The 127044-nt window shown below is 33.5% G+C and overlaps 1 protein-coding gene across 4 annotated transcripts; it reads left to right on the top strand.

Moving 5' to 3' along the window:
- Positions 1 to 5577: 5577 nt before the first annotated feature.
- On the top strand, positions 5578 to 113148 carry LOC129216096 (uridine-cytidine kinase-like 1). 4 transcript variants are annotated; one of them, XM_054850245.1, is made up of 14 exons: positions 5578 to 5779; positions 77658 to 77917; positions 87610 to 87716; positions 94221 to 94391; positions 94599 to 94670; positions 95682 to 95871; positions 95950 to 96011; positions 96652 to 96668; positions 99583 to 99775; positions 104136 to 104198; positions 106739 to 106861; positions 110114 to 110279; positions 111459 to 111557; positions 111696 to 113148. In XM_054850245.1, the coding sequence occupies exons 1-14, from the start codon at positions 5706 to 5708 to the stop codon at positions 111734 to 111736; spliced, it is 1638 nt and encodes a 545-aa protein (XP_054706220.1). In that variant the 5' UTR covers positions 5578 to 5705; the 3' UTR covers positions 111737 to 113148. The 4 variants fall into 4 exon arrangements, with proteins under 4 accessions (XP_054706220.1, XP_054706221.1, XP_054706223.1 ...); XM_054850246.1 differs by lacking the exon at positions 5578 to 5779 and adding an exon at positions 75227 to 75409; XM_054850248.1 differs by lacking the exon at positions 5578 to 5779 and adding an exon at positions 75579 to 75640.
- The last annotated feature ends 13896 nt before the right edge of the window (positions 113149 to 127044 follow it).

The raw sequence follows: 127044 nt of genomic DNA, 5'->3' as shown, positions 1-127044 counted from the left end.
GAAATAATGATAGAGATAAATAACTATTTTTCAGAATATTTCAATGTTTTTAAGACCTCAAATTCTTATCAGTAATTGAATAAATGCTATAAAAGCAAAATACATAAATATATGACCAAAAATAAAACGAGTCTTCGCTGTATACCACTTGTGTGACCACTTGAACTGTACACATTTTTTAGATTTAAAAACCTTTTTAAAACGCTTTTATTAGCTTCACCTGTATGTATGTATGTATGTATCTTGTAACGGAATCTTGCAGCTCAAATTTCGCCCACTTCCTGCGATCGGATTCTTTTGAAATTTGGCACGCGACCTCAGACCCGATGACAATGCAATATTCTATAATCAAATTAATTAATTAACTCTTTTAATCGTTAGTTTCCTCCAATTTTAATCAATATTTTGGCATAAATCCAACAATGTGAAAAAGGAAAAATTAAAAAAAAAATACATTAAAAAATGCTCACAAAAATTATTTAAAAATATCTACAAAAAACTTTAATTTTTCTGCATCAGACAAAATTTGTTCCAATGTTCCAAGGTAATTAGAACATGAAATATAATTGTTTTTAACTAATTTCATGCCAAAATTTAGGTGAGCCTTCAATTGGAAATTCATTGCTGATCAGACCATTGTTGAGCAAAACTTTTATTCAAATGCATCTCAAATTTTCAAAGTAATGTAGATATGATTTCCGCACACATACATCGATGACTGAGATGGATTAGCTGGATTAGACAATTACTCCGCAGGCAATTTATCAGCGAAGTTGAATGTTTTTAGAGCTCGGCTATTACACTTTAAGGGGTACAATTGTCCTTTTTGGAATTCGAGAGACCACGTTTCGAATGCCACCCGAGACCTTTAGTTGCTTTTTTTGGGCAAATTTCATGAATATAAAAGATTTTGAACAATGTTGAAATGAATATTTTTTTTGTAAAACAAGTTAAACTAAAAAGAAAAAAATAAAATAATTGTTTAAAAAACTAAAAAAACACGCTTTCGTAGCAAAATGAACTAAAAAGTGAAAAATAATCTTTGGATGATAGTAGTTGACCAATTACTTAATTTTAATGTAATACAAAAAAGCGTGGGAGGCTTCTTATCAGTTGTCTTGAATTTCTTCCATTTGTTGTCCATGCAAAAATGTAAATAGACAACACCCCACGGTTTTTTGTATTAAATTAAAATTAAGTGATTGGTCAACTATTATCATCCAAAGATTATTTTTCACTTTTTAGTTCATTTTGCTACGAAAGCGTGTTTTTTTTAGTTTCTTAAACTAATATTTTATTTTGCATATCACGTCTGTTTTTAATCATTGTAGCTATGTGACATTCTGACCAGAATCATATTCTGGTTACAAAGATTCGCATTTTTAAGTTGTTTTTCTCAACATGTATATGTTTTCTGTTTTGTATTTATTGAAATAAACGGATGTAAGAGCTTTTAAGAGTGTTTCCTATAAAATTTGGGATGAATTGAAAAATTATAATAAGAAGCTTTTAAACAACCCTTTTACTTTTAACTAGCTGACTCGTGCGAAGCTTTCGCACTTCGTAACGGTAATTTAAAAATTCAATTTTTAATTTTTCGAAAAATATTTTTCGAAAAATAATCACATTGACAGTTTTCAGCAAAAAACAGTCATGAATTGTTAATTAATCTTTCACCGATAGCGGCGAAAAAAATAAAATGATTCCTTACTTTTGTATTTCTATAAAGCGGTAAGGACGCCCCGCCCCCCAAAAAGAAACGCACTTAAAATTTGTTATTCTGATATTACAATTTACCATGCTAAAATACACGTTTTTTAAATTTGATTTTAATGCAACAGTAGATGTGTGGTTTAGAATCCTGCAATAATTTTAGAGAATATTGTTACGAGTCCAGTCACTTCAAGAAATTCTTTAATGACGACACATTTCTTCAGAAAACACAGGAAAATTTTTTACAACTATGTACAAGAAATATCCTTAGCAACTGCTAAATTAACCATAGCAATTAGGCAAGTATCAATTAACAAAATAAACACAACGGTTCCACGTGTATTCACATCAAAATACGCAAAAACACAGCGCAAAGGCTAATACACACTTCCAGCGGAACGCTGAAAACGAGACTCTACAGTTAGAAAACATACAAACTGACTCCCCCATTCACAAGACGCCCGGCGTTTTATAATGAGCGAAGAAATATCTAGAAAATCCCACAAAGTTCTACAAATTTCTCATAATTTTTTTTTATTCCATTCACAAATCTTATCGTTCAGAAATGGGGGGATCGTATACTTCATTTGAATGTTGGGGGTTGTATGTACATTACAAGAAGCTATTTACAGGTTATGTTACTAAGATAATTTTGGATGAAAAATAATGAAATAAACGCCAAATTTAGCCAGATTACAACAAATTGATCATAAAAATAATTACTATTTACAGAATTTGCAACCTTATATTCTTGGAAATTCATCTTAAAACTATACTCAGGAAGAAATGTAATTCAAAGGTAACAAAAACCATATGGAGATCGAATTCACATCCTTCAGGTTTCCAATTAAAACCGAATTTTTTAAATTACTTCCACATGGTGAGTTTTTTATTTTTTTATTTTTTGCCGAAAGCGGTGTAAAAATCTTTAAAATGATGTCTTACTTTAAAAAGTTGATGACTTATTCCTAAAGTTATGGCGTTGTCCCCCTCTCCTCCAAAAAAAAAAAAAAAAAAAAAAAAAACACATTTCATAAACAATATATTACGATTAAACTACTATTCTACTTTGTCAAAATATTTTAAAAAGTCAAACTATGATTTACCGTGTTGAAAACAATGTTTTGTTTCCTTCCTGAGTTTAATAACATCAGAACTGCAGCTCAAACCCCTGCAATGGAGTCATTCCACAGAAAACGATAATTTTGTCCCGCACACTTTATACATTTATACATTTCACAAAAAATAATAATTTAAAAGGATGATGAACAAAATTTTGTTGCTTTAGAAATCACAAACGCATGTGTGAATTCTTAAGCAAAAAACTTTCTTCAAGAATTATTTCTTTTTTATGAAATATAGGAACTGTCACTTGCGGTACAAAATGATCATTTTCATTGGAATGGGCATATACATATCTTTTTTCAACGGTTTAAATATTTGTTTCTAAAGTAATGAGCTATGTTTCCTTTACGTTGGAACCATAGCTTTCAAAATCTACTATTTGTTTCGTCATTGCTGTATTAATAGAGCAAAAATATTAGCTTATTCATAAGCAAGTTACCAGAGGTTGACTTTGGATGTCCCGCACGTGACGCATATAAATTTTTTTTATTTTAAATAACAAAATTGTTTAATAAAAATATAATTGTGTCAGGAGTATCTTTGTATCAAATGTAAAGATTAAAAAAATTGCTTACCTCTGTTTCATTAAAATATTGACAGATATGACGAAATGCTTACGAAATTTAAGCGTATTTTTGTCCCGCACGTGACGGTGGAATGGCCCAATGCGTTTTTAATGAAAACTTGGGACTCTAGCCCTTCTCATTGTTTTGACGGCATGACGCTCTCTATCCAACCGATCCATTGTGTCTTTACTAGCTGACGCTATTCGCTGAAGTATGTGTAATAAGGAAGTTATGATCGTAGAGTCAGTGCTGTTAATTTAGCTCCACGCCGCCGATAGACCGATTTTAAATCTGCCGCCCTCCCCAACAAAGAACAGGCAAAATTTCTTTTACTCAAAGAACGAAAAAAATAGTGTTCTCGGAACTTAAACTGTCTAGCTTATGAAAAAATCATGACGGTTTACACATCCTGGGGCGCACCGATGGCAGGTCACTGTGACCTCCCAAAAAATTCCTTATTCGGCAAATTTTACTGACGATTCCGCAAATTTGGAGATGATATAACAGCATTGAAATTCTTTCTTATTTTAAAATTTCTAAAATTGTTTTTTGATAACGCCAAATGTTCCTTCTCATTAGATGTTATGTATGATAAGCGTGCATGCTCTTACTTTATTACAATTTTAAAATAATAATGTAAAAAAGAAAATAAACGATAATCACCCAAGAAACCTTATTTGAATAACCTTTAGTGCGACATTAAAAATATTACTCAAACTCCAATTTTGTTGCGACTTCTGACTAAATGCGATGACACTTTTGCTTTTCTTCAATCGACGCTCGCTTTTCGTCTTCACACTTATTGCTTTACACTAATCTATTTCCATGGTTGAAAAATATTTCATTTGTATGAGATGTGTGAAAGTAAACATCATTAAATTACAAGAAAAGGATGCCATTATGGAAAATAACAGAATGCTAATTATTTCACTTTCAATAATAATAATAATAATAAGTGTGGTAAAAGCAAAATGTGCCGCCCCTGGAAATTTGCTGCTCTAGGCAGCTGCCTATTCTGCCTAATGGGAAATTTGACCCTGAGCATAGTAAAGAAACAAAATCAGTTAAACTTATGCTTCTACAATTTTTAAAAAAGTGAAACTGCGATTTTACCGTGCTAAAACTAATGTGTTGTTTCTTGACTTTAACAACAATAGAACTGTAGCTAAGAATCCTGCAATGAGTTTGCGTTGCATATTAATGAAAACTCGGATTAGTATTCTTCTGAAGGAAAGGAAAACATCAAAATGGCACTTTTCGAAAGTCGAGTACACTTTTGCATCCCTTTCGGACCCCATGGCCGTGAGGGCTCCTTGCGACATGGTAAATTTATCCCTTGATGAAAGAGATTCTACTATATCTGAATTAGGTAAGATCAAATACTACTGGAAATGCAAGGAAATTTTTTTCACAGTGCAATTTTTGGAATATATTTGTGATTATAAGACAATTTTCTGTTTCTTAAGTACTTTGCTGGCAGGAACACCCTAAACTCAAATTTTTGGAAGGATTCTAAACTCAATTCTTCATTTGCTGAATGGAACTCCAAATTTCGCCAAATGATGATAATTTTTCCAAATAGAACACCAAATTTTGCAGAATTATGATGATCGTCAGACAAAATTTGCCAAATAAAGATATTTTTGGGAAGTCATAGTGACCTCCCGTGATCTTTCATTGAGGTTCCCCGTACTGTTCTGCAAACAGTACAACGAGTTTCGTACTGTTTGCAGAACAGTACGAAACTCGTTGTAGTTAGAAGGTTGTAGAAGATTTTATTGCGTGAACTGTAACTACCCTTCTACAACTAATACGAAATCGAACGAGGAGTCGTTTGTCTGTGACGTTCTAGCAATTTTCGAATCCATTTCAAGCGAAATCATTCGAATTGCATGAACTCTCATCCTTGTTTAAAAGTGTCCTCAATCAATGGAAGAGAGAAGAGAGAGAGGGAGAAAAAGAAAAGAGAAGTATCGCTCGCGCCATAAATGAGTTTCGTAATAAGCTGTTTTCACTTTCACCAAATGTCTGAAAGGGAAAAAAAGGAGAAAGAAAATGAGAGAAATGAAGTAAAAAAAAAAAAAAAAAAAAAAACAACGTTTGGCGCGAGTGGAGTTGTTTCAGAGCAGTGGTTGTTTTCTTTAGTTTGCTCATTTGAGGGTCAGTGCGCGCATTTGCCAGGTGGTTGCAGTTTTCGGTTTCATTATTTTCCAATCCGGGCGAAACAAGGCGATGACGCAAGCATAGTGGTAATAATAACATTTTAGATCGGCTGCGAAAAATAGTTTCGGTCACGATTGCATGCGTTTTAAAATGCTGATATGTACTGTTAGTCGTCACAAAGACAGTGGTAAAGAGGAGGCGCATGAAAACAAGTAAGTTTTTCAACTTTTTATCATTTACTTCAACATGAATATTAATTCTTCAAAAATGTTCAATTCCGCACTCGAAATTATTGATTATTTTAAAAATTATTAATCGATTCTAATCTGTCAAATTTAATGTGAGAAACTCAATTTTACGGTATGTAAAATTAATCATAAAAAAATATTCAGACTGCGTTCCAAGACCTCTCGCGTAAGTCGAAATTTCACGTTGTGGAAAAGAGTGTGTTACGAATTTTTTGCGAACATAACTAGTCATTTTAGGCATTTGTAAGCGCCTCTCAAACGTTTTTAAACCATTTCTTAGCTATATATTTCCATTTTTTACATAAAGTAGTGAATTTTTACTACATCAAAAAAAAATCTATATTATTATCATAAAATATTATTACAATGCACAAAATCAATGATCAATGGGAGAATAAAACAGTACAGTGTGCAGTAAAAAAATGTAGCAATGTAATAGTACTGCGCAGTGGGTACAGTAAAACAGAAATTATAGTTATAACTTAAAATATGAAAATTCATGCTGGACGATCAGTTGTTGTCAGTTTTCCCCTGACACCGCTTGCGCGTCAGGAAACTCGCCAGAAGAAGAGTAAGAACAAGAAACAGTGATGAATTAAACTTCCGCTTTCTGCCAAAATTATTGTGTCAAAAATTTTCGCGTTGTGGGCGAGGAATTCGCGTTAGCTCTAAAATTCGTTAGTCGTGAAAAACTTACGCATTTTACTTAAAACTTGAAAATTTCACTACGTTATGTATTGTTGGAACTCGTAATCACTTTTGTGCTGAAATGCAGGCATATCGCTGCGTGATTTTAAACAGTGAAAATAAACTCGCCTCTTATCTCTTGGCTTCATACCTGATTTTATGCCTTGGAAACTAACTTGACGATGCCTTCTGCCGCTTGGCTTGTGTGTGGACAGGAAAATGGAATAAACCTCCGTTTTTCCCACTTGGAACTCCAACGAACAACGTATTTCAGAGATCGTCTGAAGGGATGTTGAAGAGGAAACGGCAGGTAAACGGCAGTATCTGCAGAAATGAGTTTTCGAGATGTTTAAAGAAGGGTCATTCTTCAAAAAGTTTTCCTTTTCTGTCACACGCCTTTTGCAGTAAAAACGTCAAGGAACAATTCATTTAACAATGATTTTTAATTTCATCAAAAATACATCTATTTAAACCTGCCAACAATTAATAATAATTTTTATTTTAGTAAATTTTTGGTCCACAACATGTGAATTCTCACTTCCGTGGCAAGTCACACACCTTGTGTGACCGTTTATGTTGCTTAATAACTTGTTTAATTAAAAGTATATACTTATTTATTTATTATTCCTTTCACCAAGTGTCTCAAATACAAACTGCTTAAGTATATTTAATTTTTTAATATTGTGTTTTAGTTCGTTTTAGTAGAACAAGGAGTCATGTCCCACAATAAATTCTCAACTCCATTACCTAAACACAAAATGCCATTCCTCATTAATTTAATGACATCAAATTTTATTAAGGGAGCTCCCTTGTTTATTTTCAGCCATAGTGGAAGTTGTGGGATTTTTGTCAAAAAGCAAGAAGATGGATTTTGCTTTAAAAACGTAGTGTGTTTATTCTGACTTCTCACCTCCATGAACTTGAATTTCTGGGACGTAAATTAATGTAAAAAAAGAAGTGAACATTTTTTCATATGGTTAATATGTGCAGATTGTAGCAACGAAGAAAAAAAAATATTTCCCTGAAAAATGTATCTATTAGGCCTATATTAATGGGAAATTCCTCACTTCCGTAACCAGGGTTGTCAGATTTAAGAACAGTAAATACGGGACAGGCTTCTAAGAGTTAAAAGGGGGGGGGGGGTAATATTTTCGTGGTTAAGGGCAATTACTGGTTATGGTGTATTTTTAAGGGGTAATAAACAATCATGTTTCAATAGCTTTTGAAAGATTCCCCTCAGTATGTTTATTTGTGAGTACGCTTTTGGAGAAACTCTAACTCAAAGAATAAATCAAGCAATAGAACAAAGTTCAGTATACAGATCGCCGTTGATCGGAACAGGTGCTAATTAGTTTAGTCAAATTTTTCGTTTTACTTAATACTTTTACCTTAAAATACTGTCTCGTATTGTATAGCATTGTTATTAGCTAGAATACGGGACCTAAGCCGTCCCGTATGAAAGTTCCCCGGACGCAGGACAATTTTTCAAAATACGGGACTGTCCCTTGAAATTCGGGACGTCTGGCAACCCTGTCCGTAACAAACCTTATCGATGTCATTATTTCTGAGATGAAAATAAATGATGGAGGGGAAATACATCAACAACAGGCATTCTACTAAAATTATAAATTGCCAGTATATCCTCAAATTTACTAAATACTACTTTTTAACATACATTTCAAACTACTAATTAAGCCGTACTTTAATTAAGAGAGCTTAATATTATATTCCCACTAATCATAAAAATAGCTGATTGTTCGCACCAATTAACAAAATTACTACTTTGATATTAAATTAGCCTCGATTTTTACTTTCTTCTATATGTTATTGGATTGGTGCAAATTTTCGAATTTCGAATTTTGACGGATTCGAACGTTTTGAGGTGTGCTGAGTCCATTTCGACTATTTTTGGAAAATGTCTGTCTGTCTGTGTGTGTGTGTGTGTGTGTATGTGTGTCACGTCTGTGTGTGACCAGTTTTTTGTGGCCGCTCTACAACAAAAACTACCGCATGAAATTGAACGAAATTTAGTACACATATGTGCCCCTATGTGAACTTGTGCCCATTGGTTTTTGGCGCGAATTCCTCCAAGGGGGGTGGAGCAATGGGACGTTTTTTGAGTTACGCGTGCTTGCTATTCCTCAGGAAGTAACTGGCGGAATCAAACAAAATTTGGTCCATATGTTGCCCCTAACAGGCGCAGGTGCTGATTCAATTTTGGTGTCAATAGCTCAAACGGGGGTTGAGTTATAGAACGTTTTTTGTCGTCAATTGTGACTGCTGTATCTCAAGAAATAACGAACGGAATCAAACAAAAATTTTTTGACAAGTAGCCCTTAGTGGGTATAAGAGCTGATTTTATTTTGGTGTCAACAGCTAAAAAGGGGGTAGCGCAATCGCCCGTTCTTTTTTTCCATTGTGAGTGCCCTATCTCAAGAAGTAATGCTACGTTCTGGTTGAAATTTGGAATATATGTGAATCCATACGTAAACAGGCTTTGGTTCAATTTTGACTCCAATCGCTCCAAGAGGTGTTGATTTTTTTTTTTTTTTTTTGCGAATAAAAATAGTTTTATTAATGCAACAATAAGAAAGATAAATCGTAATAGATTGTCGTCTGCGTATTTCTCGTGATTTTAATTGTATGGAAATGATCGGAAATATTATCTCAATGATTTAAAATTTTTAACTGTTGCCATCTTATGTTTGTTAATAAATAAAATATTTGTAATTAATTCAAGTAAGGCTTTAACAGTAACTTTCAATTTTCGCTCTTTGTTTTGTTTTTACAATAATTCAGACATTCGGAACTCCAGCGCTCAAATACGCTACCTTGCGGTGATTTACAAAACTGCCGATGAAACTAAATCATTGCCACGTTGCGTTCCACGTGTGTTGTTGATGTAAACACAGGCAGTTTGTTCTGAGTATTTATTAACGCAATCGATGAGTCTTAGTTTGCTTTAAGCTACAGAAATTAATTCGTCCCTTAGTAGTATTCTCGAGCTTCTCAAAATAATGTTAGTTTTCCTTATTTCCTTCTAAAATATGAGTTGATTGAAAATGGTAAAAGCGAAAACTGGATTAACAAACTTGGATAACGTTATACAAGGTAAAATTTTTTATTGTTTTGTATGAATTTGTAAGAATATGAGTTTTTTTAATCTTAAATTAATTTAACTAACCATCTTTTACAGCAGTATTTAGTTGGAATGGACGGTATGCAAAATATTTTCTTGAATATATTATCGTAGAACAAAATGAAAAATGTTTCACCGAGAAAGAATTTACTTTATTCCTTTTATTCTCAGCTGAAAGGTTTCGCCAAATTTGTTTAGAGTTATAGTTTTAGTATTGTGCGAGCTAAGTATCCTTGGCGAGATTTCGCGTTTTTAGTTAAACCATTTTTAATTTTTATCATGAGTGGAATAAAATGATAGTAAGATTACAGAATTCGATAAGTAAAAAGAAATAATGGTCAATCAACTGAAAAGAAAACTACCACCATATATCCGTACGAATTCTGTAGATGATTTGCATAACTTGACATAATTAAATCGTAACTCAGAAATTAGAAAAATCGAAACAGAAAAATTTTAAATTAACCGATTCGGGAATTCGAGAGAAATAACTCAGCAACAAATGCAAAACAATAAGCGCTAGCCAAGCAAGGCAAAGAAGTATCATCTTCTTTCGATAATAATTTGTAATGTCATATTGAATTTTCTAGCATTAATTGTTGTTCTTGTCAGGCCACAATTATTATTTAGTTTTATAAAGAATTGATAAATATCGAATTCAACATCGTGGAAATAGCTGCTTAGAACTACGAACTACGTAGTTTGCATTAATCTTTGACGTTTAGTAATGCTTCTTGAATTCTCATTTCTTTCTACGTGGGCCAGAATATCCACAAGACTTTGAAAATTAATTTAAAAAGAATAAAGCGAAAAATATCATACAAACAAGCAAAAATCACAACACTTTTAGCATTTTCTTCGTTACCACATGCGTTTGTTTTAGTTTTTAAGTCGGCCATTAGACAGTGACTGCAGTGCCCCCTATAGTTCGTTGGAGTTGCGAATTGGGATGGTCGTCAAGTTTTTGCATGTGTAATTTTGTTTTTGTTAGGAATATTGCTTCCTCGTCAAGCATGGGGAGGATCAGAAAAAGGAAAAATATAGAAGAAAGTTTCGTGATGGCCACAACATACTAGTTAAATATGAAAAGCTTTTTCTTTTATTTTATTTCCGTGAGAAAGGCATTTATTTATTTTTTTTTATTTATGAGTAAAATAATTGGAACTTAGCTGGGCCATTGTTTATGGTTTCTTCTTGTAAGTTACACTTTCATGTAAGAATAGAAAAAAAAAGAAAACAAAAGGTTTCGAAACTGAAAAATATTTGCGTTCAAAAGTTACGTTTTCTGGAGAATGACCCAGAAATGTGGGGTGGATTATTTAATACTAACAACAGGAAAATGTTGGAATTAGACGTTTTATTCGAGTCATTTTTTCAGCGGAAACCAAATAAGCGAGCTTGTACAATAAAGGTAACGTACAATAGATGACCAAAAAAAAAAAAAAAAATTGCCCTTTACCTGCACATGGCAGTGTACAAATATGGTTCTAGGCAGGCTTTCATTGAAAAGATATTCCAAATCATGCTCTATAGCAGCACCTAAGAATGCTACTAGTACTATCTCTTGCCCCAAAACAGAAAACAGGTTCACTTACCATTTGTACTGGTTATCTGCAAATTTTTAATTTTGGCACTTGCATCCCTTTGCTTCTCACAGATGTCTTTATAGCTCTAAAAGCCAAAACATAATCTGTACATTTTGTAGTTTTAATAATGCATCGTTAACATGCTTTATAAATCATTTTGTAATTTTTTCCTCAATTATTAAAGCTAAATGCAGTTCGAATTTTTTGCATATTTCTAACGTGCCCTAACAACCGCAGATTTGTTCATAAGGGAAGGGGATCATTCTACAGCACCCCCCCCCCTAAAATGGTAGTCTGTACCCGTCCCTGTTTAAAATAAATATCAAATTAACCTGCGAATGCGTTCTACGTAAAACTTGCCCGAGACGCGTGTGTGCTCCATTTTCGTTGAAAATAAATTTTAACGTTGATTTTTAAAATTCATTTCTTTTCAATTAATTTATACATTTCATTCGTATCTGCAAGTGATTTTCCACTTTTTGAGTCTCTGGTTCTTTACGCTTATATTCCTCTTACACGTTCGATTTAGTTTTTTGCTACGAACACTGATCTTAGAAGTTAGCAAAAAACATCGCCCTTGTTTACACCGGCATTCTTCAAGTTTACCATACTTTTATAGGTGAAGAAATGTCTAAAAAGGCTCTTCATTTAAGAAGTTTTGCTTTTAATGCGAGTACCACGCACCCATTAATTTCAGTTACAATAAAACATCAGTTATTTAATAGACGTAAAATGTGGAGTTCACAAAAGATGTTATATCACGCTTAACACGATAATGGGGTCGTTTCCAAAGTTTTATAAGTATTTTTTTCTGAAAGAGCATGCTTAAAAACATAGGATCTGACCATTTTTTAAATAATTTATTTAAGTTTAATATTTTTTAAAAATTACCTAAATCGGTGAGCTTTCATTGTTTATGCTTCTGTCGTGTGACACCACAAATGATAAAATGCCATTCAGTGTTGCCATTCACAGAGCAAAATATTTAATTCGCATCTTTACTCACATGTATTGGCAACGATGTGGTGGATAGCAAGCGTAGAGCGCAATATTTAATTCGCTTCTTGATTATCATATATCGTGGAAACGCTGTAGAAAGATGCGCCACAAATAACATCATTTGTGACGTCATAAAGACCACGCCTTGTTTTTGAAATCGAACAGTTAAAAAAATTAATTAAAAAATAACTGTTGAGAAAATGAAAGTATTTTCTGGGTCCATGTTATTTTTTTTACCCATTCTATCAATTTCAGTGAATAGAAGTAGTACTTTTGACTGAAGGAGACAACACCATTATCTCCCAATGTTTCCATCAGTTTCTGGGCAAATTTATAAAAAATGTATAAAAATAGGAGTATATTTAAAAAGTTAAAATCTCTTAGTCTTTTAATTATGTGGTTTTACTTCTACTTTTTCGCACTTTAGAATTTCATGATAGCTTGGAATTTGCAAACAATAGCTCGTGCTGCACATCTCTTTGTTTGAATGTTCGTTGCTAAGCTACGCAAATATAAATCATTCCCCAAAAGTATGAAACGACGAATTTTTTGAAAATTGTTTTCATTCGAAACGACTACTTTTTTTAAAAACTTCGTTATGTTCAAAATGAAAAAAAAAGGTTGTTCCGACAATGTTTAGGTTTTAATATTTTTAAGAATGCACATTACTCAAACGGAGATTTCTCTTCCGAAAATGTGTTTCAAGTCAAACTAAATATGCATTGATTATTCATATATTTAATCAGTATTAGATTTTTGATGAGGTCATATTTTTTCAATCAGTTAGAAGTACATCTTGACATCATGGGCACCCATATAGGGGGGTAAGTGGGGACTCAATCCCCCCCGTCCTTGCCTTAGAAATTAGAACTTTCTTGCTTTTAGTACTTTTTCTTTGCAAAAATGTAAAAACATTTCATCTCCAGCCATTAATGAATAAGTTATTAAAAATGTCAAATTATAATAACTCTAATCTGTACTGAAATCAGTTTCCTTGGGGAAAATATCCTGCTAAACCATGGGGAAAATCCCTGATGGGCAAACTCATGAAGCCCTCCCCCCCTCTTAAAATTTTGTATATGGCCGCCCATGCTTGACCTGTGTGATCAAAGTTTGATCGAGCCATAGTGGCCTAGCGTTCATGCGATTCCTTCCCTCCGCATCACCAACAAAATATTTTGAGTAGTTCTGTTGTAGTATGCATTATATCAACTACGCTAATGCTACTCATCTTTGTTTTTTTCAGTATGTAGTTTAGTTGTATTCCTACTTCTGTTACCAAACAGAAATATCTATAGTAGCTTTCTCTTCAAATGTTAAAATTGAAAATTGAGGTATTGGTATGAATGCAAGTATAATAGTGCTAAATTATTTTTTAAACATTCTTACATAAATGCAATTCTTGCTCCATTTGAACTAACTACAAAGTAATATTTATGTAATACGATAAAATAATTCATTTTGAAAATATACTGAGCGTTACCTATTAAAACCCAAAGTAATAGAGAAATTAAAGAACAAAGAAAAAAATTTAACAGTTGTTTTAGTTTTGGTACTTTTATGTTTAAAGCTTAATAAGTGAAAATTCCATTACATATAATGTAACTTTGATAACAAATATGAACTCTGGCCCTGGGCCTAGTTATTGACTTATGCATTAGTCAGGACCTGTGCAGCGGGATCATGAAATTAAATTTTTGGGAGGGGGATGGGTAATTTGTCGAATGAGTCAGAACTTTGTTGAAAGATGAAATATAAGCATACACAATACACATACCGATATCTGCATCTGATGACAAGAGACATGCAGCATCAGTATTAAAAAATGTAGAAATATGAAGGGAAAAATACGGCAAATTTGGAGACAACATGACAAATTGTGATTTTGCAATGCCATCTCCGAATTTGCCTAACCGTCTGAAAAAATATGTGGTCACAGTGACCTCTCAGGACCTCCCATCGGGCGCCCTTCCTTGTACCTGTTTGTGATGTAACGGAAAGCGCACCGCTCAATGAAATTATATTGTAGCAAATATTTGGAAAATGAAATTGGCGTTCGGGAAGTGTCAATTTTATCAGCAAACCGTTCAAGAGAAGAACCAGACAGAGGTTAAAAAGTTGACTGATTCTCATCCATCAAAGTATTTTTTAATGCTTTATGGTTTAATTAAAAAATACCTGAAACTGTCGACGAACAATTTTTATTGCAAACTATTCATTGTTATAGTAGTCCTGCAAATATTTGGCATTTGGAAATATTTGATAATTTTCTGGGGGTTTTTTTCGACGATAACATGCATAAAAATGACGGTTTTTAAAAATTTAGTCTAGCAGCCTACTGACAGGGCTTGATTACCGCACAGGCCAACTAGGCCTAGGCCTGGGGCCCCATCTTCCTGAGGGACTCCAAATTTCTGAAAGAATCATGCATTGCATTGCAACTACATAAAAAATATCTGTATTTTTAAAATAATAAAAAAAATATGACTTTATTAATCGGAAAAAACTTCCTTAAAGGGGAATTTTTAGTCCTTCTGTCAGTAACGAATTTACTTTGTCACAATTATGAGGGTGTCCCAAAGGGAATTCATAAATGTACATGATAAATGAGTTATATATTATAGCCCAATAAATTTAGGCCAAAAATAGGGTCGATGGGCCACAAATTTATAATTAGCTGATTTTTTCAGGATTAGTTACTGAACACGTGTAGAACAAATCCTGAAAAGTCCCCTAAGTTCCTCTGTGAGCTTCTATCACTATACTTCTATCCAAAATGGCGGATCAAAGATGGCCGCTTAGTACTTTTTGTTTTCCTTATAACTCGGTCAAAAATGAAAAATTTTCAGTTCTAAAAAAAAACTGTAGGCTCTAGAAGTAATATTATTTCGATACATAGCTTAAAATAACCAATAAAAAATGTCTAACATTTGTGTTGACACCAAAAACTGAAATTTCTGTGTTCTATGTAACATGCAGCAGAACACATAAGCTACTAAAATAAATAAGTTTTTACATTTTTGGGGGTATTTTTTTAAAAATATTTTCTTTCATACATTAGTCAAAAGTTGTTATTTTTCACTTTTAAAAAAATGCTATGTATGTTTGAATTGGTGCTTGTGTTTTACCGATATTTCCCCATAAAAAAATATGAACATATATGATCTGCAAATTGTGGTTTTTGTCTGAAATGCAAAATTTTCGGTGTGAAATTTCAATGCTGAGCTGTTTAGCTGTTTGAAACTAACATAAATCGTAAAGTGGCTCTAAATTCTTTTTGTAATAATAAATGAATTTAAAAAAAATATTAAAAAAAAAAAAAACACTCTCTGTAACGATAGAAATTCGACAAAAATCGTTCAAAACTTTTTTTCTTTTTAATAAAAAGATCTTTGTTACCTCAAAATTGTTTTTTTTTGTACATTTTAGGTTGCAAATAGTTATTTAAGAATGATTTTTTTAAAATTATGTTTCCATAACTATGTGACAATGGAAAAAATGTTGCCGCATTGCCTTCAACTTTAGGAAGTTCTTTTCGGGAAGTTAAACTTCAGAAGAAAAAAGGGGTTATTATTAAGAAATGAGCGTTCTGTTCAATATTCCACAGTTTTTGACCAGGATGCGGCTGTTTTCAAATCAAACGATAATTTACTAGATATCTCAAATATGAATTACCTCAACTACCCTCGCTTTTTGGTTGGGTTTATCTGCGAAAGGATAATTGAATTAGTAGAGCCTTTTGTTAAACCACCCACCATGAATCTCTTAATCTATTAAAGATGAAGGATTTCTTATGCACGCATTGGCATTGGACGATTCAGACATATAATAGAAAAACATATTCCTCAAAAACTTCAGGTGTCATCAGAAAAAACTTCTTTTTATATGAAGCAGTGGTTTTTAATGGATACTCTGATACATTACCAACTAACATTGGTAAGAAACAAATAAGAGTGATGTCGAAAGTGTCTGAGACTGCTGCTTTTTCAAGAAAATGTAGTGGGAACGACTTTACAGACTAACTTTTTGCTGAATTCTGAGAACAAATCAAGATTAATTCAAATTACGATGAAATACTTTCGATTAGGAGGGATAACTGCTGTACAAGTGGATAGGAGAGCCAATGTATTAATTTGCTTGATTGCAAATTAAACACGCCAGAACAGCTCCAGAACAGTCGCGGTAATTGGTACTAATACAGATCTGCTCTCGATTCTAAGTGAAAGAGGTATGTCTGGAACATCACTGTATTTTTTACCCCTAAATCAATTTTACTCAAAGAAAAATAATTCAATATATTAAAAGTACAAGAAGCCTTGGGTCCCTTGAAGGATCCTCTTCTTTTGCTCCACGCAGCCACAGGATGTGACTCCGACTCCACGTCAGCTATATTCAGAAAGGGTGCTTTCTGAGCTTTCAAGTTGCTAAAGGAAAATCTCAAACTGCTTTCTCTGATCTCACAGCTCAGTAGTTTTCAGCTTGATCCTTCCAGAAAAGGTCACCCAGATTGTAGAAGTGTTGCTGAAACATCTTTTTGGTGGGAGTAACAGTTAATTCTCTAGACATCTTACGATACAATCTCTATAATAATTAAGTAACCAAAACTCCTTCTTCAAAATTTAAAGCTTGACAACTCTTCCACCCGCAAGTGCAGTTGCTTCACACAGCATTAATTTTATGATTATTATCCAAAATTACAACAGTAGCTTAAGAAAAATACGAATCCAACTAAATGGGGATGTGTTATGAAAGAAGGTGGACTGTTCACAGTGCTTTTATCATTTCCCGAAGCTTCCGAAGGAATTCCGCATTTAATGTTTTGTGACTACAAATTAACAGTAATTATGTGAGACCAAGATGCCAAGGAAAACGCAGACCTTTAATGTTCCAAGTTTTGCATGCATTGTTTAGTGAAACATGTAAAAATTCAACTTCTGTGTGCAGTTTCGAAGATGAGGAGGATGATATTGATGTTGATGCCTTTTTTTTTTCTCTGGATATTTTACTGACATTACCATCTTCTTTTTATATAATTTACATGCCTTTCAAAAAGATATTATATGTCAGTTTTTAAAGTAATAAATAAATGATATTCTGCATTTTTTTTTTTGAAAATTCATTATAAGGTCACTATTTTTCTTCACTTATTCTCATTCTAAAGCTAAAAAAGCAAGATTTCTTTCAGAAACGGAATAAAAGGTACTTGATTATTCAATTAATGGAATATATCAATCATTTTGTAGTTCATATTTTAAAAAGAATGCCATAAAAAAATTCCTTATTTTAGTAGCTTTTTCGTTCTGCTGCAAATTACGTAGAAAATAGAAAGTTTAGCTTTTGATGTCAAAACAATTGTCTGAACATTTTTATTGGTTATTTTACAGTATGTATCGAAACAGTAATACTTTTAGAGCATACAGATTTTTTTAGAATTGAAAAATCTTTATTTTTGACCGAGTTATAAGAAAAACAAAAAGTACTAGGCGGGCATCTTTGATCCGCCATTTCGGATGGTAGCTCACATGGGATCTTAGGGGACTTTTTAGGATTTACTCTACATGCTATTAGGAACTAATTCTGAAAATATTTCTTAATTATAAGTTTGTGGCCAAAAAAGTCCTAAATTTACTGTGCTAATACAGTAAACTCCCGATTATCCGCGAAATTGGGTGGCACAAGTGCCGCGGTTAATAAAAATCGCGGATAACCGCAAAAAGACTAAAATGGGGGACAAATCAGGTAAAAATTGTCCTATCTCCAAATTTTAACTGTATTGATGCATAACACTTTCTGCAAACAGTGAAAATATATATCAAGTACAGTACAAATGTTTTGTATTTTTGCACAACTGAACTTAACTTCAATAACAAACAAGTGTATGTACGATGAAGAACGCACAATAATAATAATAATAATAATAATAATAAAATTAAATTAAATCAATCAATCAAGCAAAAACAACCGAGTGTAAATTTAATTTTTCCAAAAAAAAAAAAAAAAACAGCCACTGGTATTCGCTTTAATTCTGCGAAAATACATGTTCGTGATTGTTGATTGATTCGCGGATAATCCGCCCCGCGGATAAACCGCTCGCGGATAATCGGGAGTCTACTGTAGTTCTGAGATTAAACAAATAAGCTCCCAAAAGTGCATTCTGAGGTGCCCTAAACCTGTAAATCAACCATTGCATAGTCTTCTGGGGGCCTCCAAATTAATGTGGACCTAGAGCCTCACTTTTAATTAGTCGGGAACTGCCTACTGATGGTTACCAATTCTTTTATAAAGTTTGAAAGAAAAGTTTCATTTTCTACGCTGGAGTGGAAATAAAGTGAATGACAAAGCAACAGCGACTACCTCTCAATTGGTGGATTGTAAGGTGGTGGGTCATTGGTGGATTGACCCACCAATGACCCACTTGGGTCATTGGTGGTCTGTAATTGGACAGATTGGTGGATTGTAAGCGTGTTTCGAATCATGACGTGATTGTTTAAATGATTACTTGTGAAGGAACAGGAGTGAGAGAGTGAGAGAGAGATGTTGATTTCACAAAGTAGTATTTCATATCACGTTTGATGACACGTACTTGAATATTTTACGGCTTCGGATTTGACTTGCGTCAAAGTTTGATAATCGTTAATTACTAATGTATGAGTATTATTTGAGCCAAACCAGCGGGGTGCCCATCACCCCATGGCGTAGGAACTTTGTAATAGGGACAGCCTGGGCCCATTGTATAAAGTGTCTTGGCTCTAAGGGCCAAAAGCAGGTTTCGTACTAGATTTTAGAATGAAAAATGAAGGAGTTCTGATGGAGAAAATCAGATTTTAATGGACTACTATTGCTACACCGAAATTGACATTTTCTAATTTTTTTTTTAAACATAATCACTTAATATATTTAATGTATAGGGGAGTGTGGGGCAAAAAGTGAAATTGTTAAGATGACTGAGCTTTTTCAAAATGAACAAATTGGAATATTGTTTTCAAAATTACAGGATATAAAGAAAGAACATTGTCTTTTATAATGAAACTTGCATTGAGACATTATTTTTATTTTTTATTTTTGGCAGTAAAATTGGGCCTTCAAAAAAAAAAAAAAAAAAAGTGGAAAATTTTCATTTTTCCCCCCTATGGGGCAAAGTGAAAAATGAAATATTTTCCGAATGAAAAATCTTCAATTCGATTGTGAAAAATACTTTTGACCAAAATAAAGAACAAATAAAAGGAGAATTTAATAAATGGAAAGGTAATGAAACAATTAATTAATTAATACATTAGGAAAAATGAATGAGTGAATAAAATAGTGAATGAATAAGAAAATAAGTGAAAGAATGAATTAATAGGTGAATTATTAAATGAAGGAATGTAAATAAATTAGTTAATAAATGAATACGTAAGAGATTTAGTAAATGATTGAAAGCGTAAACGAAATGAATTATTTCACTTTGTTCCATCCACTTTGTCCCGCATGCACTTGGTCAATTGTGAAAAATATTTAAAAAAAAAAGACTAAATGGTAACTAAATAAATACTACACCGAATATTAGAAGATCCCAATCAAAATTTAAAATGTTAATATCAAGAACTATATCATTTAATAATATCAAAATAATTTTTGACTTACAACAAAATATTACAATTTGAGTATCAATTTTTGAAAATTGCTTGTATTAGCATATGCATTGCAGAGGTATTTTTTTCTTGACTTGAATAGAGAAATAATGTTACTACATAGTTAAAATATTACTAGGTAAGTGGCACTAAAAGTAGAGTAAATATTTCATCATTTTACTTAGTCCCACATTCCTCAACTTAAATATTTTGAAACACTTTTAATAATAGACAAACTGACTTTCCTGCTGAAAGTGGGGTGAGAGGAAAATGCAACACATAGGTATATTATATTGTACATACAGTCAGGCGCAGATCTGCGGGAGGAGAACAGGGGAACGTTCCTCTCCACCCCCCCCCCCCCAAAAAAAAAAAATCCCAAGTGTACCTAAACATTTTCAGAACAAGATACAGCAAAACATTCTTCCGTTGTTTTAAATTTGAATTTCAAGAAAGGCCCCATGAAAAGCGAGGAGAGAAACGCAAAAGCAAATCCAAAGAGGGGAACTGTGGGAATATCCCCCCCCCCCTCGTTGGAAAAAAAAAGTGTGCCGAAAACTGTTCAGAAGACAGGAGTACAGGAAAGTTTTCCCTTTTTAACCTACTTACCCAGTCAAAGTCAGAGAAAGAAGAAAAAAGCATAAAAGAAGAATTAATGCATCTTGAAACTATCGCAAAAAACAAAAAAAGTCAAAAATAGAAATAATAATTAAATAAATATCGAAAAATCAAAAATTGGAAAGTAAAATATTAAGATGGGGGAAAATGTCTGACTGTGTCCCCCCCCCCCCCAAGAACTTTTGAGTGAATTGTCCGATTCGAACAAATTTATTTTTGTTCGAAAGATCTCGGCGAGGACACCTCATTCCTATATTTCACTTTTTGATTTGATCTATTTGTCATTCAATTTTCAACAGTTCAAAAAACCTTAACACTAGCGCCCAAGGGGCAAATTCAAGGCACTTACAGGTGAATTTGCTTCATATAAAACTTGTAGGAAAAAGCTTTTGATGAAAAACATGTATATAAAATATTTTTTTGATTTGAACAATTTTGCGTTCAATTTTGATCAGTTCAAAATCCCTTAACATTAGCGTTTACGGGGAAACTGAAAGTCAATGTAGATTCCGCACTTGAAGGCGGATTTACTTCAAACAAATTTTGTTGGAAATAGCTCTCGACGATTAACTCCGGACTCCGACTCCGAGAATTTTGGGGCACCTGACTCCGACTTCGACTCTTTTGCCCAAAAATTAGTAGGACTCCGACTTCCCGACTTCGACTCTGACTTCGTAGTTTTGGAAAAAATTTATACACGAAAATGACTGACTCTGATTTTTGGATATTCGACTCTGACTCCGAATCCTTTACCTAAAATAAGTCTGACTCCGACTCCGCAAACATTGGCAGAGTTGCGTACTCTAAGGGAAATGACCGATTCCAACTCCGAGTCTTTTAGTTAATTACCTTCGGCTCCCGAATCTGGCTCTTTTATCCCAAAATGAGATTGACTCCGACTCCGCAACCATGGTTTTAACTATGAAATAATTATTGTTAATATGACATGTGTTTTCATTTTCACTCTAAAGTTTTAATTTATGTATTCAGTTTTCAGCGGATAAACTCGAAGTCCTTTATGTTTCTACATTAAGATATGCGCAGACTTTTTTTTTTTTTGACATTGAAAATGATTTTTTCAAGTTGACATTTTATTGTTTTTATCTGTTTTAGAAATGACATTAATTCATTTAAAAAATTATTTTTTGGCAACTGGGGAAAAACAAACGTTTTTTTTTAAATTTGATGTATTAGTTTAATGAGCTTATTACTTTAACTTTTTTTTCTTTTGAAAGCAGTTAAAGAATTTCTTTCTTTCTTTCTTTATTTATTTTTTTGATGGAAAAAAGTGTATTAGCTGCTTTGTTTAAAAGGTGCTGCTATTTTATTTGTTCGTTTATTTATTTTTTATAATTTACGCATCTAATTCTTTAAATGAGTAAAACATATTTTATTCCTAAAAATCGGTTAAAGATATTAAAAATTGTGTTTGAAACAATTTGCGGTTTTAGCTGCTTTTGAGAATATTGATCAGATACTAGAAAGTATGGGTATACGGGAAAGTAGGCTCGTTTAGTTTTAGACTGAACTTCTTGTTTAAAACGTGAACTAAGGCATCTAGAAAAACAATTAGACAATAGCAGAAGCAGATCCACGGAGAGGAAATGAAGGAATGCCCCCCCCCCCCAATCCTATATACAGTGGCTCCCAAAAGTCTTCGTACACCTACGACTTTGAACGAAATAGGCCCCATTCCATTGGTCAGAATTAATATTTCGGAATAGGTATTTTATTATAAGATCTATGATCCATTTTTATTAAAACTACATGAAAAGTTTTTAAAAAATATTAAAACTTAATTTTTTAAAAATCAAAAACCAAAAAGTGCCGGAAATTTTATGTCACAAAAGTCTTCGTACACTTTATAAAATTTCTATATATTATTGAATAATCTAACTTTTGATTAAGTTATTAATTAGTGGAATATCATACAGTATTCATAACACCTTTTAAACGTCTGGGAATAGATTTCATTCTTTTTCTTTCTTTTTTTTTTTTGCGTAATTTATGAGTAAGTGTTCAACCACACTTCGAGTCTTACTGTTTCTAGCTCTATTTTCGTTTTAACGCCCAATTTTAGTAATCTAGCTTCCAGATATCTCTAAATACGTTACATTAAGTTAAAATCTGGAGATTGAGGGGGTATTTTCTAAATTTTAGGATAATTTTCGAGGCACCAGACGCAAACGTTGAAAACCGTGTGCTTCTTATCGTTATCTTGATAAAAAACAAAGTTGTTTCCAATAACCAAATTTTTGGCTTAGAGTTTAAAATTGGTTTTTAAAATATTTAAAGGAACAGCATGATTCATTATTTCATCAAAAAATTACAAACTACCAAGCCCTGATGCTAATATGCACCCTCACACTAGAACACCTCCACCGTCGTGATTAACTGATCCAAAGAAGTTCTTAAGATTAAGTCCCTAATTTTCTCTTCTACATACAATTGTACCAAAAAATACCCAAAAATGTTGAATTCATTTTTATCTGTAAGTAAGGCGTGATTCTAAAACGTTTTTAGCTTATTTAGCATTGATTTGCGACGAAAATCGTAAGCTTTCTGTTTTTCGCATGACCAAGAAAATTCCTGCGGGAAGAGTTCCCATTTAATCCAGCTACTCAGAGAACTTGGCGAACAATTTTAGGTGAAAATTAAATGTAAAACGTTTCATTTAACTCTGCAGAAACTTTTACAGCACTCAAATGTGTATTTTTCATAATTTTTGTAACTTTAAATCTCCGATCACGTTTTGTCAACTTTGCCGGTTGACCTTTTCTTACCTTGTTTTCGGTCCAATTCCTTTCTTTAAAGCATTTTATCAAGCACTTTACTATACAAACAAATAAATTAACTGGTTTAGAGACATTTCAAACCAATTTACCACTACTGTGGGGAAAAAATTCAAATTTTGAACGGTGTTTGCGGTTTTTTACGAATACCAGCCATTTTACAGTAATAAGCACAATATTAAGGAATAAATAAACAAAACAATAAAGCCAAATGACTTATAAGGGTCAACACAATGCAAAAATATTAATAAAACGGCATATGATAATTTTAATCAGGAATTTATTCGGAAATATTTGAGTGTACGATGACTTTTGTGGCGTGTTATTTCTCTGTCTCTTCTTTTTCTGACCCATTTCAAAAAGAAGTTCCGTCAATATTTTGAAAAAACCAATGGGTTGTATTTAGAATGACATAGGAATGATGTGAAAAAATATTGGACTTCATATTCGAATTCAGTTTCGAGTTATTTTGGTTTTACTAAAAAATTTCAAAGTGTACGAACACTTTTGGGAGACACTGTATACCTAAAACTTTTCACAAGAGTGCAGGAAAATTCTTCTATTTTATAGAACTTAAACTTGAAGAAAATCTCCAGGAAAAGTGATTAGAAAATAGCAGATGCGGATCTTTCGAGGGGGAACTGGAATAATGTTCCCTTCCCCCCAAAATATCATGTGTACCTAAAAAAATTTAGAACAGAGAGCAGGAAAATTCTGTTTTATAGAAGAACTTGAACTTGAAAATAGTTTCCAGGAAAAGCGATCAGACAATAGCAGAGCCGATGGCGTATCCGTGGAGGGGAACTGGGGGAATGTTCCCCTCCTCCCAAAATCTCACGTGTACCTAAAAATTTTCACAACAGAGTACAGCAAAATTCTTCTGTTTTATAGAACTTGAACTTGAAGATGGGCACAAGGAAAAGCGAAGAGAGAATTGCAAAAGCGGATCCAGGGAAGGGAACTGGGGAATGTTCCCCTCCCTCTCCCCAAAAAATCTGATGTGTACCTAAAAATTTTCACAACAGAGAACAGCAAAATTCTTCTTTTTTATAGAACTTGAACTTGAAGATGGGCACAAGGAAAAGCGAAGAGAGAATTGCAAAAGCGGATCCAGGGAAGGGAACTGGGGAATGTTCCCCTCCCTCTCCCCAAAAAATCTGATGTGTACCTAAAAATTTTCACAACAGAGTACAGCAAAATTCTTCTGTTTTATAGAACTTGAACTTGAAGATGGGCACAAGGAAAAGCGAAGAGAGAATTGCAAAAGCGGATCCAGGGAAGGGAACTGGGGAATGTTCCCCTCCCTCTCCCCAAAAAATCTGATGTGTACCTAAAAATTTTCACAACAGAGAACAGCAAAATTCTTCTTTTTTATAGAACTTGAACTTGAAGAAAAGCTTAGGGGAAAGTGATTAAGCAATAGCAGAGGCGGATCCGTGGAGGGAACTGGGGAAATGTTCCTCTTCTCCCAAAATGTCATGTGTACCTAAAAATATTCACCACAGAGTACAGGAAAATTTTCCTGTTTTATAGAACTTAACCTTAAAGAAAGGCGCAAGGAAAAGCGAGGAGAGAATTGCAAAAGCGGATTCAAAGAGGGAAACTGGGGAATGTCCTTCTTCAAAACACAAAATCCCAAGTAAACCAAAAACTGTTCAGAAAACAGGGTAAGGTAAAACCACCAGTAGTTGACACTTTAAAAATCAATTTTTTTCTGTTTGTTAACATAGCTTGGAGGGAGTTCATCTAAGAGAAACTTTTAATAAGTGATAATTGTAGTACCAACTAGTCCCCTATTATAATGCAACAAAATAATTAGATTAATAAAAATGAATACACATTTTTTTTAATAAGAAAAGGCATTGTATTGAAGTTGACTAAAACGAGAACATCGAATTAGTGACACACTTTATTTTCAGTAGTTGATACATGCTTTAATAGAGAAAACAGGAATTGCTTTAATAAATGAATTCGTGCCTACTTATGTGAATACAGGAATCGCACTGCCGGATCTAGGCAGCAGCAAGCCAATAAATAGCCTTTGGCTTACCTTTTGTACATAGTCAGTACCCTTTCCTTTGCCCCCCCCCCAGTTGCCAGGCACGTAGCTAGGATTTTGTTAAGGGGGGGGTCCAAAGTTGCACGAACTTTAAAAATGGAAGCATGCTAAATCAGAAGCATTAACTGTTAATTGTATAAATTAATATTATTCCAATCAAAACTACAATTAATTAGTATGATAATTAGCTTAATTAAGTAATAATGTAATATAAGTATGATAATTAAAGCTTTGCAATATATTTGCTTTCAAAAAAAAAAAAAAACCGCTCATATTTATTTTGACTACATTATCAACTGTCTAACTCAATAAATGCTCCATAATTCCCCACTCCTGACTGTTTCGAATTGGATTTTGGACTGTATTTAATGCCTCTATGGACGAAAATATCGCTGGGGCTCAATAAAGAGAAGCTCGAAATGTTTCTTAATTCATTTAAATTTTTAGAATTCATTCAACGATAAGAAATGGAATGATACTTCTAATCTTCATCTTTTTTTATAGTATTTTCATATAAAAGCTTAGGAAAACATTATTAAAGCTGTTCAAACAACTAAAATACATAGAAAATGTCGTTACTCGTTAATAAGTATTTCATTGTGATGTATTGCTGAAATGGATATCTAAGGATCAGTTATGGTATTTACGATGAACTAAGTTAAACAATAAAATTTCTATGTCAAAATTTTGACGAAAATTTGAATGATAATTTGTTTATAAATACTATTTTTTAGGCCATCAAAGATATAAAACATTTTTCTTGGACATTTTCTATTTAAGGAGTTTCGCATGCAGGGTCATTTAAGGGTGATAAGAAGCAGTATTACTTTTAGAACTTAGGAAAATGAATGAATGCACTTACGAACACATTGTATATACATAGCATTTTTTATGTATAGTCTTTACCCCTCTTCAGGAAAACAAATAAACTAAATCAAATCCGTAGTTCTGTTCATTAAGCTGATTCAAAACAACTTCTGTGCAAAATGTTCCATTCTAAATTTAAAATTTCAATTTAAACAACAACTGTAGGGGAAATGACCGATAACACTAATGAATCATCACAACAAAATTTGATACTCTAAACCTAGTTATTTTACTAACAATATGGAAATATAAAATTTTAAATTTCTACGTTTGTCGGTAGTCATCCAATTTCGATCCTTTAGGAGGTAATCTTTGCCCTATTTGTGATAACACAGCAGCACCAAAATTATATACAGTGGCTCCCAAAAGTGTTCGTACACTTTGAAATTTTTTAGTAAAACCAAAATAACTCAAAACTGAATTCGAATATAAAGTCTAATATTTTTTCACATCATTCCTATGTCATTCTAAATATAACCCATTGGTTTTTTTTTTTTTTTCAAAATATTGACGGATCTTCTTTTTGAAATGGGTCAGAAAACGAAGAGACAGAGAAATAACACGCCACAAAAGTAATCTTACACTCAAATATTTTCGAATAAATTCATGATTAAAATTATCATATGTCGTTTTATTAATATTTTTGCATTGTGTTGACCCTTATAAGTCATATGGCTTTAATTTTTTGTTTATTTATTCCTTAATATATTGCTTATTACTGTAAAATGGCTGGTATTCGTAAAAAACTGCAAAAGCCATTCAAAATTTGAATTTTTTTTCCCACAGTAGTGGTAAATTAGTTTGAAATGTCTCTAAATTAGTTAATTTATTTGTTTGTATAGTAAAGTGCTTGATAAATTGCTTTAAAGAAAGGAATCTGACCGAAATCAAGGTAAGAATAGGTCAACCGGCGAAGTTGACAAAACGTGATCGTAGATTTAAAGTTAAAAAATTTATGAAAAATACACATTTAAGTACTGTAAAAGTTTCTGCAGAGTTAAATGAAACATTTTACATTTAATTTTCACCTAAAATTGTTCGCCAAGTTCTTTGATTAGCTGGATTAAATGGGACCTCTTCCCACAGAAATTTTCTTCGTCGTGCGAAAAACAGAAACCTTACGCTTTTCGTCCCAAAATCAACGATAAATAAGCTAAAAACAGTTTAGAATCACGTCTTACTTACAGATAAAAATTAATTCAACATTTGGTTAAATTGTTGTATAACTGTAAGTAGACGAAAAAATTAGGAACTTAAATCTTAAGAACTTAGTTGGATCAGTTAATCAGGACGGTGAAGGTGTTTTAGTGTGAGGGTGCATATCAGCATCAAGACTTGGTAGTTTGTAATTTTTTGAGGAAATAATGAATCATGCTGTTCCTTTAAATATTTTAAAAATCAATTTTGAACTCTTAGCTAAAAATTTGGTTATTGGAAACAACTTTGTTTTTTTTTTATCAAGATAACGATAAGAAGCACACGGTTTTCAACGTTTGCGTCTAGTGCCTCGAAAATTGCCCTAAAGTTTAGAAAATACCCCCTCAATCTCCAGATTGTAATTTAATGTAACGTATTTAGAGATATCCGGAGGCTAGATTACGAAAATAGGGTTTTAAAACGAAAATAGAGCTAGAAATAGTAATACTAGAAGTGTGATAGAACACTTACTCAGAAATTACGCTAAAAAAAGAAAGAAAAAGAATGAAATCTATTCCCAGACGTTTAAAAGGTGTTATGAATACTGTATGATATTCTACTAATTACCAACTTAATCAAAAGTTAGATTATTCAATAACATATAGACATTTTATAAAGTGTACGAAGACTTATGTGAGATAAAATTTCCGGCACTTTTCGGTCTTTGATTTAAAAAAAATTAAGTTTTAATATTTTTTAAAAACTTTTCATTCAGTTTTGTTAAAAATTGATCATAGATTTTATAATTAAATACCTATTCCGAAATATTAATTCAAACCAATGATTTGGGGCCTATTTCGTTGAAAGTCATAGGTGTACGAAGACTTTTGGGAGCCACTGTATAGTGTAAAAAGCTAATCATATTTCGGTGACAAATATAAAAGGTTTATAGGTAGTTTGAAGATTCAATTAGCAAACATTTTGCTCTAAGTTACCAGATGTTATAATCTAAAGGTTTAAAAGAAGACAAATCTCTTTTAAAAACTCTAAGAAATGTTGTAAATTAAAAATCTAGATACGATTTAAATTGACATTTTGAAATTATATAACAACTAGAAAATCGCCCAACAAGATATGATGGATGAAAATTGATTCCACATTTGAACGAAGAAATCGCCTGTTTGGTGACATTTTGATAGGTGACATTTTAAACCCTAACTCCAGTGGATTAACCCCAAGTTTCAGTAGATAACGTTCATTGTTGACCACATTTTCGTTTCTTTAGTGCCCTGAAATGACACAGTCTCACCAGTAAAACAGTTAAGTTACTGGATCCAGTTCATCCTTGTTACAATAAAGTCTTTCCCTGCATTCATTTTAAACATTATCAAAACATAAAAAGTAGTCGAAAACTTTGTACCGCATAGTGAATAAAATATGACAACGTATATAAAGTACAAATTGAGAATGGAAAAAGGTTAAAAAACCAGCAAACAGCTGTTTCGGCACTCTAAAATACAAGTGCCGTCATCAGTGCATTAAAAACGAAGACAAGTTCACCCGACTAAAACACAGTCGAGGCGAACAATGGAATGAGAGACGAGTTGTAAAAGATATGAGAGCAGTACCGGAAACGATGACGTCGAGGTTACGTCAGAACTCCAGAGGACAGTTGCACTCAGGAGAAAACGTCACGGACAAAAAATAAATCAAATAACAGATTTCCAAACATTAGGAAAAGGGGGAGTGCTAGACAAATCATTGACGATTAAATTAGCATTTTTCCACATGTAATATGACTCCCAAAAATCTAAATCATGAATGAACGAACACTCGTGAATAACTTTGGCGGAAGAAAAAATAAAATTATGACCGCAGGACCAACAATGTTGAGCAATAGAGGAGCGTTTGAGATCCTGTTTTTTGTTTGCAGTGTTTCCTGCCAGTGCAAATTGGCCTACATTGGGCAGACTCGACGATCCCTCAAAGTCCGGATAAAAGAACACGAATATTACGTCAAAAAACGTCGATCAGTACTCGAAGATGAGCGCGTATAAGGGAAAATTTCAAATTTCTTGTTCTAAAAACGAGTTTTTAAGCGATTTTTGGAATGTTAAGAGGAGAAAAGGCTCGAATAAACTTCCCTGAAAATTTTTCGAAATTAATGTCTTAAAAATGGATTATATACCATGTTTGTTGTCGTTAGTGAAAATAGTAATATGACTCGAGGGATTGTCCTCGATTGAATTTTCAAATCTATTTACATTTCCCTCTCAATATTTCGAATTTGAAGATCCAAAATCGCTATTGTAGACAATCTTCAATGATGTCAGGGAAAAAGGCTGTACTAGGGTTCTACTCTGGTAATTTTTCAAAGTTGTTTTAGGGAGCGTTCTTCAATGATGTTATCAGAAAAGGTTCAGAGGTTCCTTCTCCTTATTTTTTTTCGAAATTATAATCTCTAAAATACGTTACTGCGGATGATATTTGTCAGCGTTAGGGGCAGGTCCCGAATAACAAAATGTGAGGCCCTAGGCCTGCAATTATTTCAGGGCTCCCTGAAGACTCTATTAGTCCTGTCGGAATGCATTTTCGGGGCCCAGAACTATGTAAATTATTTATCATGTGCATTCACGAAACCCCTTCGGGGCACTCGAAATTGTGGCATAGTAAATTCGCTAGTAACAAAATTAATAAAAATTCTCCTTTAAGCACTCTCAGAAATGGACTTTCAAATTCGACGAAATTTTCTTCGTTTCTGACGAAATCGCTTTCAGGGATATGCTCCGAGCGAACATTTCGTCAAATTGAGGAAACTGCTTTCCTCTCTGGTTTGAAGATGCGAATTTCGTCAAATGTAACGAAATATTTCTTCATTCTAGTTTCATCAAATCGACAATCATTTTCGTATTTTTGAGAGTATTAGTTTCGTCAAATTAATTTCGTCATATTTGAGCATGTTAATTTCGTAATTTTTTGAGTTTATTTATTTCTTTCATTTTTATTTTTTGAGCTGATTAGTTTTCTTTCTTTTTTTCTTTTTTTGACAATACTAACGAACCTCGTTAATTCGAACACGCTTAAAAAGAATTACTTCTAAAACGGACTTTTTTGTAATCTCTGTCCCATTGTTTATTGTTTTTCGGATAAGACGAATTCTGTTAAGAATAATCGATTTTAATGATCCATTAAAGTTCGTTTTAACGAGGTTCGACTGTATCTTATAAGATTTAGTCAAATCTTTACTTCAGAATCTTACCACTATAATTTCCCACTTTGATGCGCATAGTGACACTCACAGGCCCGTCATTTACGGGGGGGGGGAGGTTCATTCATCGGGGTTGACGTTCCCTCCCCCCTGTATTTTTGAACATTTATTCTTTACGTACGAAAGGCTGTGGTTTTAGTTGGTTCTCTATAAAAATTTTGAAGAGTAGAATCCACCTTTTTCCACAATTGGAGAAAAAATCGAAATGACTGGCCTGCACTCCCCCCCCCCCCAGCCTAAAGCAAAAGGCAAGTATTTGTTGAAAAAAGAGACACATAAAAGATGTTAAAAAATTTTTTATTAATGTAAAAATACAAGCAGACAATTTCTTTAAAATGTAAAAATAATTATTGCAAATTCAAGTTAAAGAACAATGTGAAATGATATCTGGGAATTAGGGCTTTACGATGCACCGATACATCGTAAAATACCGATGTACAGTACACCCTACATCATTACACCGGTTTAGAATAAAAAACTCTAAATCGATAGATCGGTGTGCTCCACAAGTTTGCTTACATCCAAGCTTTTTTTTTATTATCCAAGCAAAAAAAAAGGAAAAAAGAACAGAAACCTGCATGTTAGTCCGGCTCCAAAAACTCCCCATGGTATCTAACTAAGCCCCCATAAAGGGGGGTTTTCCTGCAAAAAATCTATTTTTTGCCGGATCTTTTCCATATTTGGCACAGAGGTTCATTCTTGATGCTCAGGAATACTCATTGAGCAGTTTTCGTCCCGCTATGGGGGGAGGGGGGACAACCCTCATGGGGGATCTCCTTATAAAAGCCAAGTTTTTGTCTGATTTTTCCAAATTTGGCACAGAGGTCCTTTGATGCTCGGGAATGCACACACAATGGTTTTAGTCCCTCCATGGGGGGGGGGGGGGGCGGCAACGCCCATGGGGTTTCTCCTTACAAAAACCAAGTTCTGTCGGATTTCTTCTAAATTTGGCACAGCTCGTTTGATGCTCGGGAATTCAAAAAGTAGTTATCGTCCCTCTATTGTGAGGGGGGAAGGGAACACCTTGGGGTGTGCTTCTTATAAAAACCACGTTTTTTTCGAATCTTTTCCAAATTTTACACAGAGGTCTTTTAATGCTCGGGAATTCAAGCAGGATAATTTTCGTTCTTCTATGGGAGGGGGGGGGGGGCAACTCCTCATTGGGGTTATTCTTATAAAAACCAATTTCTGTCGGATTTCTTCTAAATTTGGCACAGAGGTCGTTTGATGCTCGAGAATTAAAGCCGGGTAGTTTTCCTTCCTCTGGACCCCCATTGGGGTTCTCTTTATAAAAAGCAAGTTTTTGTGGGATCTTGTTCTGAATTTGGCACAGAACTTCTTTGATGCTCAGGAATTCTCATTGGGGAGTTTTCGTCCAGCTATTGGGGTCTTTTTTTTTTTTTTTCAAAAACCAGTTTTTATAAGATCTTTTAACAATTTGGCACAGAATTCCTTTGATGCTCGAGAATTCCCCCGTTTTAGTCCCGCTATGCATGGGGAATCCCCCGCGTGGGTTTTTGTCGGATCTATTCCAAGTTTGGTACATTTGTCCTTAGATGCTTGTGAATTCCCATAGGGTAGTTTTCGTGCCAAATTTGAGAAAATTCTGACAAAAGCTTCGATTTTTGCAAGGAAAACTCCCCTAATCGGGGGTTTGCCGCCTATGGCGGGAAGAATAATTCAAACTGCTTCAACTACTCGCGATGTAAGTTTGGCGATGCATCACGATGTAAAAATTCCTACATCGTCCAGCCCTACTGGGAATATAGAAGTGCTACTTCCTCAGCAGACATTGGGTTCTGGAAGAATAAGACATAGGTTACTTTTATACAGAGTTACATCAATATTTGCTCAAGAGAAAATTGCTGGGGATTTACTTCTTCATTGCATCGCATAAAAAATTTCAAAAAAAAAAAAAAAAAAGATTTTTTAAAAACTAATACCATACATTTAAAAAAAATAGTGCAATAAAATGTACAACTTTAAGTTTGTATATCTTTGTTCGAAAATTAGATATAGAAAATAAAATTAGATAATCTTGAGAAAAAGCTTACCTTTTTCTTTTTTCAATCGATTATTTGTCTGATTATATTTGCTTCTATGTAGGATGCTTGCAGTGGCGGATCACCGCATAGGCGCATGAGGCGCTAGCTGGGGCCTCCAGAAAAGCAGGGGGCCTCGGAGCTGCGAACTGGCCTATCCTCAAAACCAAAATTTTTGTTTTGAGAATTTGTCGTGGAAAGCTATAATTTTGAGTGGAAAATGTTCAAAACTCATGAAAATTGATATTTAATCATGAATTTTAGGCGCGGGCTAATTTCTTCCAATAGGGCCCCCTGAGTCTTAGGGGGCCCCTGGCTTCAGGTACCTATGGTTGGATTTTCCCTAGAGTTTGGATTTTCCTTTTTCTTCCCACAATTTCAGCATAAAATTGTTTTTGTAAAATATTCGACAAAATAATTCTGATAAAATGCACAGTTAGTCTTGCCAGCAGGCCCTGCGTACCCGCAAACCACGCAGTGCAGGGGGGGGGGACACGACCTAAAAGGGCCCAATGTCCCAAGAAATTGAAAAAATAATAATAAACAAAAATAAAAATACTGGCACTAAGTTTTTATTAACGGTACGAATGTACTCACTGCTGGCCTCTGGGGAGTAGCCCTACAGAGTTTTTGCAGCGGGGCCCCAAAATTTATACATCTGGGCCTGATAACCAGTCGTCATTTTTGTGTCAGTATTATATCAGTCCTCAAAATATACCAATCGTCATTTGTGCGATGCGGTTACGCCCGAATCGGTGTTTTTCTAAATAAGGGGAGCAGGCAGCAGGATTTACAACATGGGTTGTAAAACTCGACCTCTTGGAATGGTCACTCTTCTTGACTAACAATTATATTCCCTTTCCTTATCTAGAATGCTTAAGGGAGAAGAGACAGATCTGTGGGGGGTCCAGATCGGAGTAGTTTTCACACGCTGGACACAGCGCACAGCTGTGTTTTCCTGTGCTTTCTTTCTTTACTTTTTGCTAAATTTCCCACTTTCCCATCAGTGACCAACCCGTAACAAGATAGTTTTGTGACGTATTTAACTAAATAAGCAGTTTGGAAAAGGCGGGAATTTTTTCTTTTTTTCTTTCTTTTTTTTGGAGGAAGAACGAAGAAGTTATGTCATTTGCTGTTTTGATTCACTCGTGCTCGTGCTTTTGCTCTGTGTCTTCAATCAACGACAAGACCGTCATTCCTTTTGAGATAAGTTGAATATGTTTTAATAATTATTTTATTTTTAGAATTATGCTGCAATCTTGGTGTTAAATGATAAATTTTGAAATATATAGGCTACAATTAAAGTTGTACAAAGGTATTGCTTTTGAAAAAAAGAATATACTGTTAATTCTTCTTTAAATCATATTTCCATTACAGAGAAAAGAACCATTTGTCAATTCATTACAAATACGCTTTATAAACTTACTATAAAAATTTTAAATGCCTTGAATGTTCTCCTTCTTTCACTGGTGCCATTTGTTGTAATATAGTTTACAATTTCAACTTCATTAAGATTGATTTACTTATTAAAGACAAACGTTTTATATAAAAACTGTAGTTGTGGCAAACCTAACCTGACAGCGTCGTAATGCTATAATTAAGGTCTGCGTAGCTTTCTTAATGCTGCCAGGTTAGTTTCTCCCCAACTATTGAAGTGTTTCAGTTTTATTTTCAAGAGTGTACATCAACATTTGCCATGTACTAAAAAGCATGTTTTACGGCTTCAAAAAAAAAAAAAAAAAAAAAAGATGGTAATGATTATATATATAAAAAAAAAACATAGGCTTTAAGATTTGCTTGAAAACTTCTGAAGAATTAGAATTTTCAAACATTAAAGGAAATTAAATTACGAATTTTGAATTTCAGAAGTATATAAATAATTTCAGGAAAAGTAAAATATGAGAGTAAGAATTTCACTTGGATTTGTTCATAGTTGCGCACGCGCGCGAACTCATTATACTTTTCTCCTTATCACCCCACTTCTTAGCGTACGCCTTAGGATTACCACCAGGACTCCGAAAGCTGATGAACTCTTTGAATTTCAGAAAATATTCGAGCAAAGGTCCCCGAACAGACTTTCTTTAATATCATGAAAAAAATAAGTTTTTTAAACTACACTTAGAAAAAATTAAAATGGTATGGCCCCTGAATATAAAATGTTGCTGAAGTTTTTAGGACCATAATTTTGAAAAAAAAATTTCATGGAAGAGCCCCAGCACCTCTTTTCCGTAAAAATTGTTTATCATGTAAATTTTGTCTGCAATAGTGTTTTTGAAAGTTCAATTTTGAAATTGGAAATGGGGGGGGGGCAGAGAATTTATTTCGATCTACTTAAAGAAAAATATTGGGGGCACTCCCTGGGCTCCATCCCTTACCCTAACGTTAATAAAATGGCCTATAATCGCGTTTTTAAGGTTTCAATTTCTACCACTTTCAGCTGAGACAACTTCACCTTTCTGTTCGTAAACATCAGCAAAGAAAGTCTAAAATGGCGTTTTTAAACTTTCCAAGTTTCAAAAATTTTCCTGGGGAGAACCCCCGAACCCCCCTTTCCTTATCAGATTACAAGTTTTCTCTCTCTTCTTTTTGCTAAGTGCATCGCCCTCCTTAGACTTTTTTCTGATTGCACAACTGAATTATACTTGCATTGTTAAGCTGAGGAAAACTGGGATTTTGCTAAATGCCCAGGGTTAGGAATTGTCCTAAAATTCCTAAAATTTCTACAATGTTCACACTATATTCCCTACTTGTGTAGAAAAATAAAACTTTTCATTCTGATATGCCTGTATTTTAAGACAAAATAAACTTCGTAGACCTTAATTTTTTTTTTTTTAAGAAAGAGAAAAACTTATGCTGCTGCTACTTTTTTTCTAGAGAAGGGGGGGGGGGGGGGGGTAACAAAAACAAATGCTCAATATAAAACTGTTTTATCTATACTTTCTAAATCTTGCAGTCATTCCTCTTCTACAAAAAAGCTATACAACAAAATAAGAACCCAAATGTAAGCACTTGGTTCAAAAAGCTTATTTAGAACAAAAGTTAAATGGTTCGTCCCCAGGTGGGAAGTAATATTTATTTTTATAATGCTTATCTTGCGTTATAGTTTGAGCATTAGCTTGTTCTTCCAATACAAAGACTCAGTTTGCTTTTATTTGTGTTTCTGTTCAGTGAAGTTGGATTATTTCTTGCACATATAATTTTTAAATTTAGTCACTAACTTTTTGTTTTAAAAATGTGAATAACAGTTTGTTTTATTTAAATGACATGGGAAACGAAATTCTCTTCCCTGTGGTTGAAAAAGCAGAGAGAAATAGATGCAAAATTAGCACATGGTGCCATGCAGACAGGGATGAATTTAAAGCATTTTTTTTTTCACAGATATTGTCTCATGCTGATGCGGCGAGACATAAGAGGTTGACAAGTAGCTTGAAAAATCAAGCCGTATTTTAAATTCCATGTTCTTTTTGTCTTTTACTGAAAACATATTGGTTATAATGAAGCAATCCAAATTTTTTGTTTTAATTTCACTACAAGATAAAATTTCGTAAGCGGAGGTTTTCTTATAGTTTTAGTTGTGCCATAAAAAACAATTATTCATTTGCGTCTTTAAATGATTTATCTGGAATTTACAGGGGTATTTTTGATGATTTTGAGGTATCAAAAAGTATCAGATTATCTGATAAAAAGAAAAATGCAATGAATTTTGGACTTGCACCTTGCACTCTGCTTTTAAACCCTCCTTATTAAGGACATTTTTTCAACAACAACAAAGCAAGTAAAGAAGCAATTGGACATATGTACATTTATTTTTATTTCATACTGATCACTGTGTTAAAAAAAATAAAAGATTGAATGCATTGTATTGTAATTTTCAAGATTGAATTTGAAACGTTTTATCATCCACTGCGAAAATCAAGCTTATACATTACGTTTAAGTTAAAAAAAAAAAAAAAACTTGATATCTGTTGTCTTAAAATTTTATCAAAATTGTATCCTAAAATTTTTTAAATCACCACTCCGACCCCTGTAAATGCCAGAAAGCGGGGCTCGGAGGATCTCTCCCCCTGTACAGACTAAATTACGTACAAATATAGTTGGCAAAATTTTTCACTGTATTTTGGGGGGGGGGGTCAGAAATGTTGTTTCTTCCCTTTTAAATAAGAATGTAACTGTCCCCCCCCCCAAAAAAAAAGTTTGTTCGTTTATTCAAAAAATGAAAAAAGTTATGATTTCCAGCATTGTTAATATTAGTAAGACTGTATCGTTTTTGTTGTGAGGGCCTCAGGATCAGGCTGCGCCTGGGGCCTCACAATCACATGATCCGCCACTGGATGCTTGTTTGGCAAAATTTATGTTTAATACAGGAAGTGTATTATTGCATGCAGTACATACTTTATACTTTGAAGTACTTTGGTACATACTTCATACTTACCTGTCTGGAACTTCAAGGGAAATTAATTACGTACCTTTATATAACATAATTGATTAGAACTTTACTGATTTACTAAGATAGCTCCATAAGCATTAATGCAACCATGGCCAACGCTAAGACAAAATTGCAAGTAAGAGATTCAAAGGTATGTAATGAAAATAGTGACTAGCGTATCAAGAAAAGTTTACTAGTTTTTATCATATACTTTTTATTTTCCTTTCAATTTTTCAATTGAAATTTTACATAGACATTTTACTTTGTCTGCAGCAAAAACCATTACTCTAACTTAAATTTGGACTTACTAGTAGTTCATCTATGAAATGCTTCTGAAGGGAATTCCCTTTATTTTGCTGATAATTCCTTGAGGCAGCAAATATGGCAATAAAATTAATGCTGCATTTATTTCAGCTGTAGAAACTATGTATAATGGAAAAATTCATAATTATCACAAATCAGGTAACGCAAATTAACATAGAATTTAGCGTACTAAATGTGAAAATAAACAACAAATAACGCTTTATAATTGTTATTGTTTTCAAACATGCTGCTAACTTACCTTTTTTTAAATAAATCAAAGTTACCTTCAATAACTTATTTTAAATTTGGGAGAAATTGAAAAAATATTGAAAATATTTAGCTGCAAAGCACAAAGATATAGTTCTTTATGGAAATTAATATTTTCTTTGTAACTTAAAATGTTTTGTTTTAAATTAATACTTACTTTACTTCATGTTTTATTTTGCAAGTAAAACCATTCAAAAGAAAAAAGAAAGAAACAGACTCAACAAATAGTGAAGTATTGATACAACATAAATAAGAAACAGCTGCAGAAGGGGATGACATTACATAAACGGTATCCGGACATAATCCCGACAGCCGAAATACCGACAAGCCAGAATCCCGACAGCCGAAATACCGACAAGCCAGAATCCCGACGGGATCGTAATACCGACGGGGTCGTAATCCCGACGCGGTCGAAATCCCGACAAACCAAAATCCCGACAGGGTCGAAATCCCGACAAACCAAAATCCCGACTGGGTCAAAATCCCGACAAACCAAAATCCCGCGAAGTCAAAATCCCGACAGGGTCGAAATCCCGACAAACCAAAATCGCGACTGTCCAATATCCAGGGCTGCAGAAGTAGGAATCGGAGTCGGACTGTTTTTGGGGTTGAGGAGTCGGAGTCGGGAGTCAAAGGTTTGAAATTTCAAGAGTCAGAGTCGGTCATTTTCCCTGAGAGTCCATAACTATGCCAGTGCTGGCGGAGTCGGACTGGTTTTGGGGCAAAAGAGTCGGAGCCGAAGGCTCTAAAATTCCGGGAGATGGATTCGTCGTCGTTCATTTTTCCTCCGACTCCGCAGCTCTGCAAATATCTCAACAGGGGCGAAATCCCAGTAAGGCCTAGCGACCCCTCAACATACTTCCTGAGAGTTGCTTACGGAACGCTAAGGGCCGACTGGCCCGCGAGCCGATGCGTATTCCCGCCTGTGCACCCTCGAACTCCTCTGCGTGCTTTTTTTTTTTTTTTTCGCCCCCAAATCTGTGCGATCTCTTTTTTCCCCTTTCTTTTATTTATTTATATTTATTTATTTAGTTATTTTTTTAGGCCCTTGATTCTGAGCGTCTTCTTTTCTTTAGCCATCCAACCTGTGTGCCTTCGATTTTTTTTTTTTTTTTTTTTTTTTGCGCCCTCAAGCCTGTTCGACTTAATTTTTTTTCTTGCGCTCTCAAATTCTTGCCCCTTCAGTTTTTTGTGCCCTCGTGCACCTTTTGTGTGAGTGTGTGTTTTTTTTTCCCTCCTCGAAAAATTTTGATTTTACTTCATTTTTTGTGCTCTCAAACGGGTGCAACTTTTTTTTTTTGTCTTTTTGCGTTCTCAACCTGTGCGCTTTTGCTTCTTTTTGCACCCTTAAACCTGTGCGCCTATGTGTCTTTTTCATTTTAATTCAATTTTTTTTACTTCATTTGTGTTCTCGAACGTGTGCGCCTCTGTTTTTTTTTATTCATTTTGTGTTCATTTACCTTTTGGTTTTTTATTACATTTTTTCGCTTTCGATTTTATTTATTTATTTATTTTTGCGCTCTTTGGGAGTCAAGGCTAGCACCCTAGTGGGGGACCGAGTCCACCCCTGCGGAGTGCTATGGTTATGATAAATCGTAGGCTGTCAGAGGAAGAACATGGACTCCCCTCACCCCTCTCCTCAAATCCCCGTGTTTTACCCTTCGAAGAAGGGGGGGGGGGGGAGGGTGCATATTCCTTCGTGCCATTCAGAAAGTAAAGATTGGCACTTTAATAGAGGACCCAGTTCGCCCCTGCTCCTTTCTCTCATATTTTACTTTCTCTGGTAATCATTAAAATAAGTTTTATAAAATGACGTATAAGTTTACAAAAAAGTAGATAATTATTTTTAAAAAAATTAGAAGAAAATATTTAATAATTTTTTAAAAAACTTCTTTTTAGCTATTAAAGATTTAAAATTCAAATTCTTGCAATGATTAAAATCATCCGATTAAAATCATTTTCTGTAATCCAGCCGATCAATGAGCGAAGCCAACTCCGACCGATTAGTGGTCCGATCTTTTGAACGAAAACTTTTAAAACTTCACATATTGCCTAATTTGTTCTTTCCACCAAAGATAAAGATCTTCCACTGCACTGATCTTTTGTGTACAGAAGTCCCCTGTTGTAATTTATCTGGACGAAAATAAAAATTTTTTCGTCTTTCAATTCCATCATCTTTTCCTGTAATAATGTACTGAATAGTTTGATAATCCTTAAAGTATTCTTGACATCGGTGCCAAAACTCAGATGGATTTGAGCTGAGAAACAAATGTTGCTTGGTACGGTACTTTCTGATCATTTAGTTAGGAAAACCTAAAGCACCGATCCGGTCACATGGTTCAACTACGACGACAGAACACACGTTTTGTGTGAACCTTCCAGTACTTTACTTTAAAATATATCTCGGGACCTGAAATCGTTGCTTTCAAGAAATGAAGGCTTCACTCTCTCTCTACGTTTTATCTATTCTCAATTGACATAACAAAATAGGAAATTTCATTACAAAAAGCGGAGCTGGCTTTCTTATTGTCCTTTGGCAACGGGTTAAGTATTTATTTCTGTTCTCGCTCAACAATAGGTTAAAATAAATATTAATCATTTGGGAGAAAAAAAACCATCCAACGTTTTAATTAATTAATTAATTAACAAAAACGTTTCCGATTCGATCCATCGCGCTTCGAAACCATGCTTGCCACAACTTAATTACACACAAAAAATTTGATCAAAATTGGTCCAGCCGTTTAAAAGCCTTATGGTGACGAAGGTACGCACAGAAGATTTTTATATATTAAGATGTATAAGTGTATGTGTACATGTATGTGTATATGTGTATATAATGTAATATGTGCAATACAAGTTTACATTTCAAGTCATATGTAAACTTATATTAAAAACTGAGCGTATCTATCTGTGTCAAGGACGAGGCGACAGCCGAATGCGGCTTGTATTTAGATTTTTTTTCGGATATTGGCCCTGTCGGGATTCTGGCTTGTCGAGATTTTGACCATGTCGGGATTCTGGCTTGTCGGGATTTTGACCTTGTCGGGATTTTGACCATGTCGGGATTCTGGCTTGTCGGGATTTTGGCCATGTCGGGATTCTGGACATTCGGGCTTTCGGCCCTGTCGGGATATCAGGCAGTCGGGATACCGTCTGTCGTGATTCTGGGCTGTCGGGGTTTGGGCTGTCGGGATTTCGACTCAGACCCTACATAAACAACATGGGGTGCGACTTTAATAAATCCAGTCAACGGGCCTAACAAAAAAAAGGGGGGGGGGGTATCATTTCCGAACCATAAGCTGATAGCCAGTTTGCATTAATTTTTCTTTTTTTCCTCGATTTTTGTGGGGCTTGTTTAAAAGGTTGCTAAGCAATTATTAAAAAATATTTTTATGAACACTTTTGTGGGATAAAGTTCTTAATACTTTTTGATTTCTAATTTCTTCAAAATCATATTTCATTTTGCTATTAAAATATTTCATGTAGTTTTGTTAAGAATTAACTATAGAAGATCTATTGTTTACCCATTTTAAAATTTGCTCTACCCATTTGCTCTTAAAAATTATTGCTCTACCCATCTTACCTAATGGGTAGAGCAATATTTCATTGAAAATGATAAGTGCTACGTACACTTTTGGGAAAGAGCTACTGTCTAAATTATTATTGTATTGAATAAAATATTACATGTAGAGTAGAAGAAGAAAAAAATACCAATACTTAGAGAGGGAGTGGGGGCAGAATATTTGTTTAAGAAAATAAAAATGCAGAGTAAAAAAAATTTCAATTATTAAACAAAAACACTTCGTTCACCAGAATTATATTAGTAAAATTCATGAAGAAGAATGAAAACACATAACATGTAACATATTCAACGTTGAAATTAAAAGCTTCAAAGTTCTATGCTATTTATCAAGGCGCTGTATTTATTATCTGCATTGCTGTAGCTACGGTGGAATTTTTTATGTAAGTTTAAATTCGTAAAAATGTTTCGGTCATGTTTGTCAGTTGTCTAACGAAATAAAGGAAGTACGTTTTCGGGAACAAATGTCAACAAACACACATTTTCATTTGCAAATTAAAAATAACGCTAGTTAAGCCTAACGTGGAGGTGACTCAAAGTTAGTTTATACAGAATTCCAAACCAAATCGAACAGGTCGTTTTCAATTTTAATGTGTTTTAAATACAACAATAAACACAACACTAAACAAAAATGTAACAATACATAAAAGAAGGCACATTGCACATACAAATTTTAATAAATACTAACCTTCTTTATGAATCCTTTAGAATAACTGCCGTAAAATAATTTAACGAGCAAGTACAAGACTGAAACGAAAACTCCCAGAATGCACTGCAATGTGACGAAATCAGGACGAAATTATTTCGTGAAAAATTTGAGATTTCTAGTTTCGTCAAATATCACGTGATTCGGTGACGAAAGGATCATAGAAAATAACGAAATAGTGCTCGAGGATTGCCGAATCGTCAAAATTGAGCGTTTCATTTTTGACAGTGAGGAAGTTCTTTTCTAAATAAAATGTCTTTTTTTTTAATTATTACTTTTAAAAATACATGAAATTTTTTCGTATAGTTGTAATGTTATGCATAATTATTTCAGTAATTTGGGGCCCCTTAGGCCAGGCCAATTAGGCCGAGGTCTAATTGGCCTGTGACGTAATCATGCCCTGGTTAGGCGCCGGGCAATTTTTTGAAATTGAATTCCAAAAAAGGGAATATTATTTAATTTCCCATGTTGTTAGAGAACAAGGTATTCAGGGACTCTCTTTCGGAAATTTTCAGGGAACCGAGTCCTGAAAACAAAATTTTAGGCGATCGTCTGTAATAATTCTGAAGGAAAGGGAGGACTTCGGCAGCGTAGCATTTAGAAGACTTATTTTCTGAGAACTAGAAAAAGGGGAAAGGATGAAACAGGACAGTGGAGAAACAGAACGTTGGAAATGTGTTAAAATGAAGTGTGCGTTGTATATTTTATTGTTCAGATAAATTTTTGTAAAAGTCTTTGAGAGAAACTATAAAATATTGTAGGAGTTTTTTTAATAAATGAAAAATAATAAATGAAAAGTTACAATTTTGGCATGAAAATATATCTGTATGTGACAAAAAAATCGTAAATTAGGAAAGCAAAAAATTTGAATAAATCTAACTTCGTAAAGTATTATTATGTTCAAAATTTTTCATTTCAATGAACTCGCATTTTTTAAAACTGATTTTTACGTAGTAACTGTTGTTATAACCATTGAAAGATTTTAGGAATATTATAATAGTGAAGATGTCACCGATTTTGGTTTATGTGAATTTTTGTTCCTGTAATGTTCCTGTACCTTTAGTATTCTTTGAATGATATTTATCTTTTCAGTTTTATAACTTCATGAAAAAAATCTATCCCTGACGGTTTAAAATGAAACAAAATAACGGGCACATTTTTTTTTTAAATTTTTTACAGTGAGATAGTTCTAAAAATTGCGTTTTTTTATCACAGCAATGACGTGCGCCTACAAAAGTAATTTCTGAGTACCCCACCGATTTATGTTGTTTCTTTTGATAATATTTCCCATTAAAAATAAATAAAAAATTTGTCTGAATAATATCTATTTCGGGCGCTACAGGGTCTCTATCTGGCAACAGATTACTTTCGGTTTCGATAGATCATCGAACAATGGCATTTTTGCGATCTGATGGTACCTTTTGATCGAAACATAGAATTTAAACCCGAAATATATGTACGTTCATGATCCCTCCAGAATTAGTTTAGGACTGTTTCTTGTTTTGTAACTACATAGACTTTTAGGAAGTCTTTAAAGATTTTTCTTTGTTCGGGGCTTAACTTTTTATGAAGGAGTAAAAAATGATAAAAGAGAGAAATAAACGACGGAGTAAAATAAATAAATTAATTAATTTGTTTGTAAATGGGGATCCCCCCTCCCTGAGTTTTTTTTATGTAGGTAATTGCAATGAATAAAGAACACGACCACTTGGTCCTTTAGTTTAACTTTCACGTTATATTTTGCAAGTTTATTTTAATCAACCAGTTTCAAAGGACTCCGCTGGAAATTCTTTACATTGTGCCTTAAGAAGTCAGATATCTTAAAATAAGATAAGTTTCTGGAAAGCATTTGATTTGAACAAGTTGCTTACCTTAGTAACCTTTTTTTATAGTTATGTCTGTAGCACCTTCCATATTATTCATATTTAAACGCCAAACTGACTCACTATCCTTTTTGTGATAATGTGACAAAAAAAAAACGGCATGCGAGGCAAAACTAATAAAAATGTGAACTAAACTGCGATGCCGCTCCCAAAACACGAGCTCAAGGTGGGGAGCAAACCCCTATCGGTACTGGTACTGATTTTTACAGGCCGCGGGGCAAAGCCCACTTTTCCGCAGCCGGTAGGATAGCTTGTCTAAAATTCTTTTATTCTTCTTCCGGGAATCAAGAGGTGTGTAAACAGTGAGAAAAAGGGTGAAGGTGGACTCAAGTGCACTGACCACTCCCTCTGTCCCCTGCTTTTGTTGCTTATTAGGTGGAAATTTCTAGAAAAGGCAGATCACATTTTTGAAATAAGGTTTGAGGTAAACAATGTACGACAGATAGAAAGCTGAAGTGCGAGAATTTTTCCGGGGGAGCTGAGCCGGTCTGAAATCTTCGAGGGGGAGCTCAAGCTCCGCCAGCTCCCCCGGCTCCGACGCCTATGGCACTTTTCCTATAACGAATTGCACAAGCGAGAGAACCTAAAATCACACTTAAGAAGTACCATGTACTATGAACGTTTAATGGGATCTTGAACTGCTGAATTCAAGCAATATCACCATCACACACTGAGGAAGTTATAAAGAAAATCACGGAAGAACTAATGAACTAGATTTTATTCTACCATATTTTGTAAGCCAATAGAGGCAGGCTGGTGACTACAGGTATAAATGAATACACTCTAATAATCATGCTTTTAGTTTTGTAATTACAGATTAAAATGAGATTTTCCTTGGTCTTCAGATTATGTGATTCTTCAAACTGAATTTGCTGTGCTGTTTTCATTTTGGAATTATGAGAAAAGTAAATGCATAAATTCTAGTGCTTCCGGGTAATTTAATGAAGCATCTGTTATTAATATTTTGTTTCATTAATTAGTGCTAATTATTTATTCAATATTTTTTTCTTCTATTTTTTGTTCTGGAGAATCGATAAAATCAACTGTTTGACGGCATATTGGGGTATGATATTGAGAATGGGGCTTTTGACCTTGGACAATTCCTGTCAAATTCCTGTGTGCGTCACTGGGCTGTTATATAGATGAGGATAAGAAAAACAACTATTATACTTGCATTCGGAGTCGACTGTGCTTTTTAAGAAGTATGAATGTACAGATACTTATTAAATAATTCTTGAATACAAAGAAGTCAGTAAATAGCTATCAAGAAATTTGCTAAATGAAGCATATGCACGAATATTATATAGTATTTTATTCGAAAAATGGAACTAGAAGATAGAAGAAAATATATATTTTCAGTTAAACTAATTAATAACTTTTCCTTTTGACCTCGTGAACACAATTCAGTTAGTATTTTAAAATAATGATTTAAAATAATTTCATTGCGAAATATATATGTATAAATAAACTATACATCTTTACACACATGTGTTAATCATTACAAAATTAAAATTAAGAAAACTAAACACATCCAATTTTTTTTTAAATTCAATTTCTTTGTTTTTTTAAACTTTGATATCACTGAAATCAATTTTGTTACATTAGTATTAACCTTTATTTATTCATCTTTTTTTTACTACCTCCAGATACATATTTTTTTTCCTTTTTTATAAATCACATCTAAAAACGCAAGAGATAAAATATGCGCAAAAATTCTAGTTCTTTTCGGTACATTTTTGCTCGGAAAGAGTGAAAGAAAAAAAAATCTCTGTTACCTTTTAATGAAAATGAACTAATATTCAGAACGAATTTCCAGACATTATTTTCATGGTAGTAAGAAAGACAATCTACAACTATGTTGTAGAAAGGCATTTACAACTTTTCTTAGAGTTTTTACAAGAGTCTTCTTTTCTCTCTTCTTTCTCTCTTTTGTCTTCTTTTAAACCTTTAGATTATAACATCTGATGACTTAGAGCAAAATGTTCTATACCAAAACAACACTAACAAACTACCTATAAAGCTTTGTCACCGAAAGATGATTAGCTTTTTACAGTATACCTAATTTTGATGCTGCCGATCACAAATGGGGCAAAGATTACCTCCTAAAAGATTGAAATCGGATGACTACCGCCAAATGTAGAAATTTAAAATTTTTATATTTCCATATTGTTAGTAAAATAACTAGGTTTAGAGTGTTAGATGAATGCTAAAAGTTGCGAGCTTCCGGGACACAATGATATAAGCAGGCCCGTGCTGGGCCTCCAAAGAGGGCGGTGGAAAGACTAGTTGGGGGGCGCCAATATTTTCAGGTGCATGTTCACACATTTTTTTTTAGGGGGAGGGGAGTTTATTCAATTCCAAAAAATATATTTCTGTTTCCTCTTCAAGTACATCTTGCTCCACTAGAGTTGCACTAGTATAAGTACAACTCTAATGCGGAAAAAATTACCTCTTTAGAATGTACTTTTCCTCTGAGTTGCTGCAAACTGCTTGGGCTGAGTATCTGAAAATAGGCATTTTTCCCCGAAAAAAAAAAAAGAAATGAAAAGCTTCCGAAATCGACATTCACTTCCACCCACAGCGCTGCGTTAATTTTTTGTTTCTTTACCTCACCGTTTTGCAGATAAAATGCATGCATAGATAACTTTTATTGAGAACTTGAACAAAACGCAGTTACACTAAGCAATTACAAAATAAAGCTTTATTACTTTTAAAACAATTATCTGGAATCTCAATTTAGGCTATGCTTTAAAGAACACAGGTATACCATTAAGACTTACAAACTAAGGAGGAATGGCATTATGAGAGGGACAAAGGGCTCCCTTGTAAGTGGGGTATAGAATATCCTGAAATTTTGGGGGTCCGGAAGTGTCTCCCCCGCAGGAAATTTTGAAAAATAGAGATAAAATTCTGCACTTTGAAGCGTTATGAGGGGTAATTGGAATTACAAAAATATGGGATAGAAACCGGCAAACAAAACTTTTTTTAATGTTATGTACTCTTTTGCAAATCAAGATAAAGCTTGACCGCGAAGAGAAGACGACACATCATTTGAAGCAAACACATCATTTGTATCATTTGTAATAGGTTGATTGTTATAATTTTGTAATAGATAGGATCAGTGAGAACGACTCTCACTTTTAGATGCTTTCTGGTTCATTTTTCCTATTACAAATTATACAAAATGAGGTTTCGCTACAAGGTCATCCGCCTTCTCTTCACGGTCAAGCTATAACACAAATTGAAAATTGTTTTGGTTCGACAAATCAATGTCAGCAGTCGAAAGAGAGAAAGAGCGAGCGAGGAGAAAAGATAATGCATTGTTACTTGCTTGCATCGGCTTTCGGTACAACTAGTTTTTGATTACCCCTTCAACCAACCAACAATTACAACAATGAATTTAATATAAAATGATCAATAGTAAAAAATGCTTTAAAGTCAATGGTGCACAGATTTATAAAATAAGTAACCATGTAGTAACATACTGCCCATTTGTACAATTAATGATTTAGCCACTCCATCTTTACTAAAAATAAAGCTAAAATTCTCTCTGTCTGCATGTCTGGAGGATGTCCGGATCTCTGTGACGCGCATAGCACCTAGACCGATTTTCGTGAAATTTTTCACAAAGTTAGTTTGTAGCATGGGGGTGTGCACCTTGAAACGATTTTTTGAAAATTCGATTTTGTTCTTTTTCTATTCCAATTTTAAGAACAAAATCCCGAGCAAAATGATCATAAGATGGACGAGTAAATTACTAAGTTATCAAAACGTGGAATCGAGCCAATTGGCAAGAAATTCATACATACAATACAATATGAACATGCAATCCGAAATCTGTGTGTACCAAAAGGACAGGAATTAAATCACACACTGCAATGTTTAAAAGCGCCATTATATTATAGCTAATCTCAAGGGCACACTTATAGGGGGAAGAGGGGGTTCCAGCCCCCCCCCCCCCTTTGAAAAAAAACTTCCTTGCTTTTAATGCTTTTTTCTTTGCAAAAATGCAGAAAAATTTCTTTTCTAGCCATTAATGAAGAAGTTATTAAAAATGTAAAATTTTAATATGTCTAATCTGTACTGAAATCGGTTTCTACGGGGAAAATATTCTGCTAAACCTTGGGGAAAATTTTTGAGTCCCCCCCCCCCTTTTAAAATTTTGCATATGGGCGCCCTTGGTTAATCCACCGCTACTTATTAAACGTTTTTATCTGAGTGACCATTGCTTTTTCCCCTCCTTGGTGCTTCATATAAACTCTTAAGAACATTTAAACAGAAACCATCTGAACCATCTGGTTACCACCTTGGTTACTCAAGGGGAAAATCTTACTTCAGTGTAAAGAAAGGAGAGAATTTCATCAGGCGTAAACAGAGATGAATGGCAGAGAGTACTTTACTGTCCAGAAGTCGCCGAACATCCCTCCCCCCTTTTTTTGCTTGAATTTACTTGAATGGTTTAATATTGTCGCTATGGCTGAGCTTTTGTCCAACAAACTTGTGCTTTTTTAGCCTACTTTCCCAGTAAAAGTCAGAGAAAGAAGAAAAAAAGCTTGAAAGAAGGCTTAATGCATCCTAAAAATATCCCGAAAAACAAAAAAAAAAAAAAAAATTCAATAATAAATTAAATATTTAAATAAATATTGAAAAATTAAAAATTGGAAAGTAGGGTATTGAGATGGGGAAAAATGTCTGTCGGTCTGTCTGTCCCCCCCTAATAACTTTTGAATGAATAGTCCGATTCGAACAATTTTTTTTTGTTAGAAAGATCTCGGCGAGGACATCTCATTCCCATAATTTATTTTTTTGATTTGAACAGTTTTTGTTCAATTTTGAACAGTTCAAAAAAACTTAACATTAGCGCCTACGGGGAAATTCATGGCAATTCCGAACTGTGAGGCGAATTTGCTTCATTGAAACTTTGTAGGAAAAAGCTTTTGGTGAAAAACTTGTATATAAAATATCTTTTTGATTTAAACAGTTTTCCGTTCAATTTTGAACAGTTCAAATCCCTTAACATTAGCGCCTATGGGGAAACTGAAAGTCAATGTAGATTCAGTACTTGAAGGCGAATTTACTTTAAACAAATGTTTTTGGAAGTATCTCTTGACGACAATTTCCAGACTCCGACTCCGAGAACTTAGGGGCACCTGACTCCGACTCCGACTCCCCGACTTCGACTCTGACTTCGTAGCTCTGGTAAAAATTTATACACGGAGGAAAAATGACCGACTCCGACTCTTTTATCCCAAAATGAGATTAACTCTGACTCAGACTCCGTAGCCGTGGTTTTAACTGAAATAATTATTGTTAATATGACTTTTTTTATTTTCGGTGGGGAAACTTGAAGTCATTTATGTTTCTACATAAAGATATACGCAGAGGATTTTTTTTTTTTTTGACAATGAAAATTATTTCTTTAAGTTGACATTTTATTGTTTTTATTTATTTTGGCAAGTGCATTAATTCACTTAAAAAATGATTTTTGGCAACAGGGGAAAATACGATTTTTTTTTTTTTGAAATGATGTATTTATTTTATTGAGCTTAGTAATTTTAATTATTATTTTTTCGTTTTGAAAGCGGTTAAAGAATTTTTCTTTAATGTAAAAAAGTGCATTAGCTGCTTTGTTTAAAAGGTGCTGCTATTTTATTTGTTCGTTTATTTATTTTTTTATTTATTTTTTTGATAGAAATCAGCTTAAAATATTAAAAAATTACTATTGAAATAATTTGCGGTTTCAGCTATTTTTGAGAACATTGATCAGGTGCTAGAAAGTAGTATGGGTATACGGGAAAGTAGGCTCGTTTAGTTCTAGACGGAACTTCTTGTTTAAAAAACTATTTCCTTTCGTGCTAGTTTCGATAGAATTTTGCATTCATTGGGGAAAGGGGCGGCGTAAAAAGGGGCGCACCGGGATGAATCCCGGTGTCCCGGTGGGCCAGCACGGGCCTGGATATAAGTAATTCATCATTACTGCGAATGAAAATTATAAGTGAAATAAATCGAATTGATTGGTTTAAAAATGAAATGATATTCGATGCTATTTTTGTCTGAACAAAATTTTAAATGAATGAGAAAACAATGCATAAAATTGCTCCTACTGTTAAAAAAAAGAGAAAAAAAAACACATTAAAAAACGGCAATACAACTTACCCAGTGGGGGTTGGCTAATTTTTACTTATGTGTTTGTGGTTTTGCTCCTAATTTTTCCCTTTAAAATTGGAGGAAAACATTCGTGCAACAGACCCATACCAATGGCAGCGATAGAGAAAGTGAATGTGTGACCTCTGCGACCTCTGCACTATCCACGACTCTAGGAGCCTTAAGCACCTTCTAAAAAGACGGCTCTATATTACAAGGACGGCTGACCCCACAAGTGTCGCTTTCCTCTTTGTATGACCTTCCTGCAAAAACATTCGTACAAATTTCCTGTCTCCGACATTTTCATCATTGATGACTCTCATCAATCTTTCCTTGACAATAAATGTTTGTTTATGAGCTGCCGGCGAGTTCTTTGCGAATGTCTCCTTTTTTCGGATAGCTGCGTGTTGAAGACTTCTGTCCCCCTGCTCCCCTCCCCCCAACACTCCCAGAGGTTCTGTTGTTCTGAACTAAACTGAACGTGAGAAAGTTGTCGATTAATGAAAATATTTAGGACAAAAGAATTTATTTATTTATTTATTTATTGGAAAATTCTGTTTATGCAAGTGCGGGGGAAGTGACCTATCGGTAAGGGGGGGGGGGTCCGAACCCCATGGACCCCCCTCCCCTTGGCTAAGTCGCTGCAGTTGCCCGAGTAGCAACTTTTAGGAGGATGCAAGTTTACACCATTTTTGTTGTTTTTTCGCTGAACCTAGGTACAAAATTTCAAAGAAGGTGGGTAGGTTTTGCTCCGGTTCTGACAAATCGAAGATCCTGCCACACGGGAATGTAAAGATAGTTATAGAAAAATATAAAAATTAAATGCTTCCGTCATAGGTTATAAGTTATGCTACGTTATAAGACTATGAGAAGTTTCATAAAAATTCGAGTTCGGGGGACTGAGTAAATATCTTTCATCGCACTAATAAAAGTTTCATCGATATGGCACAATACACAGATTCCCAGTAGTAGTTCAATTTATCCACATTAGGGCCATTTCCAGTCTCCCAAATTTTTGTACTTGCTTTTTGCATATGTTTTCCAGTAATCTTTCAAAATAAGTCTTTTTCAACACAAACTTGTTTCAACTGTCTTTCGTATTGATTTGGTGAAGAGTTGATTATAAAATTTAAAGCTTCTACAATTCAGTGGCACAACCATAGGGGGTGGGGGGCAGGGGTGCCCACAGGGGAGGATTAAGGCTTAAGTTGCGCCATCAAAATGGGGCGGGGGGCCTTTTAAATTTTAAAATTTATTTATTCAAGTTTATTTGTTGATTCATCTTTAGTTTAAACTATTTGTTTCATCTTATTTTTATTTTATTTTAATTAAATTTTATTTAATTTTATTATTTTGTGTTTAAGTATGTGTGTGTGTGTGTTATTGGTGTAGCGTGGAACTTTTCTAACAAAATAATAATAATAATGAACATAATCTAAAATAAATAAATAAAAAAATGATTAAAAAATATTTTTTAAAAATGAATAAAATAAAAAGGACTAAAAATAAAAAATAAAAAAGGGCAAAAGGCATGAGAAAATTCGGGGGGGGGGGGTTGAATTGCGCCGTCGACTTTGGAGGAGATGGGCACCCTGGTGGGAGAGGGGGCACACAGCCCCTGCCCTGTGTCCCCCACCCCAGAATGTTAATTACAATGTTTCTTAAAAACATTTCTTATAGTTTAAGAGAATTACAGAACGGACCTTGGAAAACAAAGTTATTTTAATAAAAAAAAAAAAAAAAGAATGTCGCGAAAAAATCTAAATTTTTTTTTGAAAAGAACCTTGAAATAAAAACTTTCAATGGTGGCAGTTTATTGATCAGTTTATTACATCCTTCACCATTTTTTTTTTTTTTTAACATTAGCTTCACCTGTATGTATGTATGTATGTATGTATCTTGTAATGGAATCTTGCAGTTCAAATTTCGCCCACTTCCTGCGATCGGATTCTTTTGAAATTTGGCACGCGATCTCAGACCCGATGACAATGCAATATTCTATAATCAAATTAATTAATTAACCCCTTTTAATTGTTAGTTTCCTCCAATTTTAATCAATATTTTGGCATAAATCCAACAATGTGAAAAAGGAAAAATTAAAAAAAAATACATCAAAAAATGCTCACAAAAAATTATTTAAAAATATCTACAAAAACCTTTAATTTTTCTGCATCAGACAAAATTTGTTCCAATGTTCCAAGGTAATTAGAACATGAAATATAATTGTTTTTAACTAATTTCATGCCAAAATTTAGGTGAGCCTTCAATTGGAAATTCATTGCTGATCAGACCATTGTTGAACAAAACTTTTATTCAAATACATCTCAAATTTTCAAAGTAATATAAATATGACTAGTCGACCCGTGCGGAACTCCGCACTGTACTTCGAATCGTTTCATAAGGCATTTCGCTCTTTAAAAATTTCAAAGAAAGAATATTATGAAGAAAAACCGAAAAAAGTAAACGGAAAAAAGTAAGCGCACAAGAGAAGGCATGTAATTTGAAGACATCAGTAACAAATCCTCATTAAATACAACATTGTGATAAATTGATCATCGCTCCCCTTTTGGTTATACGTATTTTCAATGCAAATATAAATATCATTAAAAGTGTGGATGAGTGACACGTGAAAAATCAGTAATTTTGCATGTGAAAAAAACAGGTTGTGGCAAATACAGTCCTGCCCATGTGAGCATCTGACGGAAAAAAAAGAAACATTTAAGAGATATTTAGTGGTACGGATTCGAACTGGCGCCATTCTGATTAACAGCACGACGCTCCAACAAACCTAGCAATGCTATTCATTGAAGGAATGCGTAATAAAACACAGTAAAAAAGTTTTTCGCCGAAAAAAATATAATAAGATCATGCATCTATGTTTTGTCATTAGCCAGCATGATACGATTTAAAATTATTCGTAAAATATGGAATTTGATTAAAGAATGAGGAAGATCTCACGTAGCGAGTGAAACAAACATTCTAGAGAAGTAATAAATTCGGTTGAAAAAATAAGTGTTTTCATTTTTGAATATTCAACAATTTCCCATAGCAGGCTTCTTTAACCTGTACGGCTTAAAAGCCCGCACTTGTTTTTCGTTTAATCGAACACTTAAAATTCAAAACCAAAACCAGTTGAACTGAGTCCGTTTTTTAAGTGTAATTTTTCGAACGTAGACAAAATGTTTTTTTTTTTTTTCAGCCGAAAGCAGAAGAGTAGAAAATGATTTCTTACTAATGAAGTTGATAATAATTTTAATGTTTTATATCGTATTCGAATAAATAATTAAAGATTTACTGGTTGAAACTCGTAGTTTTAATTTGGCTTAGTAATTTTTCATTTGTACAAAAGTTCGAACACTGCTATTAGAAAAATCTACATTTCAGCATACAATGAAAATGTTTTTCTGCACAAAAAGGATTCCCTTGAGATAAATCTAATACTTTTTTTACGCTTACATTATGCTTTGTGTTCTGGACGAAGTCAAAGCTTAGTAAAAAAAAAGGGAAGAACACCCTTCGATTAGCAGTCAACTTATCTGAATGATAACTGTAGCCTGCATAAAGGAGTCGAAACACCAAATAGCATTCCCACTGCATTTATTTTATTACATGTGTTACCTGTTGCATGTTATGAGTACATGTAATGCGTGATATTACTGTAAATTTGCTATTATGTCGGACAGCCCGAACTGGCCCGAAGTTCAGACAGTTTATAGCCGAACGCTCTACCAAAAAAAAAAAAAAAAAAAACCGCAGGTAATTTTAAATTTTTTTTCTTGCCGAGAAGAGTTTTTATTTTAAAAAATTTTTTACAATTTTTTATCGCAGGCGACTTGAACCGTTATAACTTAGATGGCAGCACGTGTTCATCATTTAGCAACACGGTTAAAATACAAAATAGTTTGAACTAAGTTCTTTTTTAAGCGTAGCTTTTCAAATGTAGTAAAAATGTGATACGCCATTTGTTTTTTTTTTTGCAAAAAGAAGAAAAATATATATATTACCCTTTAAATTGAGGAGGAATTTTTTTTATTCGTACAAAGAATCAAAAACTCATTAGAAGATAATCTATATTTCAACATACGATTTATTATATTTCACTGAACAAAAAACAATTCCAATGTAGTCTGAAAACTTAAACCTGATACTTATATTTTCGCTTACATTATGCTTTAATTTTCTTCCCGGAGCCAAAGCTTTAAAAAAAAAAAAAGAATTATTACAATTAAGTATCAATTTCGCTCCGTGTTGCATCAAGTTTTCATAAGAGTTAAGAGCGTTTCTTCCTCATGTATTCCCTCATATTTGATATTCATTGTTCATGTAATGCGCGATATTTTTCTGATTTTTTGATGCAGATTGTCTGGACGTAGGCACGAACACGCATTCTCCTGGTTACCAGACGAACGCTCTGCCGATCAAGCTATTCAGCGCTGCCGGTAACAGTGCAAGTTAAAGTTATAAATTTAACCCAGAATTTCATTCTGGTTCTTTAAAACAGGTTCTTTTTGCCCGAAAAAACAATTTTTAGACCGTGGGTCTATTTTTCGTCAGTAGCCTGCACGATAAGCTTTAAAATAAGGTGTAAATCAAAGAAATCGATCAAGAATTGAGGAAAATCTCGCCTAGAAACCAAAAACAGGCTACAGAAATAATATATAAGGATTTCTGCAAACATACATCGATGACTCACAGTAGCTTCCCATCGGGGTGCCCTTGTCTTAACTTTATGATATTACCTCGCACTCGTTTTATAAATAATTTCGTCGCTTGATAATTCTCCAACATAAGACTAAAAAGCAGAAAAATAAAATAATAGTTTAAAAAACTAAAAAAACACGCTTTCGTAGCAAAATGAACTAAAAAGTGAAAAATAATCTTTGGATGATAGTAGTTGACCAATCACTTAATTTTAATGTAATACAAAAAAGCGTGGGGGGCTTCTTATTAGTTGTCTTGAATTTCTTCCATTTGTTGTCCCAGAAAAATGTAAATAGACAGCACCCCACGCTTTTTTGTATTACATTAAAATTAAGTGATTGGTCAACTACTATCATCCAAAGATTATTTTTCACTTTTTAGTTCATTTTGCTACGAAAGCGTGTTTTTTAAGTTTTTTAAACTATTATTTTATTTCATAGCCGGTTTAAAACTAAGAAAGTCTTCATAATGCTATGCTTTGGAAACCCCCTTTCCCCCGCCGAAACCTGTAAAGAGTGCCTCAAAACTCGTTTTCAGGGCTTGAATTTCGAAAAAATTCCAGGGGAGAACTACCTAACACCTCCCATTCTAAAACCATCGAGGATCGTTTAATATTGCTTTTTTGGAGCTTCAAATTTGAAACATTTCCGAAACCCTAACGTTTCTAAATATGGTCCACAATCACGTTTTTAAGGCGTAAATTAAGAAAAATTTCCGGTGAAGGGCCCGAATGCTCTCGTAGGAAATCTAAAAATGAAAAAATTTCAATTTCGAAACATTTGAGGCGGAGAACATTTAAACCCTTTGTCACTAAATATCGCTTAAAAACTTCGTTCCCTAGGACTTAAATTTTGAAACATCACTTAAATTTTATAACATCATCAAAGTTTGAGTGTACCTGCGTTTTAGGAACTTCAATTTCGATAGTTTGGGCGGAGGGTTGATCGATTTAGATCTATTCTACAAAAGAAAATCGATCTAGGAGAGCCCCAAAAAGTCTCGTCTCTTAGCTTACCGTCAACAAATATCACCTATAATCGCGTTTTTAAAACTTTAATTTCCAAAAATTTCCGCAGAAAGCCCCTCAAACTTTTCCTCCCAGTAACATCATCAGAGACTCTAAAACTGCGTTCTTAATAATTTAAAAATATTTCCGGGGAATGTCCCCGGACCCCCCCCCCCCCCTCCCTTATCAGTTGGCCAAAATTTTAGGATTAAAATATAAATACAACAATAAAAATACAACAATGAAAAAAAAAACGGTTTTTTAAATTATTTTCTGGAGCATTATACTTGCAGAATTTGTAAAGCATTTTTTTTTTTTTTTGAATACGAAGCGTTAAGATGCAGAGGATAAGTTTAAAACTCAATTTTTATGATTATTTTTTATGGGTAATTTTATATATGGTAAGGTTCACTGGTTTAATTTATAGTGGACTGTATTTTTAAAAAGGTAAATTGATAAAACGTAGGTAGAACACTTTTATTATGCAACTAAACATAATGTATAAACAAATCTCGGTGCACCTGCACCTGAGTCTTCAGGTAACGACTGCCGAAGCAAAGTGTGCGAGCCTTTTAACAACTGCGATGGCGCCACATGCGCATTACTTCTAGAGTTGAGATGTAACATGCCGCCCGCGTTGAAAGGTTCAACTTTCAAAAACCAATCATACATAACATACATTTCAAAAACAATCAAAATTTATCGCAGGATATGAACATAGTGACATAACAAGCTACTTCAAAATTATATATAAGGTAAACATTTTAAGCAGTTTAAAAAATTGCAAATAGCAAATTTTAATACCCAAAAATAACTTTTACTGAGTTGGTAAAATACAAATTTTAGAAATAGATCGAGTGAAAATACCATTAGAAGTTCTAATTTTTACGACTCTTATTTTGTTATCTGAATCCTTTATAGTTTCCACAATACGACCAAGTGGCCACTGTAACGGGGGTACGTTGGGTTCCTTTAAAAGTACCATAGTACCAACTTCAACATTATCCTTAGCAAATTGCCACTTGTTACGCTGCTGTAAGTGATTCAAATAATCAGTCTGCCATCGTTTCCAAATTACTTGCACATAATTTGTTAATTTTTGCCACTTAGACAATTGACTTTCTGGAATGTCCTTTAAATTTGGCTCTGGAAGTGCAAGTAGTGGGCGGCCAATTAAAAAATGACCAGGGGTCAAAACTTCATACTCGTTCACATCGGTTGATAAAGGAGTAAGTGGACGGGAATTCAGAATTGCTTCTATCTGAACCATTACAGTGGTAAATTCCTCGAAACTTAATTTATTATTACCTACGGTCCGTTTTAAATGATGCTTAAAGGATTTCACACCTGATTCCCATAGCCCTCCAAAGTGAGGAGAACGAGGGGGAATATTTTTCCAAACAATTTCTTCAGACAATAAATAGTTATTTAACGTTGAGGTAGGCGTGTCTGCTTGTGCCAGTAATTTCTTAATTTCAGAATTCGCGCCTTTAAAATTGGTTGCGTTATCACTGATAATGCTTGAAATTTTTCCCCGCCTAGAGATGAACCTCTTCAGGGAAGCAATAAATGCCTCCGAGGTTAAATCGGAAACAATCTCCAAGTGAATGGCTTTTGTAGAAAGACATATGAAAATAGAAACGTATACATTAACAATTTTTGCCTTTCGAAGGTTACTTACGCGAATTTGAAATGGTCCACAAAAATCGACACCACTATTGACAAAGGGGGCAACTGGGTTTACTCGTTCAGAAGGCAATTCTCCCATTAACTGCAATGGCGAACTTGGGTTATTTTTGAAACAAACATTACAGTTATGCACAACCTTTCTTGCAATGCTTTTGCCATTAATAGGCCAAAATTGCAGCCTCACAAAATGAAGCAATCCCTGGGCACCAATGTGAAAGTATTTTTTATGAAAACTTTCAAAAATTAAATAAGTTAATTTGCTATGTTGAGGAAGGATTAACTGATGCTTGGCATCAAACTCTATTTGAGCTTTAGTAAGGCGTCCTCCTACTCGTAAATTATCATTTGAATCCACAAAGGGTATTTAGGGACGAAATTTTACTTGAGCCTGAAATACCTTTTCCATTCTTTAAGGCCGCAAGTTCAAGTCCAAAATGCCTTACTTGCACCTTATTAACAAGAATGGCTCGAGCTCTTTGCAAGTCATCCAAAGAGAGGGTGGATTGACTTCTTTCTTCCTTTCTACACTTCCGAGAAAATACGAGAATAAACCTTAAAATTCTCAATAATTTAAAATAATCATTAGTTACATTTAATAAATAATCAAAAAATTCATCATTTTCTGAAATAAGAAATGTATTAAAATTAAAGTTCTTGAGTTCTAGTTCATAAGCAGGATCACAAGAAAAATCACAATTCTCAGTTGATGGCAGTTCATCTTGTAAAAACTCCGGACCATTCCACCAAAGTTCATTCGAAACGAGGTCCTTGACTGTGGTACCTCTCGAGATCAAATCAGCCGGGTTATTTTCCGAACTCACCCACCGCCAACTGCAATTACCGGTTAAGTTCACAATCTCCGCCACCCGATTGGCGACGTAAGTCTTGAGATTTGTCACGGGAGTGTTGATCCACCATAACACAATAGTGGAATCTGTCCAGCAAAAAGTTTTAGATATTGGCAGCTCTAGAATAAGAGAAATCTTATTCACCAATCGCGCCAGCAGTAGAGCTCCACAAAGTTCAAGTCTGGGAATGGTTAACATCTTTAAAGGGCATATTCTAGATTTGCTGCACAAAAGTCTGGTTGTGAAATTTCCAGACGTATCAGCACAACGCAAATAAATTACTGCTCCATATGCACGTTGAGATGCATCCGAAAATGCATGAAGTTCAAACGCATCGGTGTTATCGGCAATCACTGGTCTTTTTACACTAATTTGATCAACTTGCCGGAGCTGAGCGAGAAACGAAGTCCATTCTTGCATCACATCCTTCGGCAACGACTCATCCCCGTTCAACTTCAGTGTCCATAGACTTTGCATTATAAGCTTCGCCTTGGTGAGAACTGGACCTACTAGTCCAAGGGGATCAAAGAGTTTAGAGATAGTAGATAAAACTTCTCGTTTGGTGAACATGTCCTTAATTTCATACGTGATGTCAAAAGTGAAATTATCGGTATCACGTCTCCATAACATTCCCAAAGTTTTCACAGGTTGAGAAAAGTCAAACGATAATTTAGCATTTTCTTCATCATCCATAATTCTTGTGGAGTTGGACATAATTTTATGTAATTCGAACCCTCCTCTCTTTAAAAGATTACGCAATGATAGTAATGACTGTTTTGCGGCATCTACAGACGCTGCACCTGTTAAGATGTCGTCAACGTATGTGTCATTACGCAAAATATCTGAAGTGATAGGAAAATCCGATTTTTCATCATCCGCTAAAGCCTGCAACACACGGGTCGCGAGAAAAGGGGCCGAGCAAATACCGTAGGATACAGTAGTAAGCCTGTATATTTTTACAGGGGCCTGACAGCTATCTTTCCAGAGAATTCTTTGCAAATCTCTTTGCGACTCATGCACTAGTATCTGACGGTACATTTTACGAATATCCCCACACAAGGCAATTTTATGCTTACGAAATCTTAGCACAATCGAAAACAAATCTTGCTGAATAGTTCCCCCGAATAGAAGAATGGAATTCAAAGAATATCCTGATGAGGTTTTTTCGGAAGCATTAAAGACTACCCGCAGAGGTGTAGATTTATTTTCCGGTTTAAATATTGGGTGATGTGGGATATAATATACCATACCCGGTTTTTCATCAGCTTCGACATCCTCCACTTCTTCCATATGACTCAACGATAAATATTCAGCCAAAAAATCACGGTACAAATTTTCCATAGTATTGTTTTTATTCAATTTGGCCCAAATACTATTCAATCGTTTTTCTGCAGTAAGTTTTGAAAAACCTAATAACGATTCCGCGTTCTCTCTCATTGGATATTTTACGATATATCTACCTGTACTATCTCTAGAGTGAGTTCTAACAAAATGCTCCTCACAAAATTTTTCGTCTTCCGTTTTAGTCGGTTCAATATTATCTCCGGGAAAAGACTCGATTTTAAAGAAATTCTCCAAAGTAGTATCTAACTTAGAATTTTCCGTAAGATAACAGTTAATTAAATCTGTTTCCTGTAATGTGCTGTTAGTACACAGGTACCCGAAAACACTGTCCTGAAATATTAATTTCTTATCCTCAGAATACAGTTTTTCCGGTCGCAAAATTTCAAAAAACAAGCTACTATTTAACAACAATTTTATATCCGTACTCTTATAGAAATTTGGACAAGCCAACACAATGTGACTAGGAATTTGACATTCGTTAATAGTAAAAGACTTAGACGGAATTTTTGCCGCGATTTGCGGAACAAGAAAACACTCAATCTGTTTTTCAAAAGTTCTATCTGCATTGCTAATGCAGCAAATGACCTTGTACTTTATTGGTACAGCATGGTCACCAATTCCACTTAAAGACAAATTCTTGACTAGCAATTTCTTAAGTCCCAAGAAATCTGCTAATTTTTCCGTCATGAGATTTATATCAGAGCATGAATCACTTAACGAAGTAACTTCCACGCGATTGTTGCCCTTTCCCAAAACAAACACATTTAATTTTGTCATTAAATTACCTATTTGTTGTGTGCGAGATACTAAAGTCGCACTTGTTTTGCTGTCAAATTTACTTTGCTGACCTACAGAAACAGTAGAACTTCCTTGCGAGGAGTCCGAAAAGTTACGTAAATTGCTACCTTCTGAGTCAGAAACAAATTTGATGTGAGAAACTTCACCTAAAGAATCATGCAACAAGGTATTATGTTTGCCTTTGCAAACAGAGCACACATATTTTGATTTACAGATCCCCACATGAGCATTAAGGCAATTTTTACAAAGTCCTTTTTGCTCTACAAATTTCAATTTTTCAGATGCACTCATGTCATGAAATCCAACGCACCAAAACAATGTGTGGTTGTTTTTACACAAAACACATACCCTCAGTTTATTATTTTTATTTTGAACTACAAACACCTTGCTTTTTTGGGACGAAGGGCCAAGGTTTTTAAGAGGTTTAGTTTGAGCATTTTTACTCACGGTTTCTAATATTGACACCCTAGTTTCAAAAAAGTCTAGCAATTGATCGAAGCTTTCAACATCTTTACCTTTAAGAGACATTTGATACTGTTTAGAAGATTCTTTATCAACCTTTTGTAAAAATAAATGAGACAAAAGTATTTCTGATAGGTTATTTTGATCAAATTCTAGCACCTTTAAGGCACGTAGATTTTTTTTGAAATTATCTATTAAATTTCTCAATTCTTTTGGAGATTCATTGTTTATTTTTTCTAGGTTGAATAAATTTTGAATATGGGCATTAACAACAAGTCTTTTATTTTCAAAACGAGCAGTTAAGGCATTCATTAAAGAATCGTAAGTGTCTTCCGAGGTTTGCAAAGATTGAGCTTGACCTTTTAACGCAGATTTAAGGTAAAATAGCTTTTGCGTGTCATTTAATTGCTCGTTTTCATGGATTAAGGCTTTGAATTGCGTAGCGAAATTTTGAAATTCCTCATATTTGCCGGTAAAAATGGGTAAGGGAATTTCTGGCAGTTTATACTTAGTTTTAGCAATAGGTACATTCTGCGTAGCCGATACATTAGTACTAATCTGAGAATTAGCGTTTTTATGAATTTGAGAGAGGAGAGCTCGGATTCTTACCTCTGCATTCTCAATCGAAATTTCAATTTCTTCAAATGCCTGAAGGTTTTCCGTTATGTCAACGTTATCCGGTAGCCCAAGTACCTCTGTTTGAAGGGTCTTCAAATCTCTTAGAATTTCTTTTAGGGCTTCTAATTTAACTGTCAGTTGAACTTCCGTTTCTTCTTCCAACTGAACGGTATTTAGGAAATTTTCAATTCTTGTAACTCTTCCTTTGAGAATTCCTCTTTGACGGTTTATCACAGTTGGAACTTTTTCTATGACAGTTGCCATATTTTCGGTATTTCTATGCGGCTAGGCGGACCACTTTGGTAAGGTTCACTGGTTTAATTTATAGTGGACTGTATTTTTAAAAAGGTAAATTGATAAAACGTAGGTAGAACACTTTTATTATGCAACTAAACATAATGTATAAACAAATCTCGGTGCACCTGCACCTGAGTCTTCAGGTAACGACTGCCGAAGCAAAGTGTGCGAGCCTTTTAACAACTGCGATGGCGCCACATGCGCATTACTTCTAGAGTTGAGATGTAACAATATACCCCCTCCCCATAAAACATAACTGCTAGAAAAGTTCCCCTCCCAAATCTGTAGTCTGGATACGCCCTTGCACACAGTGTAGTTTTTATAGAGTAGGTGTCATGGTTGATAAATTTTTGCTGGGCAAAGAAAAAAAAAATTAATTTGAATTTTGACATCTGGAATTCAAATTATGTTTTTCGCAATCACGAGTGTGTGTGTGTGTATGTAGACGTGTGTGTTTGTGTCTGCGTGCAGGTATGAGTGTGTGGGTAGTTGTGTGTATGAGTGTTTGTGTGTGTGGGGAGAATGTGTATTTGTGTGTAGGCATATGTGTTTGTGTCTGTGTGCAGGCATGAGTGTGTGGGTAGTTGTGTGTAGGTGTGTGTGTATGTATAGGTGTCTGTATGTATGCGTGTGTGTATGTGTTTGTGTATGTGTATGTGTGTAGGTGTATGTAAGTGTTATTGTGTTTGTTTGTACGTGCGTGTATGTATGTGTGTAAGTGTAGGATATTGACGCAACCTGGAGATGGCTTTCGCTGGAGGAGCAGCATCGTGAGGAACCGTCGACGGTGATGCTGCAGAGGGTGCTGGTGGGAAAATGAAATGATAGCACATCAAAACAGTCAAATGAAAGCAATAAGCAATCGTGATTGTTCAAAAAAAAAAAAGAGATTACTTATGCCACCTTTTCCTCAAAAAGCAGACATTTATTTTTTAAAGGTGATTTAAAAACCAATTTACAATGAATTTGCATTATATTTGCAATAATGAAGCAAATATTTCGGGAAACGCGTTCCCCCCCCCCCCTTGAACTACAACACTGTCGAATAAAAAGTTTTTTTTTTTTTTTAAAGCATGTAATGTGAAAGTTTATTTTATTACCTGATAAAAACAATGTAAAAGTAAGTTTTCTGCTTAACAAGTATTCATGAATGGATTTCTTGATTATAATAGGTTAACAAGAAGTTCCGTCTAGAACTAATCGAGCCTACTTTCCCGCATACCAACATCGATATTCTGATGTCTATTCTCTTAAATAGCTAAGAGTGCAGATTATGTCAAAAATTCCTAAAATTTTGAGCTGATTTCTAGAAACAAAATATGCCTCGCATATCTTGATTATTTCTTTGTTTTTTTAATCTAAAATAGATGGATAAAAAAATAAATAAACGAACAAATAAAGTAGCAGCACCTTGTAAACAATGCAACAATATATTTCCAAAAAAAAGTTCTGAAATCACTTTAGAAAAGAAAAACAAAAAACTTTATTATTAAAAGATCAAAATAAATTTATTGTACCAAACAAAAAAATAAATAGACAATAATAATAAAATTTGCACGTAAATAATTGATTTTCATCACCCACTAGCCCCCCCCCCCCCCCCCCCCCCCAAAAAAAAAAAAAAAAAAAAATCGTCTGCACAACTCTTTCTGTTTAAACATAAAGAACTCCGAATTTTCTTTCAGTTCCCCGGTGTCAAAAATAAATATTTGAAACCCTAGAATGAAAATACAAACAAATCATTATTTCACAATAAAAGTCAGGGCTGCGGAGTCGTAGAGTCAGAGTCAGACTAATGTTGAGGTAAAGAGTCAAGAGGTTTAAAATTCTAAGAGTCGGAATCGGAATCGTTCATATACCCTCAAAGTTCATAACTCTGCCTGTGCTTGCAGAGGAGTAGAAAAAGCTTTTGTCTCGGGTGTCTTTTAAGCCATAAGCTCATTCCTGTTGCATTGAAAAAGGCGTTCCTTATGACACCGAAACACGTGTCTGTTGCAGTAATCTGCAATTTGTGCTGTTTGACGTTGTTATATTTTATGTTTGACATAGTTTGCCCTTTCATTTAATTAAGGGAATTTTTCCCAGATATTAGAGTCGATGTTGGTATTCGCAACTCCAATAAACTATAGGGTGTGCTGCAATGTCTATTGGCGGATGAAAAAGGTAAAACAAACGCATGCCGTAACTTATAACTTGCTTTGACGCTTAGTGAATGACAGTAATTTTTCATCGTATTTGTGGGAAGCTTTCTTTTCTATTCTTCTGAAATGACATTACATCACAAACTGTCTGAAGCCTGTAATTTATCCCAAAGAAAACACGTTGAATGGAATGTTTTACCTTTTCCTTTAGTATTGTTAATCACCGCAAGGTAGCGTATTCGAGCTCTGGAGTTGCGAATACGAGAAAGTAGGTTCGTTTATTAGACGGAACTTCTTGTTTTTCTCCTCCTGTTTATTTTAAGGTTAGTGTATGAAGTGGCATAATCTTACCTTAAATTAATACAGATCAGGTAAAAAGTGATAACTTTTGCACGCATCAAAAATTATATAAATAAATGAATAATTAAAGTAATATATTTAAAATACCAAGCGAAAAAATATCGACAACAGTTAAATTGTTTACCTTTGTGCGAAAAGTTGAAAACATAAAAAGAACGTTTAAAATACATTGATACGGGGCCGCCGGGTGCCAAGGCGAGCCCCTAGTCAGTTTGGTCACCGGACCGCCCCCCAATCCAAGGGCGGATCCAGTTTTTGATTTAAGAGGGGGTTATTATTGGAAGGGGGATGGAGCTCATAGTGCAATTTTAGAGCACAAATGGGGCGCGTTTTTCGAAATATATGTCGCCAAAATGGAGCTTTAGGTTTTATATGGTCTCTAGGCATAGGCGTCGGAACCGGGGGAGCTGGGAGAGCTTGAGCTCCCTCTGGAATATTTCAAACCGGCTCAGCTCCCCCGGAAAATTCTAGCACTGCAGCTTATTGCCGTACATTGATTTCCTCAAACCTGATTTCAAAAATGTGATCTGCCTTTTCTAGAAATTTCGGAATTTCCACCCAATAAGCAACAAAAGCAGGGGGTAGACGGAGTGGTCAGTGCACTTGAATTCACCTTCACCCTTTTTTTACTGTTAAAACATCTCTTGATTCCAGAAATGCGCAGGGCCGATCCTAGGGTGTCGGCCGCCCGTGTGCAAAGACCTAATGTGCCGCCCCTCAAGAGTAATTTGCATATTTTGACTAATTTTTGACGTCTACATAAATATTTCTTCAAATTTCTATATCAAGTTCTAATTTTAAAAAAATTAATTAATTTGAATTTTGACATTTTGAATTCAAATTATGTTTTTCGCAATCACGAGTGTGTATGTGTGCGTGCGTGTATGTGTTTGTGTGTGTGTGTGTGCGTAGTTGTGTACGTATGCGCGTGTGTGTAGGATATGGATGCAACCTGGAGACGGCTTTCGCTATAGGAGCAGCATCGTGAGGAGCCGGTCGACGGCGATGCTGCAGAGGGTGCTGACGGGAAAATAAAATCATAGCACATCAAAACAGTCAAGTGAGAACAATAAGCAATCGTGACTGCTCAAAAAAAAAAAAAAAAAAGAATAATGAACCTATAAAAAGGAAGAAAAGTTTTATACAGTAGACCCTCGTTTTACACGGGGGTTACGTTCCACGAAAATGCCGCGTAAATCGAAACCGCATAAATTGAGACCTAATACTGGTGTTAAAATAGGTATTTGGTACCGAAGATGACAAAATACTTCATTCTAGTGATGACTAATTGTGTAATAACTTTAATGTGTACTTATATCAACTTCTTTGCACAACGTACATAAAGAAAACATATACTAATTTCGTTTTCTATTCGTAAAGAGGAGCTGGCTATGATAGTCTTTTGGCAGTCATTAAGAGCTTTTCTCTGTAATTCTTTGCAGAGCATTAACGCATCCATGACCACATGCGTCATTTCCATGATAGAATTTTTCCTTCACTAAAAAAATCAGACAGATCATTTCTATTGTCTAGGAATGGCTCAAAATTTAAATGTGAACGTTTTTGGTTGTGTGTCATCGATGTCGGTATCCTCGTTGGTTTTGACCACCTTTGTCACTCCTAAAAGCTCTTCTTCCTATGAGTTCTGAACTGTATGAGTTTAATAACTTTACTTCTGGAAAGAGCTCTGGAACAAATCGCATGAAATGTCTCCAGTGGCCCAAGCTCGATTATTAGCACGCCAAAATGCAGTTTATTACGTGTAATCTGCAATATTTAGGAGTTTGGATTTTGAAAGAGGGGAAAATTATATTTGTTTGCATTGCCGCATCCGCGTAAAACCGAAACTCATCCGCGTAAAATAAAATAAAGGTGTCAAATCTTAAACCGCGTATAATCGAAAACGCGTAAAATAAAACCCCCGTAAAACGAGGGTCTACTGTAGTAAGAAACTCCTTAAGTACCATTTATATCTTTGAAAAGAGTAATAGATACCAAATTTACTAGTCGTAATAACGCATTTTATAGTCTGTCTTCGGTGACATCAGAGAAAGAACGTAGGAGGGGGAATCAGGGGAGGGGGGATTGCTCCCAGAAAATTATCGATAATGGCGTACTAAAAACAGTTTTAGTAATCTTTGGTTGTGTTTGATTGCAAGGAAAAAAGAGTCGGGTACATTCAAGATGCATGGAGAAATTTTCGAAATTGATGTCAAATATCACTATTTTAGGAACTTTTTCGAGACTCCAGAAGAAAAGTAATGTTGGAGTTCTCTTCTAAATTTTTTTCCAAATTGAAATCAATTCGAAGCTTTATTCGTGTCCGTAGCTTGGGAAATATCGGCACTCTTGCCGAAAATTTTCCGAAACTGAAGTTTTAAACAAGCAGTTTTGTGTTATCTTTGTTCACGTTTCTAGAGGGAGGGAGATTCAATCATCTCCCATTGAAAGTTTTCGAAATTGAAGTTTAAAACGCAAATTTAGGCTGTCTTTGGTGACGGTAGAGGACTGGCGGCTTTCCTCCGGGGTAATTTCTCCTCACTATTGTTTCAAAAACCCATTTTTGGCTGTATTTGAAACGATAGGAGAAATGTGAAAATATTCCGAACCAAAATATTTTTCGGAACTAAAATCCATTTTAGGCTATTTTTGGGAAGGAAGGGTTTTGGAACTCCCAAGTGGATACTTCTAAAAGCGCAATTTTATGCTATCTTTGGTGACGTTAACAAAACTGAGAAGCTTCCGCGGATCTTTCGGATACTTTTCGATATTAATGTCTGAAAAACACAACTATAGACTTTTGTCTACCTCACTTCTACGATTGATGGGTATATGCCCTAGCGCCGTAAAAAGTCACATAAGCCAGTCAGTTCTCCTCTAGAGTTTTTTAGAATTTGAAGTCCCAAAATCGTATTTAAGGCATTGTTTGATAACGATAGGACAAAGAGCGAGCGGGGGTTCAATGTGCGATCACGAACTGTTTTTTTGAAACTGAAGTCAATTTTAAACTGAGGGGGTGGGATTAGCGCCTCTCTAAAGACGCCGATTCAGACTATCTTTCGTAGTAATGTTTGGGAATGGATTTCGGTGCCCTCCATCGCAAAAATTTCGAAAAGAAATACGAAAAATGTCCTTAAGCAATTTTTGATGATATTAAGAAGGGCTATTCTCTGAAAACACATTTTGGATTTTAAAGTCAACATTTTCAGGCTATGCTTGATTAAGTTAAGTTGGAAGGGGTGAATCAGAGATTTAATTGAGTCCTCAAGATCGGTGGTTCAAACAGCAAAATTTTCCAAAATTAAAGTTCTAAAAACGCCATTTTAAGCTTTCTTTAATCTCATCAAAGAGGTCATGGCATCCTTCTGGATCTTCGTTTTGGAGCTACGTTTCTATTTACTACCCAGGTCAGTTCATTTGTAATTTTAATTCGAAAAATGCTGTAAAGGGAGAACATTAAAAATTTAAGTTTGTCATTCATATATGTTTGACTCCCAGGGGAGTCGCAATTTTCCACTGTCTCTCCACGCATCCGCGATTGTTGAAAATAGAATTTGTTGTTTGAAATGCTTGCGAGAGTATCTAATCAGTATAGCTTTTTAAAAATATAACATAAAATATGTCTTCATTGTTTAGGTCTATAAAAGCTAGGGGGGTAAACATTAGTGGCCGCCCTGGGTCCTGATTGCTCCTTTTAAAAGGCACCCTTTCTTGCTTCAGGACGGGATCATTTCCTTCATCTCCCCCCTTCCCCTGTATCCATGCCTGATAACCGGTTCTGTCATAAATTTTGCAACCAAATGAAGCATGTGTGTAAAGAGTAGATATTAATGGACAATAAACCAACACAATGTTCCCTAACAATCTATTTTTCTTAAACTATGCTATGCTGTCGAGAAATCAGCACTTACTTTGATAATTGAACATTTAAAATTCAGCACATTTATTTGACTTATTATAAGTTTTCTTCTGAGAAATTCTTGAGGAATTTTGCTTGATTAAAAGAACTATATGATGCGGCCTGCGGCCGCCCCTTGCTTTGGCCGCCCTTGTGCGGTGCACACTCTGCACACCTGCTAGGATCGGCCCTGGAAATGCGGAAAAGTGGGCTCTACCCCGCGGATTGCGAAAATCAGTACCAGTACCAATATGGATTTGCTTCCCACCTTCAGCTCGTGTTTCGGCTTTCGAGAGCGGCATTGCAGTTCAGTTCATATTCTTATTAGTTTTTGCATGCGGTTTTTTTGTCGAATGTGGTGGCGAATCCAGAATTTTGTTCTGGGGGCGGCTGAGGTAGTTAAAATTCTTGCTGAGGTCTCCTTGTCATTACCAAAGTTTATCGATGTAAACGAAAGTGTTCTGTATCATTATCTGCTATCTAGGGGTGTTAATGACTAATGAATATTTCTGAGTTACATTTGAAATTATCTAAAATTTGGTATTCAGTGTTAAAATTCTAAATTTTAAATGTATATTCAAAGTTTTTTCATTCGTTTAGACATATTTGTTATGCAATTTGAAGGCAAAATTTTCAATTCTTGTTAAGGATGCAAAACAATTACGCTGACAAGGTGATGTAAATGAAATAGAAGAAAGAAAAGTTGAAAGATGTTAAACAAATAGTGAAAAACAGCGAGAAAGAAGACAAAATTTTAAGAATTGATATTAAACACGAAAACTAAAGAGAGAGAAAGAAAGAAAAACAAGCAGCTATTATATCTACACTTTTTTCTTCTTTCCTTCTTTCAGTGAGTAAATGTATAAATGTTTGGAACAGGTAGGGAAATAGTTCAGAAATTTGAAGGGAAATTTCGGAAAACTAACACTCCTGTTACTATCGCAAATTTGTATATCAATCTTAAGAAGAGCGAAAACAAATTAATTGATAAAGATAGAATGGATGTAGGAAATTATATATATATTTTTTAACATTAAGATGCATAGACAGAGGGTGAAAGAATTTATTTCTGGTATGGGGGTGACTGCAGCCTCATAACCCCCCCCCCCCTGGATTCGCCATTAGTCCAATGATCACAAAAAGAGATAATAATGAGCCAGTTTGGCATTTAAATATGAATAACATGGAAGGTGCTCCAGACATGACTGAAAAAAGCTTATTAAGGTTGCTTGTACTTGTTCAAATAATGTTGAACTTGTTCAAATAATTTCAACTTTCCAAAAACTTACAGTGGCTCCCAAAAGTATTCGTACACTTATGATTTTCAATGAGATACACCATTATCGATTCGTTAAAATTAATATTTTGGAACGGATATTTAATTATAAGATCTATGATTTATTTTTTAGCAAAATTACATGAAAATTGTTAATCTATATATATAAAAATGGACTTTGGTAAATTTGTTCCCTAAGATCTCAGAAACTACCCGGCAGATTTGGCTGAAACTTTCACCGCTTGTTCTTTTTGGTACTGGGGAGGTTTGTAGACCAGTTCGATAAAAATCCGATTGATAGTTCCTTTTTTATTCTAATTTGTCCAAATTTTCGAATAAATGCCCCAATATGACGATTAAAAAATACGTGCACATATTAAAATTATGTGTCCTTCGAAAGCGCTTATTTTTCTGCTGAAGATGGCATCTGTTAGAAAGTTCTAAGTTGTATGAAAAACGAGTTATGGGCTTTTTTTGTTCCATGTTCGAAGGCTTTCCTCAATACAATTCATTTTTTAGTGTATCATCTCAACTCCCAGTTCAAAGCTAGAATTGTTGAATATTTTTGTGTTTCGTCTGACTATTTGAGGCTTTTCTCAAGTCAAATCTTAAAGTAACGTTTTTTCCCCCAAGATTGGCTAATGATAACTAGATTTGGCTGATTATTTTCCATTTAAACGGAACTTCAATTGTAATTACTGTTTTTTTTTTTTAAATATTTATTTGTGCTGATTGGACACTTAATCATTATCCAATCTAACAGCAGAAACCTCGCCAAAATTTATGTAGAAAGATTTCAGTAGCGGATGCATTTGGCATTTTTTTCAACTGTCGCGGTTTTTGAAGCCAAAGTCTACGTAATAATGTTTGTCAGCTTTCACCATGTAAACAAAATATCGTCAATCAAAGAATCTTTTAAAACTTTTTTTACTGTAAAATAATCCAGCAACTAAATTAGGCAAATCCATAAACAGCACAAAAACTTCCATTAATGTGACTTTGTGCACAAATTCAAACCATCGCCAAATTTTGCTACTTATTTTGGAAACATTTCGGATGAAATTGTTTAGCGCTATTTTATGGTGACCAAAAGTATCTTAGCATATGGCGACAATATCTCTGTAACAAAAATTAGTAACATACCGTTTTACAAAGTAAGGAGGGGGAGCATTATCCAAGGTATCCCAAAACGATTCCCGCAAATTCGGTAACATTTTAAATCGCACCAAGAACCCACAATAATTGAAATTTTCCAAAATAACTAAAGCAAGTTTAAGGGGATCACGGGCGCGCGGCTACATTTTTTCAAACAGTTCGTTCTTCAATAGACATACAGAGAAGGTAAGACTCCATGTAAAAAAAGAAAAAATAATAAGAATTAACTGATAAATCTTTTTAAACATGTGAAGTTTAATTTCATATTTCGGAAATTCTTCAAATTTGTATACGCTTAAATTTCGTGTTTTCGTTTCTAAATGAATACTATTTTGCTCTTTTTACTTACTGCTACTTTAGTTTTCTGAGTAAGGAAGAAGCTAGATTTTAAATCACGTCAAGAAGGTGTGTTTTAAGTTCTTTCACTTAAAACAGAAAACAAATGCAAGTAACGATTGTTTCTCATAATTATTGCTAACCCAGGCAACGCCGGGTATTTTTGCTAGTAACATAATAAAACTTGATTTTTAAGAAATCAATAATCAAAAAGTGCAAGAAACTTGATCTCACAAAAGTCTTCGTACACTTTGAAAAAATGTCAAAAAACTAGTAAATAATATAACTTTTTACTAAGTTATTATTTAGTAGAATATCATGCAGGATCAGCAACAGCTTTTAAACGTTTGGGAATAGATTTCATTGTTTTTTTTTTCTTTCTTTTTTTTTTGTGAACAATTTCTGAGTAAGTGTACAGCCGCACTTCGAGTCTTACTGTTTCTAATTCGTTTTCCATTTCAATAGTGTATTTTCGTAATATATCCACCAGATATCTCCAAATATGTTCTATTAAGTTTAAATATGTTCTATTAAGTTTAAATCTGGCGATTGAGGAGATATTTCTAAGCTTAATGACAATATTTGAGGCACCAAACGCAAACGTGTGCTTCTTATCGTTAACTTGATTTTAAAAAAAACGAAGTTGTTTCCGATTGCCAAATTTTGGACAAATAATTTAAAATTGTTTTTAAAAATATTTCACTGAACAGCATGATTCATCGAAAAATTTCAAACTTCCAAGTCCTGCACCCTCACACAAGAACATCTTCACCGTCCTGATTAACTGATCCCAACTAAGTTCTTTAGATTTAATTTCTCTTTTTTTTTTCTATTTACAATTACGCAACAATTTAACCCAAAATGCTGAATTTATTTTTATTTTTAAGTAAGACGTTGTTCCAAAATGTTTTGAGCTTCTTTATCATTGATTTTACGGCGGAAAACGTAAGCTTTCTGTTTTTCGCACGAACAAGAAAATTTCTGCAGGAAGAGGTCCCATTTAATCCAGGTAATCAGAGAACTTGGCGAATAATTTTAGGGGAAAATTAAACGAAAATGTTTCATCACTCAAAGGTGTATTTTTCATCATTTTTTAAACTGTAAATCTCCGATCACGCTTTGTTAACTTTGCATTTGACATTTTCTTACCTTGTTTTCGATCCGATTCTTGTCTTTAAAGCATTTTATCAAGCACTTCACTGTAGAATGTTATAAATTAACTAATTTAGAGACATTTCAAACCAATTAACGGCTACTGAGAGAGACAAAACATCAAATTTCGAATTGTGTTTTTGGTTTATGCGCATAGCTGCCATTTTAAAATGATAAGCAGAATATTAGGACATAAATAAACAAAAAAATTAAAACCAAATGACTTGACAGTGTGTCATCACAATGCAAAAATAATAAAAAAACAACTTATGATAATTTTAATCATGAATTTATTCGAAAATATTTCACTGTGCGATGACTTTTGTGGCGTATTTTTTTCTCTGACCCTTCGTCTTTTGACAAATTTCAAAAATAAAATCTGGCAATATTTTGAAAAAAACTACTGAGTTTTATTCAGAATGGCATAGGAATGGTGTGAAAAAAAAGGACTTCATATTCGAATTCAGTTTTGCGTTATTTTGATTTTACTACAAAATTTCAAGGTGTACGAACACTTTTGGGAGCTACTGTATCTCATTTTAAGTTATCTGACCCCTCAGATTATACTTTACGAAGTTACAGTTATTCTTGTTTTTTGAGCAATCACGATTGCTTATTGCTTTCATTTGACTGTTTTGATGTGCTATCATTTTATTTTCCCGCCAGCACCCTCTGCAGCACCACCGTCGACCGGCCTCACGATGCTGTTCCTCTATCGAAAACCATCTCCAGGTAGCGTTAATGTCCTACACTTACACGCATACATACACGCACGTACAAACAAACACATACACACACATACATACACCTACACACATACACAAACACACACACACAAGCATACATACGGACATATACACACACACCTACACACAACTGCCCATACACTCATGCCTGCACACAGACACAAACACATATGCCTACACACATACACATTCCCCCCCCCTACCACAAACACTCATACACACAACTACCCACACACTCATGCCTGCACACAGACACAAACACATATTCCTACACACACATACACATCCCCCCCTACCACAAACACTCATACACACAACTACCCACACACTCATACCTGCACACAGACACAAACACACACGCCTACATACACACACACACACACTCGTGATTGCGAAAAACATAATTTGAATTCCAGATGTCAAAATTCAAATTATTATTATTCTTTTTTTTTTTTTGCTTTCTCAAAATTACGATTTTTTCATCACTTACAGATATATTTTTATGCCAAAATTGTTACCTTTCATCTATTATTGCAAAAGAAAAAAAAAAAAAAAAAGCCAACAATATTTTATAGTTTCTATCAAAGACTCAAAGACTTTAAACTAAAAATTTATCTGAACAATATAACATATAGTGAACAATTCATTTTAACACATATCCAACGTTCTGTTTTTCTGCCCTCCTGTTTCATCTATTCCCCTTTTTCTAGTTCTCAGAAAATGAGAAAATCTTCTAAATGCTACGCTGTAGAAGCCTCCCCTTTCCTCCAAAATTATTACAGAGCGTCTCAAATTTTGTTTTCAAGGCTCAATTCCCTGAAAATTTCCGGAAGAGAGTCCTTTGAATGCCTTGCCCTCCAACAACATGAGAGATTATGTAATATTCCATTTTTGGGACTTCAATTCAAAAAAATTGCTGGACCCCTAACGCCAACAAATATGATCCGCAGTCGCGTTTTTCAGCAACTACAATTTTGAAAAAATTAAGAAGAAACCTCTGAACCTTTTCTGATTACATCATTGAAAAACGCTCTCTATTAGGACTTCAATTTTGAAAAATTTCCAGAGTAGAGCCCTAGTACAGCCTTTTCCCCTGCCATCATTGAAGGTTGTCTACAATTACGTTTTTAGGGCTTCCAATTCGAAATATTGGGACGGAGATGTAAATCGTTCGAAAAATCGATCGAGGACAATCCTTCGAGTCATATTTTCACTAAAGGCAACAAATATGGTATATAATCGCGTTTTAAAATATTAATTTCGAAAAATTTTCAGGGAGGGTATTCGAACCTTTTCTCCCCTTAATATTATCAAAGATCACCTATAAGTTCGATTTTAGAACAAGAATTTTGAAAATTTTCCGGGAGAGACCCCAAAACACCTCTATTTCTACGTGCTCATCCTCGAGTACTAACCGACTCCTTTTCAAAACCAGAAGTTTAATCACCTCATTCTCTCCATAAACAATTGTATATATACAATATTCAATAAGAGATGGAAGCTTCGAAACCAACTTTTATGGGGAAAACGTTTAAAAGCCTCCCCCCCACCCCCACCCCCCAAAAAAATTATTTTCTGGTTGAGCCTCTGCTTCTGCCCTTTAGATTCCAGACACTTCTTATACTGTGTCCCAGCTCCCCCTACTTCTACAAAGTTCCTACGCCTCTGTCTCTAGGAGGGGTGGGGGGTATGACAAACCTTGGAGCTACCCGAACTAACATTTTTGGGAAAGGGAATGTTCTCGTTTTGCTGAAAGAAATTCCAATTTTACTGAATGATAAAATGCATGCTCACATATCATTGATACCTACTATCTAATGAGAAGAAATATTATTAGGTAACATTAAAAAACAATGAAAGAGAAAATCTTAATTCTTAATGTTTCAAAATTATACCCAAATTTGCCGAATTATCAAGAAAATTTGCAGAATGAGGAAATTTTTCAAAAGTCACACTGACTTCCTTCGGATCCGCGTTGACTTTGTCTTCCTGTTTTAAATATGAAACCAAAACCAAAACATTGCAGTTTGAAAAAATAAATAAATAAATAAATAAATAAATAAGAAGAAGAAAAAAATCTGTTGAACATTTGTGTTTATTGTCATGCTGGACGAGGGCGTCAGCTGATCCCAATTCGAGTCATTTTCAGAAGGAGAACACACAAATGTGAAAAGTATCAGAAATTTTTATTTTTTCGTATCAGCGGTCTTCCTCCAACTTCGGTTTAAAATATATTACAATAAAACGAAAATATTAAATACAATTCCTTCATCTTTCTCAAAATACGCCAAAAAGATTCAAGTTTATAGACAACTTGGATCAGAAATATAAATTGTTTTTCAAAGTGTACATCTACCTTTCACAAAGGTTAAAAATGGACAAAACGATACGAGCCTCGGTCATGACTCAGCTACAAATCTGTGTATTATTTGAAGTTTAGTAACGTTTTAAGGTATTTTAAGGGGGGAAAATGTTCTAAAGTGTTTTGGATATGCTCATTATTTAAAAAATCATATATCTTCTCATCAAGTAGTAATAAATATTCATTTAATTATTTATTTACGGTATTTATAAAATAAATAAAGGCATCATTCTTTTGAAATGATGGCGAACGTACATTTTGAAGATCCACCTAGTTCCGCTAGTTCCGACAGGTATATCCGATTTTTGGCTGTATCAATAAATTATTAAATCAAAAACAAAACGTCCTTAGAAAACATAAATCATTCTTAATTCATATTCTAAGAACGTTCAACTCCATTTTTTTACGCAACAGAGTTGAGAAATCCCTGGAATGTGATTGGTTAGATTGCCTAGCGGTATGGAAACACGTTGTGTTGTTGCAATCCCGTAAAATCTTATAGTAAAGGAAAAATGAAAGTAATGTAAGTACATTGTGTGAAAGAAATAGCTATTTCAAGGAACGTTCTTAGTGTAAATGGATTAATATATATGTTTCATTCATTACTGTTTCTTTAGCGTTAATGTTCACAAATGCCGCAACATTTTTCCTTTGTTTACATCCATGCATCTTTTCCTGTTCGCATACGTCGAATGAATTTTCACTGGCTGTTCAGAATAAACGAGTGTGACTAATACACGCAACATTTGTCCTTGAGTTACGTAGTATAAATTGTTTATCTGTGTTAGTAATACACGTGGTACGCGTTCATGTTTTCTGAGGACTTTGTAAGTGACCTGATCTGAGTGGTCATTCGTAGAAGTAAAAAATGAAAATTGGACGAAACAAAATGACGCTGCGAAATAATAGGTAGATTTTTCAAAATACTCCAAACGAATTTGCGGTTTTTGAATTTCCGATTATTTTATTAAGAGCAATTGGAGAAATACATTACTTTAGAATACCAATTGCTTTCAATACCCAGGTGGTTAAATTGTATAAATGCTATTTTAAAATCTACGCACATTTTTAGATCAAGTGGCAAAGCATCTTGTGTGTAAAAGTCATAAGAGTCGATGTAAAAATGTTTCTATATCAAAAACTTATAAATGATACGATATGAGTTTCATTCTTATTCTTTTTAATTGTTACTTTTTATATTGCTATTCAGTTTTATTGTAGGATTGAATAGATATTTAAGTTTTTTACTGGGATGAAACTGCTTTCATATTTTTACTTAATTCAGGTTAAGCTTAATAGTAATTTCTCTCATTCTAGTTCTTAAGGAAAGATTCTGGATGTGTTCATAGTTCATAACTCATGTCATTATTTTATTTTTCCTGTAATTTATACTGTTTACACATTTTCATGTCCACAGCTCAATAGCTACCTTAGGAAAAATGATTTCACAGTATTTGTCCAAATGTAGAGTCCACCACATGATACTTCTTTTGCCATACCTATTTTATCTAGGTACTGTTTGATTAGCACATTGTTTTATTTTGAGTTTGTGTGTTGGTAGGACTAACTCAAAATAAAATGATGTGCAAATCAAACAGTAACTTAAATAGTTATGGCAAAGAAAAGTCATATTGCGGATTCTACATTTAGACAAAATACTGTGAAATGGCTCAAAAACTGATTATTTTTAATTACTGAAGGATGCAATTTATAGTTACTTGTTTTTCTATTCTGTGGGAAACGTTTTTTGCTGTGTGTAAAATTCATGAAGATAAAAAAAATAAGTTATATAAAAGTTTTAAAATATTTTTCTTTCCCATCATGCAATGGAGATTGTGAATAATAAATTGCAACTAATTTTATTACACTGCATTAACAACTTAGTACGAAATATGAGTAATGCTTGATATAACTTCATTAGCAATTAATGTACAGCCATAATTAGATAAAAAAATTTAAAGTATCTGCTCACACAACTCAAAACTATCTGCAGTGGGTAGATAAAATTTTTAGTGAGACGATGCCTGATGCCTTTCGGCTTTTAATCTTGTATCCCTGAAGCAAGAAGTGAACATTTTTCATAAATTTATCTACATATTGTGAAGATAATCAACGTTAAAATTTGATGTTAATTGATGCACATATCCATAGCAATGTGTGCATCTTTATTACCTAGCTAGCTATATATATATATATATATATATATATATATATATATATATATATATATATATATATATATATATATATATATATATATATAATTTTGTTTAAAATATTAATTTTTTTGTGAAACTAATTTATGGCTGCTGTTAATCCGGTTTTTTTTTTTTCACATGCATGAAAAATTTGGCCTCTCTTTCCAGTTACCACTAATATTAGATTTATTTAAACATTTTAAAACCTGAAAACAATTTGGTTACAAATCTTTGCTTTTGTTTTTCTTCTTCAAAATTATCCCTTTTTTTCAAGACTATATATTTTTTTTGTGGGATTATTTTGTACGAAATCTTTTATAAAATGCAATTAATTTCTTTTAGTGGCAGTGGTGATGAATTAGCATTTGAAGATGTGCCTGCTGATGATGTATCTGCATCATCTCCCCAATCACCTGGATTTTCACCACATGCTTCACTATGCTCACCACACAGAACAAAAAGGAGGGAACGTACTTGGTCGTCCTCAAAAACTGCCGGTTCTTGTGAGCCTGTGTTGAGGACTCGACAAAGAACAATCTACACTGCAGGAAGGCCTCCTTGGTATGACACTCATGGACAGCTCGTTGAACCATTTCTTATAGGTAAGAAAATGCTTGAATGTTCTTAATTGCAGTCTATATTAAATTGAGGTACTTTTCTGTCAATCACTTGGCATTTTTTCTTTTTTTTCCCGATTTTAATTTATTTTTGCTATTGCGAAAAAAAAATCGTAGTCGACTACATTTAACAACTTTAATTTCTAAATTCTGCAGTTGCTATATACTTGTAGATATCAACAATCGCTTTAAGAAATTTTTATTGTTGCTAAGGTAGAAAGTAAATAAGTCGCCAAACCTTTGACAGAAGAGACCTAAATCAATTCAACCAAGTGACAAATAACAGGCTCTGTTTTCCACGAGGGCAAGTAAGACACGTACCTAACTAAATTTTTTTTTAAATTATGCATTTTTAAATTGATATTCTGATTTGCATGCATTAAATTGGTTCTGAATTGGTTGCCTCTTAAAACACTAATTTTTTCATGATCTGTACAGTATAGGGGCAATTCTCAAAAGGTGGGAGCAAACACAGACCTCAACTTTGAAGCTTCAACACCAAATAACTTTCATTTTAATTAACTCAAAAATTTTTGAGTTTATTTAGAATTCTTTTTCTCTTCTTTCTTTTGGAAACATAATTTAACGATCTCCAAATAGAAATACGAATTTCTTTCTTCAATAATTTTTTTAGACATCATTTTAATTCTTATGACATTAGAAAAAATATTCATTATTAAAACTGATGTCACTTTTTACAATTGTATTATTTTTAATTTGAATCTTTTTTTTAACCTTGCATCAATTTCTTCAAAATCATTCCAAAACTTTATTATATGTAAGGAGCAGCATGTATAGCCATTCAAGTATTTCATTAATATCCTCTTTATTATTAAATTTCAAAATTTAAAAAGTAGTAAATAAAATTTTCATTGGAAAAGTTAAAAATCAGATTAACAATTGTCAAAAATGGTGAAACTTACGTTATGATGATGTCTAAAATCCGTTACCTACAGGACAACAATGTCCAAAATCTGTTACCTACAGACTGCTGATTTAATTTGCTAATTAACAATTTTTACAAATACCTGCTGTCTTTTCATATTCATATATTGTGTTCTAGGTATGCATACTATAGAATAAAAGCAAAATTGATGTCAAATTCGAAAATTTTTGAAATTGCTCAAAGTTAACTTTTTTGTTCCCATCTTTTGAGAACTGCCCTTAGCTTCGATTCAATAATACCAGATTTTATAATTTCCTCAATATAATGATGCATTTCACTGGTCGGGATTCAACTGTATTGAATGTCTATGCTCCTTGATTTCACGATATAACCTTGATTAAACGATAACTTTTTCAGTCCCTTGACAATTGTTAAATCGAACTTATGCTGTAGTTAGATTTTCTACCTTTCTATGTCTTTGTGTACCACTTTTTATTTTTTGAAAGGGGTTAATTATACTTGTTCTTTTTCTTGTCAGAAATTCTAAAGTTACTAAGGTGTGATGGTACCATCCTTTGCTCACTATAGCTAACTAATCACTGGGAAGTTCAATTTGGATTACGAAACAGTCTGACTGAACCAACACCATCATCGTTCACTACATACCTATGTCTCTATTGTCTTGCAGGTTCAGCAGTATGCTCATAACAGAGGCGTCTCAAATGCAACATATTTTTGGGGCAGGGCCGCAGAGAGCCAAGGCGGGTCCCCTTCCCTCCTAAAAAAGAAGAAAAAAAAGAAAAAGAAAAAAGGGGGAAAGAATAAAAAAGAGGGAAAGGAAAAAAGGGAAAAAAGAAAAGAAAACGCTGAAAAAGGATTTAAAAAAAAGTTGGGGGGGGGGGAATCAAAGCTGCTTACTAGAAAACAATTTACTGTACAATCTCGAAAATCCGAATTAATTATTACTCATGTCACCTCGGATTATCCCGAAAATTCTTCCAGATTGGAAATTGACACTATTCGGACAACATAGGAGGGACATGTTTTACTTCCTTGTGCAAAGAAAAAAGTATTTTCTTCACGCAAAATTTATTACTCAAATTTCAACATAAATTCATGCTTTAATTGCGTCTGAATGAATTATGATTTTGGTTTTTCATGATATCAGTGCATATTTATGTGTGCAGTTTTAAGCAACTAAAACATGCATTTTGACTGCACCCGACACCATTTCCACTAGTTTTTTTGTATCTATCAGAGTGCGTATGTACAAGATGTATCTCGCAACACAAAAACGGTTGTGAAAAATTTCCTTTTTGAAACTCATGTGGCATTGAGTTGTGCACATACTTTTTTATTGCAATCAGATACTCCTAAAGGAATGTTAACTCTTACTTTTTCAAAAATTAATGTCAATTTTGCATATCAAGTTATTATCTCCAAGGCATTTTTGAATAGATATCTTGTAGTCGTATTACATATCATTTAGTCGAATATTTCGTGTCTATTTGGGAGTTGTTGAAACAAACTTCTAAATGTCTTTTCCTTATTTCCTGTTGGAAGTTAATTAGTTTTACAGAAGCAAAATTTCTTTTTTCAGAGAAAAAAATACTTTTTAAGCGACTAAAAAATTAAATTTAAAATATGAATAAAGCACCTTGGATTAAGCAGAACCTTGAACTTTCGAGACTCGGATTTTTGAGACTACTGTACACTGTTTTAAGTGCCACAACAGTAAATACCAAAAGAGTAAATTTCACTCAATCTTTACGTTTTCTCTTATTCGGAATTTTCCACCCCTCTTTTTCTTTCCTTCTTTTCTTTTGTATCAGTCGTCAGGCCCGCCATGGCCCGGGCCCCTAGTTTCTGACTAGGCTGACCTGCCCTCTCGTCCAGCTTGTTTGGGGGGGTGGGTGGAGGTACTTGTAATTTGCAGGATGTACTTCAAATTTTGCCGAAGGATACAATACGAGTTTACAAATCTAATAAAAAAGTACATTCGGACATTTAAGAATTACAGTATTGCAATTATGTCTCCATATTTTCCGAACTGCCAGACAAAATTTGCCTAATAAGAAACTTTTTAGGAGGTTGCAGTGATCTTCTATCAGGGCGCCCCTGGCTAATAATAATAATATACAGGGTTGCCATGCACTGGGAAAACCTAGAGTTGTCAGTGAAAATGAAAGTAGTCGAGGAAATGTCAGGGAAAATGAAAAAGGACATACATTTCTAGAAATGTCCGGGGAATTTGTATTATTTTCCGATCGTTCTTAGGTAGTGTGGCGCTATATGATGTCAAGAATAATTTCTTTCAACTTCTTCTTCTTGCCGCCATTCGTCCTTTTGCAGTTTGGACTTTTTCTTTCCCCCTGAAGTTCTTTTCATACTCTCTGGCAAGGTTGGCAAGGTTTTGGACACTACGGTGAAAACCAGGGTAAAAATCCTGGTTTTTACCGTCCTGTCCAAAACCCTTGTGTCCAAAACTGTATGAAAGTGTCCAAAACCATATTTTTAGAAAATTGCATTCTGTGAGAAAGCATCAAAAACAGAATAAAATGTATCGAAGTAATTTTTTATATTAAACATTTATTCAGTGGAGGACATTCAACTTATTTATGCAGCTGATTTTAATCTAGTTACCTAGAAGTTGAATTCTTGATCGAAATTTCAATTTCTTTGCATTAGTTTTTTTTTTTTTGATAATAGCAATCAAATTTCCCTATATTTATGCCTGTGTGCAAATGAAAGCAAGGTTGGAAAGTTTATCATCCTGTTCAAAGCTCTTGTGTCCAAAAGTGTCAAACTATTTCTTGAGAAACTATATTTTGTGAGAAAATATCAAAAACAGAACAAAATGTGTCAAAATTATTTTTTTGACTATTGAATATATTTGTCCAATGTGAACATTCAAGCATAAATACAGGGTGCGGCAAAAAATTGGCAACTTTATTTTTTTTTTATAATTTTATCAAAAAATTTTTTTTAAACAAATGTAACAATTAATAACAATAGCATGGACCTATGGTCATAACATATTCAGCCTGTTTCAAAGTGGCCTCCTCCGGCGGTGATACACAGGTTTAGACGTGACCTGAAATTTTCAGCGATGGGCCGCAGGTCCTCCGGCAACAATCAAGCCCTTTCCCGGCGCAAGGATTGCTTCAGCGCCTCCAAACTTTTGTGGGGCTTAGCAGAGACCTTAGCTTCTAAAATGGACCACACGCTGTAGTCCATTGGATCGAGGTCAGGTGAGTGGGGTGGCCATTCCGCCGATGAGATGAAATCTGGAAAATGGGTCCTGCACCAGTCTTGCATCATTTTTGCCTTGTGAGCAGGCGCCGAGACCTGTTGAAACGTCCAATTTGCATTGCCGAAGTGCTGCTGAGCCCAGGGAAGCACAACAGCCTCAAGAATGTCACGGCGGTAGACTTCTTGGTTAATTTTCACCCCTTGATCCACAAAAACGAGTGGGGTCTTACGGCTGGCGCAGATCCCGCCCCAAACCGTCACCGAAGCGGGATTTTGACGATGCTCGACGACTGCTGAGGTACTTGGAGCTTCTACGGACCATATTCGGTCGTTTTGGTGGTTGTGCGCTTGCTCGTTGGTGAACAGTTTCTTGTCCGTGAAAAGGATACGCTCCCATCGTTGAGCCGCGGCCCTACGCTTGAGTTGGCGGCATCTTTGCAGTCGTACGCATTAGTTGTCGTCGGTGAGAAGCTGAACTTTCTGGAGCTTGTAGGCCTTGAGGTTGAGCTCCTCTTTCGCCATTCGGCGGACTGACCGATCGCTTATGCCGGTCTCACGAGCGATTTTTCTCATGGAGACCCTCGGATTTCGTTGAACTCTCTTCTTGATGATTTTGCGGTTAGCAGACGTGTTAACAGTCCGCTTTCTGCCACTTCCTGGACGGCAGCCATCATGGCCAAGCTCCTTGTATCGTTTAATTGCTTTAGACACTACGTCCATTCCAACACCGAGCAAACGCACAATTTCACATTGACGTTTTCCTTGTCGAAACAGCTCCAAAATTGCAACAGGTTTGTTTGACATTCTGCATAGAAAAGTATGTCAATTAATCGATGGAAACATGATAAATGACTGGCACAGAAAAATAATGAGAATTTAATAGTAAAAGAATCATGTGGCTGCATTTAAACATGTCCACGTAAAGACATACAAAAAGGTTGCCATTTTTTTGCCGCACCCTGTAAATATGTAGTTTATTTATGCAGCTGATTTTATCTAATTATGTAGAAATTAAATTCTTCATTAAAAATTTCTATTTGTATGTAGGAGGGGTTTTTTCTTCCATAAACCAAATTTTTTGACATTTATGCTTGTGTGCAAAATAACGTGTTCAAAATACAGTGCAATAATTGATTTAAATGCAATAAGTTGCAATTTTTTGTCGTTTCAGAATGTATTAAAAAATATAAACTAAAAAAAAGAATAACATAAGTTTTACAATATAAGTGTTTAATCATCAATTTCTTGCTCATTAATCTATGATTTAAAAAATAATTTTCCTTAAAACATCATGTAAAACTTATTTGCAAAAATCATTTAAAAAATTAAGCTTTTTTTTTTCCACCTGAATATTGCACTTTTAATAGCATTCCTTTCAATTGTAAATGGAACTGAAATTAGTTGTCTTGGTAGTGTTGTGTGCACATTTTGTCTAGGAGTGCGCCAGAAGTTCTTAATGAGCTGCAATAATCTTTTCATGTTTTATATTTCTTTAAATTTTATTATTGAAATCGTTTTCTTCTAAGCAGTTTTTTCTGTAAATTTAGCTTACCGTATTTTCCTGCATAATATCCGTGGGCGGCCTATAATCCGCAGGTCCTAAAATCGGCCTGAAGAAAAAAAAGCTTCGTATACTTCGCGGAAGATACGATGTAAAAAGATAAAGGTTGAATTTAACATACCATTTGAGCAACTAAACTAAAAACGTGAAAAAGTAATTAGTACTTTGAAGGCATAATCAAAATTAATCTGAAATATAATCTAAAATATAATGATTTCTTCTTGAAATCTTGATTATAGTACGCTAATTACTTGAAAAATAAAGAGTCAAGACAAAGGAGCAAACAGTCTAATCTTGTGCAAATGGCTACCTATTACACTGTAATCTTGCTTATTTTACATGACCTGCATCGCCAAGAGGAACATTCAAGCAACGTAAAATAACCAACATACAGGCAGGCAGCGAAGAAGAACATGCATGCTTCGTAAAATAAACAACATTCAGTCGGCATACGGTCTGGATCGATGAATCGTACTGTAAAAATATTGAGGTTCAGTGCGTTGGTGTTAAGGGGGAAAAAATCACAGATAATCCGCGGCTGCATATAATCTGCACCTCATAAACTTTGCCTTTTTTAGCAGATAATCCGCGGATTATACGCAGGAAAATACGGTATTTGACAATTTTAAATTTAGAAAGTTTTTTTTTTTTACAGGAGTATCACAAATCTTTTAAAATTTTGGTAGTGATATTAAAAAAAAAATCTGCACATCAGAAAGTTTTGTGATCATTGCTCAAAATTTTACTTTATGACAGGTGTGCTCACAGGGGGGAGGGGGGATTATGGCTCAATCAAAATCTTTAAGGGGATTTTTAAATTTTTTACTTATTTAAATTCCTTTATTGGTTTATTTTTATTAAAATTATTTATTTTATTTTAATTTCTTTATTTTGTGTGTGTATTTCATTGGCAGAGTGAGCGCAGAACTTTTCCTTTAAAATAATAATTAAAAATAAATAAATAGGTAAATGAAAAATATTTAAAAAAAAAGTTTAAAAATGAAAAAGCACAAAGGTGTGCAGAAATATTGTGTATGTGGGGGGGGGATTTGACCATGGAACTTGGGGAGGGGGCAATCCTGCTTATGAGCAACAAATAGGGGAAATATGAATGTCAAGAAAGATGCATATTTTTTTTTTTATAGGCCAAAGTCGAAAAGGGCAGTGATGGACTTGAGGGATGGATGGCAATAATTGAAAAGGTTTAGGTTTCATAAGTTTTTAGTTCAGACTATTAACAATTTTTTTATTTTTTTACTTTCTTCTATATCTAATACATAGAAGAAAGTATTGGATTCGTGCAAATTTTCGAATTTCGAATTTTGACGGATTCGAACGTTTTGAGGTGTGCTGAGTCCATTTCGACTATTTTTGGAAAATGTCTGTCTGTCTGTGTGTGTGTATGTATGTGTGTATGTGTGTGTGTCACGTCTGTGTGTGACCAGTTTTTTGTGGCCGCTCTACAGCAAAAACTACCGCATGAAATCGAACGAAATTTGGTACACTTATGTGCCCCTATGTGAACTTGTGCCCATTAGTTTTTGGCGCGAATTCCTCCAAGGGGGGTGGAGCAATGGGATGTTTTTTGAGTTACGCGTGATTGCTATTCCTCAGGAAGTAACTGGCGGAATCAGACAAAATTTGGTCCATATGTTGCCATTAACAGGAACAGGTGCTGATTCAATTTTGGTGTCAATAACTCAAACGGGGGTTGAGCTATAGAACGTTTTTTGTCGTCGATTGTGACTGCTGTATCTCAAGAAATAATGAACAGAATGAAAGAAAAATTTATCGGCAAGTAGTCCTTAGTGGGTATAAGAGCTGATTTTATTTTGGTGTCAACAGCTAAAAAGGGGGGTAGCGCAATCGCCCGTTCTTTTTTTCCATTGTGAGTGCCCTATCTCAAGAAGTAATGCTACCGTCTGGTTGAAATTTGGAATATATGTGAATCTATATGTAAACAGGCTTTGATTCAATTTTGACGCCAATCGCTCCAAGAGGTGTTGAGTTTTTTTTTTTTTTTTTTTTTTGAATAAAAATAGCTTTATTAATGCAACAATAAGAAAGATAAATCGTAATAGATTGTCGTCTGCATATTTCTCGTGATTTTAATTGAATGGAAATGATCGGAAATATTATCTCAATGATTTAAAATTTTTAACTGTTGCCATCTTATGTTTGTTAACAAATAAAATATTTGTAATTAATTCAAGCAAGGCTTTTAAAATAACTTTCAATTTTCGCTCTTTGCTTTGCTTTTGCAATAATTCAGACATTGGGATGGTAGTCAAGTTTTTGCATGTGTAATTTTGTTTTTGTTGAGAATATTGCTTCCTCATCAAGCATGGGGAGGGATCAGAAAAAAAAAAGAAAAATATAGAAGAAAGTTTCGTGATGGCCACAACATACTAGTAATTGTATGGAAATGATCGGAAATATTATCTCAATGATTTAAAATTTTTAACTGTTGCCATCTTATGTTTGTTAATAAATGAAATATTTGTAATTAATTCAAGCAAGGCTTTTAAAATAACTTTCAATTTTCGCTCTTTGCTTTGCTTTTACAATAATTCAGACATTGGGATGGCCGTTAAGTTTTTGCATATGTAATTTTGTTTTTTTAGGGATATTGCTTCCTCGTCAAGCATGGGGAGGGATCAGAAAAGGGAAAAATATAGAAGAAAGTTTCGTGATGGCCACAACATACTAGTTTTTTTTGTGATACAGATGTCATAATTTTTTATTTGGCCCTTCTTTCCACTTGATGTAAGGACTCCTCACGATTGAAAAAGATATACTACATTTACATTATTCCTTAATTCTTTTTTTTTTTTTTTTTCTCGTTCGATTGGGTTTTGTTAGTACATATTTTTGATTATTTCAGCTTTAGAGTAAATTAAATTTGGTAACCATTGTTTGTAAAGTTCGAAAATAAGATAAGTTTTTATCAAAATTTGAGATGTATATATTAATGTTGTGAAAAGAATTTGGACATCGATAACCTGGAATTTTTCTCAAAACCACCTGTAAATGTCAGGGAATTTCATTCTTGAACTTCTGTAGCAACACTGAATATATATTTTGGGCACAAAATAGTTTCTACCTTTACTGATCTTACCAAAAGTTAACGATAATTGCTCTAATTTTGATGATAGTCCCAAAATCTCATGTATCAAAATATACCCCACCATTGAGTGCCTGTTTTACTTCAAATGATTCTGAAGAAAAAATGTTAAAAGTCAAACCGCATAGCATATTATCTATTTCAGCTTTTGTGGAAAATTTTAAATTTTGATAGTGAAATTCAAAAGCTCTTTTCTGCATCATAAAGAGTCGATGATTTCATTCGCTACTGTGACACCATTATTCTAGTTTGGATAAACCTAGCCTGGCAGCATTGTGAAGGCTACACAGACCCTAATTGCAGCATTATGACGCTGCCAAGTTAGGTTTGCCCCAACTATAAATTTTTCTAAAATAGTTCGATAAAAGTTATATAACTTTTGAGAAAAATTTAAAATGATTTTTAATTGTGACACATCCTTGTTGATTCTCCCCTTCCCACTCCAATGTTCTCTACTTTATAATAATTTTGAATAAATTATGGTAGATTCAACTATAAAACTAAAGCCTACCTTATACTGATAGTTCTTAGCTACTAAATCTAGACTGATGGTTCCTAGTAGAAATGCTCTCAAATTGAAGTGTTTAAGATAATTTTGTAATTCTCTCTATTTCTTAATGCATTTAGCAATACAGTAAAACCTGTGAAGTTGACCACCCTTGTAAGTTGACCACCTGTTTAAGTTGACCACTTTTTTCAGGCACGAAATTAGCCCTTGTCATATAAATCAACCTCTGTAAGTTGACCACCTGTTTAAGTCGACCACTAAAGTAGTGCACCGCAAGTGTTCAACTTACACAGGTTTCACTGTATTTGCAAACAGTAGAAAATAATTTTCACTCTTCATTGCTTAGGTATATGTGGAGGTAGCGCATCTGGAAAAACAACAGTTGCAAGAAAAGTGATAGAAGCTCTAGATGTGCCATGGGTTACGTTATTGAGTATGGACTCTTTTTACAAGGTAATGATTTCTGATTTTTGAGAGTTTGTTAAAAAAGCAATTCTTCAAAAATAGTTTGCAGAGTTTAAATATTGATAGTCGTATCAAAAATAATACAGGTGTTTAATTTCAGACATGCAATGATAATTATGCTCGTTTAGTGTAGTGGTTTTGTCTGATAGATAATTTTCTTTCATAAAACTGTAATGTACTATTATTACTAAATTTTCTCAAAGTTGGTCTCAACAGTTGACACCAACAAGACACAAGCTATAGTACAGCTTGAGGACTTTGTATTTTCCAGGGATGACGTTTTACTTCATTTGAAAAAAATTAAGGAGACTAAGGCTCCGGGGCCAGATAATATTTATCCGAAAATTTTAGTTGAATGTGCAGAGGAATTAGCAGATGTAATCGCAAACATTTTCAATGCTTCTTATAATTCGGGGACAGTGCCAGAGGACTGGAAGCTGGCTAACATTACACCGCTCTTCAAGAAAGGGTCTAAAGGGAGTGCGGGAAATTATAGACCTGTGAGTCTAACTTCGGTGGTTTGCAAAATTTTTGAAACATTGATGAAAATTAAGATAGTAAATTTTCTAGAGACTAATAATCTATTGACTAGTTTTCAGTACGGTTTTAGGAAAGGTAAATCTTGTGCAACTAATTTATTACATTTCTATGACAAAGTTACCATGGCTTTGGACAATAAGAAGCCTGTAGATGTTGTTTACATTGATTTTCAAAAAGCTTTCGATAAGGTACCGCATGTTGCTCTACTTAGCAAATTAGCTGATGTAGGAATAGGAGGGAAAACTTTCATTTGGGTAAAAAATTGGCTGATCGGAAGGAAACAAAGAGTAGTTGTAAGGGGAAATTATTCTAATTGGAGTGAGGTCTTAAGCGGGGTTCCTCAACGATCAGTGTTAGGGCCTGTTTTGTTCATTGTCTTTATGAACGATATTCACAAAAATATTTCTGGGAACATGAATTGTTTTGCTGATGATGTCAAAGTTATGGGGACTGTAGAAAATGAAGAACAAGCAAATCAGCTGCAAGAGGATCTAGATCATATTACGGAGTGGGCTGATAAATGGGGTATGGCTGTTAATGTTGGGAAATGTCAAGTGCTACATTTAGGGCATGGAAATAAGTGTACAAGTTATTATTTGCAAGGTTCAGTCATTAGTCAGGCAGACAAAGTTACTGATCTGGGGGTCCTAATAAGTCAGGATTTAAAATTTAGCCAACAGTGCAGCATTGCTAGCAACAAAGCCAATAAGATGCTTGGGTTTATCAATAGATCTATTTCAAATAAATCTAAAGAAGTTCTTCTGCCCTTATATAGAAGTTTGGTAAGACTCCATTTGGAGTATGCTGTTCAGTTTTGGTCTCCTTATCTTAAGAAAGACAATAATGTATTGGAAAGGGTTCAAAGGCGGGCTACAAGGCTAATAAGTGGACTTTCCCACTTAGATTATGATTCCAGGCTTAGAAGGCTAAAAATGTACAGTCTTGAGCAAAGAAGAGACCGAGGGGACATGATTCAGCTGTTTAAATTTATTAAAACGAAAGATGTTACGGGGCTAAAGTTGAGCACTGAAAACAGGACAAGGGGTCATTGTTTTAAGCTATTTAAATCTCAGGCTAACATGGATATTAGGAAAAATTATTATTTTAGCAGGGTAGTGGAACCTTGGAACAGCTTACCGGAAGAGGTGGTAATGAGCAAAGGAGTAGACAGTTTTAAGAGGGCCATTGATCTTCACTGGGGATTGTAAATTGACTAATTGTGGGACCAGTCTAGCTGGGCCCACAGCCTGTTGCTGGTCGTCACTTTTGTATTTGTATTTTTATTTGTATTTGTAATTAAACTAAATTTTTGCAATGAATAGCTCATTTTTAAAAATCTTAGTTTTTGAGCTTGTGCTTCACTGAAAATTGCGTACAATGTTTCAGATTTCAGTTATTTAAAAAGTTGGAAGCTATTCTAACATAGACTATCTTAAATCTGTTTTTTTTTTTTTTTTTTTTTGTTTTTGTTGTTTTGTTTATTTGTTTTTTAAAGTTTGATTTAAGTTTTTAAATAATCCCCATAAGCAATAGGCACTATTTTTTTTTTTTTTTTTGCTGAATCTGCAACTTCAAAAATTGATTCTTTGAGTCACATTTCACTAAATTTATATTAGATGCCTAACTTTTGTACTCATTATAGAATCAAAAATTGTATTTTTTTAAAAGTGAAAAAGCTTTCTGAAAATATTTCATCATATGATTCCTGAAATCACATTCGCAGAAAAAATATAACTGATTTTGTATTTTTAAATTTTTGATTGAGCTGCATCAATCTGTAATTTTCAAATATTATGCTTGCATCGTCCTTTTGATTACTGATAGCAATTTGGTTCATACAGCCCACTATTAAAGATTGATTTTGTAGCTGTTATAGTGTGGAGGAAAATATTTTGTCTAATGTAGAGACTTTTATATGAACTGGAACTAAATCAACACTTATTATTTTAAGGTAAAGGCCTAGTTAAAAAAAAAAGAAATAGATTTTGAGACTTTGAGATATTTAGAAAGCCCCAGTGTTTTTCTTTCTAAATCCGCAATTGTTTTTTAAATCAATGAATTATTGAGAAAACTAGAAGATTTTTTTTAAAACTCAAATGCACTGCTTTGAACTGAAATTTACTTTTTCTTTCTTGATTTTCTCATAACCATGTTTTCAAAGTTTTATTTACGCCAACCGCTCTAGCAAAAAAAGTATTAGGTAACTCTATACATTTGAAACTTTGTAAAAACGGTCATTTAAAATATTACTGTGAAATAAACCAGGAAATGTTAATGCACGTGCAAGTGTGGTTTTGAAATAATGTTCAATTAAACTTTGGGTGCAAAAAGCGTGTTTTTCGGAGAAATTTTTCAAATATTTACTCATAAAACCTGGTTTTTAGTTAATCATTTCCAAATTTGGAAGGTTGTATCACTGGTATCTAACGAAGAGATAGACACAAAAAGCTTAAATTATGAAAAATTGAATGCACTGTAAGTGTTAAGGAAATGGTAGCTTTTTGTTAAAAATATGGCTTTTTTATTAAAATAAAACCTGTAGAAATTTTGTTTTCAACAAATAAGTAGTCAAAATGTGTTATTTATGTCATATTTAATAATCACATAAAGTTTTAGAAAGTTGCAATGAATGTGGAAGAAAAATATTTAGGGTGTTCACCTACCTAAGATTGTAAAAAAGTTCATGCTTTCACAGGGTTTGAAACAGGGTTGGCCAGATTGGACCCAATTGGGTTGGACCCAATGGGTTTTTTTGAAAAAACCCATTTAAAAAAACCATTAATTAACCTACTTTTGGATTTTTTAAAATTTTCTGAGACTTTTTTAAAACAATAATTAATTTAAATATTTTCACAATTTAAACTTCTTTTTTATTTGTTCTTCACCACAGACAATGGACATAAAAAAGGAATTTTGAACTTTAATAGTCTTTCTTAACTCTTAACGGCATTAAAAAAATACTTCAAAGATTTTAAATAAATATATTTAACTTTTCTTTAACTGGTCAATAAATAACTCAAATTTTCTGGACTAAGTCCTGTCACGTCTGATTTTCTAGATATTTGTAGATTGTACAGAAGAAACTATGCTAGCTATAAGTCTTTCATGTGAATTATTTTCTGCAAACCAACATGTCACAAATCTCGAAAAAACAACGTATATGTTTTAGAAATTAACAGGTTTTTCGAACGGTCGAACAGAAAACAGAATAGGATGTACAATACTTTCATTATCTTACAAAAAGTTTAATATTTCTTACTCTGTACACAGAAATAGAAACAGTCAACATAAAGTTCAAAGAAATGTCTTGATTAAGCTGAATTCAGTAAAAAGGGATTTAAACTACTTTGACGTTCTACAGTAGTTTTGCATAACAAAATGAAATACAATAAAGTAAAATGCAAAAAAAAATGTAGTAATTAAAAACAAACAATAGATTTTATCACTCGAGAAGTAACTTTGCCCTAACTGTTGGTAATCATGGAAACTAAAAAATCTTAAACTTCACCATTCTTGTGTTTCGTTGTCTTTTTTACTTTTCTTCAGAAAATGCTGAATTTTCCAGTATTTTTACCCCAAGACAATTTTTGTGCTTTGTCCATATACGTACACTTACAATATGCAACAAGCACCCCATTTTCCCTAAAAAAAAGACAAAAAACCCACATTTCTTTTAAAAAACCCAGCTTTAGTTGGGTTTTTTTTCGGTTTTATTTTAAAAACCCAAAAAACCCTGGGTCCATGGGCTTTTTAAAAAAACCCCAATTTTTTGCCAACCCTGGTTTGAAATGAGCTCGGGATTGCGCGAAACGTGCACAAAATCAGTAAATCCCGCACAATCCAAGGTCCATGCGGGATTTCCCCCCTTACAAATTCTTAAACTCGATAACGAACCCCGCACCTTAAAAGGGGAAAAGATTTAAAAAAAATTCCAAATCCATTTTCATTTTGGAAAGATAGAAGAAATTTAATAAAGCGTCAATTCAAGTTACATTGACGAATTCCGATTTGCTGGCATCAACGAATTCCGATCCGCCGACATCAACTGATTCCGATCCGCCGACATCAACTGATTCCGATCCGCCGACATCAACCGATTCCGATCCACCGACATCAACTGATTCCGATCCGCCGACTTTACGATGTTCTGCAACGTAAAATCATTTGACCAAAATTGTTCTGCAAGCATTGTACGCGAAAAATCGTGACATTTTCCACAAATTGGGTGGCAAAAATCAAAATCGTTTCATATAGGAGTTGTTTATTTTTTTTTAAACTGGACTGTTGTCATTTATTTCTGTGGAAATATTTTCGGAAACATCACAGCTTTCAACCAAATGACTAATTAAAGAGCACAGAATTTGGAAAATTAGTTGATCATGAAAACTATAAAATCAAAAAAACTCTAACAAGGCGCTAAACCTAAACCGATTGAGATTTTCCAAAAATAGTTTATATGCTTTCCAAAATGCATAGAAAGAGCAAAGATACAAAATTTTATAAAAATTCGAACCTAGGTGTCAAACCATATTTTTTTTGGTTAGTTTTACATGGCATGAAGGAGCAATTAAAATAATGTTACTAAATAAAGAAATTACTGAAATAATAAATAGAATGAGTCGAAGTTGGGTTGCATATAATAAAACACTTCAAATGAATTGAAATATTTTTTGGATGCAAAAGGATTGAAATCTCAAACAAGACACGCAATTTCCGGCGGTGGACGTGTTTCAATGTTGGCATGTTTCCAAAACATACGTGTATGGCGGAAATTGTAATGATGAAGATCAATTGGGAAAGTCCTCAAAGGATTAATCAAATTCAACATAGCGAGTTTTCCGCCAAATTATCGTAATTTGAGATAATTTTAGATTTTCTTTTAATTTTAAGAAGTTCAGTTTCTACAGATTCTCTGCTCCGCAATTTTTGCAGATTTTCGGCACCGTGGTTTCTGCAGATTTTCGACACTTCGGTTTCTGCAGATTTTCAATGAAATTTGCAGAATTTCTGCAGAAAATTTGTCAATTTTCCTCTCACATTTGAACAGAATTGTTCTGCTGCTCATGCGTATGTTCTGCGACGTACGTCGCAAATTTAATAGTATTTTGCTTTGGGGCATCAACCGAGTCCGATCCTCCGACATCAACCGATTCCGATCCGCCAGTCGAAATGCGATCCGAAAGCTGCTGGAAACGACAATCCGTTTTCGAAAGGTATAGGCAATTTTTTACTTTAACTTTTTGATCGTCAGAAAAGTCTTTGTGCAGTAGAAATATTATTCTAAACAATGGGGATCAAACCTCTTTCGGATAATTAGATTCAGAAAATGGTCTATTTAAAAGAATAATTGAGCAAATTTGTATGTTACTTAGTTGTAAAATATTTTATTAAAAATGAAATAACATAAAATTGCAAATATTACTGAATAATTATTTGAAAATGGGGTTGATATTACACTAAAAAAATTATAATGACTATGAAAACTTGAATAAGTAAAAAAATGAAATAAAAATGAATTATGAAAAAATTCTAAGCAAATTTTCAGAACTTATAAAAATTCTCCCCCAAATTCAAAAAATCCTCCCTGGAATCTGAAGTAAAGGGGGACATTCCCCCCAGAAATTGAACCCTATTTCAAACCCTGCTTTCAAGTAGTCCTAACTAGTCCTTGATAAAGCTTTTATCCTTGAGAAGTCCTTGAATATTCCTTGATAAAAAATTTTCAATTTTCTGTACAAACTATCTCCTAGCAAAAATAGTTTCAGTCACATTAAGTATGCTCTTTTAGTGTTAGTGGAATTGTCTGATCGATGTTTTCTTTTTATAAAGTTGTAATGTTCTTTTATTTTACTTTATTATTGATTTGCAAAAAGGAAACAGAAAAATAAAAGTTGTAAATGATTAGGTGTTCTAATATGATGATTTTAAATTCTTTAATGTTTGAAATTTTAGGTCTTAGATGAGAAACATCATATGTTAGCTAAGCAAAATGACTATAATTTTGACCATCCAGATGCCTTTGACTTTGATTTGCTCATAGAAACTTTACGTAAGCTAAAAGAGGGCAAAAGTGTAGATGTTCCTATATATAATTTTGTTACACATGCCAGGGAAAAAAGGATGGTAAGTTAAATACTTATAAGTTGTGTATAATTTTTAAAATTTATTTACTGTTTAATTTTATTTGTTACATTATTTTATTTTTTAACAATATTGGTAATTCAAATATTTTTAATTGTTTCATTATAATTTTGTTTTAATTAAAAAAAGTATTTAATTTAAAATATTTGATCATCTTATATAAATAAGTAATACCCTTCTTATTTATAGAAAACCATGTATGGTGCAAATGTTATCATATTTGAAGGTATACTTACTTTTGCTCACAAGCAGCTTGTTGAGGTATGTAATTTTTAAGTATAAAAAGGTATATAAAAAGTTTTGAAATTATTTTTTTAAGATATAATTTTTGTAGGCGTTAATGCTAAATGTGCTTACAATGAGTGGTACCTTAGACTCCATCAAAAAATGAACTTGTTAAGGAGTAAGTACATCAAAGATATACACATGACTCCCAATTATTTACCTAACTAAAGTTAGGAGCGAAAATATTGAAAGGAACTCATAACTTTGACCATATCCCCTCCTTCTCTCCCACCGAAAATAGACACAAAATTACCAAAGGAAATTTACTCGTATTTCCTTTAAAGCTTCTGAGATTCATCTGATGCTCTGGTTTTGCAATCTAAACTGAATTTTTTAAGTAAACTCCAAACACTTCTGAGCAATATTTAAAATTCATTTGAAATATCTATAATGTCTCTCCTAGGGTTCTTTTTTTTTTTTTGAGAGACAGCATGATTTGTGTATTAAATTTCTCATGGGTGCGTATTGAGATCCATGTTTTTATCTAACTGACGAAGCTCGGTTACTGGTGGAGCATTGTCTTGTGATTTTAAACCACAATTGCGTTTCAAGTTGATAGTTTTTCACTTTTTAAGCAGCAACCATGCTTGATTAGTTTGTTGAAAAATGGTGAATACTTTTGACCATAAACTATTAAATAAGTGCCCCCTAGCAGTTAAATGCCCCTCTTCCTTATTTTTGTAGAATGGCCTTCAGGTGAAATACAAAATATCTGTGATTGAGACTATATAGTAGGTGCATACAACTTTCTCTTTTAAGGGAGATTTATGTCTTATACAGAGTCTAGTTTAGGAATTATTATTTGGCATTCTAAGAGGTATTACAACCTTATTATTATTTTTTTTTTTTTTTGCATATTAAATGCACGCAATCTCCAAGTATTTATCAATCGTCTTTATTTTCTCTCAAGAGCCAGTGCAATAAACAAGTTAGCAGTAGCAATGTTAAGTGTAATTGCTGTTAAGGCGCAGTATTTTTCTGTTTTAGATAATGGATATGAAAGTATATATTGAAACTGATTCTGATATACGACTTGCTAGAAGATTGAGGAGGGATATTATGGATAGAGGAAGGGATTTAGAAGGTGTTTTAAAGCAGTATGAGAAGTTCGTCAAACCTGCCTTTGACTACTACATAGCTCCCACAGTGCAACATGCTGATTTAATTGTTCCTAGAGGTATGTTTTTCTTCTTCTCTTTTCTGTTTGAATTTCTCATTTTATTTGATATTCATTCTTTGTTCAATATTATTTAAGGTGGAGAAAATGAAATAGCTATCTCTCTCATTGTGCAACATGTCCATACTCAGTTACAGCTAGTAAGTTTGGTTCTGTTTTTCAAATGGCAAAAACTGTATTTGTTATCAAACTAATGATTTTCATAATTTTGTAAGACATCTAGTTTAGAGTTTTAAACTTAGTTAATAAAACTTATAAATATGATGTTGAGTTCGGCCTCAATAATTTAAAGCTGCTGGGAATTAGAAAAAAAAAAGTGCTCAGTCAAAACCTAGAAACAAAAAAAAAAAAAAAAATGTGGAATAAAATATAAAATCAAAATATACAACCATCTATGTTCATTAACTTTGTATTGTGGGCAAAAGTAGAAGAATAGTCTACAGGATGGGTTATATATACTTAAAAATGTGTGTGTGTGTTTTTTTGTGCAAGTAGGTGCAAAAATTATTTTTGAACTGGAATGTAATAATTTGATTAGATATCTAACTAGACTTGACCATTAAGTGAAAAAAAATTTCTAAAGTAGTTAATTTGTTCTACTATTTAACTATTTGAATGTATTTTTTTTAATTTATAATTTATTAATATAAGCTTCTCTTCTATATAAGAGGAAATACTCTGGGAAATAAAAAAAGGTTTTCTTTTTCTTTTAACGAACATACTTTTGAAACTATTTTGTATTTATTCAATACTGTGACATTTTTTCTTCTTATGTTTCAGAGGGGTCTAAAATTAAGGTAAGCTCGATCTTTTTTCAAAGCCTTTATCTATAGTTTTAGATCTATAGATTTTTGTTTGTAAAGTTGTTAGTCAGTTGTCTCTTTGGTGGTGTATCCCAGTTATTAGGATGCCAGTTTATTCATATAATTATAGCATTTTGTTACAAAAGCAATTTGTTTTAATCAGTGGTTGGAAAAACTACATTTTTTTTGTAGCGAACTACAACTACTTTATTATAAATGTAGTTAACTACATCTGCAACTACTTTTTTCAAAATGTAGCAACTACAAACTACTTTTGAAATGTAGTTGCTACTTTGCTACTTTCCAAAAAAATAAGTAAATAACATACACAATAGGTTGTCCCTCAAAAAAATGAAAGTCGATTTTTCAAATCGCATATTACACTCTTGTATTTTTCCTCTTGTGTCAAAACAATGGTGAGAAAAAGTTTCATATAATTTGCACAACGGCAACCCGTGCCGAATAGCACCTGAAAGTGTAAAACAGTACTTGTATGCTAGGCCAAATCGGGGGAAAAAAAACTTTTTTCAGAAACTCGAAATTTCTGTTGATAAAACGTTGCCCCTCTACCCAACACCCTACATGTCCCACAAGAACATTTATTCGGATTAAAAAACATTTAGATATGCCACACTTGACCTAAAATTTATAATTTTATATAAAAAATTGATTTTTTTTTCAGTTATCTTTCAAAAAATTGCATATAAATTTTAATAGAATATCAAGTTCAAAAATTACTGGCGAACACACTTATAGATCAACAATTACAAACGAATAATAAAAAAATAATATCTTTTAAATGAAAAATTTAACTCAACCTGGAAAAAATCAATATCTTTGAGTACTATGTGGGGGAGACTTAAAAATTGCAGGAACATAAAATTTTCTATTTAACGCTAATTACCTACTTTTCTACTTTACTGTTTATATTTTTGAGCTTAATAATTTCATAAAATCTTACAAATCTGAAAATATGTATCAAAAACTTAATTTTTTGAAGAAAATTATAAATGTTAGGTCACGTGTGATACTAAATGGTTTTTAATTTGAATAAATATTTCTGTGGTGCATATGGGGGGGTATAGGAACAACGTTTTATCAACAGAAATTTTGAGTTTCTAAAAAAACATTTTATCGTAATTTGTACTAGCACTGCACAAGTGCTGGTTCACACTTTCAGACATAATCGGCACTTGTTGCCGTTGTTCAAATTATATGATTTTTTTTTGACGTAAAAGGATAAAATATAAGAGATTGTGCGACTTGAAAAATCAACTTTCGATTTTTTTTGGAGGGAGGGGGGGAGGGACACCCTAATACAGAAACACACCGTAAGAGGATTGAACAAAAAAAGATTGATAAATTAGCTCATCAGAAGACATTAAGAAAAATGTCCGTTATCATACGCTCATACACTGTAATGCTCGCATTTATTGTAAGTCCTCCAGAACAGTTCAATTTCATCCTTTTCTATAACAGTTTCCGTAGCTTCTTTTTATTTGGTGAATACTGTCAAAAATTTAAGCCTCGCTAAAATATTTTTGTTTTTCAATCTTCGGTCTGTTCATATAAAATTCACCAAATTTTCAACTCGCGAAATCACCGATATATCTTCATTTTCGCGAAAATAAGTGCTTTTTTCAGTATAAATATTGGTAAAATATAAAAATTACGACGGCAAACAAACTAATGGCGTCGAACAGATAGAACGTATGGCGTCAAAATGAAATGCCCGAGGTCAGCTCGTATTTTTATGATTCTCTGCTGATGTACTTGTGTAAAATTTGTGCCAGTCAAATTCGTTTGAACCTTGATATTTTTTTTTTCAGTTTATTTAAAAGTAGTTTCCAGAAATCGCTATAAACTACTATTTTTTTGTAGTTAACTACTCACTACACTACTTTTTTTAAAAAAATAGCGCGCTACACTACAAACTACTCAAAAATGTAGCTACTACAGTAGCGTCGCTACTTGTAGCGCGCTACTTCCAACCACTGGTTTTAATTGTTCTGCAAATGTTAAAATGTGATATGTTGATCAGACTAAGGCAATTTACAAGTGTTTAATATTTTCTAATACTTTTGACCAACAACAAAAGTTGCTGGCAGAAAACCTTATCTTATATCATAATTGATATTGACTTCCTTGTTAACAATATTCAATATAATTAATAAAACTGGTAAAATATGTAATTACAGTAAACCATACACTTAAATACTCAACAATGTTATTTCAGAAGAATTTTTTAGTTTTTACAGAAAACTCTTTGATTTGTTTCAATTGCTTGTTTTTATTACTTTCCAAAATATTCTTCTCTCAAATTTTTCAAATTGACATATTCCACTGTAACAGTGATTTTTTTTTTCTGATTTAAAGCACTAGAAAACAAAATTAAAAAGAAATGGAAAATACTTTAAATATTTGTTTAGTGGATTGAAAAATCAATATTTTAAATCTTCTTTTCACTGAATAGTTTCTTTCTGTCAAATAAAGCTTAACTCAGACATCGTCCGCACATCATGTTAAAGCGGACAGACGTACGTTTTCCAAAAAGGGAGAAGCATACATATATTACGAACGCGAGTTAAAGTGCATGTCAGTACTCTCATCCAATAGAGGGAGCGCGCTAATCTCGTGTAGACCAATGACATTCGACTCCCAACTCCACGGAAGTCGGTTATCTAGCTTCTCGTCCCATTGACGGGTCCCGTACAATATGGCTTGCTACCGTGCAGGCAAGGTGTAAATGTTGCTTTATTGTTTTCTTCTTTTTTTTCTCCCAGTTTAAAAAAGTGTACATTTTTTCATGTATAATATGTTTTTTAAATCTTGATCTGTAAACACAGTTGAAATTTTTCCTGAATGTTAAATGGAAAAAAATATTACAAAATTGATATGTGTGTTTTAGGACTAAGCTGATACAGTGCCATACAGATCAGCCATTGCCTGAAGCTCTTTGTATTCTTCCATCCACAGCTCAAATAAAAGGTCTGTATACTTTCATCCGAGACCAAAATACTCTTAGAGATGAATTCATCTTTTACTCCAAGCGATTGATGCGTCTTCTCATTGAATATTCTCTTTCTCTCCTTCCTTTTAAGGTAAGTTTAAATTGATGCATTGTATGTAATTTGATTATTTGTCCAAGTTCCAGGTACTGAACCCCAGGTTGCAAAATCTATTTTGTTAACTTAAGAACTATGTTGAAGATTTATTGTTGCATTTCCAGTTGCTATATTTAGAATCTTTCTTGTACTATGTCTATTTTTCCGTTATGTTCCTTAGTGTTTAAAATTCAAAGCAGATTTTATTCTTTATTATATAAAGAAGTAACTACATTTAAATTTGGATTTGAAAATAAAAGAATGGAAATGAACACAACTTTAGCACATTGTGTGCAATTGTGGGGGAATCTTTTAGCATCCATTTCTGGTTTTTCCTCCATTTGAGAGTTTCCCGAGTTGTGCACAGTGCAAAGTTTATTGAGCTAAAATACAAGGATAATTTGTGCAATCTTTGTTTTTTTAAGCCTTGCCCCAGGAAGAAAGGTGCACTTGAAGTAGATACTCATGTTTCTACTTGAAATTTACTGCTGTAGAATATTCTTTTTTCCCTTTTCATTACACATTTACTTTATTTTTGCATATGTTTGGTAATTTCTTTTCAATATGCGTATCATTTGCTCAAGTTGAACTATTCATTGATCATTCTTAAGCAGTGGCAGATTTAGAACTCAAGCAAGGGGAGTGGGGGGCTAACCTTGGTCCAAGTGGAGAGTCACTGTTTTAGAGGGTCATTTTTGTCTTTTTCGCGGATACTCTCATTCTGGGAGGGGGGGGGGGGGGGGCTGGGAAATCACTCTTAGAGGGACAGACATTCCTGTTTAGACAATATGTAATTTTCTGTACAATGGATCCTTCTCCCAAAAAATTTAGGACTTTAAACACAGTTTTTTACTTGAAATAAACTTATATAGTATACGGAAGAATACAAATAATTTTGAGAACATTTTAATGGTCTGAAAACACTATATGCACCTCAGTTGGATATTAAGCTGCAAATTACCTCCCCAAGGCCATTGCTAAGACAGAATTGCAAGTAAACACACACCGAAAAGGTCAGTTACAGCATCCAGAGATTGCAGCTGCACTATAGTTTTATGTTTATGAGTCTGGAGTAGCTAAAACCATGCTCAGGCAAAAAACCTCATATAAAGCTGAGTAGATGATCACATTGGTAGACAAATATACATTTGCATAGAAGAAAGAGGTGTGTAAACATGGTATGGCTCCCTATCGAAAAAGTGAAGATAAAAGCTAGGGAGTAAACATGTACCCCCAACTATTGCTAGAGAAAGATAGTAAAAAGAAGCTGATGTATGAAGTGGATCAGGACCCTCCCATAGAATTTGGAAAATTGATGTAAAAACAAGATTTTCGGAACGTTTTAGTGGTAAAGTTACATGAGATGGGGTTGAGGTTCCTCCTTAAGTATTTTTCCTTACTGTAGTCAAATTCAAGCTTTCTTTAGCGATATTAAAGGATCGATGCTCTTTCCAGAAATTTGTACAAATGAAAGGTTAAAATCGAAATTTTATGCTATCTGTGATTACGTTAAGATGATGAGAATTTCCATGGGAACTCTGAAAGTTTTTCGTTATAGAACTCGAGAAAACACAATTATAGGCTATCCTTCGGGGCGTTAGGAAAGGAACTCTTTCTTGATTTACTTTGAAAATTTTTCAAAATTGGAGTCTTTAAGAAGGAGTTTTAAGCAATTTCTGGCGAATTTACGTTACTAGGCAGCTCTTCTCCGAAAGTTTTTCAGCATTGAAAATTGAAATTTAGGCTATAACTGGAGACGTTTAGGAAATGAAGAGGGTTCGGAGGCCCTCTCTGGAAAAGTTTTGTCAGTAAAGTCTGAAAGGTGCAATTTTAGTCGATCTTTGGTTAAATTTAGGAAATGGGAAGTTTTGGAGGCTCTCTATGAAAATATTTTAACTGTCCTTGATTCCGTTGCGTTTGGGAAACGGAAAAAGTTCATGAAACTCTCGTCGAAAAACTCTGGAAGTATTTCGACGACCCTGAAGTTCAAAAAACACTCAACTGTACACCTTCTTCGTCAACGTTAGGGAAATCTCCTAGCGTCACAAAAGTGATGTCTGGTCTTTATTCCGGAATTTTTCAAAATTGAAGTCTTAAAGATGGGACTTAAGGTTTAAGTTTGGGAAAGATGGAGGAAAGAGGATCCCCTGCCTCTTCTTGACTCTACCAGCCTCCATCCATCCCAAAAACTCTCTCAAGTAGTCATTTTTAGGTTGTATGTAATAAAGAAAGGTTCGAGGATTCTCCCGAGGAATTTTCTGAAATGAAATTTAAAGCTATCTTTGCTGATACTAGGGGGGAGGTGCTCGGGGGGACCCTCCAGAAATTTATCAAAGTTTAAGTTTTAGAAGCGCAATTTTTGGCTGCATTTAAGAACGTTAAGCATATAGAGACTAATTTAGGTATCTTCTTTGGCTAAATTTGGAAATTGAAGTTTCAAAGACACAATTTATTCTATCTTTTATAGTAATGTTAAGAAAATAATGTTCGGAGATCTTCTCCAGAACTTTTTCGAAATGGAAGTCTTTAAAACACATTTCAGGCTCTCTTGGGCGTAGCTAGAAGGTGCGTTGGGGTTCTAGGATTGTCTTCTTAAATTTTTGGATATTGAAGTTTTGAAAACACAATTTTAATTTATATTTTAATGGAATGGGCTATTTGCAAAGTTTCAAGCTTGAAAATGATCTTTTTTCGTCACTTTAAGGGAACAGAGAGTGTTTGAGGACTTTCCCCACAAAATTTTCACATAAAAGCTGGATAAGCAATAATGACCTTTTTTTGTAGTATTGTTCGGGGAAGGAGTTTCGGGAGGTCTTCTCCGTCCTAAAAACATATTTTAAAGCTCACTTAGGCAACGATAAATATAGATAGAAGTTTCACACCAGAAGTAGCTTGAAATTGAAACGCCAAAATAAAATTTCATTCAATGTTTGTCCAAAAAAAGGGTGAAGATTATGTAAGTTGGAAAAAAAAGCTAGAAAATTTTCTCCAGAAATATTCGAAAATAGTGTACTGAAAATGCAATTTTAAGTAATCTTTGATGACATTAGGGGGAAGCAAGGGCTCAGTCGATAAAATTTTCCAAACTTAGTTACCTAAAAACGTTTTATGTGCTCTTTGTAAAAATATTGCAGTATTTAAAATCTCTGAAAATTCGATTTTATCCAGTGTAAGTTCTGACCTCATCGGGGGTGGGGTGGGGGGGGGGGGGCTATAGCCTGTTAGCCTGAGAATGAAGTGAAATATATGACTGTTTTAATTTGAAACTAATAACTTCAGACTAAAAGACCTTGATAGCATCAGGACGAAGCTATTTCCTCCAAGCCTTCTCATGCTATTGCAAATGACATTGTAAATCTGTTGTAAGTTTTGACCGAATGGGAGAAGGAGCTATGGTTCCTTTAACCCCCCCCCCCAACCCACCATTAATAGGCCACAGTGTATATATTTATTTAAATATAATGCATATTTAAATTCGCAAAAATATTGATATATTTGAAACCTTAGAAATTTTCGTTTTGTTTAGAGTTATTTCTGACCTCATGGCTGGAAGGGGGGGGGGGGGGCTATAGCCTTTTAACTTGGGAATGAAGTTAAATATATATGTCTGGTTTAAGTTATTAGTAATAACTTTCAGATTTGGAAAGAAAAAAAAAGATTGCAGAGCAAAACTATTTCCTCCAAGCCTTTCCATTCCATTGCAGATCACAATTTAATCTATTTTAAGTTTTGACCAAATGGGAGAGTGGAAGGGACTACAGTCTCCTAGCCTCTCCCCCCCCCCCTTTTAATATGCTGCTATATATAATAGTTATATATAAGTGTAATGTTATTTAAATTCACAAATGTATTGCAGTATTAATAGTCTTTGGAATTTCGATTTTATCTAGTTTAAGTTCGGACCTCAAAGGGGTGGGCTATAGCCCCCTTAGCCCCTCCCCCTCTGGATCCGCCACTGCTCTTTAGTCAAATTTCTAAACTTCACCAACTAGTCTCTTATCATTATCTTCCATTACAATATTTACTTGTATATTTCATAGTCAGTGACCCTTAAAATTTGTTTATGCAAATCTGGTGGTATTTATTTATTTGTGTTACTAATTTAAGTAAATAAATCTTCTGATCCTTTCGTACTTGTATTTGAATATTACAAAAAATAATAAAATTCTAAGATAAGATCTTTCTGCCTTAGCCCTGGCGGTAACTTACTGAACTATTTTATGTTCTTAATTTTGCATAATTAGTCTATGTGTCACATTGTACCAGCTCTATTTACAGTTCTGACATCATTAATATTATTTACAGTTCAGTTATTGCAAAATTGAACATTCTTATGTTTCTCATCTTCTATTTGTAGGCAGTTACTGTTGATACACCTCAAGGAGTTGCTTACCAAGGAAAGAGGATAGCTACAGAAAAAGTAAGTTTTTTTTTTATGCTAAAGAATTCTTAATGCAAACAAATATATGTACTTTTTGTATATATATAGTGATTCAAAAAGAACAATACGGTTTCACAAATCTACCGATTTGGGAATCTTCGACCTACAGCTCTCTGGTGGAACTTGAATAAAAGATTGATTTGTAAAGTTTCAATTGGCTACAGCTAGATGTCTCTTGTGTTTTATTATATGTAAGATCATACTTCATAGAATCACAATTGTGTTATTGTATGTATTTTACTTGTTACCTATTATTCAGTTAGTCAAAAGGGTGATCAAGGAAGAGGTGATTTAGCACTTTATGATTACCCTTCTTGGTACTAACCCCAAGAGCTAACACCATGTGATTTTTTTCCTGTGGGGATATGTGAGGAATACTGTGTTTAATCCCCCTTGCCTGCTAATTTTAATGAACTGTAAAATTAGATCACAGCAATGATTGCTTCTTTAATTGCGTATATTGCAAAAGTTTGAGTACTGCTGTGGTACCAGCGTTTGGGCATCTGGAATGTGGCTCATAGATCATCTTTAAGGTTAAGTATGTAAAAAAAAGGTGTTTGCACCATTTTCTTCTTGGAAATACACACCTTTGAAACCCTGCCCATTCTTTTTGAATCACCTTGTACTTTTTATAAGATTCGACAGATTGAACTCAGACATGAAAAGTTTAATGAGTTAATATTGGCTCAAGTTTCTGGGGGGGGGGGGGGTTATTACCCATTTTATTCTCATATTTTTCATGTTTCCCATCTGCTTTACTGAACAAAGAGAAAGCAAATTACAATATTGCTTTGTAAAAAAAAACTGTATGTGAAAGAAATTATTAAAAGTATCCAAGCAATTTTTTCAGTCTATATTTTTTCTGACAATTTCCTTCTCCTCTTTTCAAAAGAAAGTTGAACTATTTTGTTGCTGTCCTTTTAAATTTGTTAGCAAGTAAAATTAAACTTTTAAAGAAAAAAAAATGCATCCCATGTACTGCAATTATAATCTACTAATTATTTAAAATGTAACCATTTTTATATGTAGCATTATTTGGATGATATGTCTCGAATTTAATTTAATATAAATGACTATAGAAATAAAACTACTAAATGAAGGAACATAAACAAGCACAAAACAAATATTCTGCTTGTTATAAAATTTGTTGCATAATGATTAAAAAAAATCTGACGCACAGTATGACTTTGATTTAACAATATCCAATTTAAAGGGTAGTTGTAAGGGGAAATTATTCTAATTGGAGTGTGGTTTTAAGCGGGGTTCCTCAAGAATCAGTGTTAGGGCCTGTTTTGTTCATTGTTTTTATGAACGATGTTCACAAAAATATTTCTGGGAACATGAATTGTTTTGCTGATGATGTCAAAGTTATGGGGACTGTAGAAAATGAAGAACAAGCAAAACAGTTGCAAGCGGATCTAGATCATATTACAGAGTGGGCTGATAAATGGGATATGGCTGTTAATGTTGGGAAATGTCAAGTGCTACATTTAGGGCATGGAAATAAGGGCACAAGTTATTATTTGCAAGGTTCAGTCATTAGTCAGGCAGACAAAGTTACTGATCTGGGGGTCTTAATTAGTCAGGATTTAAAGTTTAGCCAACAGTGCAGCATTGCTAGTAACAAGGCCAATAAGATGCTTGGGTTTATCAATAGATCTATTTCAAACAAATCTAAAGAAGTTCTTCTGCCCTTATATAGAAGTTTGGTAAGACCTCATTTGGAGTATGCTGTTTAGTTTTGGTCTCCTTATCTTAAGAAAGACATTAATGTATTGAAAAGGGTTCAAAGGCGAGCTACAAGGCTAATAAATGGATTTTCTCACTTAGACTATGATTCCAGGCTTAGAAGGCTAAAAATGTACAGTCTTGAGCAAAGAAGAGACCGAGGGGACATGATTCAGCTGTTTAAATTTATTAAAATGAAAGATGTTACGGGGCTGAAGTTTAGCAGTGAAAACAGGACAAGGGGTTATTGTTTTAAGCTATTTAAATCTCAGGCTAACATGGATGTTAGGAAAAATTATTATTTTAGCAGGGTAGTGGAGCCTTGGAACAGTTTACCGGAAGAGGTGGTAATGAGCGAGGGAGTAGATAGTTTTAAGAGGGCCATTGATCTTCACTGGGGATTGTAAATTGACTAGGACCAGTCTAGCTGGGCCCAGAGCCTGTTGCTGGTCGTCACTTTTGTATTTGTATTTAACTATTTCCTCTATTTAATGGTACATTTCATTGGTCCGAATTTGACTGCATTGAATGTCTACACTCCTTGATTTAAGGGTATCCTTGGTTTAATGATAACTTTTTCCAGTCCCTTGACAATCGTTAAAACAAGGTTATACTGTACTTTTTTCTTCTCTAAGTGTTTGCTTTTGTAATAATAAAATAGTAAAGCATTCCTGTGAGCCACCTCATATTTAGCAGAACTTCCTTTACTGAAATTTTAGCTTTTTAACTCCTTTTGTTCTTACTTAAAATCTCTTGATGACCAAAGAACTATATCTATCTCTCCTTTTTAGATATGTGGTGTCTCAATTTTGAGGGCTGGTGAAACAATGGAACAAGCACTGTGCGATGTTTTGAAAGATGTTAGGTTAGGAAAAATACTTATCCAAACAAATCAAGACACTGGGGAACCAGAGGTTTGTGTGTGTTTTATTTATAATTGTTTATAGTGATTTCCGTTTTAAATACAAGGTCTGTCAGGAAAATATGTATAAAAGTTGAATAAAAACTTTATTTTACAATTACAATAGGTATTACAATATGGTCTTTTCCAAAGTTCTCCCCTTGAGACTAGATGCACTTCTACCAACACCATTTCCACTGTTGATAACAGTTCTGAAAGTCTTCAGTTGTGATGCTGTTCAGTTGCCGTGTCGCTTCTGCCTTGATGGCTTCCACTTCTCCCAAGAGTCACCCCCGAAGCACCATTTTGCATTTTGGGAAGAGGAAGTCATAAGGGGCTAAGGCGGGTGGTCTGTCACTGTGATTGAGCATCAGTACGATTTTTATGCACAATTTCTTCATTTCGAGTTTTTGTGTCGGAATTTAGTGAACGATTGTTTTGGGTATTGGCAGCTCGTCAGCTATCATTCGGACCGTCAATCTATGATCTTTGAGAACACAAACCCGAGTTCATTCAACATTTTCATCAGGACTCGATGTCGAGGGGCATCCTGGACAAGGCTCTCCTTTCACGTCTTCTTGACCTTCCCGGAACCTTTTTAACCACTTGTTCATGGGTGGTTCCTTCAGAGAATTGTCTCCGAAAACTTCTTTGTTTCAAAAATCTCACGGCCATTCTTGCCTAGCTTTGCAAGAAACTTGATGTTGATGCGCTGATCTTCAGTGAGAAAGAGCTCCATGCCGACGGCAGATGAAAAAGGGTAACTTTCAACAAGCAGCTACACTTTCCTATTTACATGCAGAGAGCTCTGACTTGAACTGAGCATTGAGGAGATGGGCTACAGTGGGAGTGCTACCTGGCGGCCCCTCCATGATGCCGTGATACGTCACCTCGACTTATTTATATGTATTTTCCGGACAAACCTGATATATTCACAAAAAGTGGTGTCACATCTGCTGAAATTTTGTTTGAATTCTCAAAAAATATTGAACATCTTCCTGATGTCGCCAATAGTCTGATGACATTTTGAAATGTCTCAGCTTGTGCAAAAGTGCTGATACAATAATTGCCATAAACGTAATGTTTTAAGTCCATACTATTTCCATACCTTGAGCTGATATTAATTATTTTTAAAAAGAGCTGATTCTGCTTTTAAGAAGGGAGCAAAACAATTGACAATAAATTATAGAATAATATGAAAAATTATAAATCATCAGCAGCTCTATCTTTTTTTATTTTTTTCTTTTGGTGCATTTCTACACTGTATTCAAAAGACTTGTCTTACTTAAGGAGTTTTGTTTTTTCATTTTCCTTTTGTAAAAGATATGACAAGCGTAGAATGAGACCGCAGTCTTTGTTGACAAAATTTGAAGAGGTTTTTTTAAATTTTTTCAAAATTATAATTGAAAGTTTTTGTTGATTAATTTTTTCACAATCCTTTAAAATTTTTGTTCTGGTTTATACGTGTGACCCAGATAAATTGATCCCTTATGTTTGGTTTGTGTTGTTACTTTTTAAGCAATGTTATGTTCCTAATTTATTCAAACAATCTGAGTATTGTGCTAAATTTTTTATCATAGCTTTGTTAGTTTGTTCAACAATATAACTCTACAGTAATTAACCGATCTTTTTTTTTAATCCTCAAGACGGTTTTTAGGAAAATATTTTTCTTACCTAGTCTAGTTGATTTCTAACTTGTATTTTGTTTTTGAGATAGCAAAGTGTTCTTGTTACTGTACAAGCCCCCCTCTCCCTCCCCCCCCCCCCCCCAGAAAATCTGATAGAGAAGAGTTGTTTTAATTTTCAACAATCTAGTGAGATACCAATTATTTTTGCTCCGAGTAAAAAGCCTTTTATCAATTTAAGATAAATCACATGTATCTTTTAGTGTTTTGCTTTTACTGTAATGCTTTTAATTACACTAAATCTGACTTTGTATGAGCGCACAATCTATCCTTGAGCTTCGACACTTTAGTGAAATAGTAAAGTTTTAGAGCTTAATCAGTTTTTTTTTTTTAAATGATAGTCATCCATATAGTAAAGAAAACGCTGCCCCTAATTGAATTTTTTTTAGCTTTGTAGCCTCAAGGACTAGATATTTCAGCAGATTTCGTTCCATTAGGTTCAGGTTGCTCAGCTGTCTTCAATTTTAACATGTATGTTTTTATTTAATTGCTCTGATTCGTACAATTTTTTGAAGGAAAAGCTCCACTGGGACTTCTGCAGTTTCAGTTCCTATATTTCTCTAAAATGAAAAGCATTTCAGTGTTCTCTACAAGCAAAAAATTCCTAAAATACTGAAGCTTTTCAGGATAGTGCTGAAAGTAGTGAGCATTTTGATCTAATTCATCTTTAGGATAGCAAATTTTAATTAATTTTTTTTTAAACATTTCTCTTTGTGGTAACACTTAAATTTCATTTAAGAGGTTTGCAAAACTTAAGCATCACATAAGGCTTATACTAATTAGATTTTGACTCCTAACCTCATTTAAAATTTTGCATGTTCACTGTATTCATTTACTTATATTTTACTTTTTAAGAACTTATATATTTTTTATAGAAAAAAATGTTGACAATTTTCTTAAACCAACTTTTTTTTTCTTGTTACATAGAAATAATGTTTACACAATTTTGACCAACCCAAGCAGTAAAGTTTCCTAGTTTAGATGATCATTTATTTTTCATGTTATTTATTTAATAATCTGATTTGAGGTATAAAATAGTGTTGAATTTGATAGATTAAAAGTGGCAACAATGGTTGTAAAACTGTTTAAAAGATAACTAAGTTAAAAGGATTTAAGTATGGCAATGTACCAACAAGTGAATGTGCATGCAATGTATATGAAAACTTAACATTTGGCATTGTAACTGTTGTTAATTAAAAAAAAAAAAAAGAATAGTTTGAAGCTCGAATTTTTCAAAATATTAAGCAAAATTATAGTTAAAACAACAGAGATTTCGGTTGCTCTAATAAATTGTATGACATTTATTAATATCATTAAACAGTAAAACATTGCATTATTTTTACTGGTTGACTTGTTGGTTGAAAATTTTGAACCAGAGAACTCTTGATCATTTGCAATTTTTGTACTATACTGGTCACTAATTTTTATTATTGTTATGTTTTTCCCCCATAAGTCATTGTTTCACACACAAAGAATTGATTTTCTGTAGCAGTAAGATAAGTCTTGTAGTTAATAAGTTATCTAATTTCATTGCTTTTTATGCTATTTTTTTGCATTATATTATTCTTTTAATCCTTTAGTTGTATTACTTACGTCTGCCCAAAGACATAAAAGACTATTTTATTATACTCATGGATGCTACTGTTGCAACTGGTGCAGCATCAATGATGGCAATTCGCGTTCTTCTCGATCATGATGTTCCTGAAGAAAATATTATGCTTTGCTCTTTGTTAATGGCTGAATCTGGTAATAATTTAAATTTTACCTTAATCATGATAAAGATCCACACTTCAACACATTGAACTTAAAAAAAAAATCATTTTATTTAGAATTGTAGATTAAATACTTTACTACCTTTGCTGAGGAAGTAATATAGAAGTATTATTCTGAATTAATTTTTCCGCTCGGTACAAACTGCTTTTTCAAATACCTTCATCGCTTCTTTTTTATGAAAAAGATTTGTAAGGATTGAAAGGTGTAATGAGTTGGAATGAAAATTAATCTAAACTTATTCTAATAGTGGCATTTCTGAATATGTCTTAAACATCAGTATTATTATAAAATTGAATTTAGAAGAGATTTTTATGAATTAGATTTATCCACAAAATGTAAACTCACATTTTTTTCCCCTTTCTGCTCCAAACCTTCTTATTCAAACTTATTGTGTTGTTGAATTATTTTGTTAGCATTAGAAATAGCTTTTGAAAATTATATGTTTTGTTGTTTTAATTGTTTGAGTTTAAGCAAATTTTATCGGAACAAATTGATTGCATCACCGAAATTTTGGTAGCTATGTAATTGTAGTTGCGTTATTATTTTTGATTGGTCGCAGTGTTTTAAGTATACAAGACAACTTTTTCATTAAGTTCAACATTTACTGCTGTGTGAAATGTGACTGATTAAAAAAAAAAAATGTTTCTGCTGTCGGGCTCTGTTAGGGATCTTAGCGGGGACAGAACAATAGACCAGTGGTCGTGGTAATTATGCTCTTACTGAGCGCCCCTTTTCATTTCATTTATACCTGAATTATACTGATATTTTAAAATTTTGGTTTTAAAATTAAATAGTGAAGAGCTTTAGACTGATATAATGGCAGTTTAGAAACTCATATTTCAAGTCACGACTCATTAAGTTTAGATTATTTCCCACTTTGGTTAAAGGTAGTTCAGAAATCCATGTAAAGCATTTGACTTTCAATTTGTTCAATTAAAAGAATATTTTTAAAGATTGCTTTTGAAGAAATTATTTTTAGACTTGGAAAAAAAAAGAAAGGATGCTAGAAAGTAAAATCTTGCTAATTTGAGAAAATCCCTAAATCAGAAGTTATACTGTGTGACCAATTGCATCAAATTTACATATTAAATCAGTTTTTGCATTAAAAAAAACCTGAAAGTTTATTTATGCAAGTATTTCTTTCATTCTTAGGTGTTCATAATATTGCATATGCTTTCCCTAAAGTAAAGATAGTCACATCTGAAGTAGATCCTGAAGTTAATGATAGGTTTTACATTATGCCTGGAATAGGTAAGCTTTCTGTTTTATTTTAAAATCTTCTTTTCTTCTGCTTTAAAAAAGGGATTACGTGTTTTCCATGTGTTTAAATCAAAAAATAATTTTATGTTGTACAAAATGAATATTTAACATATGATTTTTTAATTTCAGGTAATTTTGGGGACAGATACTTCGGCACTGAAGTTTTTTAGCTTATAATTCGTTCAGAAGTTGCAAAAAGAATAGCTAAGTAAATTGCAACTATTTTGTTTTTTGATGAATTTACTTATTTTTATGACAAACATAAAATCTGTTGTATAAGCAAGAAAAATAGTGTGATATTGAATCTCGGTAAAATTAATTCAGTAAATGTTTTGGAAAACATTTATTGCATATTTCATGCACTTGGAAAGTGAATAATTTGAGTTCCAGTCTATACCTTTGCTACTAAATGTTCTTATATGATTTTAGAACTTATTTTATTTGAAACTGTTGATAGTTACTTGTATGATCATGTATTTATTTAAACAAATGTTTACTCAGTTTATTCTAAATGTGATTTTTATGTTTAAAGTTGTAATGACACATTCATGGATTAACTATTTTATGATCTCTCTTATTGTTGTAGTTCAAGTTTTATTATGAAATCTTTGTTTTTCTTTCAAATTGTATCCTTAAATAATGATTATTATAGTACAAGTATCAAGTTAAAGCCGAAAATATTTGAAACACACAACACACACACACAAAAAAAAACTGTTAATCTTTTGATTTGTGCATTATTTTTTCAAAACACATTTTACTTGATTGAAGAATAAACTTCAAAATAGCTATATAGCGTTGTTTTAGTTAATTTAATTCAACGTTTTAATTGAAAATGTGAAAATTAAGTGCAATTAAATGTTCTATAAAGGAATTATTCAGCAAGTTCAGTGTATTTTATTTTGAATAATAACACAAGAAACACCACAAAATTTGAATTAAAAAAAAAGGAATGATTGCTTAAAATATATATGTTTTTAATTGTATGTAAAATATTTTTTAGAATTAAAAATATATATTAGTTAATCTATCTAAAATTTATTAAATCCAGTAAATATTATATCAATATTTTTTATATTTGATAGAGTAAAGAATCATTTTAACTTTGACCCTGCTCTCTGTTAATTGTTTTTTAAATGCAAGTTGAAACCTTACTTGTAAGTAAGTGGAATAATTTAATATTTACAATATCACACACACACAAAAGAAATAAAACAATTGTAAAAAGATTGTCATTTATATTAACTTAATGATAATTGTTTGTTTTCTGAAATCAAAATTAAAAACTTCAAAAAAAAAAGGATAAAAAGTTTTAATGACATAGAGAAGGACCGATACGTGTCTTCTATGCCTGTCAACATTTTCTTATGCCCCATTATGTGTTCTAATGTGTTTACTTATCCCATTCTCTAAAGCATTTCATATTTTAATTTATATGAATTTGAGTTTCCTTTGCTGTGATAAAAGATTTAGCTGTATTATTCCCTGGAGAATTTCCATTCTATTGTAAATCTTAAATGTTCTCAGGTTCAGATATCTTTATATCAAATCTTATAAGATATGAAATAAATTTTTTGCTGAATTGATAGTTTTGTTTTTCATTTAAGAACTAATATTCAGTCATTCTTTACAACTTCCCTTACAACTTGACATTTGCGGCTGCACTCTTTCTCTTTCTCCTTCAAATATATTAATTATCATTTTCTAATGAACTTGTGTTAAGTCTTTATTTAAAAAAAAAAAAAAAAAATATGGTTTTAACCCCTTAACGATTGAATAATTTTCAAGAAAACGGTCTTGAAAGTGTCTATTTTTTATTTAAGAAAATTGTATAAAAATAAATGTATGAACAACATGTGCATTCATTTTTTCATTTTAAATATTTTTTTGGATTGAAATTTTTAAAAAATTTGAAATTTTATGAAAAGTCAGCAAGCAAGCAGCGAAAATTTAAGAAATACGTCTTTTAAACATTAAAAAAGAATTTTATTAATCTTTTGTGTAATATAAGTACATTTTTCTTTATGGTAAATTTCAAAGCTTGAAATACAGTAGCCAACGTCACAATCTGGTAAGTTAGTACCAAAATTCCTTCCTGCATCTCTGCAATTACATTTAAAATTGACTGGTGTTGTCAACTAGTGTATAAAAAGAGAAATAAAATGTTTTCCGGGCCAAAGAAATGAGTTGATTTTAATTGTTTCGTCGCGTTAATATTGCACACCCCAGCACGGCAATATCACAGGCGCGAGAAATGAAGATCGAAACCCCAGCCCGGCATATTCATGGGAGCGAGAGGGATTGGGGAGTTAAAGTAAAGCAAGTTCTTCTGAGGTATTATAATAAGGATGGAATATATTTTTTACTCATTAACATTGAGCTTATAAAAAACCATTTTTAATAACCCATCTTTTTCTTTAGGTGAAGGGGGGGGGGGGAGGATGGAGCGTTTGCAAATATACGTAAAAAATCGAAATTTGTTCTTTTTTCCATTAAAAATTTGTTGCAAGTGTGCAGCATCATTTAATTTAAATGACTTCAAAAGTGAATGAAGAAAAAAAACGTATGAACTAAAAATCTCTGCTATTTTTGGCAGTTATTTTTAAGACAAAAAGAAGTAATACTATTATAAGTAAAAAATTAAATGCATAATGCTCAGAGTAAAAAAAGTTTTAACATTTTTCTGTTTAGTGACTCATAAACCATGCTCACCCCGAGCGATCATTTAGCTTCCCCTGCTACATAGTTCTTCTTGTAAGGGTACGAAAACTGCAGAATTTGTAGTGGATGAGAATTAATGGGCCTTTCCAGGCATGCCAACTTCATTCTTTCTTCTTGGAAATAGAATACCTAAAAGATGGTGATGACAAAACCAGGAAGTTAGGGAATTTTATCAATGAGAGAAATATCAGGCAATTTTGAAAAAATAACAAAAATTCAGGGGAAATTGATTAAATACAAGAAAAAATCAGTTTTGCCTACCATAACCTCCTTTGCATTATCCCTGAAATATCTGTTGAAAAGTAAAATTAATGAGGTACAAATTATACGCTAATGTGGATTATCTGTGTTTTTTTACTTTCTTCTGTATCTAATATAAAGAAGAATGTATTGGATTCTTGAAACATTTTGAATTTCGATGGATTTGCACTTTTTGTGGTGTGCCGAGTTCATTTTGACCATTATTAGAAAATGTCTTTGTGTCTGTATGTGAATGGTTTTTTTTTTTTTTGGTGGCCGCTCTAGAACAAAAACTGCATGAAATTGAACAAAATTTGATCCACGTATTTACCATGTGAATTGGTGCCCATTAGTTTTTTGCCGCCAATTCGTCCAAAGGGGGGTGAAGCAATCAAACATTTTCTTCAATATGTATGACTGCTATATCTCAACAATCAATAAAGTAAAATTTTTGACTGTCGCCATCTTGTAATTTCTGAACAAATAAAATGTTTAATTAAAACAGAAAGGCTTTTAAAATGATTTTAAATTTTCACTCTTTGATTCGGTTTTTGTAATAGCGATTACATGAGCTATTATACATTAATTCAAAGAATTAATGAAATAGTTATAGAAGAAAGTTTTGTGCTGGCTACAACATACTAGTTTTTTTCTGAAATTCCAAGTATTGAACTTGAATTTACAGCAGGTTCACTATTAGGCTTCATCTTTAGGGCTGTTTATTTTACATAGCTTGAATTTGCCTTTTACACAAGTTAGGCTGTGTAGAATAAAGAACGCTTCAGGCAAAGAAGCAGTTTTAAACTGCACAAACCATTGATACTGATTTACTGACCCGCCATCTCCTTTGCTCATTGTCTTAAAATAATTAGTGTTTTATTCTCACAATTTCAAGAAGAAATCCTTTTTCTTTTTAGATTAATTTTTCAATCTTAAATTTATGACTTCTTACCATTTTTAATTTGGTTGCTCAAACGGTATATTAAATCAAAATCATCTTCGTTTTTCGGCATTGAACACGCAATTGTACAATTGACATTTTGACACCTAAAATAATTGTATTATCTATGGATTATATCGTCGCCTCAGAACAATAGTAGGTTAGCTTACTATTGTTTCTTGGTTTAGATGTTTTACTGCTGCTCTCAAGCGACAATATGAAATGTTTTTTTCTTCTGGCTAATTTTATGACCTGTGGATTATATGCCAATTCTGAAACTACCCAAAAAATTACAGTATAGTTTTAATTAACAGGCTAAAATGTTTTGAATACTGCATTTTATTTAAACATACAATGATTTTCAAAGGAAGTTTGGTTTTCAGGGCAAAGTAAGGAAACCAATAGCAGTGGTAACGTAAATCAGTGAAACATAGTGAGCTTAATCAGGTAAAAGTCAGCGAAATTTTTTTCACAGTTGCTGTCACTACCCTGTGTTCTTATTGGGGCTCCTGGGACTGCATGACTTTATAAACATTGCTCACTCTGTTAGATGATGCAACTTGTGAGGGTCCGACAAACAAGAAGCAACTGACCACAAAGTGGTGAATTTGCCATGTCACACATGATCAAGGATGCAGGGGCGGCAAATAGGGGGGTCAAGAGGAGCGGTTGCACCCCCAAATCTTTTGAGCAGAATGATAGAAAATATGTGAATTTAATTTATGTAAGTCGGAAATTCATGTTCATTAAAAAAGTCTCGCTGGTTCTCAGTAGCTATTTGATGAAACTCGACACATTCCTTGACTAGAAAAAGTGCTTTTTGTTATTGGGATGATGACTTAGAAATTCATGAAATATTTTCCGGCCTTTTCTGAACATAAAAAATTGATAGAGAATCATTGTTAATTTTAACTAAAGAAGACATTTCTTCAAATAGGCTAAATATTTCATACTTGTGTGCCCAGTGTAACGATGGTATGTCCAATATGAGAGGCTCGTGCAAAATGTTTGTTGCTGCATGATTTTCAGAAGAAAATTCCTTGATATTTTACAATCACTTTTACGCTCATTTTTTAAGTGTATATTTATTTAATGCGTGTTCATCGCTTTCTTTTGCTAGAAACACGTTTCAGCTGCTCAATGCATTATATGTTTTCATAGAACCTTATTAAAAATGCATGTGATTATTGAATTTAAAAAAACATATCAACAAATACCTTTTTTGGGGCTCTATAATTATGCAATCTCGGAGTGACACAAGTTGGTCTTCAAGAGTTAAAACCATAAATACATTTCTCTATAACTTCAAAGCAGCGATTTGATGACTGGAAGAAATATTGCAAAACAATTATTTCATTGGTGAAAAAGCTCATGCCCTTTAGCATATATGACTATGTTAGAATTTTTATTCAATTTCTTTGTATTGAGGAAAGTTTTTGAAAAATGTTTTACTCTATCAAGACATCTTCAATCCGCTACCCTTAATTTTCGGACTATTCAAGTCACAGTTCAATCTAACAATTAATCTGTGCACCATACTACCATACTTCAATCGACAATTGAAACTGAAAATAAGATTTTACATATAGATATATATTTCAACTAAGCGTGAAACTTTTCAAAAAAATTTTTCCTCCGAGCCAATTTTAAAAAGGTGAAAAAAAAAAAAAATCCACATGATGTCAAGTCAAACATTGATTTTTTAATATTTTGTATGAAGTAATAGATTCAGTTTCGAATGAAATTAACACAAGATTTGATGATAATTATTTTTCTGTATGGTTGGCTCTATATTATCTGGATTGGATTTTGAAGACGAAAAAAAAAATGTTTCAATTATGAGTATTCAATTTTTAGCATAAGGCAAGAAAAATTACTAGCACTATACCGACAGACCGATTATCACATCCAGAGACTGTAGTTTGGTCCTTGTTATGGACTCATCATTCTGGAATAGTGAATAACAGAGCTGGAGGCAGATGACATCTCCTTGAAGCTGAGAGCGCCAATGAGACTAGATTATTCAATGATGAAAAATTAAGCCCCTTACAATTTTTGAAGTTGCCTGGGTGGTTTTGAAGAGCTAGATGTAAAAAATGTTTTCATAAATAACTTTGTTACTTCAATTATTTTTAAACTATTCCTATCAGCTCAGCCAGTGGAGAAAGATTTTTTTTATCTCTCAGGAGGTTAGAGAATTATTTTCGAAGCATAATGGGCAAAAAATTCAAGTGAAGTCATATATGCTAAAAGGCATGAACTTTTTCACCATCTTTTCTATTTAGCTGTACAAAACAGCACGACACTGGGCACTGATTAGTAACACGATTCCCTGTTCTTCCGAATTTCAAAAATCATACATTAAAACTTTTCCAAAAGGTATAAAAACTTTAGTATTGAGATGTTTTGTATGATAACTTATTAGAAAGTTAATCAAAATTTTTAATAGTTTCTAAACACTAATTTTTATTCGTATTAAACCGATTTTATGACCACTTCCTGTTAGCTAATTTGCATTTGGGACCGCACTGTGGTAATACCAATTTTAGAAACTCGACCCCCCAAATGAAATGCTGAAATACCGCCCCTGCAAGGACGGACACAAGGGAGAGGCGAAGGGGACGATCGCCCCTCCCTTTAGGGACCTTGCCAAGGGAATTGATACGAAATTGAAGTTCTAAATTTGGTTGGCCCGAGCTTGAAGAAGCCCAAATATTTTAAAATGAGAGGTGAAATATATGTAGTGATGTAGGGGTAAACAATAGAATGGAGTGAGAAAAGCGAAATTGTGAAATATTCAAAGCCTATATGCGGAAAAGTTGCCTATTACGAATCCTATTTATCATACGAAATAACAGCTTAATCTAATATCTTAAGCTGCCCATTTGACTTTGAATTTCAAGTATTTAGCTTGATTTTTCACCAAACTGGTAGAAATGGAATGATAAAATATAATTACATCTCATTTGAAACTTTGAGTATTTGAAATGAAACTCTTGATAAATATATACTTAATATATAGTTAGTTGTATTACCTGGGGGACTGCGAAATTGCTTTCAAACGTTTATTAAGCGCGCTAATTCAACATGCTCTATCATTACTATCATCTATGCATTCTTATTGCGTTCACTGGTATCAACTGCGTTCTTTGTTCTTGGTTGTCTCTCTCTTTTAAAATTGTTCATTTAGTTTGAATTATTTCAAACCATTAAAATTATTACTTCTAATATTAATGAAGACGCTGTTTTTACATATAAACAACTTGAAAGTAGAAAAACACAATTATAGATCGAGGTTTTTCTTCAGCATCGTAAATGAGAATTGCACTTCCAAATGTAGCATTGGATGATAACTCTGATAGATCAGCATCAATTCTTATCAGTGTTGCTTTAAAAGATACATGAGTTTGGTAAGATCTCATTCTTAGTAATTAGTATGCTGTTCAGTTTCAGTCTCCTTATCCAAAAAAGATATTTTTTCATTGTAAAGGGTTCAAAGAAGGACTTCTGGGCTGGTAAGAGGACTTTTATATTTAGATAATGGTGCCAAATTTAAAAACCTTAATATGTATAGCCAGGAGCAAAGGAGAGTCAGACGGAACGTGATTCAGTTGCTTAAATTTATCAATGTGAAAGGTGTTAATGTGTTTTAAATTTTTGGGTCTCAAGACAAGGGGTCATTGTTTTAAGCTATTCAAATCTCAGGCTAATCTGTAAATTAGGAAAAATAATTACTTTAGTAGGGTTTTGGGCACTTGAAACAGTTTACCGGAAGTGACTGTAATGAGTAAGAGGGCCATTGATCTTCATTAGGGACTAACTGACCTAGGACCAGCCAAGCTGGGCCCCGAGCCTGTTTTTAGTCGTTACATTTGTATTTGAATAATTGCCAAAGAAGTTGATCGTTGCAAAATCAGAAGGAAAAGAAGAAAAATACCCTTTGACTTGAAAAGAAAAATGAAGAATAACACTTTTCATAAGGATATGCTGTACTTTGACAGTCAAACGGGCAATATTTTGATTTAAATTAAAGAATGAAAAAATAAAGCTGGAAAGACGACAGAAGACCAAGTTGTTTTACTCTCATAACTTAAATTGAAGTATGATATCCTTGTAACTCTTATGTCTGGTAGCTATCATAACATTAAAATTATTGATATTTCTAAGTTACACGCTGTAGGTTAGGTGCAAACAGTTGTCAATGCAGGCTTTATAAGTGGAGATATAAGAAAAATTGAGATTTCTATTGGATGTTCTTTGCAATGGCTTATTTATGAATTTCATACAAATGAATTTAATTACGCCATTTACTCCAAACCGCTGAACCAAAAGGATACTCTTTTGAAATTGGGAAAAAACTATAGTCCTGTGAAAATAAGGCTGTAGTAAACTTTTAAAAAGTAGATGGATCTTTGGCAGAGGTTGCCTTTGATGAACTTAGTACAGATCAATGGTATGTCTACAAAATGTAGAATGGAATTTCAATCGGAAATATTTCATCCTGCTTGTTCAGAAAGAATACAGTCATTGAAGAAGGTTAATGACAATAAGAACTTTTCGGTTTCAAGAAAATGCCCCATGCTCATCAGAGAACGTGAAAATATTCAACATATGTTTTTAGTCTAAAATATTAAATGTAAATTATCACGTTGGACTGGAAAGTGAATACTTTTAAAATTTACAATATAATAAAATAACACAGTCATGCTAAGAAAACATTCAATTGCTATGCTAACCAACAATATAAAATGTGCAAGAGAGCCTTCAACAGCTTAAAAAGAGAAAAAATGGCTAATCTCAATAATTATGTTTAAAAAGGTTCCTACAATAAATTTCAATGCAGATAACTATTTGACTTAAATTGACTGGAATTCAGTTGCACCTATAAAAATTTATGCTCATCTCATTTAGGATGCTAAAGAAAAACCTTGACCTATAATTTTGTTTTTCTCATTTCAAGTTGTTTATATGTAAAAACAGCATCTTCATTTACATTTGAAGTTGTAGCTCAATAGATTAAAATCATTTGAATTAAATAGAATACTTAACAGAGAGAGACAACCAACTAAAAAATAACAACAAAGAACGCAGTTGATACTAGTGAACGCAATAAGAAAGTGCATTGGTAGAGCATGTGCGATTAGCGCACTTAATACACGTTTCAAAGCAATTTTGCAATTGCCTAGGTAATTCAACTATCTATATATTAAGTATTTATTTATCAAGAGTTTCATTTCAAACACTCAAAGTTTCAAATGAGAGGTAATTGTATTTTATCATTCCATTTTTGCCAGTTTGGTGAAAAATCAGGCTAATTACTTAAAATTCAAAGTCAAATGGGCAGCTAAAGATATTTGATTTAGCTGAAATTTTGTATGATAAATAGGCTTGGTAAGAAGCAACTTTTCCACATATAAGCTTTGCATATTTCTCAATTTTTTTTTTTTTTTCACTCCACCCGAGTAAACAATATGGAGATGTGCCTGTAAAAGTCATTTGTGATGGGCTTAGAATTTATCTGCATGCACTTGGCTCTTCTGCATTACGTTTTGCCAGAAACTCGGGGGACAGCCAAGTGGACCCCATTCGAAAAATGCTGGCGGATTTCAGTGACGATTTCTTAGCAAAATTTTTGCACCTGATTTTGGGGAAAAATCAAACCCCTGTCATTCAAAATACATTAATGGAAAATCTGTGCCAATTTTCAATTACTGATACAAAACGGCCAAATTCGCGATTTTTGCGCCAAAGATGAGATTTTATTATCCAAAAACATTCACTACAAGGAAAAAAAAAGTTTTATTCATTTTTTGTCATTGGAAGCTAAAAAGGTGCAAATAAGTCAAAGCGGGGGAAAGAATTCTTAAAATTCGCCGAAAAATGCTTGCTGTGCTTTTAAGTTTCAATCCTTTTGCATCCCGGTAAATTTTAAGTCATGTTGAAATATGGAAGTTTTTTTAACCTATGTTACTTTAAACTGTCTTATTTTGTTTCTTATTTTTATAATTATATCATGTTTTAGATAAAATTAAGATGCATATATAATTTACTAATATATGTGCGGAAAAAGTGCCTTAAAAATATTAACATATTTTTTTCAAGCTGCATTTTGCAGTATAATCTCTACCTCACATACATGCATCCATTTCTTTTAAAATATTTTTTTTAAAGTATTTTCTTTAGCATATTATCTACTTGCTGCCATCCATACCTGTTTCATCCATTTCTTTTAAATTTTAAACAAAGAACAGTTTATTTAACACATTATGTGTTGCATACTACTGATGTTTAGGTAGAAAAGTTCCTCTGGTACTGGGTGAAGTTCAAACTAATCAAAAGTAACATATCAACATTGCCTGATGTGACGTTAAATAAAAAGCAAATATGTTATTAAAGCAGGTAATGTGTAAATCGACATACAAAACAGCAATATGGGGTCCACATCCTTTTTTTTTTTGTTCAGTCAATGAAATGTTACTCCTGAAAATGAGCTGATTAATGAAGTTAAAAGTAATGTCAATCAATTGCCTGAAAAGAATCAGTGAGCTCTCTTTTTACATAAATGTTGATAAATAATTCCTTCAATAGTTGTTAATTAAAATTTTGGAACACTCTTAGCTTCTTCTTTACGGATTTTTAAAATCTTCAAAGGGCGAAGTACTCTAAAAGTCTTTAAAGTTTGAAGTTTATTTATTTATTCATTTCTTTCAATATTTTATTCATCAATGCTACTGGAATTTTTTAATACAAGTAATAAAAGTAAATTTCAGATATTGATGCAAGATGAGAAAATTTAAACAAGGTGTATCAGATTGTGTATGTGTGATTAACTTATCAATGTGGTTTCTAAATTATATTAATGACATGTTGAGGCATAAAATCTTTTACTTCTTTTAAATAAATCTTTAATTCGTGCAAATTTTAAAACTTTGTTTTTATCAAATCTGTCTGCTTAAAAAATGTTTTTGGCACCGAAAAACTTTACTTTTCAATCAATTCCCCCCTCCCTCCCCAATTTTTTTTAAAACCGAAGTGATACAGAATCTCGCATCTTTATACTAGCATCGCCCACATCCCTCTCTCTTTTTGTAATAATTAGAATCTGTTTATAAGAATGTAAAAAAAGGGGTTTTTTTTCTTTAGTTTTGAATGCAATAAATATAGACATTTTAAAATTTAAATGCTATAGTCTGTGTCATGTAATGCTATAAATCAAAATATGATAAATATTTAAATGCTATGAAACAACTAAATTAAGACTCTAATTAGGTATGTGTTATGGGATTAATCATACATTTACCAAAAGTAGTTTTTGCACCCTTTTTTTTAAATGACAATATTGCTACCTACTAAATTGGATTAAAAAAAATATTTATGTATTTTTTTGCTACAAATGTTTTGTATTTGCCTCAAACTGTGTGCATTAATCTTGTGCAAAATCAAAGATTCTGCTACAAAACAGCAAGTTCACCTGATACAAAACTGATCATTCTGATACAAAACTTCGTTCTGATACAAAATTGGCATTTTTGCTGATACAAAGCTGATAAATGATTTGATTTTCCACCCCTGAAAATAGGTTCCTTTCTCTCATGATAATTATGGCTGTTCTCAAAACTCAAACGAGAAGATAGAAAATTTAGTGTGCTCTAGTCATTTCATAATTTTACTTGAAATTAAAAAATCTGACACGGATCCTAATAGGAAAAAATCCACTCATGCGCAGACTCATGCAAGCATGCTTGATTCATATCTATCAGGTTTCTACACTCAGAAAAAAAAGGTCAGTTATAACAGCCCTCATATATGAAAATGAACCAAACACAACAAGTTTTGCAATTTGGTTAAGCAGGTGGCATCCAGCTGCAGTATTTTGTAAAATGGCGACAAAGCAAGAAACTAGTTTTTGTGGGCTACAAATGGTGTTGTTCTGTAATTGCAATGCTTTGTGACACTAAAGAGCTTGCGTATGTACACCCTCTACCAAAAAGGTTAAAAGCTGAAGAGTTGAATCCTCATGCAGCATGCAACAACCATTACCAGGACAACGCTGCAAAATGAGTTGGACGAATGGTTGATGATCCAGGGATTGCACATTGAAAATTTGTAGAGAATGCAAAAAAAAAAAAAAAAACTTTCGAATTTTCAAACTTAATTTGAATACTGAAATTTTTAATTCAAATTATGTTTTTCACAGTCACGAGATTCGACAGGACCCTACTCATTGGTTACTACCCCACTCGCTTGTTTCTAGAAACGGTTCTTGTCCCTCCTCTTGGGCGGTTACGTGTATATAGTTGTGTATGTGTACGCTTGTGTGTGTGCATAGACATGTGTGCATACATGTTGGCGTATGTGTGTGAGTGTGTATGAGCGAGCGTGTGTCTAGGACATGGATGCCGCCGACCAGGAGCAGCGGCTGGCTACTGGGAGTAGTCACGCCTGCAGAGGGCGGTGGGGTTGAAAAAGGAACCGGACATTAAGGATGGTCAAATGAAAACAATTAGCAATCGTGGTTGCTCAAAAAAAAAAAAGGTATTAAGTTTGCCGTTATTTATTATATTTCTGATCATGCTTTTGAATAAATAGTCTTTAGAAAACAAATATGAAACATTTGTAGTTCGTAGTAGCCCTGTAGAATAAGAAATACATTAATTCACTTTTTTTTCTATCAGGAGATGTCATCTTGACTTCTTCATTTTGAAAAATTTGGAAAAATATTTGAGTTTTACTTAAAAGATTTAAAAGTGCTTTCAACCTATGTTCTATATGAGCCCTGTGATGTTTTTTAGGTACTTTTCAGGGGCATGCAGTTTTACCAATCAAGTCTTCTACATTTGAATCAAAAACATTGACATTTGGATCAGACTCTCGAACAGACTCTTAGTTTCAAGTTCTTTGAGCAATTTTCACAGCAATCACTGTTTATAAATGCTTTCAAAGTTTCAATTAGTTCTGAGCCAAACATTCCTTCACTTTAGGGAAAGTTTCTACAACACCGTCGTGTAACTATCAAGCTGTGTTTCCTCTTTATATATTTTCATTGCAAAGTCTTGAGAAAGAAAGGAATCTTTAAGTTTAAGTGACAAAGTTCTTGCGCTTTTAAAAGGTTTTGGAGAAAATAAGGCATTTGAACGTTTTTGATTATCAAATGAAACTTTAGTTGCTGGAGATTTCAGATTCAAATCAAGATCCTTCTTTCCTGAAATATTAAGAGCTACATTTTGTTTTTTATTTAGAATAAAATTTATAACGACTTTGGAGCACCGATGCCAAGAACAAGGTGGAACATGAGCTCTACTCGATTTTGCGGAACTATTCTCAGCATCAGATAACATCTTTTGCTTTTTTGGGAGATTAGAGCACATATGCCGAGCATCGTTTTCACTGTCAAATGAAACTAAGTCCTTTCTTTCTGTATAGTGTGTTTCTTCTATCATTATTGAAATAATTGTCGACTAGACGTTTTTCTTCTGGAGAACAAACAAAGTCTTTGCTATCAACTTTCGTTACTAAAACGCGGCAAGCCGGTAATACAGGAAAAAGTATTTCTGTGCAAACACTACCACTCGTGTGTGTTCTTTGATCATTTTGGATGTGTTTTGAGGCACTAATTATTTTATGACCCTCATTATCAGTTTTATCGTTTTCATAACAAGGTATAGATTTTTCATGAGCCAATGTTTTCTGAGGAATATGCGTTGATAAGTTCGGAAAGCGTTTGCAGTAAATGGCAAGATATTCTTATGACCTTTTATCACTAATTCTTTCACAATTTTCAATTTAATTTGATACCAACTCGCTCTGTTTTCCAATGAAAGATGATATACTAGCGTTTCCAGTATCGATCTCAACAGTTTGTGTTGCCACATCAGCTAGCTCTGTAGCACTTAATGTTGTTGCATTGCTAATCGTAATAGTTATTTTAATAGCTTCATGGGGGTTGACTTCCATATGAACTTGCTCTGCAATATTTAATTTTACTGTGGCATTGGTTTTGGGAATACCATCCTCATGCATTTCAATACCTTCGTGGTTAAATTTCATATCAACTACGTCTGTAACATTTAATTTAGTCCTGATATTGCTTTGTAGAATATCATTATCAAAAGGCTTAATTTCTTGATTTTCTTCCAGATCAATTAACCCTACCACATTTAATTTTGTTGAATTGCTAGTAGGAATTTCATCATTGGGCATTTTAACTGCTTTATGGTCTACTTCCAGGTCAACTATATATTTAATAATTCTATAATATTTAATTTTGCCGTAGCATTACTAATTGGATCATCATTGTCAGGCATTTTAATTACTTCTTGATCTACTTGCAAATCAGCAAGCTCTGTAACATTTAGTTTTGCCGTTAAATCCTGAGCTGGAATATTATCATTGGGTATTTTGATAGCTTCATGATTTACTTCTAGATCAACTAGCTCTATGATATTTAATTTTGCCATGGCTTCGCTTGTGGAAAAATCATCAGGAATTTTGATAACTTCATCTAGATCTATATCTAATGTTGCTGTTGCATTGCTGGTCGATACATCATCATCAGATATTAATATTAATTCAGTTTTCCTTGTTTCCAGCATTATTCTTACACAATACCCCTAAAAAGCCTAGATCACTGGAACTATTTGCAATGCCCAACCCAATAACATCTCCAATATTTAACTCATAACTCAAATCTTTTTCGATTTTAACACCATTCACAAAAGTCCCATATGTGCTGTTTAAGTCTTTGACAGATAGTAACCCTTTTCTTGTTCGATGACAGGAAATATGTCTTCTGGAAACCATGAGGCGACTCTGTAACTCAACGACAGTCTGTCTTCCTATGATCGAATCCGAGCCCATGAGATTGATGATAAGAGGCTCACCTTCATTTTGAGGATCGACTTCTTTTAAGAAATATGCCATATGGTATTACTTTAACAAAAACCAACAAAGTTATAATGGAAAGAGTCTCAAGTCTTTTCTATTGATCATAAGCAGGAAGTCGTCATATTGAGGAGCAATTTCTCTTTAGACACACAGTAGACATGTTACGTGGTATCACTTGATGGAAACACTTTTATCTTGTGACGTCACAGAAAGTTCAGGCTGAGAAACAAAAAAGAACAATCTGAAAAGAAGAAAACCCTGAACTAAATACAAAGAAATCTATATAAATGAAACAAAGAATATACGTTTATATGTATGTTCCTTATACAAATTAAGATCTGGGCCAAATTAGCTGGGAGGTAATTGAGCACTTGAGGAGGAACGTAGGAGGTGGGGGGTGGGCGGTAAATGCCAAAAAAGTTTCGAACCGTTCAAATTTTAATTTTGGAGATTGAAAATGGCATCAAATGGCTCTTTCTACATGAAATGGTTGTCCAACAGTTCGACACGCCAGTCAAAAGTCCGCAAAAAATACTTCTAAAATTGATTTAATTTTTCAAATTTCAAAAAAAAAAAAAAAAGGCTGCAATTTTAACCCTAAAAGAACAGAATTTTATATCGGAAAAAAAATATCCATTTGCCTGATCTCATTTTAAATTAGCGTAAAAACCATTCAAAAGGTTGTCACTTTTT

Source organism: Uloborus diversus, chromosome 2 (genome assembly GCF_026930045.1).
Source record: "Uloborus diversus isolate 005 chromosome 2, Udiv.v.3.1, whole genome shotgun sequence".
NCBI lineage: Eukaryota > Metazoa > Arthropoda > Arachnida > Araneae > Uloboridae > Uloborus > Uloborus diversus.
Note: the sequence above shows the minus strand (reverse complement) of the source record. Positions and strands in the feature narration are given on the sequence as shown.

Coding starts and splice junctions, on each gene's coding strand:
- LOC129216096 (XM_054850245.1), top strand. CDS start 5,706: ATGCGTTTTAAAATGCTGATATGTACTGTTAGTCGTCACAAAGACAGT. Junction 77,918..87,609: donor CGTTGAACCATTTCTTATAG/GTAAGAAAATGC, acceptor TTCATTGCTTAG/GTATATGTGGAGGTAGCGCA. Junction 94,671..95,681: donor CTCACAAGCAGCTTGTTGAG/GTATGTAATTTT, acceptor TTTCTGTTTTAG/ATAATGGATATGAAAGTATA.